The 144,179-nt window shown below is 35.7% G+C and overlaps 1 protein-coding gene across 2 annotated transcripts; it reads left to right on the forward strand.

The window, feature by feature from the left end:
• The first annotated feature begins 1,614 nt into the window (after positions 1-1,614).
• On the forward strand, positions 1,615-121,082 carry KCNJ3 (potassium inwardly rectifying channel subfamily J member 3). 2 transcript variants are annotated; one of them, XM_010985617.3, is made up of 3 exons: positions 1,615-2,776; positions 12,765-12,981; positions 120,086-121,082. In XM_010985617.3, the coding sequence occupies exons 1-3, from the start codon at positions 2,075-2,077 to the stop codon at positions 120,670-120,672; spliced, it is 1,506 nt and encodes a 501-aa protein (XP_010983919.2). In that variant the 5' UTR covers positions 1,615-2,074; the 3' UTR covers positions 120,673-121,082. The 2 variants fall into 2 exon arrangements, with proteins under 2 accessions (XP_010983919.2, XP_031307277.1); XM_031451417.2 differs by lacking the exon at positions 12,765-12,981 and having other exon boundaries at positions 120,086-120,175.
• Positions 121,083-144,179: the final 23,097 nt, after the last annotated feature.

Consider the following 144,179-nt stretch of genomic DNA (forward strand, 5'->3'; position numbering starts at 1 on the left):
GGGAGCAGAGAATTGGTAGAATGATTATATACTGATTTTCCTTTGCAAAAGGGTCTTACTGCAGCCCTTTGCATTTGTAATCCCACGATTTGATGATTTTGTAACAAAATCAATTTTATGGATCTGGACTGAATGGTATATGCCATAAGAGACTATGGCATTTTAAAACCTGAAATGTGGTGGAAAAGCTGATGTTTACGCATGGCACTGTATTAGCTGTTTCTGCACTTTGCCCCTCCATTAAGTTAACTGCCAGGCCCGGGCCATTACAATCCAGCCTCATCCCTCAATGGCAGCCACCCATTAACTCCGGACATTCTGAGCTTTTCCAACAGAGTCATTTTCAGGGCGGACGGTGGGTAAGCTTTCCTATGAGTGTCTCCTCTCCTTTCTGTTCCCATCTTGTGCCCCCTCTGCTACTTGCAACTCTTGAGTTCTGAACACGCTTGTCTTGAAGCCAGCTGGGGTCTGCTTATGATGCACCCTCAAATCCAGGCACCCGTTTCAGTGAGAACGGTAGTTACAGGGGCATATTGTACTTCTTTTCTCTCAAAAGCAGCATTTGCTGCTTGCCGGGGGCTTTCTGCCCAATGCAGGGGGACGAGGAAGGAGAGTTGGCTGGCTTTTGGGAGCAGATTTTGAGTCGCTTTTCATTGGAGGGGCTCGCTTTTTCCTGAGCCGCCAGACACTGCAGGCTCAACTGAGGCGCGGAGGTGCAATTCAGGCTGGTGAAACAGCGGGTGAAGGCAGGGACAGGCGGGGCTAGCGCGGCTCTGCAGCTGATCACACGCACCAGCACAGACACCGCTCTCCCGCCGCCCCCTGCTCGCGCCTCGCTTCTTCCAACCCGGGCCACAGAGACGCGGACAGGGAGTGGGGGGCCGAGGAGGGAAAGGAAGGCGCCGTGAAGCTGAGGAAAAGCTGGAGCGGCGCTGGTATTTAACCTGAGAGTCTGAGCCGCAGCCCGAGGCTCAACCCCCCCACAGCAGCACCGTGGTCGCCTGCTGGGAGAGCGCGGCGCCAAGGAACCCTCAAGTCCCGCTCCCAAGTCGGTCAGTGGCCGGCGGGCGCGCCAGGAGCCTTCTGGTGGGGGCAGCGTGGTGCCCTCGGGAAGGTGCGGAGCTTGGGGGACCGGCCTTGGCGCCCACCGTGGTACACCAGGAAAAGTGGGGGCGAGCAAAACAGCCTTGCGGGCTGAGTGCAAGGCCAGGCTGCCGCTGCCGCCCGCTGCGCCGCCTCCTGCCCTCTCCCCTCGGGTGAGTGCTCGGCCTTAGCGCCCCGCGGCGTCTCAGCCGAGCGCGGGGGCGGCCTTGGGGCCAGCGAGGGTCCGCCCGAGGGCCCCGGTGGCGCCCGCGCAAACTCGGCGGCCCGCGGACGGCAGGCGGACGCGTCTCTGGAGCCCCGAGCGTGGACTCTTGAGCTCGGAGGGCGAGGGTAGGGGCTGTTGAACCAGTGCCCGGCAGACATGCCTTTGGGCGGGATTTTGGCCAAAAGATAGGAGGCGGGAGCGCCGGGGAGAGCCGGGAGCCGTCCCGGGGGGCGGGCGGTCGGGGAGCGGCGGGGAGGGGGGGAGGGTCTGGTCTGAGCAGGTAGCGCGGCTCCGGCAGCCTGGCGAGTTGACAGGTGGGGTGGCACTCGCTTGTCAACTCATTAATTTTAAAACAGTCAGTTTGGGAGTGCTGCAGGATAGTCGGGAGGGCTGTGGGAAGGCAAGAGGTGGCCTCCGGGATGCCGGTGGTGGGGGGAGAAAAGAGAAGCCTCCAAAAGCTTGGAGGCAAATTTGCGTTTGGGCTCCTGGTCCTTGCAGCCCTTCCGCTTTGAGTGAGGGAAAACACTTTTTGTGTGTGTGTGCGTTAAGACTCAGCGTGGAGAGAAAGCCTCCGTCCCAGGGGAGGAGAGGCGTCTGCAGCGGACAGAGACCGCAGCTACCTGCCGGGTGCGCCCCCCACCCCAGGCGCGCTCTCTTTGGTCCCCCCCTTTCTCTCCCGCCCCCACCTCCTTATTGGTGCTGGTTTGCAGCGCTCGGCTCCTGCGCCTTCGCTTCGCGTTTGAATCTGGCTTGCCCCTCCGTATTATGTCTGCACTCCGAAGGAAATTTGGGGACGATTACCAGGTAGTGACCACCTCGTCCAGCGGCTCGGGCTTGCAGCCCCAGGGGCCGGGCCAGGGCCCGCAGCAGCAGCTTGTGCCCAAGAAGAAGCGGCAGCGGTTCGTGGACAAGAACGGCCGGTGCAATGTTCAGCACGGCAACCTGGGCAGCGAGACGAGCCGCTACCTCTCGGACCTCTTCACCACCCTGGTGGACCTCAAGTGGCGCTGGAACCTCTTCATTTTCATCCTCACCTACACTGTGGCCTGGCTCTTCATGGCGTCCATGTGGTGGGTGATCGCCTACACTCGGGGCGACCTGAACAAAGCCCATGTCGGCAACTATACGCCCTGCGTGGCCAATGTCTATAACTTCCCTTCCGCCTTCCTCTTCTTCATCGAGACCGAGGCCACCATCGGCTATGGCTATCGCTACATCACCGACAAGTGCCCCGAAGGCATCATCCTCTTCCTCTTCCAGTCCATTCTCGGCTCCATCGTGGACGCCTTCCTCATCGGCTGCATGTTCATCAAGATGTCCCAGCCCAAGAAGCGCGCGGAGACCCTTATGTTTAGCGAGCACGCGGTGATCTCCATGAGGGACGGGAAACTCACGCTCATGTTCCGAGTGGGCAACCTGCGCAACAGCCACATGGTCTCCGCGCAGATCCGCTGTAAGCTACTCAAAGTAAGTGCTACCCAACCCCTTCCCCACCTGGCGACCGCCGACCCCCAAACTCGGGAATTAACTCACCTGAGAGCCACCCTCAGGCTCCTAATCTTACCTATCACTGCAGGTAAACTTCCTTTTTTGGGAGGTGGGGTGGGGGGCTGGAGGATGGACAGAGTACAGTTGACAGTTCTGTTCTTTCCCCACTCACTGTCGTGCTTTTATTTTATTTTATTTATTCTTATTTATATTCATCGGATGTGTGCTTGAGTCACTTTCTGGACTAGTGACACTTACGGAGTAATGTTGGCTCCTGGAATCCTGAGGTTCACGAGTGCCCTGTTCTTCGCACCCTTGCTGCTTTGCTCTTTAGAGAGCTTTTGATTTGTTGCCAGTACACGACTCCTAACTTGAAGTATTGAACCTGAACAGCTTTTAGTTTGAAGAAATGGGTGCTGAACTTGCCTCAGTTTTCACTTAGGGCTTTTCTTTACTGTGTTGTTCCCCCCCCCCCCAATAAAATTAGCAGGTGAATTATTCCTTTAGACCCAGGAACATTTACACTAACTTTGTCTTTGGTCATCTTTTAAACAAGCACACAGACCAGAGAAGTTTATAAAGTGGAAGAAACAACACTTGGTTTTTTGCAATTTTTATTTTTACTAAATATTTTCCTAGAGAAGTATTCTGTTAAAGCAGGAGTGCTTTTCCTGTAGAGCCTCTTATTAATTTTATTCTTAATTGCCTGTGTCTATGAAGCCTTATCAATTACAGATTTCACTTGAAGCTTTTCAGCATCCATTAAAGAAGATTGCTTCCTACCATCAGCAGTGTAAACGCTAAAACAAATCGCTCGCGGAGTGATTACTAAAGTGAGGTCCGTCTAGTCGTTAGAGGGCACCACTACAAACAAGAAGAGAAGTCCACTCTCATCATGCACCCAATTAGAGCCTGGGACTGAGGGATACAAGCCCTGCTCTCTGGGTGTCATTGATAATTCGTCTTTTTGAGGGATTCGCCTTAGGTAGTTTTCAAATGTTCGTAAGTTGAAAATGATGACCTCAATACAATCTTAAAGTTTTGAATAGAGAAGCATAACTGATTCAGAACTTAGCAGTAATAAAATGAAAGTCTGATCAGTTTTTAAGCTGAGATTTTGCCTTTGAGATTTCAGTTCTACTCGACAAGTCTGTATTGTTTTACACAGCTCACTTTATGTTGTAGTTCAGAGTGACCCAATGTGCTTTTAAGAAGTTTGGCTCTCGTGTCATTTCCATTTTTCATTTAAGGTCTTACCCTAATTATTCTTGACCATCTGGCTCAGTATAGTGTTAGAATTAAAACAACCCAGTAGTCCTGTCACTCCACACCATATGCATATTTACCCTGCTACAGACAGTAAATATACTGATTGTGTATAGGTTAGTGGAAACATTTCAACCTGGTTCTAATGTATATGTGAATTAAGATAACTCTGAATAAATAATTTGAGTAGGTCATACTCTTTATAATTATCTGCAATTAACTGCATGCAGATTAAGAAAAAATTTAACTTAGCACATCAAACTATGGACCATTATTTGAACTAAATGAGTTGTTTAGATCAGGCTAAACATATTGTAGACTTGTTTGTTGTAGGGGTGTTTGATGAGTGTGCCCGTTTCTATGAATAGAACAAGATATACAGCCTCTTTCCTTAGGTTAGGCCCACCAAAAACACTCTGTAAATATAGTGCAAAAGTCTCTGTCATGGAATCCATTGCTTCTGTGTCACTTTGAGATTCTTACTGAAGAGTAGTTTATCATATTGGAAATTTAAAATCAGACTTTCAAGGTCAGTTATTGTTGTTTTCTAGTTTTTCAAACATATAGACACATTTATTAAAAAAATATCTTCTTGAGGAAACATGTGTTAGATGTTTTTAGACTTTATCAACTTGTATTTTAACAAAGCCAGAAATAATTAGAACTAATCTACATAGCAGGGTTTTTTTGGTTTGTTTGTTTGTTTTTGTGTATTGCAAAGGCACAGTGAATCTGAAGCACCCAGTCCCTACACTGGTTCAGGCCACTGATAATGATTTTTATGTGCAAGGCCATGCACCTCAGATACCATAAAGAGTGTCCTGATTAAAAAAAAGAAAAGATTTCTAGTGTTGGCAAATATGGAGCAAGGTGCTATATTAACACAAGGTGATTAAAAACATCTAATTAAAGCAATATGTATAGTATAATATTTTATAAAATTCTTTACTTTTGATTTGTTGGGAAGATGTCATTGCTAAAAGTAAAAATGGTTGACATGTGACATCAATTTATATTTAAATAAAATTATGGTGAAATTCTGTCCTGCTTTTTTTGTGAAGGGAGAGGGTTGATCTGTACCAGCTCTTCATGTGGCCAGTTAGTGCAGTTTGCTTGAAGTTGATTTTTCCTGTAGCCATGGTGACTAACATGCATTCTCATAGTTCTTGTCATTTCCTTAGACTTCACTAAAAAGGAGTCATGTTTTATTAGGGAGCTGATAACATTCAGTGAAATTAGAGGGGAGATTCTCCTTCAATAAGTTTCTCTAATTTTCTCTTAGGGACTGAGATGAAGTGACCTAAGACAGCCAACTATATTTTAAAAAACAAGCTACATCTAAATCTTAAAGCAATAATATTTTGATATCAGTGTTATACATTCTTCTTATTAAATATTATTACACACAGTCAGTTTCTTCTCTCAACCTCTTTGACATATTAAATGTAAGATTTATGTATCTTTAATACAGAGAAATATACAGAATTTTAAGGCAACAAACCCATAATATTTAATAAAAGTAATTATAGTCTATATATGGTCTTCTATTATCAAATTAATTTCATTTCTGTTTTTCTATTGCTGTTTTCTTATTTGCTAAATAAAATCTTACATATCAGTATTAATATCAGAATTCTATTTGATGACTATAAAGCACTCTCTTTTCTTGTAGAGACAGTAAGAACATGTAATCCTTGCTTCTATGAAATTTTCCATGCATTTAAAAGAAATTCTCTAAGTTTTGAAGGAAGTTTTTCTTTTTCAACTTCTCTGCCTAATTTTTAATTGTTATTAACAAATTTTATTTCAACTCTATTCTTGCCTTCCAAGCTTGGAAATACTGAAATTTATTTCAATATTTAAATATAGATCTTTCAAGTTTATGCTGGTGTGGTCAGTCTTTTTTTTTAATGTAGAAAAAAAGAAAGCAGAATAAATAAAAATTTAAGAATATAATCAAAAGTTATTCTTTAAAATTTATAACATTATTATAAATATAGCTATAGAAAGCTCTTTTAAGATGAGTGTTCTTTCTCTTTTCTTTTCATCCCCATATTGATGTTTTATTTGAATTTTTAATTTATTTTAGTTGTCTTTTTTTTTAACCTAGAATGTAGGGACTAATGATTAACATGGTCATTGTAAGTTAATATAACATGCAGTTTAAAGTTTTAATAAAAGTGCCTGGAATGGGGAGTAGAGACTATTGGTTGAAATGTTGGACCATTAGTAATGTAATGTTGAGTTTGAAAGATTTGGAAATCTCACGCTCTCCTTCCTACAAATCTAATACCAGTGGTTGACTGCCCTAGACTTACACCTTATTAGGGAAAAATTTAAACTTTTTGATACGTTCTTCAAGAATTTGCACATTTACCATCCAGAAACCATCATATTTATATGTACACCTATGTGTGTTTGTGTATGTAGACATTTATATAGACACCCAGTAAAACTTCATTTACCTAATGAACATAAAATCAACTACTGTTAGATCTTATTTTGAAATGAAGAGATAAGGATACATTTTTCTCAGGGAAGTATAATTTTATAACTCCATATTTTTATTCATTGCAAATAGTCATCATCTTTCTTTCCTAGGAGGTCAGCTGTGCAGCCCTTAACTTTCACTTAATGAAAGATAATGGTGCAGTCATCTTGTAATGTCTCACATACGTTATTCTTATACTCACCTTTTTATATGGATATTCAAAATTGGTTGCTATCTGGTTTCCTCATATGAATGTGATCCAGTGCTGATGCAATAAAAAACAAAATTGTCACCTGCAAAGCCAATAAGCTCCTCATCCTTTTCATATGTCTTAACATTTTGTTAATCTTTCAACTGCAATGATTCCTGGATCACCTGATTCTTGACTTTTTATGTGTGTATTTATTAGTCTTCTTTCCATACATTGCACTTAAATGCAGTTATGGTTTTGATGCTATATGACCCTATTTTGTGTGATTGACTCTTCTCTCTTAATTGTTCTTGGCCAATTTGCACTTTAGTTTTAATCCTGAGATAATTAGTTATCTCCTTTTAAAGAAATAAATTCACAAATGAATATCTATTAAAAACTCTTTCTTCTGAATATGATACAAATGATTAGTAAAAATATTCAAGGAGTCTAAGACTGAATCCCCAGAACTCTTGGGGTTAGATCTTATAATGGCCCATGAGTGTCTTAAGTGCATTTTATTATGTCTATAAAAAAAAGGACAGTTCCTATTTAGTCCAGCTTTGCTTTCTCTGACACAAGTACAATAATTTTGTAATAGGTCTAGAACTTGGATTCTTTTTAAAAACTGTAATTATTATTATTTTTTAATAGTAGTAATATGTTGTTTTGTTTGTTTTGTTTTTTATTTTTAATATGGTTCCTGAAAAGTACAGGGTGGCTTGTGAATACAGTGTGAGCAGAAATTAGGACATAAAGACCACAAATAAACAGCAGTAGGCAAGAACAAATGACAAAGGGAGGCAGGAAAAAGCATTAGATGGATTGAAGAGTGGTGAGTAGGAGGAGAACATGCAAGTAGGGTTCCAAATCCTGTCCACAGTTATTATAAATTCCATCAAAAGTCCTCAAGGAATTATAAAGCTATTCTTTCATTTGAATGCTATAAAAGCCTCACAAAATTTATTCCAAGATAAATACATTCCATTCTATAAATTACTTTCTTTTCATAAAAATGAGCATATTTTAATGGGATAATTGGCTTAGCCTTAAATATCTTTATTGTAGACTTGATGTTGGTTATATTTTTTCCACCTGAGTAATGATGGAATTTCAAACTCTAGGAGTCAAAAGAAATATACAGTTTAATTCTAGACAGTCCAGATAAACTTCTAGGTCCACATTCTCCTCTACCTGACCTTAATTTTGGTCCAAGCCCCCAAACCATTGCTAGAACTGCTCTGAGTCACAAGGAATTGTTCTTTATCCTGCTACCCGCTTGTGGCTCATTTCCTAATTTTAAATTCCAGATAGTACTCTGACCTCATTGTGTGTGATTTTCTTCCTGACTTCAGCATATATTCAATGAACACACAGACATACACTTTGCACATTTAAAGAGGAGAAGTGAAATTACAGATAAAATGGTGGGGAGGTGGTAGGCTGGTAGGGCTGCCCTTTCCATCTTCACCTCCTTTTCTTTCTGTTCCTCTCTGGACCACTGTCCCTTGTTGCCTTTTTCAGTGGAGACATCTGAAAGGTGGTGGGACATGGATCAAGCCTTAGAATACGATAGAAGTACAGCTCAGGAGCCAAATGTTAGTGATTATTATTATTATTTTTTAAAAATTCCTCTAGCTTCCCTCCAAGGTAGGAAAGAGCACAACGGTAATAATTAGAACACAGTTATGGGTTAGAGAGATGGGAGAAAGGCAGCAAAGGGATTATATTGTGAAGTGTGTCCCTGCTGAATGAATGTGGGTAACTGGTCACAAAGCTCCCAGAAGGAGGATGGCCAGATGTGGATCTGCTTATGTCTGGGCAGTTCTGAATGTGTATTCCAGAGTTGTGTGTGTGTGTGTGTGTGTGTGTTGTGTGTCTTTGGTTACAGACTCAGTATTCTTTTATCTGTAATAAGAAAGCTATCTGTCTCTAAAGAACGTAACCATGATTATTTCTTTCAGGCATCTGTGATTTCTGAATCCTTTTCCACCTATAGTCAGAATTGTAATTAATTATCCTGCAGGCCTTTTTGGACTCTAAGGGAGTTGAAAATCATTTGACATTAGCTGCTTCTTTGGAATTAATACATGTGACTATGAAGTGAGGCACAAACTTTTAAGTTCTAGACATATATCTATATGGCATACAATTGAAATGTATATAATAGAGATACTGCATTTCAATAGCAATATTTTTATTACAGAGAATGAGAAATCATTGCCACAACCTAAATTGTACAAAATCATTTCAAAAATCCATGCTGGTCTACTTATAATTTTTTTGAACAATAAATTTGAGCAAATTTATACCCTAGATTTCCTTGATTTTTTTTCTTACCTCCTAGAACCAATTAGAAAGGCTTTAAAATGGCGGAAAGATCTTTCTTTCTTTCCAAAAATTATTCTATGAAATTGAAAATAAAAGTAGTATAGAAGTCATTCTCAAGTCCTAGTGTTTTCAAATTATGTTCTAAATTTTTAAGAATTACCAATTTTCCATGAACTGTTTTCCTTCCACCCTTTCCCCACTTGCTCATTCAGTAGTTCCAAGATTCTAAACGATTATTTCATCAAGTAAAGTCAACCTCAGAAATTTCAACAATTTACCACACCAGTCTTAATCTTTAGCAATTATTTTTAATTATTATTGATTCAACCATGTTTAGTCACATATTTTTATCTAGGAAATGGCCATGGTTCTGTGTTCCCTTTGGAATTAGGAGGTTTACAGAGCTAAAGGAGATAATGTAGATCTGGGGCAAAATGCCCTACTAATGAAAGACTTCTTCTTTTATCATAATTCTTAAGATGGATAATACTAAATAAAGATTAAATTAGTTTTAATCTAAATTTTCTCTGCCTATTATCAAAACTTCTGGGTAAAATATGGTAATTGATATTTAAATAAGAGAATCAGAAACGAATGAACCATCAGCGCTACTGATTTATTACATACTCAAGGTACAGATCACAGTTTAATTTTATAAAGGCACATACATAACTCCTCTTTTTCCTTTGTGGACTTTCATGTGTGTATTACAGTTCCTTGGACAAAAGTTCTCTAATTCCACTTATACAAGTTGAGAGGCTTAAAACTAACATAGGCTTTTTTTCCCCCCCTTGTTCCAGAAAATCTGTGGAATTGCACCAGAATTAGAAGAGCCTGGATTAGAATTCCTTGTAAGCCTAGAGTAGAACGTGTATGCTTCTGAAAATGTGTTTGGTAGACATATGTCGATTTCTGGAACATTGTATTTGGCTGAGCATTGGTAAGATAACCTTGCTCAGGCTGGGAGCTCAGACTTCAAACATTTCCAGTGCTCCAGGCACCTGCCACACACCCTTCACTCCTCTAAATAGAAAAGCTTTCTGTTTAGTTCACAATGATTAATAGGCTTCCCAGTCTATTACAGAGACAGAGAAGCAAATAAAAACCAGGGAGGTAAGGATATTGATAGTTGAAATATTTGTTGGCCTAACAAAAAGGAAGAAGACCTGAAAGATAAAATGTTCTGAATTTCTGGATGTATGTAATATCTTAGAGTCATTTAAAGAAAGGTTAAATTTATCCACTGGAAAGTAATTGTCAATGCGTATGTGGGGAATTTCACTTATCTGAAAAATATATAATGTGGAAAACATCTTTCAAAGAAATGTAGCACATCCCCCGTAGTATCACATAATAGGTACAGTTGTCAACTTTGTTTCTGCCAAGACCTGGATAGGATATAAAGCATTGGTGGCGGAGGGGGCACAAAGGCATAATTTTGAGGACATAGAACACATTTTAAAATCCGAATATAACGTGGAATCTGAATGGAACAGATTCATGCATATTTAAGTCTAAATTACCTACATGTGAATTAACTGCTTTGCTGAAAATAAAGTATTTCTTAGTCTAGGTTGGCATTCTCCTGATAGCCTGTTTCTAGGCCATTTCTTTTTATGGGTTGTTGAATGATCAGAAAATATGGAAGCTAATACCTTACTCTGTAAATGAGGCACTAGTATAAATAACAAATACATAGATAAGGAAGATGGATTTTAGTTTTGGTGTATGTATATAAAAACTAGAAAAATATATCTTCTTTCAGGGAAATTATTTTAAAATAAATGGGAAATTGAGTTTAAGAAATTACGTTTGTGAATATTTTTACTTCATGCAGAAAAAGCAGAGCTTAGAATAGTTAGTAAAATGACCCAAATTCTGTTCATTAATAACATCAGAATACCACCTTGTGTTTATATAGCACCTGTTTCTTAGTAGGTAGCAGAACAATGACACAGGGGTTTTGTTTTTATTTATTTTTTTTTGTGTTTGGCTTTCATTTTGTTATGTTAATCAATACTTGTTTGACTGTGTAGTTGGAAGCATGACGATCTCATCCATATATTACCTGTTTGAGAATATATTTAGAAAGACATGTGACTTCTGCTGGTTTAGAAATGCCTAATTTTCTCCAACATTAGTTGTTAAAGCTGCTATTTTTATTGTACTATCAGGTTTTTCCAAGTTTTTTTTTTTTTTCCTGATCAGTAATTGTTTTCTTTTTTTTTTTTTTTTTTTTAAATCAGTCAACTACTCACAAAGCAGAGAAGATAAATAGTCTCAGTATTTTCACTGGATTTTTTTTTCCTGCGCTAATAAAAGTCCTGAGTAGCACTGATTACAAAGTAGCCTCTGTAATTGACTAATTCTGCTTTTGAGACTCAGCAGTTGCTACCATAACAATCCGCCACCATCTTGAAACTCTTGGTTCCATGTTACTACGGAGGACATCTTACTAAACCATATTTTTCAGTGTTTTCAGACTCATTTACAAAGCCAGTGTCTTTTTTGGAACTCTGAAAGTAAGGATTTTTCTCTTCAAACTACCAATTCATTGGAGAAACTAATGTTACAGATTCTGTTTTGTTTATTACATTAGCTTTGAAAGAGTCTCTTAAAATATATTGGGTTCTTCCAATTCCCATTTGGTCCGCAACAAGCCTCCACCACCACAGTGTTTCTGTATGCAACTGCTTAATCCAGCTTTTATTTTATTAGCATCATCATATAAACTTAAATATTTGCTTACACATGATCCTTATAAGTAACAGATTTGAAAAATGAATAGAAAAGAAAGATGAGTTTACATTCATGGTTTGCTAATTGTTAATAGTCATATTTAATTTTCTTTGTAGCATGCAAGCAGTTTATTGAATTGAGCTTTACCATAATTCATACTGAATGCCACTGCCTTATGGAAGTTTTAGTAAATTATGTTTGTATAATACAGACTTTTTTAAACTGCATTATTGTTTAAAGAAATTCAGTTTAGCATAAATTTTTCACTTTTGTTACAATTCATAAAATAAGTAGAGAAATTAACAATTTTAATGCAGTTTATTATTAGGAGTTTAAAAGCCACTAGCTAACAGCATCTGCCTTTTATTTTTATTATGTGAGCTGTTGTGTATATAACATCCTTCATACAATAACCTCTTCATTCTTCTATTCTAATTTATATCTATTTGTTACTTACCAAACGTCCTGGAAAAATAACTTCTTATGTTGCTTTGTCACAATGCAATAAACCTGTTTTAAAATTATGATCAACCTTTTTGGCTTTAACAAACTTTATAAGAATTGCCCACATATTTGCTTTGCGAGGAAAAAACATCTGGCATGCAATGAGTTATCCTTTAGTGATTTATGTCAAGCAGTAGCACATGTACACTCAGTTCCACAGTTTGTGTTAACAGCTATTGTTGGACCAGGCATTTCTCCAAAGCTCATGAGTTAGGGAATGGTAATTATAGTAAGTCGTATATTATAAATAATGCATGTATGTTCCGTATGAGCTGTGTGGGATTTCGGCCCATTTTCTAGAACATAGCTGCATAATGATTTGTTTGGATTTTGTTGCAGATGATTGATAGTGCAGAATTTTGGCAATGATGTAAATTACTGTTGGGCTGCCTTGAAAATTTCAGTACAAGTGGTGATTTCTTCTCTTTTTCTGTGTGCTTGTCTAGTCTCGGCAGACACCTGAGGGTGAGTTCCTTCCCCTTGATCAACTTGAACTGGATGTAGGTTTTAGTACAGGGGCAGATCAACTTTTTCTTGTTTCCCCCCTCACAATTTGCCACGTGATCGATGCCAAAAGCCCCTTTTATGACCTATCCCAGCGAAGCATGCAAAGTGAACAGTTCGAGATTGTCGTCATCCTAGAAGGCATTGTGGAAACAACTGGTGAGTAAAAACATAGATATGACATCAAGTTTCTTTATTCCATAATAATATTATATTTATATGCACAAGACCTATCATGGATTGGGTTAAATGTCTCAGTTTGCAACAATGAAAGTAATGACTTGCCTCTTATTTCTTTTTAACATTAAGTTGATACTGCTTGGAAAATGAAGATTTACTGTTGCCATGATTGCATAAGTAATGTTAACTCAGAAATACTTACTGAAAAAAAAAAAAAAAGGGAAATTGAGATGACTCCTAGAAATGATTATGATGTTCTAGTTTAATTGCAGACTTGGATTTCCTATAATCATATTTTTTATAAAGATTTAAGGTTAAAATAAATTCAGGATAATTAGTGAGCAGCCTGAACTCAACATGCATATTCTTGCCTTAGGGATGGTGATTCGTGTGTCATTGATAGAGCTTTGATATGCTACTATGTGCAACCTCAGTGGAAAATTCTGTGTGTGTGTGAGCGTGTGCTAAAGCAGCATTTTAATTTCAAAGTGGGTCAGTAGATTTCCCCAGCTGAACCTTGAACAAAACATTTTTAAAAGGAGATTTTTCTCCTTTTTCTGCTTTAGTATAGCTGTGTGCTGTCTGTTTTTCCTTAAGATACTGTATAATAATGCTGGTATGCTCTGAATACTCACAATTTGCTACTCCCTGAGGAGAATAAGGTTGGCAAAGGAAAAAAAACAATAAATCAGAGTGTATTATTTGCAGCCTGAGTATTGCCAGTTGATTTGGAACCTGCTGGAAGTTTGAGACTAATAATGGAATATCTACATAATTGTATCTATCTAGCTGTCTATTTGTCTATCTATCTTGAGTTTTACCCTTTCTACAAGTAATAAGAAGGTATGAAGTATTTTCACTCTCAATTTTTTTCTCCCAGTTTCATTCTAATGATCTTAAAATGCTAATTATTATGTGTAAACTATAGAATTGAAAGTAACACGGGGAATAACATAGATACATTCAAGCCTTGTACCAAGGTGGGAGGAGTTACATAATGAAGGAATCTCCCACCCTGATACAAAGCTTTGTTGGAGCAGCGGGGGGGGGGGGGGCTAGCTGTTGTGATCTTTGTACACGTCTTACATCACACCTATTTGAAATTTGGGCAAGATGCTTAATCTCCATAAGCTTCTTTTCCTTCTCTTTAAAAGGGGAATAATGTAATAACCACCGTGAAGCTGCTTGTTGTATCACTATTATTTTATTATCATTAGTGCTTCACTTTAAAAATTAATATTTTGAGGATGGTGAGTAAAGACATAACTCATCAACCTATATCTGGAATTTGATTTCAGTCGCTAATTTTATGGTTTAAATTGTCTAGTTTTTAACTTAAAAATTGAAATGATGTCACAGTCTATTTCTAAAATATATATTGATAAATAATGAAACCAATTTATAAAGCTTTTTTCAAGAGATCTTTACATTTAAATTTTAATTTTTATTCATCTCACTTATTGAAGTAATAACATATTGTTAAAGCTTAAACAGCAGATGTTTTTATTGATTTATTTTTTAGAGTATACAGTTTTGTCTTCGACACACCTGATTATAGTTTACTAATTGCTTATTATTTTAATAACTCCCATGAGCGAGGTTTGTTTCACTTGACACCCTTAGCAATCTTTCATTAGTTTTATTTGTCTATCCATCCATCCATCCATTTTTCCTACTTATCCCTAGTTAGTGTATATTCCTAAGACAGAAAAATTTTCCACAAAATCATAGTGCAATTAAGAAAAAAATCAGGATTTTAAACAGTGATACAATCTATTACTTGGCTCATAGTCCACATTCAAATTTTATCAGTTGGCCTAGTCATTTCCATCATAGCTATTTTTTTCCCTGGTTCAACATCAATTTAAAGATGATGCCCTCGCTTGGTTACTTGTCTTCTCAGTCTCCAGATGGAATGGCTCCTCGGCCTCACTGTCTGTTCTTGACCTTGATACGCTTGAAGAGTACAGGCCAGGCAGGTATTCTGTAGAATGTCTCTCAATGTGGATTTGTCTGAGTTTTCCTTATTCATTAATTCTTTTCATTTTTGACTTCTACATGGGCATCTTAATGGAATATTGAAGCAGATTGTTTTTAAAATATGCATATGTATTCTTGACTCAACTGATGCTATGTGTCTTCATCAGAATTCAGAGGATCATGGTTAGTAACTGATATTCTACATAAGGTCATTTGGAGTTTTGTAATATTAAATTATTCATCAGAACTGTAGATTTTATTTTAACATTTCTCCTTCCTCCTTTTTTCTTTTTTAAATAATGAACTGGCAGAGACTATTCTCCACAGAAAATGTGAAAACTTGTCTGAATTTCTTATTTGGAGATTGCCTTTTATGAAGAAGATATTAAAGTCTGCTTCCTCTTAACCTCTTAACTAAGCCTGTTTTCTAGATCTAATATAGCAAATCACAGCAGAAACATTACTCATAATTTATATAATTTATTTGGTGGAAAATTTATCTGACATTTTATTTGTGTATATGCCCTAATTAAATCACATACTGTTCAAACTCTGTAAAATCTGTCTGTATTTCCAGACCTCCCAGGGTCTGGTAAAATAACATAAATGTGTTTAAGTCTATATCATTTAAATTTTACTGAGATTTATTTAGTTTCATTTTTCAGGATGTTTTCTCCTTTATCTTTCCATTTACAATATTTTTCATAATATTTATTGCTTAGAATAATACAGATATGATCCTTTGGGATGTTTTGAGACAACACTAATACTAGTTTAGCTTTCATGTTTTTTGCTACACAGGCTTGTGACTAAATGTTTACTCAATGTAACTTTCCATCATATTTGGCATTAATACTAAGTTTTTATCATTCGTTCATTAATTAGATATGTAATTGAATGTATGCTGTGTGCTTGAAAGTCTTTGAAATGCTGGCAATATAGTGGTGACCAAGGTGGGCAGAATGAATCCCCTTCCTCATGAAGTTTCTATTCTAATTGAAGGAGGCAGGCTGCACAACAAAAAGACAAATAAGCAAGTATTATCAGATAGTAATGTGTCCTGAATACAAACCAAAACAAAACAAGACGATGGAATAGAAAGATTTTATCCCAGGCTTAAGTGGACAGTTAGGAAAGGTGTCTCTGAGAAGGTGACACATCAGCGGAGACCTGCCTGTCAAGAAGGACCCCCTCCCAGCTGCAGGGAAAGGGTGGCAGATGCTGAGAAACAGCTGGTGCAAAGGTCCTGAGTTGAGAACCAGCTTGATCAATTCCAGGAACTGAAAGAAGGCGGTGGTGGTTAGAGCAGAGTGAACAGTGTGGAGACTGGGGTAAAAGGAGTCAGAGAGTTGGGGGCATCGCTGCAAGACAGAGGATTGCATCACATTCACAGAAAGAGTTGAGATTCCATTAAAAAGCAAAGCCTGCATTTATATGATAGAGTAATATTTAGTCATCTCAAACTGTATCTAACAAAACACACATTTTTTTTTTCTAGTGGGTTGCTTGTAGTTTATTTAAAAACGATTGACCCCAATGTCTAGGAAATGTGTAAAACTTTAGACAGTTACTACTTTTTCATCTTAATGATCCTACCCACACAGCACCTCGCCCCTCCCCAATTGCTCACTTCACAGCAGTCCTCCGATAAGAATCTTCTGATCTCATTTAGTTTTTGCTTCTTCCCTTCCTGTAGTCTCAGCAGGAGTGGTGGCAGTGGAGAGGGGGATGAAAAATTAGAAGCTTCCTCATTTCTTTGAAAGTTTCGGCTTTCTGCTTGAGACTCACAATCATTACTTTCCCCACTTCCTTGGAAATACTCCTTGGTGATCAGATTTCAGGGATTGTTGCTTGCTTTGCTTCAGATGAGTTGGGCTTTTCCTTCTAACAAGGAACACAGAATTTGCCTCTTCATGACTAACCTTTGCTTCTCTGCTCACGTGGCAAATTTCTAAGCATAGGTTACCTCTAAGTCTTGCTCTCTTTGCCACTTCTCCCAGGAGGGAGAGCACTGCTAGAGGCAAACAGCATTGCAGATTTGACTCATTAGAACTTGATGCTTTCAAACTTCAATCTGCTCTCTGCTGCTATTTGGCAGTCTTCTTAATTATCTTTTCTGCACTCCCAGGCTGTCTCCCCATGGGATCTATTTCAGACCTTTTCTCTCGCTCCATGCCCCCGGTCCCAGCTGTCCTGTCCCTTCCTTGGCATACCATCTCTCCACCTAGTCTACCAAAAAGAATGTGACACTTCCATTTTCATACTCTCATTTTTACTCTCTGTATCCTTTCCTTGTGGTTATCTTCTCTTTCTCTTCCCTGGTGTTGGTGTGGAAAGTGCCCCAATTCTTCTCCAAAACCATCTGCTTTATCGCTGTGTTTTGCATCACCTGTGACTTAGGCTCTGATACTTAACATACCTAATACTTCAAATCCCTTTGACTCTAGTTGCTCTCAAAAATGTCCAGGTCTTTCTTCATGAAAAACATGCAAAATCCCATCATTCTTTCCTTTATACTCAAGGTTCTTTCTGGGATTCAGAGACACCACATTCTGCCTCTCTTTTTCTGTTTTCTTTAGTTTATATTTTCCAGTTGCTCCTTATACCCTGCCTGGCTGCCTCTTGCTCCTCCTCCTCTCTCCTATCAGGGTTCACCCTTGCCTTCTTTTGTTTTGAATCTGGATACTTGCTTTTCTTAAATTTTTTTTTTTTTTTAAAGAAAGCAGTTACATGTCTAAGAGGTGAGGCAGGTAACTCTCCAAATAAAACTGTTTGAGAGAAATCATTACTGCAATGCTTTTAGTAATCTTCTTGGCAATATAAACAGGTTTATGTCTTTCATCTCTTGGACTCCTCTGCTTAATGCTCAGCAAGTTCTTGTTTGTTTGTTTGTTTGTTTTTAATGAATGTACGATGTACTCACAAGTCCATCATTCCTTTTTTCTCCAGCTATGAAATCTCTCACCAGCTATGGCTTTGTGTGTGCCATTAATTTCTAGAACATTTTTTCCACTTGGGTGTCACTATTTTAACTCAGAGTCAACTTGTCTAAATGCCAAGTAATCCTCTTATCCTCATCTGGGAAGTTGATTCGTTGTTCATGCCAGAGATCCACGTTGGGCACCTATTACAAGCTAAACAGTATCTAGACCCTTGGGGGCACATTAGTTAACAAAACAAAATTCTTGCCCTTGTGGGGACTTACATTCTTATACAGGAATCGGTCAGCAAAATGAAGACGTGCCTCATCTAGAATGTCAGAGAATGATAAGTGCTGTGGGAAAAAAATAGAGCAAAGAGAGAGGGACTGGGAGTGGGGGAAGTCAGGGTAGGCTGCAATGAAAAGATGACATTTAAGTCCAAACGCAGTATCTTGAGCAAAGCAGATACCTGGGAGAAGGGAGCTCCAAAGGACTAGGCACTTGGCTGCTGCTGTCTCTTAGAGATGTCTTACAATTCAACTCTCCTCTTTAAAGTCACCTAATAATAATACTTCTAAATTACAGCAGTTGTCTCAGGAATGGGTTAAGTAGGTCTAGAGTATCTGCTTATATGCAGATTGTGCACCATTGTATGGTTGCCTGGTGAATTTGCCTACAACCCTAGTTTCATGATATATCTATGCTCAAACATCCCTGATGCCTGCCAATCAAAATACATGTGTTTCTTCCTGAAAAAATTAGGCTGCTCTACTTCCTGTAATGTCCATACACTGATGCTCACTGTTGACTCTCCTGTCTGCCGTAGTACCATTGTCGCTGCCTAGGATAGCTTTTCTGTCTTCTCTCACGTGGCTTGACAGCTGCCATGCTTGTTCAGTCTGGGCCCTTTAGTCCATGTGCATTCCTTTAATAACTTTTAAAAAACTGTTTTTACTATGAAAGGGCTATTAAGCAATGCTCATTATAGAAGAAACTTCTAACAATACAAATATAGAAAATGAAAACTTTACTCTTAATTTCAGCTGCTGTACAGTTAGCATAGTGGTCATTAGCCTTCCAGGTGTCTGCATTCAGATGTGTTGTTATTATGCTGCACGTGCCGTTTTATAACTTGCTCTGTTGTATAATGTGTTGTTAATACCTTTCATGTCAGATTACAGTTCTGCACCATTCATCTCAGTGGCTTTATTGTGTGCTAATTGTGTATCTATTTTAATTTTTTATTACCTATCTCCTACTCTGAGATTTTTAGGCATTTTCTTTTTAATGAGCTAGATACTCTTATAGTCCATAGTTTTAATTTATTTACCACCAACTTTAATATTCTATGTAAATTCTTAGAGATGGAAGTCCTGGGTAAAGTCCTGGGTAAAGTCCTGGGTAACTCTGTTGGCTTTTAATGTTTATTTCAGCTATACAGAAAGTTGATACCAATTTACAACTGTATATGAAGGTGCCCATTTCCTCCTACCCTTGCCAACAATGGATATTATAATTGGTTTTATTTTTTTCCAATTTGACGTGATTTATTCTTTTTGATTACTAGCAAGGTTGAAATTATTTTATTGGCTATGAATCTTATTTCATGAATTTTCAGTTAATATTGCTCATTTTGCTTGCAATTCATTTTATGCATATTAAAACACATTATTTTAAAAGAAAACATACTCCTAGTAGTCTGTACTATTATCACAATTTTTCTTTATGTATATATACATGTATAATTTTTTCTTACTCATCTTCTATGTGCTTTATTACATCTGTAGATAAACTGTAGAGTGCCAAGATTGATTGAGGACTTTGTTTTGTGGCTGTATTTTCTTTTCCGTATGTTATAGATCCCAAAAGGTGGCAGGTACCAGTACACACAACTGATCTTTTCATTGTTATTGTTAACTGATTTTAATAGAGTTGCTTTATCAAATTTATTTAATAGAGTTGCTTATAGGCTTGCTTTCTGAGTCACAAATTTTTTATAGGAAATTAATCAACAAATGCATGTTGATTATCCATGTTATGGTAGGTATAAGACAGTGCAAAGATGATTGAGGAGAAAGCCCACAGACCAAAGGGAGAAAGAAGTTGAGCTGAATTGAGTATTAACAATATGTGCTCAAACAGATGTATGTCAGGCTACAGTACAGTACAGGCCTAGAGTAGTGGTCCCTGATGGATTTGTTCTGAGGGAGTTCTGAGAGGCCCCCTGAAAGGACACAGCATGAGGTAAGATAAGAAGGTGAAGGTCGTTGAGAGGGTTAAGAGAGCTGGGCATCCTGGCCCAAGGGACAGCAAATGAGAGTTCATTTTGTTAGAGGGGTCAAATAGTTGGGTATGGTCCAAGTATGGAACAGGTGGAGGGAAATTGGCTGGAGATGAGCCTATCCTTGAGGTATAGTTTGAACCTAATTCTACAAGCAATAAAGCCCTTGAAGGGTTTTAAGCAGGAAAATGCCATGATCACATTTGCATGATGAAAAGAACCGTCTGGCTGCAGGTGGAGGATGGATTGTTTGGGGCTGAGACCGGAGACAGACCAGTTATTAGGCTGTTTCAATTGGCCAGACCAGAGGTAATTGGGTCCTGCATGAAACTGTCTGGCTCAGGCAACTCTGTGCCTGTTGAAAGTAATGAAAAAGGCCTCTGGTTCCAAAGCCGTTACTTATGATTAAACAGGAATGGGAAAAAAGTGTTCCAGGATCCTTCCCACTGAAGTTTTGCAGCTTACTTAGAAGCAGCTGTGACACCCAAAGAAACAAAAAGACAAATTGATAAAAATAAATAAAACAGCATGAACAGGCCACTGACTCTTCTCCTACTAGTGAGATTTTCTAGTGAATAAATCACAGAGCAGAAACTCAACTTGGGGATAATTGAAATGGGCCTACAGGTTTCCTCTATGAATGATTCCCCAATATTTAGCTTAATTATTTGTAATTAATCATTATACTTTAATGATTCTTCAGACGCTAGTGATCAGCAAACCCCTAGTATTATTGCAAATGAGGTAGTGATACAGGAGAATGGGGCCAGAGACAATGGGTGTGTCCCTAGGTCGTACCCTGCCGAGTGAGGGTCCTTGGCTTCACACAAGAAAGAATTCAAGAGCGAGCCATAGTTGAGTCCAAGTAGGTTTATTCAGGGAGATACACACTCCATAGACAGAGTGCAGGCCGTCTCAGAAGGCCAGAGAGGCCACGAGGCTTGGGGTGTTTAGTTTAAGGTAAAAGTAGATACACACTCCATAGACGGAATGTGGGCTGTCTCAGAAAGCAGGAGAGAGTGACCACAAGGTGTGGGGGTGTTCGTTTTTATGGGCTCGGGAACTTCATATGCTGACAAGTGGGAGGACTGTTCTGACTACTTTGGGGGAATGGCGGGGATTCCCAGAAATTGGGCCGTCACCCACTTTTCGACCTTTTATGGTCAGCCTTGAATCAGTCATGGCACCAGTTGGCGTGCCATTTAGTATGCTGCTGTATCACAGTGAGCATATACTGAAGCTCAGGGTCTACGGGGGGGTTAAACCTTCTGCCGTCTTGGTGCCAGTCGCTGTGTCATTCTTTTAAGGGTTGTGCCCTGCCCCCCACCCCCACCCCGTCTCAGTAGTACTCTGCAGACCACTGGAAAATCTATTCATCCTTCTTCATGGCAAGTTCTGAATCATTAGCCTGTGAGCTCTTCATCTGTGCTGCAGTTAGGACCTAAATCAGAGATGTCTTGATTTACCTCTGGTTTTCCTGTTCCTGCCCAGATTACTGTTACCTTTTAAGGTAACTGCTTAGAGTAAACTAGTTTCAGAAGACTTTACACCTTGCTAAGCAAAAGTCCATGATCCATGGATCTGTATATATGGAAAATCTCAAAGTACCCTCCCAATAACTTCTATGATCATATATGTTTAAACTATTCACTGCTTCTTAATTGTGATATTTTTCTCTTTTAGAGATACCATTTAAATAATTTGTTGAGTCAAAATAAAACTCAACTTTTTGAAAACCATAGATTCTTTTTCACTATAAGACAACTTTTTATGAATAATTCCTAAATAAAACCCTGCTTTGTCATTTTCTTTTTGGGTGTTATAGATATTTTTCCAAGGTCTTTAAAAAATTAATGTCTAACTACTGAAACATGAAGTAGGATGACTCTTTCCATTTGCCTGCAACTGAAAGATTTTCTGGGACATGAGGCTTTCAGGGCTCAACCAGGAGCTCTGAGTAAACTGGAGTGCTTAGTCACCCCACGTGGCAGTCGGAAATGTTTGTTAAGCCTTCCTCAATGCCTGCTTCAGCTTAATTGAGAAGTTTGCTTTATTGGTGGTGGAATAGGTCTTTTCAAACTTATGATTGGAGTTACTCCATTGTTTTCCTTACTCTGCCTTTGTCAACACTGAAGTCTCAAAAATTCTTAAAAAGAGTGTATTTTCTCTATTATTTTCATTGCTGTGTTTCATAGACTATTTAATTAATACAATCCTTAGCATCTTAGAATGGAAGTTTTTCAGTTGTGCAGGAGGTTGGTGTGGGTAAATTACTAGGCGTGAGGGTGAGTTGGGGAGGGTTGACACTGTGTTTGTCATAAATTTGCCTATAGCTGGTATGAATAAAAGAAATCAGCAGACCGTATGGATAATCTAGTTGTTAAATATAAACACGGGGGATTGTAATTAATTGGGGAAAGCAGTTTTGGTTAAGATGTGGCATAGTCCAGTGACAAGAAACTTCATTTAGAAGTTAGACATTAACTAATTTTCAGAGATTTTTAAAGTAAAGTCCTGGGACTACCTGACTTGGAATCCCATGGGATGCTTATTAAAATGCTGACTTTGGGGCCCTCGCCTAGACTTACAGTGTTTGTGAACCAGGAAAATTGCATTTGTAATATGCACCCAAGTGATTCTTACAAGAATATTAAAATTTGAGAACTCCTATTTCCAGCAACTAGTAAAGACACTAATATTTATTGAATTAACTACCCAAATGAAATCTACCACACTGACATGTGATAAAAATGAAAGAGAACATAGGTCTCTAAATTGCTGAAGTCTTCAGAGATGAAGCTTTGTGTCGACTCAGACTGTGCTGATCAATGTAGCCAAATGCAAATTAATGTGGGTGGAAAACAGTGAAAATAAGGAGTATGAATTAAAATGCATTGCTATTCATCATCATACCCAAGAACAAGATGTGATAGCTATTGTGGAACATCGTGTGAAGATGTAATATAAATTCCGAATAAGGATGCTAGTGTCACTCGCTGCTGGGGAGAATGATTGCTGAAATCACTACACACGTGTTTGACTGGAACATCGCATGCAAGTATTTACTGTTACATTGAAGGGATTACCATTTTGTGTAATGCAAAGTTCAGAAGGACAATTTTTATGATTTTACACTAAGACTGACACTGGCAGTTAGTCATTAAAGCTAAACTATTTGTGGGCTTCGTTTTCTGGGGTAAATTTTGTAGAGATTACAGAGATTAAAGAGAAATGCACTTTTAATAGGAAAGATTTCTGATCCACATAGAATGAGTATATCTTGACAAGCAAGGATTCTAGGCACAATTTGACATTGCTTCACTTTGATTGGCTATTACTTCGTTCTTTCGATGCCCAAGGCTCTTTTTGAAAAAGAGCTAAGATCATTGACCCATTCAGCTCGTAGAAGAGGTCTCAGAACGGAAATTCAAGTGGGAAATCCTGGCTAATGTTACTATTTTTATAGTTGGAAACGGATGTGGAATAAGATAAAAATAGTATGAAATTATTTTACAAACTGGGGCATTTTGATATTCATTAATGACAGTGCCAGTGCCATTACAATATTGAGAAGCTCTTGCCAAGGGGCAGGGGAGGAAGGAGGATAATCAATTCTTTGTTGTCCAAGGATGACTTACCCTTGGAGCATCACTTTCATTGTGTTGATTATAGATGGGCTGTATTTGCTGAACCTCTTCTGCCAAAAATATATTCATAAGCCTGAGAGTAGGTCTACTGATGATCCATTCTGGCTGCCTAGTTCAGAGAAGAGTGGTGTCTAGACCCTCTCAGGGGGATGATTAGATTTTAAAGGCTTTTAGAGAAAGAACGTCTTGGTTTCCCTAGATTACGGTCAAGCGATCTTTTTGTTTGTCTCTAAATTAATTTTTAATACAATTTAAGCCTTTTATTTTATTTTGTTGAATTTTATTTTTATTTTAGAGTTCTTGTCATGTCAGTTGGAAAATGTCTTGCCATTAGTTTTCCGAGCCCCTTTTGGGCACATGGAAGCACCAACTCTGTATTATACTCCAGCATTTAGTACAGATAAAATCTGATTCCATGGAAGGAGAACTTTCTTCCAAAAATGCATAATATGATGGATAACTTTGGGAAGGGAAGAGTGCCTGGTGTCTGGAAGATTAGAGAAGGTTTGGACCTTATGAACTGAATGCATGTCCGTTTGTGTATAAGCTCTCAGTACTTTTTTTTTTTTTTTAGTACTGTTTCTGTGCTAAGGGTTTACTTTCTGACTCATGTTCCTGATTCAGCAGTTCCCCAGAAATGGCTCCAATCCTTCCGTATTTGGCAGCACTACTTAGGGAATGTAGAGAGAAAATGATGTAGCCTCTTTGTATGTGTGTATTTATTCAGATTAGCATTATCGGTTCCAAAAATGTTTTAACATGTGTTATCTGTTTCTTTTTGGTTTTGCTTTGCTCTACATTTCTCCCAGTGGCCTTTTCTCAAATATGCTTCATGACCCTCCATGTATGTTTTTATACATTAAATGCAGTGTTTCATTGAACTTATTTGGCTTATTCTCTTCATTGAGTTAAGATTTTAATATTTTATAGCCTGTGAATTATAGAATGGTACTGACACAGTAATCCCTTATCAAAAAGTTTAGGTGTCTTAAGTTTTTAAGACCAGTTTGCTAAAATTGAGGACAGACTTTGGTCTTGAACTTTTTATGTCTCTCCTGTACAATATGCAGATGGTCTTTTGCTTTTTATTCAGTCTTGACTATAATGTGAATCCAGTCTAACAAGCTGAGTTTTGCTTATCTTTTAAATGTGCCTAACACATTACTAAAGTAGGGACCCGACCTTTCCAGAGTGCCCTCCTCTGTTCCAGGTTCTACTAGACCGGCAGTACAGATGTCAGTTAAAACACTGGGCCTTATTAGAATTGATCATTTAACCATGTCTGCCCAATATGATGTCTTCCCTGGCTTGGATATGCTTGGTAAAATCTAATATGCTGTTTTCAGCTCTAAAGAAGCATATTTCTTCCTTTTCTTTATGCTGGAAGCCATGATATCAGAACCAGAGAAAGCTGAGAGGAAGAAAAAAAAGTCCCATTTATGATTTTTACAACTTGGCTAATTAAATAATAGAATTGGAATGTAAAGATAAAATACACCTTGGTGATAATCTAGTTAAAACAGAAATGGAAACTCTGATTCAGTGAGGAAAAACAACTTGCCCATCTTGTCAGAACCAGTTGGTGGAAAAGTCTGGAATATATTTTTGCATTTTGGGTCTTATTCCAACATTCTTCTCATTACCAACAAAGATTCACTTATTTAAGTGCAATTCTTGCTTATATATTTTAAGACAATTTATAATGATGGAGATTGTGTTTTGTAAAGACGTGTCAAGGATTTTCTCCCTTATTACTAGGGTTTAAGTTTTGAATCAGATCAGCTATTTGCCTAGCTGAGTAGAAGGGAAGGCCAATTGCGAGATCTATGCCTTGTAAATAAGCCTGGTCTTGAACAGCATCGCAAAGTCCTTTTTTGGGTATATACAATATGAGTGGTAGTTATTGAGATCACCATATTTTCAGTAACTATGTATCAACCTCTGTATGTCAAGCAGTGTGCCAGGCACTGGGTCACAGTGATGAATAAGACAGTCTGAGGGTCCCAGCCAACAAAACTCATGATCCAGTGAGAGGTAATGCTCACACAGCCAGTGAGAGTAATGTGAATTGGGAAATATACCATGCTTGTGGGAGATGTATAAAGACCACAAGCTATGATCAGAAAGGACAAGGGAGTTGGCCAGGCCAAGAGGGGTGAAAAGAGGTTCTTTGGGAGAGTGAACAAAGTTGGAAGACCTCAAGTGTAGGAGAAAGAGAAGACTTGCTATGTTTAAGGTACTGAATGATAATCTCACAGTTAGAGATAGAATATGTATGGCATAATGGGGAAATGAAGAGATGGTAGTAGGAGAGTAAAGGCTGGAAAATGTAGCACTTTTAAGTCATTTATGTGTTTGCCCTTAATTGTTATGAGTAATGAGGAGCCAGAGATGGCTTTTAAGTGGAAGGATGACATGATTATAATTGCATTTTAGGAAAAAAAAAATCACTCTGGCTGACCATGTAGAAAGTATTAAATGGGAAAAACTAGAGGGGGTGTTGATCAATTTAGGTGTTAGAGCAGTAATTCAGAAGAGAAGCAAATATCTGCTGCTAGTAGATGTTGGGAAAGACTTGTTGAATACTTCAAGTATGTAAAACTTCATGTTGCCCTTAATGAAATTTGATGCCTGAAGATGAAGGAGAAGACACTTCAGATGAAGAAAAGGTGCAGACTTGGGAGTGCAAAAATGTAGGGACTATACAGCAGAAGAGTCTCTAAATTCAGATTTGGACTGAAGAGTGAGATGGATAAGCAGAGGAAGGCCAAAAAGTAAGGCCAGAAAGGTATTGGGAGATCGTGGACCACCCAGAGCACCAGAACTTTAGGTTATCAGGCAAAAAAGAAGGTATCTAGGTTTTAGAGCAGGAGTGTGCTGTGATCAGATTTGTAGATTGGGAGGGTACAGGCCAGATTAATAATGTGTAAAATAAAGAACAGCAGTGTATAGAATATTGTCTTTCTTGTTTTGCTGTTTCATGTTCGCTTTGTCCCTCCACAGAGAGGAAAGATAGGTTAAAGGGAGATAGTCTGAACTCCTTTAGCTTTTGAAAAATGCTTTACATCAATGTGATATGTAGATTTGATAAATCAGATGAGATGCTTAGTGCTTCAGTTAAAATAAGTGGTCCTAAATTACTATTTTTAATTAAAATTTGCTATAAAATTTTATTCTTTAAAAAATATTTAGGTCTTTAACATGATATTTTAAAGATCCACTACAGAGTGTTATAAAAAATAAAGTGTCAGATTAGAACTGGCATTTAAAATCCTTTTTCAGAAGAAATCTGTGAAGATATTGAATTCATTCAATTATACATTTGTACTCTGTAATTTAAAATGAAGCTCCAGAGAGGATTTTTGAATCATGCTGCACTTGTCTTTCAGAATTCTTTAAGATATAAAATTATGACTCTGGAGAAAAATAAAATCTCAGAAATTTGATATATGTTAAAATTAGATCAATGCTTTGTGTGAAGATAACAATTTTTATAGTTACAGAGATTACTCTATTAGTGACAATATCTAACTGATAAGATACTGTGAGCATCTGAATTTACAAAATGTTGATGCGTGTGTTTGTACAGATGTGTCTTCTGATGAGCATACTTAAGATTAACCAAGAGCTGCTATTATTACTACTAGTAGTAGTAGCTGTGCTATTAAAAGAATAACTTAGTTCAGTGAGTGCTGAATATGGATAAACTCTTCCCTATTTTTGAATAAAATACATTTCAAACTGATTTGGGCATAGTAAGTCCCTTTTTCCTGGGGCTCAAGGATTTTCTTTCAATGTGCGGCCATTGAAACAGTGAAAACCATTGTTATGCATTTTCTTCTCATGCAGTGGTTTTTACTCTGCAGGCAGGAGTGAGAGGAGAGTATAACCCATTGAAAAATGCCTTCCCTGACACCTTGCCTTTCCTGGAATTGTGCCAGCACTTGCGTACTATAGGAATGCGCTGTTGCCTTTACGGTTAACTTCGCTGGGTCTCAATACAGTGTAGTTTCAAATTGGAAAATGAAGATCTTAAAACTGGCTGAGTAAATAAAATCTGATGTGATGGGTGAGAGTAAATTCTATACTACTGTTATATTATGAATGTAATGTTTCACTTTACATTATTTATAGGTATTAAGTAAAATGTTACATTTTATTTTTAATCCACATATCTACCTTAAACGCAGAGCTGAGACATGAAAAAGTATTATTTGACTCTGAAAGAGTTTTTATGACTCATCTGGACTTTTAGTGTTTCCCTTGGGAGATTCTTCTACAGCCTAATGGCTCATGTTTCAAAAATAATTTTCTTAGACATTCAAAAATCTCCTTCAAGAAATATCACTTCACTGGTAATAATATCAGTGACAGCCTTTTGTTTTTTTGAAAATGAAATCTTGCACATTGTTACTGGTTTTGGTCACTTGCCTGCTCTGTCATTCACTAGTCAGACAATAAATGTTTATTTATTCTCTTTTGGAGACTTGTCTTCTGCTACTTTCTACTTTTTATATCTTGCATCCTCCACCAACTACCTGGGTGCTTTGGGAAGATGTCTTTTCTTTGAATGTTTCCGTTTTTTGAAAAATTGTAATAATACCTTCTCCACTTACTTCTTCAAATTATTCTAAGAATTCAAAGAGATGATGTATAGACCATGCATTGCAAAATTGAAGTCCTGTATAAGAAAAGGCCCTCCAACTCACTGTCTTCCATTTTTCACTACCTTTCACCCCTGTGCCACCAATTTAAAAACATAAACTTACACAATTCTAATTCCTGTATTTTTCCCTAGAGATATTTGATTAATTTTCCTGTGTCAAGCTTTATTTCACTAACTCTTGACAATACTCTTAACATAGTTTTTATTAACTATGTGGTATAATCTACATAGATCTGCCAATAACCTGAAAATTATTTTAATTTATGGGAAGAGTATCAACCAGATTTATTCAAAAGCTGCACCTTTCTGTGTTTACAGAATACTGTAAGTTCTTTTATTTGGTCTCACATTAAAAGTTTGATTATACTGAAAACTAGAGCACAGACATTATACAAGGTATTAATATTTTAAAATGGCCATTAGAATAGTCTTAAAAATTTTTTTTTTCATGGAGGTAATTAGGTTTATTTATTTATTTAATAGAAGTACTGGGGATTGAACCCAGGACCTTGTGCTTGCCAGGCATGCACTCTACCACTGGTTATACCCGACCCTCCTCTTATACCTGCATGGCCAGTTACTGTGGGAGAAAGAACGCTGAGTCATAGTCCAGTTCTGCCCCTAACTGGCCACGTTATCTTTGCCAAGTCAAATATTAGTCTTGAATAAAATTTTCTTTCTTTACAACATATGAATAATTGTCCTTATCCTAGTTTTTGCTAAGGCAAAGGGAAATAAATATTTTTTAAAAGTATTAATTGCCATAATATATAAAATATAGTGATTTTGATGAATGGAAATGTCTTAATATCATTTTTCATGTCATTTTTATCTTCTTAGTATTTTATTTATGTCACTATTTCTCAGTTATGTTTCTGTAACTCTTCTTCTGGCTGCATCAAAATTTCAGTAGTATTTTGTGTCATTTTGCATATATGTTTAGTAAAAATATATCTTTGGTTATTCATTGTGACCACATATTTTTTAACAGTGTAATCATAGCCAGTGAAACTGCTGCTACTCTTCCCCTTTATAGAAACAGCTTTGTGGCTGACTTTTATCCACCATATTATGTGCTTATCTCTATGTATTTTAAAATACTCTCCTCTGATGCTGGTGACCATATAAATGTCTGGACTACTTTTTATTGATGTCAGTTTGGAAGGGGAATATCTAAAAAATCATATGTTCTCAAAACTGTTGTCATGTTACAGTAAGCCTTTTCCCTATTAATCCACCAAAGATTTGACTTCACTTTCTGGGAATTTATGTGGTTGGTTCCTGGAACCACTGGAACAAATTTGTCATTCTTAGTAAAAAAAAAAAAAACTCAGTATTTGCACAGCTGACTGACTGTAGAAGAATGTGTTGCATGATATTTCAACCTGCTGATTTTCAAATATGTCAGTTGATAGAGGAGATGGGGCAGTTGAATTTCAGAGAGTTAACTCACATAGCGATTGATTATAGGTAGAGACATCAGAGTAAGATTGCCTGGTTTTGAAGACTATATGCCGTGTATTACTCACATGATTCTGGGAAAGTTGATTAATTTTCCTGTCTTGATATCTTTAAATGTAAAATGAAGGCAGAAACCATTCCTATCTCTTTTGTGTGTGTGTGTGTGTATTTCGGTAGATGGGAGATCATACAAACAAATCTAAAATAAGATAATGTAGTAGTGAGTGTGCTTAGAATATTATCTGATACTTCAAGGCCACCCAGTAAAATTACTGACTGTTATTGCTGTCATCAATGTCATTAGTCCTTAGGTGAACTCATTTTTGAAAACTATTAATGTATTAACATATGTAATCTATACCAATTTTCTTAGACTAGTTCTCTAAAGCTATTGACCAAGGATGAGCCCTTATGTGAAATTACAATGAAAATTTATTAATGAGAACCAGAAATGAAGCCTTCCTCAGTTTCAGCATGTTTTTAATTGACGAGTGCAGGTTTAGCATGACTAGATTGAATTGAAAATTGTATTTATTTATGCCAGTTTGGAAGAATTACATCTCCAATTTATAGTTTTTATAATTACCTTTGCCATGTAGATACAGAGGAATTTCACCTATCTTTTAATTTTAAATGTTATCAAATGTCATAAGGTACTAACAAGAGTCAGGTGCTTTCCTTTACCCGAGTCAGATGTGGTCATTTAAATCAGTTCCTCTTGTTGGTCCATGAACCTGGATATAGTATTCAGTGTTCAGAATATTCCTGTTAGGTCTTATTTTATCAACTGCTGTATGTTTAACTCCTACTTGACTTAGGCCTCTTTTAAAAATTCTGTTGCACTGTATTTTTGGAAGTGTTTTCAATAGCTTAGTCATTTTATAAACCACCACCTGTAAAACATTGTATTAGCATATGACTGACAATAAAAGTTGGCTATTCTGACTCCTCACCATCAATAAGAATCAAGGACTGAGGACTAAAACATTCCATATCTAGAGCCATAGCGACGATACAAATCAGTTTTTTTAAAAACAGATGAGTAAGAATAATTAAGGTTTTATTATAAAGCAGACTGTAATGAAATAATTTTAAATCAGAATAACTTTACATCAGAAAGCTTGATTTATTTTTGCAATATATTTTCTCCTCAATGATACTGTATGAATTAGGCATGTGGTTGATTGTAAATAGTAGAAAATCCAGCCACCAGTAGTTTCAGCAGCTAGAACTTCATTTTGTGTCTGTAACAAGATGTTCAGAAGCTGGCAGACAGGCTAGTCCAGCTGCTCAAGGATGTCATTAAAGTCTGAGACTCCTCCTGTCTTCTTGCTGTGCCATCTTTGGCATGTGTCTTTCCTGCTAGCGGTCATGGCGGCTGCTGCGTTTTGAGGCATCAGTTCAGAGTTACAAGCAGCAAGAAGGCGGAGGAGGAAGGGCTAACAGAGCTTTCTCCTGGAGAGGCTTTTACACTGTACTCGAGAAAGGACACTTCCTAGGCAATTCTCTCTCCATTGCTTTGGTCAAAACCTCCTCTGACTCTTTTCACAACTGGAAGAGTTTTAGGAATTGCGTATTTTGAGCTGTGAATAATTTCTTAGATTAATTTTTTTTAAAATTAGAATGAAAATTTTGCCTTACCTTGTGAAATAAGCCGAGATACCTACTTAATAGGTTAACAAGTGCTAATAGTACACTATTTTTTTTCTGCCATTATGAAACTGAAGAGATAAATCTTCGTAGGAAGTGAGTTTTTGCCGCCTTGCCTGAATCTGCATATGTTTGTATTTTAAACTTTGAAACGCCCTAGATATCCCAGGACAATTTTGTTGCTGTGGAATTGGTCATTGTTTCCTAATTAGCATAGTATTGATGGGTTTTCTCTTTCCCTACCCTCACTCCCTTTTCTTCATGGCAGTCCACACTTTTCTTACCTACTGGTGTTTAGATAAAAGAAAGACAATGGCAGACTTCAATGGAGTCTTTAGAAACATAAAAACATCTTACAGGGTCATATTTTGGAACAGAATTCAGAAGATTTGTGGCTTTAATCATTTTCTTCCCCCTTTGTATTACCACTTGGTTTGAAGTTTTTCTTGGACGCAGTGTCAGGCTGGCATCCCAAGTAGCTCATTAGCTGTTCATTTCTGCCTCCTTCGCATTATTTCACTAACTGCCCATCAAAATTCAGTGTGTAGCTCTGGGCCTGCTAAGAACAATCTGGCAAGATATCATTCAAAAGCATGTATTATTTACAGATCACTTGAAAGTACCAGGGATTAATCAAGTATGGAAAGTACAAAAGCACATTTAGCTTTTATCACTGACTTATTTTAAAAGTGGGAGAAAAACCAGATGTTCAGCGCATTTCTAGGAACCAGAGGCCAAGTCTACCCACCACAACATTGGAAAAAGCAAACAAATGAAAGCTTTGCTATTGAGTTTTCATTTAACCTATTGATATGTATACATTTTGTTTCTCCAAACCTACTTTCCTTATACAGATTTAGGGATTAAACCAGCCTGTTTACCTATGGTAAGAACCCACTTTGAGTATTGAAGCATATTCTATCCCTAGCAGGTTCCACTTTACCTTTTTTTAAAAAAGTACAAAGTCAAACATTTTTTTTTTTAGTTACTGTGTTATACCTGTTACTGAATTGGCTACCTACCCTTAAACCTAATTCTCAAATGATTTTTTTTAACTCTGTATTAATTATAAATTGAAATTTAAAAAGCATAGATCCTTACCTTCTGTAAAATTAATCTCTAGTATTTTGCTTCTGGTTGAGATATGATAAACATTTCAGTGAACAAACATCTTTCTACTTTCCCTTAAAGAGAAAATATGTTGTTTACCCCCAAGAAAATAAGATAAAATATAAAATAAATGTATCCTCCTGAATATTTTCAGCAATTTCATTTTAAGTTGAGGGTGTCTTTTGGATGATGGAAAAGCCTGAGTCAGTGGTACACTGAAAGCCTGCCTTGGGTCAGGTGAATGCTCATCAAAATAGGGAGTTACATGAAAATTTCCTTATTGCCTTGCATTTTCAGGCTGACGCTCCAAAGCAGAAATTCCTAAGTGATAAATGCCTTATAACATGAGGTGGTGCTAGACATGTTCATCTAGGACTTCCAAAAAGATGGAGAGGTGGGTATAGCTCAGTGGTAGAGCTCATTCCTCGTATGCTTGAGGTCCTGGGTTCAATCCCCAGCACCTCCATTAAAAAAAAAAAAAGATAGCAAAATTGTTTCAGTGAATATTAACCCCCATTGCCAACTTTCATTTGGAAGGCTGTTGTGGAGATTTATTAATGTAGACTGTGTCAGCCTGCTGGAGAGTTTGCTGTCCTGGGGCTCTTCTTCATTCCTATTCCATAGAAGATGTGTAGTCCATAAAGAAGATCTCCTCTTTAGAGGAGAGATCCTAGTGAGAGTTCCTATGAGAAGGTGACATGAGTTTGGTGAGCATAAGTCATTATAGAGAGTGCTTGGAGAAGATCCAAGTTTTGTGGGGCCTGAAGTGTATACAATATGGGGTTTAATTATATTACTCCTTATATTACCTTTGCAAATGTTACAAACTATTTGACTACGTGAATACATTGCTAGCACCCTTTTCAGAGATTTGGAAGAGGCTCCAGCAAGGGGCCCCGAGCTTAAACTACCTTACAGTTATGATAAATCCACCTCTAATATAAACTAATATCTGCTTCCCACTTTCTGAATTCATGGAAATTCATGGAAATCTACTAGAGATGCTTCAGATGACAGAATTCTGCAGGACTGGAAAAGGCTAATGTATCTAGAATTTTGCCTGGCAAGGATGTCTCAGTTTGCATAAGCTAACTGCATACTAGAGCAAGCGGCTGAGGGGAGTCCTGCCCAGGAGGGCTTCCTGACGGAGGGAGTTAGGGAAATCTGGGATGATTCCCCACGGTCTGGATCTGAGAAAGAAGTCATTACATTATAACCCCTGCACTTCCTCACCCCCACCGGAAGCAAGTGAATTAGTGAAATACCCATGCTAAGAAATTATGAGGTGCCTACACACACACACACACACACACACACACACACACACACACGTCCTGTGAAAGAATCAGCAACTACTGATTGCTAGAATGGAGAGCAAGACAACCACTTGTGTTAAACAAGATGAACCAGAGAGGTGTCACTGTCTCACTCCTCTACCTCTAATCTTTACTCCCACTGCCCTTGCCAATTTTGCAGAACCAGCAGGTAGAAAGAGAGTAAAGGAGGTGATGGAGAGAGGGAAGAATCAGACCATGCACACCCATTGATATGAAGTAAAAAAAAATTGAACGTGACATTGAAGTTTGATTTTAGACAAGACTGAAACATGTAGTAGTAAAAGTGAATTGTAATGAGCAGTAAAGGGACTATTCCCTCTCTGAAAGTTAAGATGTTGCTCATTCATTGAAGAATCAGTATGCAACAGAATGAACTGAAAGGCAGAAAATTGAGAAAAAGGAAGCTGTTTTATTTTTCTGTCCACATCAAGTTCAGGCTGTTCAATAAGCAAGTTCCATTTATGTTCAGTCAAGTAATAGCATTGGCTTTAGCTTGCTAGACTTTGCACCCTGTTGCGGGCCTGTCTCCAGGTCACAGGAATGAATATCTTAATCTGTGTTCCCGTTGGCGCAAAGCACCTGAGATTGTAAGGCAATCAGCCTTCCAGGGTAAGAAGAAGTCAATTATGTGGCAGCTTTTCTCCAAGCATGAAGGGAAACCCTGGAAATACGCTTAGTAAAATCCGACGTTATTTTGTTTTCATCTGGGATGTAGTTAATTAAATTTGCTTGAATTATTGATTAAGTACAAAATGTTTTTGAAGAGTAAGAAGTCCATTTTAAAAGTGGAACTTGGCATAGATAGACCATTGCCAGTTGTTCTGAGAATTTCGTTTTTTCTTTATATATTATCTTAGATGGCTTCATGTGTTTAATATTTATTTCCTTCAGAATAGTCAGAATTTCTGAAAAAAATGTCATTGTTTGTATATCTTTCACTTCCCCCCATAGTATCTTTTTGGAAAAGCAAAAGTAAACTGAGAAGTTTTATTTTGAATAATAGGTCCTAGACTGTTTCATGGAAAGTTATTTATAGTTTGGCTTAAGAATTTTAGCTCTACCCTTCTAGTTAGATACAATAAACTATATAATACGCTTAATTTTGAGTTTTAAGTTACAATTCTTGATTTTTAGAAGAAGGCTGCTGTGTATCTACTAATGCCCTAGGGCTGTGTGTGCAATGTATGGTGACATTACTTTTTGGAAATTTGCAGTGTTTTCTGAGTCATTCTTGGAGTTTCTTTTTCCTATGCTCCTTCTTTTTTTCTTGCTGCTGTAAACTATATACAGTTTTCCTGAACTTGTCATACATTGGTTGGTATAATAAGTCATAAACTTAATTTTTGCAGCTCTTGATACAGGTCATCTTAATGTCTAGAACCTGAGCCTGTTTTAAAACTAAGTGTCACTCAAAGCCATAAGAAGTATCTTACTATCTTTCCCTGTGTATCTTGTCTTTTTAGACTGGGAGAAAGTGACAGGGAGTCACAGGTTCTAAGTAAAGAGAATAAAACAAAACAAAAAGACTTGACATTAGATTCTGCTAGTGGCCACACTGGTTTAACTTATTCTGGTACCACTTACCAACCTTGAGTTTACAATATGTTTATTTAATGAGGCAATAGAAATCTCAAAGAGTAATGAATGTGGGGAGAAAACAGACTCTTACTCTTAAAATTATACATATGAAAGAAGAAAAAAACCAAATTTCTATGCAAGCAAAGATGGGGTGACAGAGACAAGGTATATTATCCTGCCTGAAACATCTAGAAAAGAACAAACTATATTAGACAACAGTTTTCAGGACATTGGATATCAGACAAGGAAAGGCAGTGATCCCTCAGAGACAAGAAACACATGAGGGGAGCCCCACGACTGCCCCTGCTGACAACCTGCCCAGCTTCCAGACTGCAGTGCAGGGAGAGGCAGCCAGGTGAGCCTGCAGGGGTTCCCTGAGTTGAGGGGAGGGGCTGGGAGCCCAGAGAGGTGCAAGTGGCTATTCATGGGGCAGAATGTCCCAGAGGAGAGCTGCACAGAGACAGAACCTTGGAGATCTGCTGAGGTCTACAGTCTTCAGACTCATGTGCGTGGGGAAGCTACCCCAGGTGAGGGAAAGAACCACTGGAAAGGATTAGAGGGACCAGTACCCGGAAGTTACACATGGCCAAGGAGAGTTCTTGTCCTCACCAGCCAGAATGGGAAATCGTATAATTCAGTCTTGGGGAGAATGCATACAAAGTAAACAGAAGAGTCCTCAAGCTAATACTGCAAGATATAATCTGCAATGTGTGCTTTGACAAATACGGTCTTTCTGCCTTTATTTTGATATTTGGGAAATAGTTCGGTATTTGCACTTGTGTTTGGCAACTAACTAATATGGTGTGGTGTCATACAGGCATATATGAGTTTTCTTCTCTGTAAATAGAAATGAGAATCAGTGCGGTGTAGAAATGGAAAAGACAGGCTAATGGAAAGAAAATGTCCTTATCAATTTGCCTTGGAATAAAATAAAAGTGGATAATAAGGGTTTCTTGGAGTGAGTAAAAGCTGAAATTGACAAAATATTCACCTATGGTACATCTTCTATTATTTGTTTTCTTTGGGGTGTTTTTTGTTGGTGATGTTTATTTTTACCATATGTTAAAAAAAAAGAGAAAGGAGGACATATTTATTTGAATCTCTTTTATAGGGCTGTCTTTAGTGGCCTATTATCTCACTGAAATATAGTCTCATTAATGATTTTAGTTCCCTCTGAGCACTGAATAGTAAGTCCATAACCAGACTGGGTTGCATTAGTGCTTCTTCTCACCTAAAACGCAAGTAGAAATTATTTTGTTCTCTTACCTTTTAGAAATAAAGAAAATAATTGCTAGATTTCCCTCATTTTCCCTTTCATTTCTTGAGAAATCTAGTATTACTTCTGAAACTGGGGTGTTGAGTAAAGCTTTATAATCCAGTTTTTCTCACTCAGTTTAGATTTCTTATTTGCAAACCATGGGACTTTATCTTCATGTAAAAAGTCATCTGATTTGTGGCATGTATGGCTATATCATCATACTTCCCAGACAAAACAAAGCAACAAAACAGCCCTTTTTACCTTTATGAGGTTTACTTAAAATAGAGACTTTTCTGAGATGACCATATGGCAGCCTGTGTGGTGGATTTAGTTTATTGATGTATACGACCCCCATAGTTTTAAAATAATGCTTGATATATTTTTTTAACCAATGCTTATATAACTTGGAGATTCAAATAGAAGTATGGATTTTTAAAGTTTATCTTGAAAAATGAGATTTGACAATACCAGGCTTGCTTTCTTCCAACAAGCTGAAAAGCATCCTTCAGTCCTCTGTCCCTGGGCTGTTCTCTCTCCGGGTTCCCACAATCCTCACGCAGTGGGCCTCACTCATTCATGTTACCTGCTTGGCACTCTGCAAGTGTGCAGCCTCTGCTTTAGAAACTAAAGCTGCAGTCAGCAAGTACACTTTCAGATTCAGCCTGGTTGTGAAACAGCTGAAGACTGAAATCTTAAAAGCCAAATTTCTCCTCTGATAGACGAGAATATCTAAATGGAGTAAAAATTCAAGTTCAACAATTCTTGAATCAGCATGAAGTAGGTGTTACTGAAGGTTATCAGTGTTTCTGGACCATACATTCCCCATGTAATGGTATTAATTATCAATTGTTTTCCATTTTTATGCTGAATGCTATCTTTGAGTTATCAATTTTCATTATCAGGTCTCTGTCCCTGTATTATTGAAAACAGCAGGAGAGATTTCCTTACTGTTTTCCCCCAATTCCGCACTGTCATTGGAAACTATTTTTAGTAATAGCTTCTGTTATTATTTTCCTGATTGATCATGTGTTCCTTGTTGTTGCCAGTGATTTTTAAAAAAGTCCCTCCTGGTCTCTTGGAAACTGGTTCAATACAGATTTTACTTCCCATCCTGCAAATCAGTATGTTCATTTTTGTTGATAGAATTTTAGTAGTGTAACTACTTAATGGGAGCCCTTCTCCATTAAAGAGGCTGCTTTTATTTTCTCCTTAATTCTTTGTTGCCATTATGGTTCCTGATGCTTTTTTAGAGAGAAATTGTAGAACTCTGATGTCACGCCCTAGATGAGACTTTCCAATTTTAGCATCTGTCCCCTTGGCACATTTCCTGGTGTTGACAGTTGGGTAAGAAGACACCCCTGGGTTTTAAAAAGTCCTCCTGCTACAGATGGTGAGTTTTTGCCTGAGTCTGCTTTAGCATTGACTCTTTAATCTCCTTTTTATGTTTTTTATATAATCAAAATATGAGAAATTTCTCATATAGAATCAGTGTATTTTACTGAGGCAGATGAAATGAAATGAAAGCCACAAATTTTGAATTGGCCAAATCTACTAGCACTGGCTCTGCATTCTACCAGACAGTAAGTAATACAAGTTGCAAATAAGACTGAAACAAAGCACTTCAGTCATTTTTCTTGAGCTTTTGTACTGAGTACCAAAGAGCTGAATATTTTACTTACTCCAACATAGCTTTCCAGAGAATCTTGTAACTGGAATAATTAATGTTGAGAGGGTATGTAGTCTGTTTCTGGACAGTACTACCTCCATACTTTCTGAGAAGCACAGCTTTAAATAATCTTTAAAAATATTTATTGAGCAATTATTATGGGTTAGTCCTTATTTTAGGTGTTTTCATGTATTATTTAAACCTCTTATCTTCTTATTAGGTAGACACTGTTAATCACGTTTTACAGGTGATGGAACTAATTGTCAGAGAAGTTAAGTAACTTCCCCAAAGCCACACAGCAAGCTAATGGTGCCTCTGAGATGTGAGCCCTTGCGGTCTGCCTCCACACCACGTGCTGGTAACTAGTATGCTACACTGCTGGGTTATCTCCAGGTTGCTCTGTAATCCCCTTTTGTGCCACATTTGCCCAATAAGCAATTTTAATGAACATTTTGCTCTTCCTCCCCCTTCCCTCTAAGGCATTTTCTTTTGTCTTCTTTAAATGAGTCCCAAGGAATTGATTGTGTTAAAATTCTAAGAATTGAATTGTTTTATTGATATTAGGACATGGTCATTTTATCCTTCAAATCTTCTACTTATGGAAATAGGTGGAATTGGATGAAAGTTTGAGCAAAAAAAAAAAAAAAAAGAATAGAATTCCAGTATTTATGTGGAGAATCATAGCTGAAAACAGAACTTAGAGTATTGACTTGTGGTTTAAGGTGGCAGGTTAAACATGAGTTTAGCTCTCTTCCTGCCCCAAATTTCATTGAATGACAGAAAAATGTATGTGCAGAGAAATGAGTCCACAGAAGAATCCTGGGGAGCAGGAAAGGGTACAATCAGTAAGTAAGACATTTTGATGAATTTCCAAAGTGTGTCAAACCAATGAAATGGAGTGAAGGAGAAATCAGGATGGAGAAATTCAAAACACAAAAAAGTGAAGGTGAAATTTGCTTCAGAGCAAAGAGACATTGCTTACTGTGGACCTCACAGGAACCTTCTTCCCCCTTAGAGAAGGTGATAGGAATACTTGAAGACTGTCTGCTAACGTCATGGTCCACTTAGGCTCCTCTGTCCCTCTGCTTGGCTTCAGTGTTTGTAACCTCGATAAACCTGGGAGAGCAGTTACTTAGGTTAAGTAAGAATTTTCTCCTGTAGGGTTGAGGGAAAGGTGATATTGGTGAGGACTGAGAGAAGAGCAGAACAAAGCCAGAGTAAGATTATTGCCTGACAGCTTTCCGTCTTGCTGGGCTGCCCTTTTTCTCATTCTCGGCTAGAGAGAGCAGACTTTTGTTGGGGCTTTTCATGTCTGTGCTCATTGGCGTTTCTTGGTTGTAAGCTCTTTTGTTCCAAGTCTGGAATGTATGAAGCAAAAAGAAAACCCAGTGAGATAATTACCGTGTCTTTCCTTGGGTCCCGAGATCCACTGCCGTTTTGCCTCTTGCTCTTTCGGTTTTCTTGTTTGCTTTATACACAAAGTCCAGGGTTTTTAGTTTTACTTAACTGGAGAAGCAGGGATAAAAGTTTATTTACTCTATCTTCCCAGAAGTGGAAGTCTCTCTGAACTTTTATTTATAAAATATATATAATCTATTAACTGGTTCCCTTCTAGAGAATTTTATGAGATTTTTGATTCTTAGACAAATATGTACTCAAATTATAGAGACATTTTGTGATGTTATCCCTTATTGCTTGTGGTAAGGATAGACATATACACCTTTACTGTATATGTATTTGAAATTTATTTATTTTGAAAAGGGATCACAGTGAGCACAAAAATGTTCATAAAGACTTTTGAAGCTACATAGGAAACTAATAAACACCAAACTCTCCTCTTGGGTATTTCTTGCTATGACTTCCTGGAAAATCATTTGTACAATATATTTTCTAACTTATTACACTATAATGATACGGACAGTATTTTTATCTAAATGAGCAGTAACAGCGCGCTGCTCAGATCATAGCAATAAAATCTAGCCTGCCTGTTGTAAAATGACAGTAAGAGCTTCTAACAAGCAAACTGCTTTCTGCTGTTGCTGTTGGAAGATCAGGGAAGCCCCAGGACGTTCCTTTTGTACAGTAGGGGGTGCACACCGAACTTGCAGCACTCTTTTTATTGCATAAGCCACTTTAGACTCGTACTTTATAGTCTATTAAGAAGTGAATTGAAAATAATGCCTCTCTTGAGAAGTCACTATTACACTTGTCATAAAATGTATACCTCTTGAGCTGTTAACAATTACTCCTTTTACTCATTTATCAGTGTGATTAAGGCTATATGCTCTCGTTCTTTTAGAATGGTTTGCAAAACAGAAGAGTTGTGAGACATAGGCTAAATAATTCTTGAGGGGGAAATTGAGAAAATTTAATTAGTGTTCTACTTCATTTTTTATCTTTTTGATTATCTGTTTATAAAATTTATGCGACAAGGTTTATTTTTAAGAAGAAAACTACTATCCGGGGTTTTTTTTGTTGTTGTTGCTGTGGCCCCATGAGGGAAGCATGAATCTGCTCTGTTTTCTGTCACTATTGTGGGAAGGTGGGGGCGGAAGTGGGGTGGTAGGGCCCCACGTTAATGTTTCTGAAAGTCTGAGCTCTCCTTACCTTACCCCCGTCTGCCCTCACTACAAGTAACACCTTTGTAATTTCATGCCTGTCCCAGATAAGAGAAAGAAGAGGTTATCGCTTTAATTTGAAAAGGACAAGTAGCCCAACATGAATATACTTTCTAAAGAGAAATGGGCTTAAAGCTGGAGGTCTTAGAAATGGCAAAACTTTGTTTGAGCTCAGACCCCTTTACAGCCCCCAGAGGAAGGCCAGATGTTTGATGGTGTGATATTCAGCTACCGAGAGCCGAATACCAAGGAACTGTGACTTTGGGAAATATGGTGAAAGATTCCAGTTCCCAAGGCAGGAAAGCAGTTCACCTTTGGTGAACACATGCGCTTGGTAGGGAGCATCCCCACAGTCTTCTTCAAGTTTTCTGGACAAAATAGGCCCCCCTGGGACTCTGGTAAATCCCTAGAGATCCCCTGTTGAGGGTCCTTGCCCCAGCACCTCCCACCCCAAAATATAACACATGAGGAGGTTAGAATTTTCTGGCGTCCTTTTGTGAGAAGAAGAAATAAACCCTATTTGATTATTTTGATTTTTAAAAATTTATATTTTGACTTTTCTTCTGCTTGAATTCATGAACCAAATTCCCACCTATTGCAATATGCCTATTAAACAATATTAAAAAAATAATGTGACTCATTTTTAAATCAATTTAAAATTGATTGCCTGGTTTTTTTCTCTTTCGTGTGCTAGGGATACAGTGGCCTTTTAAATAAAACTGTAAAAAATTAAAATGTGTTGGCCTGTTAGAAGTGCGATAGCTCATCTTGATTGTCCCTGTCAACAACTAAAAAGTCAAAAGTTACATGTGGATTCTCTGGTAGAGGTTGGTTTTTCCTTTCAGATTGTTACTGTGTTTGATATTATCTGGTGAGAGCAAATGAAGAAGCAGTTCTATGTGACATTTGCCTGGGGCCCTTTGCCCGGTGCCCTTTGCCCTGTATCTTAGAACAAAACTCATCCAATTGTAAGATCTAGTTTAGAAGAAATATGAATGAATTGAAAACTATCAGACATACATTATTGACAAATTGTTTAGAAACTTCTAGTTTATTCAGATGTGTTAGGAAAATAAAATAAGTAGTAATTTACATGCTCAGGAAGAAGTGATAAAGTCCAAAATTTTCCTTTATTTTAACTGAAACTTTCAGTGAGAAAACTTATATACTTGGAAACACAAATTGTTTCATGCAGTCTTAGGAGATTAGACATTTGATGAATGTGCTACAGATTTGGACACATTAGCAATGATCTGTTACCTACGTGACTTTCCCCTAGCTCAATGGTGAGAAATGAAGTGGCTTACAAAGCACAGGTTTCAGCTGACCAGATTCATTGCAATAGAGAACTATTAATATTTTCATTATCCAGTATTAGCAAGAATCCTTCTTCCCATTTTATTTTTAAAAGTTACCAGACGTATCACCTAATAAGACTCACTGCTTTTAATTTTGATTGGAATGGGCAGTGGGTGGAATGAATTGTGTCAACATAGAAGTCAGTCTGTTCTTATGGAAGCTAATAATTTTGTATAAATTATTATTTAGAAATTTAGCCACTGACCACTAAATAATAGATTCACTGACAAGTAAGAGACCTTTTAAATGTGTTTAGATGATACCAAATGACCTACCTCCAAATTAGTTGAAGTTTTCAGATATCTATGTCAGTAGCAGGCTCGTATGTATGTCCATGGAAAAGTTGGATTTGATCAAAATTTTAGGAGATCTGTTTCATCATGGTTTATGAAAGTAGTTAACTTGCCAGCCCCTAGGATGGTAACCCAATTTTCTGTCAGTCTTAATGTTTACAGGTACGCTATGTTCAAACATGCAAAGTAATCTTTGGTCGCATCTGATTGTCGTAACACTGCTTGGATATAACCCAAAACTGTTGAACTCTATGAGAATGTAACTCATCACAGAGGGTTGTAACCCAAGATATTTTATCATTTGCTTTTCTGTATTTTAAACTGTGCTTGAATACTGGTTTTATTGCTTAGTTTTATGACTTGGCACAGAAATATGACTTCTCTGATACTTATTTCTCTCATCTAAAATGGGAACAGGTTATTTCTGAGGGAGTGATGATGAGTATATGTTAGCCACCAAATAAATATTCACTCGCCCACCTTTTTATAGACTCAAAACTGAAAACTATGCCTTTTAAGTAAGACGTTACATTTTCAGAAGTTTTCCTCTTCTTATATTTCTCCCATTGAACAATATTAAACAGTAGACCTACATAAACATTGTGTGCAACATATAAATGAACAAGGTCCATGTAAAAAGCTTCTTTATATTTTATTTGAACGCAATTATATGATGCTGCTATAATTAATCAGGTGATTAACAAAGCCTCCATTTTAGCTTCAGTATCTACAGGGTATGGTCATAAGCTTTGCTAATTCATAATACTATTGTACTACTAATTACTGCTAATATAATTAAAATATCTATACTAAATAAACTTTCATATAAAACAAATATGTGAATTATAGAACTTTTAAAAATTTAAAATTTTGTTTTAATTCAATGGTAATGTATTTCAAAACTGATTAGAATTCTTTTTGTATGACTTACTGTTAATTATTTTTATTTATTGAAGTTTAGTTGATTTACAATGCTGTGTTAGTTTCTGGTATACAGCATAGTGATTCAGTTTTATATATATATATACATATACACACACACACACACATATATTCTTTTTCACTATAGGTTATTTCAAGATATTGAATATGGTTCCCCGTGCTATGCAGTAGGACCTTGCTGTTTACCTGTTTCATATATAGTAGTTTATATCTGCTCATCCCAAATAGCTAATAGCTAATTTATCATTCACCCCCACCTTTTCCCCTTTGGTAACCATAAGTTTGTTTTCCGTGTGACTTTCTGTGAATTCTTACCTTGAAATTATACTGTTTCTTGGCATAGGTTCTAAACTGTGGCCTAATTCCATTGTTTCACGTCAGCCTGGCATAAATAGACAAACACATAAGCAACAATAACAAAAACACTACGTTATCAGTTTGTCCTCAATCTCGTGGATGCTTATGCCTCTTACACGACTTTATCACAAGGGAGAACTGATTAAAGACAGGGCTTTGGTTCACTCCTGTGGATTTGTTATCAACCAGAGGCTTTTACTAGTTTCTTCATTACAATCCTTTTCTTCATAGATCGTGATTGGAGTGAAAAAAGATACAAGTTGTGTAGCTAGAATGACAACAGAAACTTTCGTAATGGCCTATATTTTCTCATGAGAAATGAGTTTTTTCACTTTTACCTTCAGTGATTAAGGAATTATTTTTCTTCGAATGAATCTTGAAAATTTGTATTTGGGACTTGGCAAATTGAACTTTGTATATATGATCATTATCATGAGAAAAACTTTATTACCCATATTGCTTGAAAATTATAATGCTTGGATGACATTTGATTTTTCCTAAGTTTTTGAGACAGACGTTTAGCCTGTTGGCCTTCAGCATTTCTTTCTTTTCAGGTATATGCTATACACTTTCCGTTAACATACTAAGTTTCCTCTAAGGAAAGCTTTAGCTCTGTCTCACAAATTGAAATAATATCATTTTTTTATTAAATATAAAAATATTTCCTATTTTCTAACCATTTTTAAGCTAGGGTATTTAGAACTGTATTTTGTAGTTTTCCCAAATATGTGGCATTTCAATTTAAACTTCATTAGTAATATCTATCTTAATTGCTTTCCACACAAAGAACATACCCTGTGTGATTTGCATCCATTGAGATATAATATACATCTTTATTGTGAACTCCTTTCTGCGTGTTTGTTACATTTCACTGTAAGAGGCTGAAAGACAAAAATGATCTGTCATAATATATAATAAAGCCATAGAATTATATCTTCCAGGAAAAAAAAAGACTGAATTGTTTGCATCTATTATTGTAGTTCGCTAGGGCTGCCTTGGGAAGTATCAGACGGGGTGGCTGAAACAACAGACATTGATTTTCTCCCAGTTCTGGAGGCTGGAAGACCAAGATCAAGGTGTCAGCTGGGTTAGTTCTTCTTCCTTCTCTCTCCTTGGCCTGTGGACACGCATCGTCTCTCCTTGTCTTCACATGGTCTTCCTCCTGCGTCTGCCTCTCTTACCTCTTCTCTCTATGACATCAGCCCTATGGGAGTAGGGCCCACCTGGGATCTCTTTTCAATGTAATTACTCCGTTGAAAGCCTTGTCTCCAATTACAGTCACATTCTGAAGTGGTGGGGGTTAACTAGGACTTATAAGAACTTTGAGGGGACACAATTCATCCCATAACATCTATTAAAATTACTTTTAATACATTGAAAGAAATATAGCTTTTTAAAATTTTCATTTCAGTTAATTCCTTCTTCTAACTGTTCATACAAGTTAGATGGGTTGGTGTTATCTTGAGTGCAGAACAAAAAGTAATCTTGAATACAGAAATGACATATTGGTGTACTCAAATTGAGATTGCTTTTCTTTTAAAATACACTATCGTCATTATAAAAGTAATACAGCAAAAATCAGTAGTTTCCCTTTGCAACGCTAATAACCAATTAAGAAATGTGATGGGAAAATCAAATCCATTCACAACAACATAAACTACCACACAAACTACAAAATACATAAGAGTTCTAAGAAAGATGGAAGACACACAAAAAATATGAAGCTTTGTAGAAGGATATAAAAAAAAACTTGAAGAAATGGAGAGAGATGTTTCTAGTTAACACTAAACTCTATGATGTAAAATATTAGTTTACTAAAAATTATCTATCTGGTGCATCCTTAACTGTGAGGATAGGAAATATAATGAAACTTCATTTGATGATAATAATGGTGATCACAATAATGACTAACCAGTAGCCTTTCCTGTGTCCTTACTATATAAAAGTTCCTAAAGTTTCTCAAACACATATTATTTGTTAGGTCCAAACATTTCTCAAATAGTTACTCTTGTAAGATCCTGCATAAACTTTGGTACCTCTAGGTACCTTGGTCTCCTCAACTGCAAAATTGGGATAATAATTGTTCCAGTAAGACATAAAGTAAGACACAAAGTATTAGGAAATTTGGGATTCTATTAAACTGCTGGATGTAAAAACAGAACTCTATAGTTAAAGGAAGCTATTGATAATATGACTAGATGCAGAAAATATCATGAATAGAGTTAAAAGATGAATGACACTCAGAAAAAAGACATACATGAAAAATAACAAATCATATTTAATAGATGTATAGTATATGAGACAGTTCAGTAGAAGTAATATTAAGCAGTTTTTATGTACCAAGTTTGTCCTAAAACAGCAATCCTATTTGATTGTTATTATTATCGACCTTAGATGAAGACCCTAATCCTCTCTTATCAGACACAAATTTTGTCTAGTGAATTATAATGTAATGAACATTGTTTTCGTAGCAAGCCTTTTTGAGCCATTGAAATATTCTTTGTAATGGATTGCTAAAACTATAATTACGAGGTCAAAGGCCAATGATGTGATAGCTCCCCCATTGCTTTCAATACAGGTTATACCAATTATACTGCCCCATAAGTGTTTATTAATAGCAGCATTTCTGATTGACTTGAAGCCGTTTAGAAACAGCGTGGCATGTTGGCTTATTAAAATTTTGTTAACACTAACATTAGTGAAAATGCCTCTTTTATTTCACTTGTTTTTTCTTTATTGTTGCCTTTACTCAGATGTAAGATGGTTAAGAAATCATCTTAATTGTAGGATTAGTTCTGGATCTCAGCACTGAAGCAGAAATGCCTTGTCTTTCACCCAAGTTTTAATTTCCAGTGGGAAATTATTTTTCTCCTTGGTTTGTTTTAACCATGGGAATGGCTTGTACTTACAATTTTAAAATTACATTTTGAAAACCCACGATATCTGAAAGCTCTAAAAATGGAGCTAGAAAAGGCTTCCAGAGGCTACTTCAGAGGTGAGGTAGGAGAGAGGAAAAATTTTGGGATTAATATATGATAAATTTTAAACTTCATTCTGATGACATTTCCAAAAATTTTAATGTATTTACTTCAGTTATATGATACATAGATGCTTATTTATCCATGAAATTTGTCTTACCCTTTCTTTTAAAAAATATTATTTTGAGATGATTTTATATCTACAGAAGTTTCATAAATAATATAGAGAATCCCCACTTACACTTCACCTAGTTTCTCTTGATGTTAATCTCTTTCATAACTATAGTATAATTGTCAGAACCAGGATAAACATTAACTCAGTAATTCTTTACTACATACTTAATTTGAATTTTGCCAGTTTTTCCACTAATATATATATATTTTCCACTAATATACTTTTAAATAAACTTTTTATTTACACTTTAGAATAGTGTTAGATTAATAGAAAAATTGCAAAGTGTTGTTATATTTCTAGTGTTATGAATGAGTGTTGATTTCTATCAAATACTATTTCTGCATCTACTGAATAGTCATGTTTTTCTTTTATTCCATTGATGTGTAAGTCACATTAGGTGTTGGGTGTTTAACCAACCTAGCATTCGTTTGATAAATCTTGAATATATATTCCTTCAATAAATACTTCAAAATATAATACACTATTCTTTTTATATAATGATGAATTTGATTTAGAATTTACTTAGGATTTTTCATCTATTTTTATAAGATTTATTAGTGTGTATATATATATATATATATATATATATATATATATATATATATATATATCTCGCCATTCATCCCTTGGCAAGTTGGTTGTGAAGTTGTTCTAGCTTCATGAAACCATTTGGGAAGACCTTTTCTCTATTTGAAGGAACTTGTTTAAGACTGATATTATTTCTGCCTTAAATGTTTGGTATAATTCACTGGGGAAGTTATCTGGGTCTGGAGTTTTTATTGAAGCAGGTTTTTATCGTTATTTTTTTGAGGAACAATTGACAAATAAAATTGTATGCATTTAAGTTGTACAAGATGTTGATTTGATATACATATATATTGTAGAATGATTACCAAGTTAAAGATAATTAATACATCCATCAACTCACATAGTTAACATAGTTATTAACTTTTTTTTTCATGGTGAGAATGCTTAAGATCTACTCTCAGCAACTTTCAAGCATATAGTACCATATTATAAACTATAGTCACTATGCCATACGTTAGATCCTCAGAACTTATTCTTGTAGTAACAAGCTTGTACCCTTTGATCTACATCACCCCACTCGCCTTCCCTAGGCCCTGGCAACCACTGTCCTATTTTCTGTTGATGTGAAATCAGCTTATTTCACTCAACATAATGCCCTCCATGTTCATCCATGTTGTTGCAAATGGCAGGACTGTCTTTTTTATGGCTGATTAATATTCCATTTTATCTATTTATCTGTCTCTCTATATATCTATCTACTACACTTTCTTTATCCATTTATTTGCTGAAGAACACTTAGTTTGCAGCAGGTTTTAATTGCAAGTCTAATTTTTTTTATCAGATATATCACTGTTTTTTCAGCTTTTTCTTCTATCAGTTTTGGTCAGTTGTGTTTCCAAGAAATCTTTTTATTTATTCTAGGTTGTCAAATTTATTGATGCAAAGTTGTTTACAATATCTGTCTTTGTAATATCTGCAAGATCTATAATGATGTCCCTTTTTTTATTCCTATTCAACACTTCAAAAGTTTTTCAAACAATAAACTTTTGGCTTTATTGAGGCTACCTGTTGTATGTCTGCCACTTTTCTCAATGATTTTTTATTAACATTCTCTTTTTCTATTTCTTCTTAAAATTGAGTTACTATATTTTCCTAGGTTTTTGAGATGAAAGCTCAGATTCTTGATTCTTGATTTTCATTTAATTCAAAATATTACCTAGTTTTCATTCTGAATTTTGTCACCTAAGTTTTTTCTTAGAGTTTTCTTGCTAAATACCCAATTACCTGAGTATTTTATTTAATCTGATATTTTATGCATTTACAGACATTATTCTGCCTAAGCAATTCTTGCCAGAAAGATTAAGAATCCTTGTGAATATTTGTGGCCACAAAATTACACAAATTCAAATAATTTTGATTTTTATTGGAATATACTAGATTGTTTCTCTCCATGGTCAGCATTTTATATTCATTAAACCTGAGGGCAAAGATAGATATTTCACCCTAAGGCTCTCATTTATGTCTTTTCTCAGAAACCTGCTTTTCCTTATAATTTGACATTGAATCGAGACTAACATACTCTTTATTGCTCTTAAGTTTACATAGAAGTGAAGTTACACAAAGGAATGTAAAAATATAAATAATTTCATCTAAAATAAAGATTAGTGAGAGAGATTGGACAGTTTGGGTTTGGAGTTTGTCTCTGACTTTTACTAGCTTTTTGATATTAGGTAAGTTACTTAAACTTTCCTGGAGCTTTTTCACCTGTGAACTGGGGATAATTAATGTAGATACAGATATCTGGAGGATTCTATCACCAATTCTGTTACATTTTAAGTATGCTATTATTCTTCCACACCATCTGCCTCTAAAGATGTCACTTTGAGGACATTCTTTTTACTTTCTTTCTGATGGTCTTCAGCATTTTTACATCATGGTTCCTGGATTTTCAGTTTATGTCTTTATGTGAATAGCATGATGGTACATGCCTTCTTTTTATCAACATTTGATCAATCCTAGAATCTCATCTCTGTCTTCCTGTCTTCAAGTCAATAGGGATTTCATGTTTAGATATAGATGGTGCCTTTATTCTGCAAGTTTCTTATGTTCTTCATTTTGTGTGCATATAATGGACTTGATACGAGTACCAAAGGGAGTTAGCTATTATCTATGAATATAAACAATAATGATGGTAACTGTAGCAGTTCTCACATATATTACCTACTATGTGTAAAGTTCTGTCTTAAAGCACTTTATGCATGTTATTTCACTTTTCAAAACAGCACTGTACTGTGTACTCAAGTGCTGATAGCCTCTAGTGTAATTGTGACTCATGTTTGATAATTCAGTGAATATCAAATAAATTCGTATTTTTATGTATTGGAAATCCATATATTAGATTTCTATAAAAATGCTTCTACAGATAGTTCTGTGTTCATAGAGCCATTTTTATCAAATACACTGTGTGGTGTAAGAGAGCAAAGACCTTTCTGTTTGGTCTAATTTAATATTTAGGAAAAAAGAATTTGTAAATACTTGTAAATTCTTAGAAATTTATAGTAGAAAGAGCCCAAGATATATGTGAGAGGTTTTTGACTGAACTTTGCTGGGGAACTGTATGATCTTAGAAATACAATGGAACGTAACAACTCTAGGCTTCTCTCTCCTTCCAAGTGAAACAGGTAAAAAGAAAAAATGATGGCAATAACCTCAGATGCCATTAGAAATACATTAATAATGAATTTGAAAGGTACTTTTAAACGACAGAGCATTATATAAATAATTTCACAGCAAGTATGGGTTTTTTAGAGTGAAATACAACATAATAGTAGATAAAATATTACAAATCAACAATATAAATCAAGACATATTCAAATGCAGCAGAATGTTTTTTCCATTTCTCTTTTTCTTCTCTTTTTTTTTTTTTTTTTTTGGCTCTTTCTGGATGAGCAACTAAGGAAAGCTGCTGATTTTGTATTTGTGAGCAGCAGAGAAGTAAAATAAGTGAAGTGAATATTTTGGGGGAAGAAAGTTTAGTATCACAACAGCTGGTTCAGGCTGTTCCTTTATCAGAAATAGCACTTCTAGACTATCAAAAGTAGAGATAGGAGCTTAAAATACAATTTTCACTCAACCAAGTAAACTCTGCCCTTTTTCCCTTTTTATATTTGCCTCTGTAGCTCCTGACTTTACAAATATGTACACTTATGGCTTTCTTTTCCACCCTCCATATGAGATCTTATTTTGTAGTATAAAGTAGGAGAAAGATTGGGTACTCATTCTGTTTTGCAAGCTTTAGTTTTAATCTCTGATTTTTATGGCATCCCCAAAATTCTCTGCTTAAAGCTGGAGACATGCTCCGCATCTCAAGCTTTTTGAACAGAACCTCGACTAAGTAATCTTCCTTAATTTCAGGCATTTTTATAAATCTCTTGACAATAGAGGATCTCTTGACAATTATTTCCTGCATTTGAGTTGAGTGGTTTTGCAGGGATTTGGGTGGGGAAGCCCTCAGAATTGTAGAACAAGGGTTATTTTAGTTTGGTGAGGATGGCATTTGGTCAGCAACAGTGTTTAGACTTTGCCCCAAGGTTGACTTCCAGAGAAGTGGTAGAGGTTTAAGTGCAATTGAATACAAATTAAAGACATAAAGCACACAAGGTAGTAATGTAAGAGCTGTTTCTAACCAAGGGCATTTGCATACTAATGTCAGATGTCCCTGGAGGAATGGCCGTCTTGGACAAGGGAAATGTGTTCAGGGGAAAAACTGCTTTTTTTGACATGAAACAAATGCCGATTCCCTTTATTGGATTAAATAATGACCTGAATATATAGGAGGACAGTTTAACTATTCAGGAGACCAGTTTTAAGGAAATGAGTACTTCTAAATTGTTTTGACAGGTCTTTTTTTAGCCTTTTCTTCAGGGCATTATGTTTAGTGATTTCAAGTTTGCAGTTTACACTGTTGATTGGACTCTTGAGTTTGCCCTGGAGGCCTCTGACAACAAGTGAAACAAGGCTCCTATGCAAACAATTAAAACAGATGATGGAAATACCCTGGTTTTGCTGACTCATGAACAGATGGTGCTGTAATCCTTCCATTAAATGCCCTTTTTATAAAGTCCCCGTCTGTAGCCAACTCAGAGCCAGTCTCACAGCCCTAAAGCCCAGGTTTGTGTGGAGTTGGGCCGAACTTGGGAACAAACTCACAGTGCTGGGATGCTAATGTCAATTCTTAGTCCTTTGTACATTTGGACTGCACCCCTGTCCAGTGTTTGAAGTGAGATGACTTTTGGATCCACCAGAAGGATGTTGAATACTAATGTGGTTCTAGAAGTCCATTGATTTACCATTTGAGCTGGTTCCTTTTGCAATATACTTCAAGAGCCTTCCTCATATTTGCTCTATTTCAATTTACTTTTATTTATAAAATATTTCAAACATATGGATAAGAAAAAATATTTGTGTATCCATTATCCAATTTTAACAGTTGTTTACATTTTGAAATGTTTATGTGAAATTGTGTTTTAAAAATATAAATCACTAAGACCTAACTAACTACACTTTTCTTTCCTCTTCTTCCTTCCTCCAAGGAAATTACTATTCTGAAATGATATGTATCAATACCATGCATAGATTTTTATTTTCATCATATTTGTGTCAATTCATAAAAATAAATTTGATTATTCTATTTTTAAAATATAACTAAATTACATCATTTTCAGCTTGCTTTATTTAAAAAAACTTCACTGTATGTTTCGAAAATTTAGATCAGTTCATCAAATTTTAGGAAAAAAATTACTGGAACGCTGATGGGAATTCCCTTGAGTCTTTAGACTTATTTGGGGAGATTTGTAACTTTCATAATATTGTTTAGGGAGACTTGTAATCTTCATAATATCCACCTGCTTACAATATAGGAAAAATAGGGCATGAGAGGATGGCTATGTCCTAGGTCTTGGTCGAGTCCCTGGGACACACTCCACCAGATGATGGTCCTTGGCTTTGCATAGGAAAGAATTCAAGAATGGGACATAGTAGGGTGAAGGTAGGTTTATTCGGAGAGATACATACTCCATAGACAAGAGTATATGTCATCTCAGAAGGCCAGAGAGGCCATGAGGCATGGGGACGGGTGTTTATTTTAGTGTAAAAGTAGATACACACTCCATAGACAGAGTGCAGGCCAGCTCACTCAGAAGGGAGAGCAGTGGAGGCCTGGGAGATACACTCTATAGACAGAATGTGGGCCTTCTTGGAAGGCAAGAGAAAGGCCTCGAAGTTTGTTGGTTTTTATGAGCTCGATTACTTCATATGCTAACTAGTGGGAGGATTATTCCAACCACTTTGGGGAAGGGGCGGGAATTCCCAGGAATTGGGCCACCACCCACTTTTTGACCTTTAATTGTCAACCTTAGAGCTGTCATGGTGCTTGTGGGAGTGCCATTCACCATGCTGATACATTACGATGAGCGAAAAATGAAGCTCAACGTCTGTTGGAAGTCAAATCTCCCACCATCTTGGGCCTCAAGGTCTATTGGAGTTGAATTCTCTGCCATCTTGGTGCTAATTGCTATGTCATTCTTTAATGGCTGTGCCCTGCTCCATCCCCTCCTGTCTCATATGTTCTGAAATTTTTTTCTTGTTTTATTATGCTTTTCAGTACACTCATGCATATTGAATAAATAGGCAGTATTTGTTGACTTTATTATTATTCTGTACTTTAAAAAGAATACTTTTAGATTTTACCATTAAATATGAATCAGATTAGTTTTTTTTTAACTTCTTAAAGTACTATATCAAAGCCTATGAAATAATGTAAAATGTGATTGTTTATTATGCTTGCTTTTAAAATTTACCTTTGGTGGTAGGCAGAGAAGTGGCTTCTCAAAGATGTCTATGTCATAATAATCTGCAGAAGCCATGAATATATTACCTGACACATCAAAAGGGACTTTGCAAATGTATAAATTAAGAATTTGAGATGGGGAGATTATCCTGGATTAGCCAGATGGGCCCAATGTCATTACAGGGGTTTATATAAGTTAAAGAGGAAGGTCGTAGGCGGAGAAAGACTGTAACTGATGGAAGTAGAGACTAGATTGATGTGGCCACCAGCCAAGGAAGGCAGGCAGCCTCTAGAGGCTTCAAAAGGCAAAGAATGGATTCTCTCTTAGAGCCTCTGGAAGGAACTCAGTCCTACTAGTTCCTTGGTTTTATATTTCTGACCTCCAGACCTGTAACATGATGATTTAAGCCACTAAATTTGTGGTAATTTGTTACAGCAGAAATAGAAAATAAGTATGCCTTCTGAAGAAATTGCTTTGCAAGGCTCTGATATGATTCAGTGTGAGGAAGAAAATGCCTTTTTAGTATTATGTATCAAGTAACAAATGCTGTATCTACTTTAAAAAGTTTATTTTAGTGAGATTGACTTAGGAATAGAGACATGTACAAGTGGTTCAGTCTTACCAATTGTGCATCAGTTGTGTATCTAGGTGCCCCTCAGAGAGTGGGCCAGATTTTTAAGCCTGGTTGAAGATGAAGGAGGCAGTTATTTGTAATAATCAAGTTCTGGACTAGATGTTGAAGATCCGACACTTACTTGTTTGCAGAAGTGCTCCCAGCAAAGCCAGTTCACCTTTTGGGATCTTGGTTTCCTTTTCTTGTGCAATAGGATTTATAATATTTCCTATCTCCAGGGGTTGTTTGCAGAAACAAATAAGATCTTGTGTATAAACAGTCAAGAGATGCACAGAGGGGTAGGTTAAGAGGGACTCTAATCCTGGAGAGCTGCACAAAGGGAAATAGTGTCAAAAAGAAGAAACACATTGGAAATGAAAATAAATGAGATCCTTTCTAGCTGTGGCTGTCATGTTACATTGGGTATTGACTTGAAAAATATTGTAAGTAACCTCCACTGATTATTGAAAGGGCTGGGGAGCTTTAAAAGAAAGGGGTTGTGGGGTGGAGAGGGAATGGGTTCCTTGCAGGTGGTCTACAGGAAAGTACAGAGAATTCTCCATTCTACTTTGACTTATTTGCTCAGGCAGATTATTTAATTTCTTCAGGCCTCAGTTTCCTCATCTGTTACACGAGGACAATTCCAAAACTTTGTGGAACTGTTGTGATGACGAAATAAAATCATGAAAATACCCAGTCCATTGCATTTACATTAGTAACTTCGGGATTCACATTTCTGACAATTTTGTGAGAATTTTGCTTAGTTATTAAAAGCTTGAATACGTTACAGAATGTCTTTTTAATTTCTTTTATATGCCACTACCAGAATGAATCTAGTCCCTTGTCTGTGGCTACTTAATAAGACTTAGACACTAACGTGGTATCCAGAAGAAGTGAATAAAATCTTTGACGTGATACATCATTATGATTTGTAAAAGAATATGTGATAAGAAGCTTAAGATGGACATGGGTTGCAAATTTTCTTCTGCTGTTAAGCTGAAGCTCAATCCTCAAAGAAAATGAGATTGATTTTAGAGGATTTTCTAGGTTACTCAAAATAGAAAGAAGAAATTTTAGTAGAAACAATCCATCATTATGTATATTTTTCTTTTTCATAGGGACCGTCTAGTAATGCTGAAACTGGGCTATTGTTTTAAGTATATGTTAGGCCTTGTCATTGTAACCAGAAGGTTACTAAGCTACTCATAGGTTATTAATATCTTGACTCTCCTAGATAAGTTTCTTATAAGAGGTTATTTGAAATAGGCCTTAACTATCACTTTTAATTAAACTCCAAATCTCCTTACTTTTGCTTTTGCAGTAAATTGTGCTTTCACTAAATTGTGCCATAGATTGCATAAATGCCATTATAATTAAAGCAAATTTATTTTAGCTGAAAGTCCAAATCCTATTTAATTGCTCAGATATTCTTTACATTTGTAATAGACTCTATATACCAATCCCATCAGTCTGTGATTATATGAATTACTATAGACAGGATGAAAGGGAAATTTTATGAATCCTGAAACTATTAATAAACTTTGCCTATTCATATCATTCCTCCACTGGTAGTTCTAATACAGAAATTTTCAGTAATAAGTTTAAGCCTTTTAAAAGAATTTTTCAGTAAGGTGGTTATATCTGCAGACTTGTAATATCAGTAATTCTGGAAAAGTAATACAGTGATTGATAAAATTTAAAAATGAGTTCCACACTTGAACTGAGGAGAGAAGTATGTCATTTGGAGGAAATTCAGTCATTTACAATTCTCAGTATTAAACACATTTACAAAAATTATAATAATTTTTTGCTTTTTTATGCCCTCTCCATTAGTTCTTGTCATTGCATTTCACTGCTCTCTCAACAACCATCTTCGAAATCCCAGGTATTGTGCACCAAACTAATTTGTTAAGGATTTATGTCACTGAGACTTCTTGGAAAGACGAGTAGAATTCATGTTGGTGGAAACCTTCCTAGTTCCTAAATTCTGTTCCAACACAGCTCTTGGAAAGTGGAAGCAGCAGATTTGGCAGATTGAAGGAACTGAGATAATAGAGTTTTTTTGCCTCTATTTCCCCCCCCCCCCCCTTTCTCTTTCTTGACTGCAATGGTTTAGGGATGTATTATTGTTTAGTGATTATTTTATACCATTGCTAACCAGATAATTTTCTGACTTAAGAGGGTTGTGTTCTACTATTTTATTCATTCCATTGCTATTATATTTAAAATATTGTTTTTGTTATTGTTGTTGTGAAGTGTTGGGGAGGTAGTGAGATAGGGGTAAGTTAGGAATCATAAGGATTCATAGAGATCCTGCAATTTTCATTAACTAGTTTATTAGAAGTAGTTTTGTTTTCCCTATTCGTGTCTCTGGATAACTGCTCCCTTAGTACAACATACTGAAACCATACTTTTGAAGGCACCAACAGAATTTGATTTATGTGGTAAATTTGTGATCATTAAATATTAAATCTCCTTTCATAAGCAGCAAGTCTCTGTAAGATAAATTTTTAAAGTAATTTGTTAAAAATAATTTGTTCAGAAGAAGGAAAAACAAAACAAAACAAAACACTACTGAGTCTATTCTCCCCTTCCCCTCTCCCCCCAAAAAAGGCTTTTTGATAAATGATGTTGGGATAAGTAAAAACAGTCATCTGAGAAAGAAAATACATTTGGATCTATACCTTACATACAAGAGATAAACTGCAAACCTATCAAATATAAAAACATGAAATTATGAAAGTACTAGATAAAAATATTGGGGGTTGCTTTATGAACATGGAGTGATACTGTGGAAAGCTAACTTGATGGCAGTAAGAAGGAATCTACAGGAAGTTTAAAGTGACTGGGGTCAGATAACTGAAAAGGTGAAATTAAGGGGCAGAATAGGACAGACCAACTACGGGAACTGAGAGGCAGTGTATTCCGAAGGACAGAACCCACTATACCGTGGGCCAGTTATCAAGCAGTTGATCTCCATTACATTGTTATCAGCTGTATCCAGCATGGTCACTGTGCTCTGAGAGTCCAGTGGAAAATACACGAACACTTTTCAAGAGGCAAGTAGACTCTGTGTACCAGACAATGTTGTTGATCAGTGGCAAGACCATAACCTTACTTTGAGGTCAGGGGTTTGATTCCTCTTATCCTTACAGGAGGAACTGATCCTAGCCAGGTGGGCTGTACAAGTTATTAGACAAAGAATTTGGAGCACAGAATTAGTGGTAGCTTCACACCAAGGATAACTTGTTACAAGGTATTGGAATAATATACTAGTTTGGATTCCTCTTGTTTATGTTTGGGATTAATCAGAGAAACCACAAGGAGTTGTGGACATTTAGCCCCATGTGTGCTGGAAGCAGATGGCCAAGATGGAAGTGAAGGAAAATCTATGTCAAGATGCTGAAAATATATAAATCAATGATGAGAAAGATGACTGCTTTCAAGTGAGGTAATAAGCCAACATTGACATTAACTGGTCATTGATAATGAAAATTTGAATTTAGCATGAAATCTAAACAGAGATTAAAGTTTTTAAAACTGTTTGCAAAGAGGCAGGAATATTTTTGTATTTTATATACCAAATAATGTACTGAGTGGATCAGTCTCATTCCCCTCTCTGCATATCCTTGCATTTATTTTCTCCCTGGGATGGTACATTGAAAAAGAGAGAGAGAACAAGAGATAAAAGCTGAGAATGACTGTGGCAACATTTTTTTCCCTTATTTCAGTTTATGTTTTTAATTTGTTGCATTCTGCTGGAATAAAGAAATTTCTAAAATTCTAATGTACAATTCATGAGGATGAAAAATGCTTCATGGAATTTGGAATGGTTGAAACAAAGTAATATAAAATCTATGTTAACAATTGGTTTTGTTCTTGAAATATGATTTCTGAAGGTACAATAATGAGTGATCATGTTAACCTTTTAACTTTCTTTATTACTCTCCCTTAATTGTTGGAAAAGAAAGTGTACTTTGGCAAGCAAAAGCATGTCAAAAGTATTTGATTGATTTTAAGCATTAACTCAGAAAAATCAGAGCAGTCTGAAAGCTGAGAATCATTCTGAATTATTCTCTTAAACTTTTTGTTTTCAGAGGCCATTTCTTGAGGAACAGGTCAGGAATGAGAGTGGCAATCTTTTTAAGCCTTCTTGCTCTACCCATCCCAGTGTCTAAAAAAGCTCAGGAAGTTTTAACCATTCAAGCTGTGCAGTTGACTAAGAATGATGACTTTTTTTTTTCTCAAAAATACTTACTTTTACCAACTCAGTATTGTGTTAAAATCAGATTTCCAAGTTTAAATCTACCTTATTTTTATTCCTGGGAAAATCTTCAAAATATTTAGTGCTTTTTTAAGATACAGTTTATTGTCCCTTAGGCAGTGGGGTGGTAAATTCCAGTGAGTAGATTGGGACAAAGCAGTAGAGTGAAGTAAGCATGGAACCTAAAAAGAGACACTGGATTAAAAGTTACCAAATTTAATATGAGGAAAATGACATATTTTAACTACTGAAATTAAATTCTCATTTTATATTAGTTGCTTTACTTATTTTAATGTACTTAGTCTTTGCTTTTAATATACAGACAGCTCCTTGAATGGTTTCCTGGAGCTCCTCTAAGCATGACACCATGGGATTGCTTTCTTTTTGGTAACTGCTGGAGGTAGCACCAAAATATGAATTTTAAGACTGTGTGTATGTGAGAGGTACTTGTTAAGTCTGGCTTACCTTTGGACTGTAGGCTGTTTTACCAGCTGGTTGGCTTAAATGCCATTCTGAAAATAGGAATTTGGGGGTAGTTTAAGGGAAGCATTAGGATATTAAGTCCCTAGAGTTTGGAGAGAGACTTGATGATCCAGAGATGAAATTCACTTTTGGAATACTGATTTTCAGCTCTGAGCAGATCCATGGTGCCGCCAAATTCTCTCTCCCACGTGTCAAGAACCATTGAACTGAGAGTTATGTGAAGTCATGTTTCAATTAACACCTTTATTTCAGATGTGTATACCACTAGTATTCTGTATCTTGATGTTATTTTAATAATTCAGACCTTTCTCTTTTGGTTGCACACTTTTCTTATATGCACTTTTAAAAGTTTTAAAGGGTTATTAAAGTGATTGAATGTCTAATAGTCATACTTGTGAGGATGTCTTAATATGTAAATTATACCTGTTAAGAACATTCATGTAGTCATTATGAGATGTTGCATTATTTCTTTAAGACTTTGTCAGAGAATGATTTTTCTTAGATACAATTTCATTAGTCTTTGGGTATTTTAATACTTATTATATGACTGTTAATTCCACCAATATATAATTGCTGGAGTGTTTTCTTTAATTCTGTCCTTTCCTAAGAGTTCATATTTCCATTTATGGCATTTCAGTGAGCTGCAGAAAACATCATTGAATGTAGTTGTTGCATTAAGTTGGCCAAAGATGGATATTGGCCTCCTATTTTATTAAATTCAAAACAATTTGGACAGTAAAATTTAATATTTTAATCACTTCCAAGTATACCAACTATCATTTGCCAATCATAATTTGCTTTCAGCACAATTTCTGAAATGATATATATCCTCAAAATGGAAAAAAAAAAATCACTGGCCCAGGACAAATGCTTTGAAGGAAATTGTATAAAGTAGAACTAATTCCCTCAAATGGAAACTAATTTCCATGCTTGTAAACTCTGCTTCATTCCATCTGCAAGACTCATTTAACAGCACTTGGGTAAAGAAGGCTACCCTTATCCACTTGCATTGCTTCAGTGTTTCAATGAAGTAATTTATGGTCAGATGGGTAAATTTAACATTTTGCTTCAAATGTTTATATACCTGAAAATTTTTATTAAACCTCAATAATACAGATTCCCAAAGTAAGATAATTGATTGGCTTAGAGTTTTATATTCAGAACTGACTAATTTCTTGCAACAACTTTGACTTATTTTAGGATTTAATTATTTAAATGAATTATTATTGGTGAATATTTATTTCTTAGAGCACTAATGTGTTTTCATTGTTTTGAAAACTAACTGTAGTAATAAAAGGGCAAATATTTTGATGAAATGGTTAAATCAGGTGGGAACTCTGTAACTGTTGCTGGACATCAACAACTCCACTTCAGATTACCAATTTTATAAGTAATGTGTGGAAGCAATTGTGTAATACATGAAAAAACTTAGAATTCTGAACTTGTTAGAAAAAACAAATGCAAAGTTATCTTTTTAAACTATGGTTAGCTTTTTAGGATGTCACTTATTTTTAGCTTTTGTAATGACAATATAATAATTGGGCACTTTCTTATTGTTAAATGCAGATGAACATCGCATGAAACTATTCCTCTGTCTTTTTTATATTCTCCCACTGAATTGTATTTTTGTGAATTTTACTTTCTGCTAAGATGAAGGAATTTCCTTCTTCATAATACTTATTGAATATCACAGAATTGTCTTTCCCGTTGGGTAAAATTTTAAAAAGTAATTTCAAAGAAGCTTGGCCAGTTTAGTTTACTTTGCTATTCAAGAACCAGTATTTCACAGAAGAGTTTTTGCTAAACCGCTCATTTATGTTATTTTTATCATAGTCCTGTATTATAGGACTCTGCTTCACAGAATTGGGTTTGATCTTTTTCTACATTAGATGTTTCCTCAGTACATAAGTTTCTCTATTTTTTTCCTCTCCTAAGTGTTACAAACCACTAAAAATGAAAAGATTTACAACAAATTCTGTGAGATAAAGTCATCACCCAAATAATCCTATTTCATTAAATATACTAATTGAATTAAGAATACATTTTTTATAAATGTGATTGTGTAATACAACATTCATTTTATTTTTTAATTTTTTCCATACTTTTTAAATTTAAATAATTTACTGAGGTGAAATTCACAATTTAGATAAATTAACCATTTTAAAATGAACAATTCAGTGGCATTCAGTACATTCACAATGTTGTGCAAATACCACTTCTGTCTAGTTCCAAAACATTTCCATCACCCAGAATAAAACATCTTACACTACAAAATTCATTTTAGAATCAGGGAAATTCAGTTTATGTCTCTTCAGAATTTTACAGAACTTTTCTACTAAATGATTGGGCATAAGTAATTGCAAAGAACATTGAAAGGACAAGACCTTAGACCAGGACAACTTTGGGAGATGATGGAAAGAAGTACTTGGAGGGAGGGAGATAAGGCAGTTCAGGTCCACTTGATTTGTCTGTGAGGCAAACAAAAATTCCTTCCAAAATACTGAGCTTGCTCTTTTCTTATTTTGTTTTGTAGTTCATAGCAAACAGGAAATGGAAAATAATTTTTTTCAGACTATGAGCATTTTTAAAAGCAGAAAGGATTTCTCAGGGCTTCTGCTCGCCTCTTTTCTCCAGGTTTCCTATCTCAACCTCCCTCTCTGCCTGGAAGTTTAGAGAGTAAATGGGGAAGGAGCTTGAACAAAAGCAGTTGTTCACTGTTGGTCATGGTAAAGAAGTGCACAGAATACAGTGATATACATATGATTAATGAATTAATTTATAAACTACTTAATTAAATTTAGTGCTTTTGAAGCTAAATATTTCAGCTATTTCATTGTAATTTTCAAACCATAACATTTAGTAAAACATGTTTTTTCCATTCTTGAAATACAAACCTAATACAGAAAACATTCTTTCAATCATGTGATCATATCTCTACTGTAGGATTTAGTAAGGACAAATAAGTACTTTACAAAATTACTCTTGATGATACTGATTAATATCCTAGTCTCACTGAAGAAAAGATACATAAGTATCTACAATGTTAGTTAAAAAAATGACTATAGTAAAATGATGATCACACCAGGAAAAGACATATTAAATGTTAAGCAATATTCTATAATATTACTGAACTTCTATCGTTTGTCTTGTATACTCATGTTTTTTTAGCAATCCATTGGTAATAAATAGGAAAAATCCTTCCACACACACAAAAAAAGTTTTTTTGTAAAAGTGGAATTATGTTCTGGGGTTCTGTTTTAAGATGGCATCACTCATACCAATCATTCAGTTTCTAAATGTTCCAAAGAAATTTTTCGAGAAGTCTTTTCAACCGTTCCCCCCCGCCCCCACATCATCGAATTGGAAAGATGCAGTTGGGGTATGAGCTACATTTGTCTGGTGGATCAAAATAGTAGATCCAGCCCTTCAAATACATCTTCATACATAATGCACATAAGTAAAAACGTTTTGTGTAAGTAGGGTCTTTTCAAGCAGTTCTCACTGCGAGTGTGTGGACTGACTTGCAGTAGGGCTTGTCGTATTCCTTTGATTGCGTCTTCCTGGCCTTTGTGAATACGTGTGTGAGCACTTGCATGGCTGTGTCAAACTTAAGCAAATGTTCTTTAATTTTTTTTCCGTTTTAGTCAACATCACGTGCATGTTTCGGTTTAGTCAGGTTGACGTTGTCTGCTGTCAAAAATTACTGACCCGGTGCAAGCCAGATAACCATCAACAATCTTATGAAATTCATAATTCGTCTTCCTGTTTTCTGTCACTCTGACAGATTCGCTCTATCTTTTGTCTCCATTTCACTTCTCTCCCCTCCCATTCCCTGCCAGTGACCTGATACGTTTTATTGCTCTGCATGGTATAAGATGTTGGAAAGGGGTAGTATTACTTACTGAATCAGTAACCACCCTCAGCCTCCTGTATTGTTTGGTATATTCTGTTTAAATATATAGAATTTGGGGAGTGTTTTCAATGTTTTAAATATATTTTTTTCTTTCGAAGAACATTCTTCAGTGATTCATATGAATAATTTCTAAATGGCAAGGAAAGAACGGCCTCTTCGGGTCTGTAGAATAATACCCCCTCCCTCAGAGATGTTCACGTTCAACTCCCAGAACCTCTAATTATGTTGCATCACAAAGCAAAGGAGAATTAAGGAAGTAGATGGAATCGGGTTGTTAATATGCTGACTTTGAATTAAGGATAGTATCCTGACTTATCTGGGGCCCCCAGTGTCATGACAGTGGCCCTTAAACGTGGAGAAGAAAAGCAGGAGGGTCAGTGTCATGGTGATGAGGCATGAGAAAGACTCAACCACGTTGCTGGCTTTGTAGATGAAAGGGGGCCGTGAACCAAGGAATTAAGGTAGGTTTTAGAAGATGGAAAAAGCAGGTAAATGAATTTTCCCCTAAAGCCTCCAGAAAGGTACACAGCCCAGCCAATACCTTGGTTTTAGCCCAGAGAGACCCTTTTCAGATTCCTGGGTTACATAACCGTAAGGTAGTAAATTCGTTCTAAACTACTATATTTGTGGTAATTGTTACAGAAGCACTAAGAAATGAATTCACCCTGGAACGTGAATGAGCTTTATGATCGTAACTTTTTTCCTACAACCTTGTGCTCAGTTATTTGCATGAAGATTCCAAGCGTTACATTAGTACCCAGACATTATCCATAACCTTTCCAAAGAAATCTTACCTTTGAATTTCAGCCTTTTGCTGATAGTAAAAGCAGTCTAGAGGGAAAAAAAAAAGAAGCAACACAACAATAAAACAAAAGTACAGATGCAAGAATTAGCCATTTGTACCTTAAAATGTGCATTTTAATGACTAAAATGATAGTAGAATTCAACAGCATGCAAAATCTTGGCTTCTGATTGGCTTATTTTTTGGCTGCTGATGATACAGTAAGATAAAAGTCTTAAAGGGGAAAAATAACTATTTGGATACTTCTTACTTGTTTGAACTGTCTAATAATTTATTTACTGTAGCCATGTCTACATACAGAGGTTCATGATGTAAGCGTGGAGTACATCGGTGATGTTTTCTGTCTCCCACTTTGCCTACCTTATACTTAGTAGGAGTTTTATGGGGTCAGGTTAACGATAGTGAACTGGTGTGTCTTGCTGGACAGAACGGTCAGCGGTTTTGAGTTCCGCAAAATATTCTGAAGTGGGTATACAATTCTTTGTGCCTTTTAAGCTGTTCTTGATTATTTGGCCTGTCAGTGAAATTGAATTAAGTAAATTATTGTTTCATTTTTAGTATTTTAGGAATTTCTTCTTTCTCATGTGCATTGTTTGAGGTAGTTTAAAGAAGCACCATAGTGCTTGAGATGAAGAACAATGGAGCCAGAATACCTGGTTAAATGTGGTTCTGTTACCTGCTCACTGGGTAATTCTGGGCAAGTTCCTTATCGTTTCTTTGCCTCCGTTTCCTTATGTGTGAAATGGGGATAATAATAGTGCCTCTCTCAGAAGGCTGTTGAAAGGATTACATGAGCTGATATATTTAAGATACTCCAAACAGTGACTGGTTCATGGTAAGTGCTAGATAAATGTTAGCCAGGATGATTTACTTTACATGTGATTGGAAATGGATGAAACATTCATTTTAAAGTGTTATGAAACGTAAGTATTTATATTCCTATGAAGCTCACACACACCCACACACGTTCATGTCTGCTGTGCATTTTATAGATCAGAAAATGGAGGCAAAACGACATGATAAAATATTTGCTAATAAAACTATGTCCCCAACTGCCTGTCTGGTGCCATGTATCGGAACTAATAAAATGTTCCCTTGCAGTCTACCTCAGTGAAAGATTTGGAAGAGAGAGAGTTTCTCTACAGTGTTCTACTCAGATCAAGCATATATAGAGAATCACTGTCCCTATTTTTGTTTACTTTCTCAGTTGACCAGGGTGTGCAAAGATACAAAAAGAGAATGAGGGTTCAAATTACGTCACTTCAGCCAAAGTTTCATATTTCTTTTGAATGAAGAGCTCCACATTTCAGTCGTGAGAGAGCAGTTTTTGTTTTGGTGAAGAAACACTCAGAAGTGACATTGGAGCAACAGAAAGTGGCTTGGATCGCAATAGTGCTGGAATAGTCAGGGATGTTAAAAGATTTTTATCCCCATCCGCCAGTGCATTTTGCATGATTCAGGAATTTTTAAAATGAGCTTTAGTAATGTTCACAGATCTATGCCTTGTTGGCTGGAGTTTTTGTTTCACTTGGAATCAGAGACAGGGAGACATGGGGACATGGTTTTTCCATGACGTAGTCAGAGAAAGTCTCCTTAGTCCCTGTGTTTCTGCTACCACTAACATCCTGGATTAACCACAGAAGTATAAAAGTTCTGTCTTTAAAAAAACATATATAGAAGATACCATGACCAAATTAGTTTCATGTGACTGATAAATATTGACTTGTTAGATCCTCATTAAAACTTCATAAGGTGGGCACTATGATTATCCCCACAGAGAAGAGGAAATAGAGGCACAAAGAGGTTAAATAACGCTCAAGATCTCACAGCTACAGGGTGGTGCAGTTAAATTTGAACCCAGGTAAGTTTCTACTCTGCCTTTCTGAACTGCAAGAGACAGTGCTTCTTCTCCGTTCAAGAAACCCAGTGATCGCAATTTCCATTCTCTATTTTAATGCCTATTTTAATTCTCTGTGTGCCATAACCTTGGGATGTTTTTGGATTACTGCTCTTTGATTAGAGTAGGGGAAGAAAGTGATTTCTCAAACACATATAATGAAACTCAACATGGGTTCATGAACGAATAATGGAAGAGTTTGATATTCTTTACATTTTACAAACTTTAAGTCCAACTTTAAAATTTTTCTTGCTGGGAGTCAAAATTTGAGGCTATACCTCATTAAATTTTACATTGTTACTTGAATAATAAGTCAATTATTGTGGCAAGGGTAATTTGGTTTTCCAATTGGTAAAGTTACCAAAGATTTTCAAACAATGGTTAGTATTTAAAAGTTCTCATTTATCAAGGAATTTTATGTATGACTGTGTCTAAATTGGAAAAAGAAATTAGATTTAGCTTATTCACCTGAGCCAAAAAGCTACTGGCATTATATAAAAGAGAAAAAACTTTTGAGTAGAAAGCAGATATGACTTTTGTAATAAAGATTCAGTCTATCTAAGGAGAGTAATTGAGCCAAAATGGAAGATGACTTCACTTTCTAAAAGGCAGAGAGCTATTTTTAAACCCTATAATATGATAGTTAAATAATAGTCCTGGTTGGGCTGTCTGGATTTGTCATATAGCTCTGTGTCTTTGGCCAAATTACTCACCTCTCTGTGTCTATTTCCCAATTAATAAAAAGAGCACCGTAATTGTAGAGTAATGAGAATTAAGTGATTTAATAGCTAGAGCATTTAGAATAGTGCCTACACCATGCTAGTTAGATTTTGTTGTTGCTGGGGTGATGGTGGTGGTGGGGAGAAGGAAGAGGAAGAGGAAGAAGAGGGAGAGCTTTACTGGACTGTGATCTAAATGTGCTAAGTGGCAGATGAGACAGGGCAGCATTAAGCAAGTGAAATATTACTCCAAACATTGCTGTTATTAACTTTCTCTCATAGGGACTATATGATGATTAGACAAAATGTGTAATTTCATGTAAATGGCAAAGATGTGTTATAAAGCCATTGTATTCATTTCCTGGGGCTACCGTAATGAAATATCCCCTACTGGGTAGCTTAAACAGTGGGAATTTATTTTCTAACAGTTCTGTAGGCTAGATGTCCAAGATCCAGGTGTTGGCAGGTTTAGTTTCTTTGGTTTTAGTTTCTAGGTTTAGGTCTTTCTCGGCCTGCAGGTGGCCACTTTCTCACTGTGTCCTCACATAGTGTTTCTTCTGTCTGCAGTGCCTCCTGGTCTCTCTGTGTCCGTATTTCTTCTTAAGAACATCAGTCGGATTGGATTAGGGCCCACCCTCTGGCCTCATCTTACTGAATTACATATTTAAAGTCCCTATCTCCGTATGTAGTCACATTCTGAGGATCTGGGGGTTAGGGTTTCAACATGTGGATTATAAAATAATGCAGTTCAACCCAGAACACTCATGTCTCATATTTAGGGGAAATGAATTTAAGACCAATGACTAAATGTCTGGACCAACTTTGAAATGTCACCATCTCCTTTGTAATGTCTCATCCTTGAAATTGATGAGTATCTGTCTTTTAGGATTACCTGTTGTGATATGAATTTAGGATTACCTGTTGTTGTGACTTTCTAAGGAAATGGATTGATAGACAAGATATTTTTATTAAAGAGTTCCAAATCTGATGGCAACTTTTGAAACAGAGTTTTTTACTCCATATATTTAGAACTAAAATGACCACTAGTTTTAAGATTAACATTTCATGTATTTTTTACCTCAATTAATTTCTGATGAACTTTTAATCCCCTCACTTTGAGAACTGAGGTGAAAAAGTTACAAAATTTTCCTTCCACAGACCCTTGGGAACTCCGGGAATGCTAAAGGCCTATCTATCTATCTTTCCTTCTATCTATCTATGACATTTCCTAAAATAAAGTACTCAGATTTATAAGTGTTTCACTCATTTATGGGCCATTAGACAATAGACATGAGAAATGTTTTTCAGAATCAATAGTTATCCACCAAAGCTATAAAATTACCAACTGGTTATTGGACAGCATTTATATGAGGAATGAAATGTCATTCCCCTGTGTTACTTTCAGGCAGTCACGTTGTTTCTTAGTATGCAATGCTATTATAGTCTGTATCGTTGAGATGCAGATATATATTGAAGACTCCTCTGTTATTTATTACTCATGGCCAGAACAAAACAAATCAAAACCTTTTCTGATGGCATCCAGATTGCTGTCTGTGCATCATTAATAAAGGTGTTATCATAAAAATTTTTCATTTTAATCAACTGAAGAAAAGGAATATGTATATATACTCCTTTGTTTAGTACAGTATTTTCTAAAAGCTGAATTATAAAACTGTTGTTTTTAATTGAAGGGCAAACCAAGAACAAATTAGCCATGGTATATCAGAGTATAATGCTCACGTTACAAGGGAAACAGAAGAGTTAATAATTAATAGTTATGTTTGCAAACAGGAACCAGAGAATGCTAGCTTGTTATTTTCAAATTTAGTTTACTGTACAACTTAGAGGAATCTTGAGATATAAAGTAGGAATAATGGATGATATTGTTTGGCTTTTTTTAATCTTCTAATAAGTGTTTAACCTGCCACTGTAAAGAATGTGTGTCGATTTTAAAAACAGTTAAAAATATATTGAGATGAAAAAGATTTCCATAACTGGGAAATGATAGAAAGCATTTTTTATATTCTGCTTTGGAATTAAGGTTCAATTTCATTCTCCTTGCGTTTTCTATGGCATTAAATATTACATTACATTGTCTTCCTCTCATTTTTCCAACTCCACCATTCACTAATGGCTCTTTCTTGTAGCATTTATTCTAAAAGAAAGATTTTCAGAATATTTTTTCTCTTAGTTGCCCTTTTCACTGTCTTTTTGAATAAAATTTCAGTAGAATTTCAATTTATTTTTATGGAGCTGCTCTGCACTAGGGATTGAGTCAAACTTGTTCATTTTTCCCTCCTTTTCCCTCCTCCCTCCCCAACCACAGCAACCCGTCTGATGCCTCTTTGAAACCCTAGGGAACCAGGAGCAAGGTACTACCACAAATTACAGAGATGTTTATTTACCCCTTCTTATTCTTTCAGTTTCCTCAGTCTTCCCCAAGTCAAGTTCTCATAACAAGTAATCTAACAGATGCCAAAGCCTTATCTGGGTGGATTTAGATGTAGATAAACCTGGCACACTTACCCACTATTCAACCTGTACTTCTCAGGTTCCTTGAACTTACCCTGTGTCCTTCCGCGTTGATGCATTTTTTCCCGCTGTGATTTTCCCGCTAAGCGGAACACAACTTCTTTCATCTTTGCCTGTTGAAAGCCATACATCCTCTGATAGTCATCTTGAGTATTCCAACTGTCACTCCCTGGTGCTTTCCAACTAAATGAGATTCAGAGCTGTTTTATGACAGTAACCTTACCTTTCCTTGTAATATAATCCAAAATACATTTGTGCTAATTGGCCAAAAACTCCTTGAGTGGAGGGAAGATGGTTCAGGAAAAGACTTTGTCCCCACCCGTTTTTTCAGTTTGGAAATTTAAGAGATAAGAGTAGCTAATATTGCCATAAAATGCATAAAAAGTGAGATGAGAAGAGCCTTGACTATAACCAATATTTAAGATATAATAAAGGAGGCCAATCAGAGAGAGTAAGGAGAAACACACCCGTATCACGCATCTACATTCTTTAGTGATATATAAGATAAATGCAGTCTACATGATTATAGTTCATCCACAGTGAGCACCTGGCAAAATAGAAATACTGAGGCAATATTGTAAAGAAAGTATAAATTTTTGTAAATGATTGTATTTGGTTGCTTTCTGGTAGATAGGGGTTACTTAAATGCAAACTCATGAGTGGTCCTAGTGTATGAGTGGCCCTAGTGTATGCCACAGACCATTGGCATTCTAGAATTTAAATTGGGGTGCTCTACTTCTACAGTTGAGAAAAATGGCAGTTTTTGCAGAAGAAGCAATTCACCGTATAGAGTTTTCTTGTATCTGCATGGGTGTTTTGTCATTCTCCTTTATTCCTTTGTTATCACAGCTTGTCTGCTAGCAAAAGTAGTCTTTTATAGAAATATTGATGAAAACATTGGAGATGGCTAGTGACATATATTAATAGACAAGTATTTTGCATGGCCATGCATTATTCTTCTTTTTTAAATATTAATTTCAACTATATTTATGTCTTCTGATATTTGTATTGCTATAGTTTTTAAGATGGAGGAAAAGATATCACTGTGAGTTTGAGGTGTTTTGCAACTCAAGTATGAGAATTACTAGTCAAACATATTTGAAACGATAATTTTCAAAAAGTAAGGTAGTGTGCCCCATGAAAAATGGGGACATGCTGGAGAAAAAAAATGTTACCCTAAATTTGCCTTGATGTGAATGTGAAGATTTTAAACAAAACTATGTCGTCTCTTCCTAATTCAGAGTTATTTACGATTCTCACCCTGAAGTTCAATGTTACGGTTTGAGAAACCTTTCCCAGGTGGTCAAGAACTTGTTGATATGAATGTTAACTTTTGCTCTTACTGGTTATATTAATTCCAAAACCCTTAATTTGCTGAAGGCTCAGAGGCTTGGTGGCTGATATTTTTCTTAGCTGTATAATATTGCAGTAAGGAAAAGCACTAGAATTTCTGAGTATTAGCTTTCTTTCCAACCAGCGAGCCCAGAAGTTACTGTGTACCTAGGGCCTAATAGTAATCAGGCTAAACTTAAAGCGAAAAAGACAGTGGCCCCAGGGGAAATTAAACCCGCTATCTCTTTGAATTTACTTTGTTTGTTGGAATATCATGAGGCTTTTATATGAGGAAAACACTGAGGATACATATTTACTTTATCTTGGGATCTGAATTGTGTGAGTTTGCTTTATGAAAGGCTTTATTAGAAACTAGAGGAGCAAAGGGATCTTGGAAACTAGACTTACTTTCTTTGGAAAATACTAACTCTACACGTTATGATCTTAATAGACTTAATGGAATAGCAGTAGAAGTCTGCTCCGATTCCTGAGATAATGCATTCAAAATAAACAAAGCACCATTCAAATGTTAGAGATTGTTAGTTCATTAAAACATAGACTCTTCCAGACAAAACAAAGAAGTAGCCATAAAAGACATATAGAGAAATTAAAATACTTTCCTTTTATCCTCTGTCCTCAACATTATAGATATGTCTATTGACCTAAGTATTCCACATTGCCATCTAGAATCAAAAATCTTTGTTGACATTCTGGGGAGAAATGTGTAATTTGGATATACTAAAGAGCCCAAATAGGAAAAGCTTTGGATATTCAAAAATAAGTAGGTAGATAGGAGAAGGAAATTTAAAGAAGATGTGATGGAGAGAATGGAGATTTGCAACAGAGAGCATTTGAAGCAAAATGAAAGAATACAAAATGAACATTAATGTGATCCGTGTACTCTGATAAGATTATTATTAATAATACTTTGTAATGTTTGAGAAATTCACAGAAATCAAGTTCCACCCAGTCTGTTCAATAACCAGCAGCTGTTTTATTGCATACAGGAAAAGGGGAAGGTAACTGATATGATATGTTTCCTAAATATCACTGTCACTGTGGGGCATGATCTTGGCTCCCTTTCATGACAGAAAGACAGATATCAGATAGTATCTTGTCAGAAGTCCAAAAACAGCACAACTTTCAAGACAGGCGGACCAAATTATGCAAAGCAATACAGAGAACTGAAAAATTATCCTAGGTGTCTTTTTTGTAATATAGTCATGTGTGGAACAAACTTTAACTTTAGTAGATCTTACTCTGATGACCGTATTACAAGGGAAATAGAGCCACAGACGGCAAACATAACTTCTTCCCTCTTCTGACACTTTTCATGCTTTCCTAATTATACTGCCACATGAACTTCAATTATCTCCTCCACTTGCTTTCATTACTCCTCTTACATACTTGTCCTGCAGCTGGCACTCTCAAATGACTCTGAGGCTTCCCAAATGAATGATTAGTATGGTAGAATGATAGACACACTGACAGCTCTTTTGTCTGTCTCTCATTTCTCATGGTAGCTTTGTCTTGAGGTTGCATGCTTTGTCTTGAGGTTGCATGCTTTGCAGAAGGTTGCCCCTCCCTTCAAAAAAAAATCAAACAGGTTTATAAGGGTTATCATAAGATGTAAGAGTGTTTCCTTATTTTTGATGACTAAGATCCTGGGGATTTGGGGGATGAGTTCCCAGTTAGAAGGCATATGTTTTCAAATGTTTGTACCTCTGAAGGTGGTGGTCCTGGCAGAGAGAGACTCTTTGGAATGGACAGCAGTTGAGTGAGAGACCTGAGGGTTCTGCCAGAGAGTTTTTGCCCCTTCTGCCTAGGAAAGGAGTAGTGGGAGGACCCCAGCAAGGTAAGAGGGTGATCTCTGAATAAGTCAGAGAAGTACCCCAATAGAGATGAATAGTATTTGGATTTCAGCAGCTTTAGTTAAAAATGACTTCAATCTTATCCTTGTATTTCTGCCCCTCTTCCTCAGTGGGGAGCAAGAAGATGTCTAATGATAGAGGCTAAGAGGAGGAGGTGGAACATAGAGGAGGAGGGAAGAACACAGCGAAAATGCTGGGAAGAAAGATAAGTCACCGCCACCCCACTGTTGGCCTTTGGAAATTGTTGGTTGTGCCTGAACTAGGGAAATACTGCAGTTTTAACTGGTTAAGATTAAAGTTTTAGTAGCTTAAAGTGCAGAGTATAAGAACTGCTTGTTAATTAATTTCTGAAAGTGGTTAAAAATCTAGAGGATGTGCCCAAAATTTTGTCCAGGGAAGAGGAGAAAGGGTGCACCAAAGTTAATTTCAGAAGGCTATCATATGAAAAAATTACAAAGTTGCTTACTGCTTGTTGAAATTCCTGAGTCCAGCCTGTTCTGCAAAACTGGTTACACGTGCTTTATCTCATTAATTAACTAATTCTAATTTAGTTCTGTTATTCTTATTATTTTAAAGAAGGTGAGTTGAAGAGACATTACAAGACCTGAGCTTATACAGCTAGTGGATGACTAAATCCGATTTTGAAACTACACTCTGACCAGGAAATCTGTTCTTTTAACCAATATGGACAAGTATCAGAAGTGGTAGAGTAGGAAGTAAGTATGAATAGCTGTGAGGAAGAGAGAGAGACTAGTGATCTTACAGCTCCGAGGAGGAGAGCAGACAGGAATGGTAAGGCCCCAGACCCCTGGGGGCCCGGGCATCCAAGCAGGGACTAGAAAGCCTTCAGTATTAGTTTATAGGGACAAGCCACATTTTTTTTTTTACAGCCAAGGATGGTGATTCAAACCGAAAGTACATCAGATCTAAATGGTAAATCAGCGAGATGCCTAATAGAATGGGGCAAGTGCACTGGCAAACAGAATTTATTTATCCATGCATGAAAAATATATTAAAAACATATTAACCTCCTGTCAGGGCCAGGGTCCCAGCCAGGGTCTGTGTTAGGCCCTGAGATGACATTAATCTAAAAAGCAAAGACTCCTGTCCTCATGCAGCTTCTTCAGAAGGCAAAGTAGAAGTATGAGTAGATGGTTTGTTCTTGAACTATTTTTGTTTCCAGTTAGCTCGAGCGCAGGACTTCCCAGCTGCAGGTGCGCACAAGTCAATTTACAGGTCTGCGGCAAAGCAGTCCACTGTGGTCCACGTGTTGTCTTACATGCCTTGCAGAGGGGGCCAAACCATCCTTCACCTGTGCCCCTTCTCGAGATTGTTTATGCAGCAGCTGATTCTGCAAAGCGGGAAATGCATCCCAGGAAGGCATCACTGAGGCCTGAGCCAGCGTAGGTCTCCCTCTGGGCAGCACGGAAGCTGGCTGACGGCTTGCCTGTGGGAGGAGCAGATTCCCTGAGCTCAGGGCCCCTCTCTGGTGGCACGTTCACTGCACTTGCAAGCCCTGCGTGAACCTCTGGCTTCCCTATGGGACTGGGGGCCCAGGGAACCAGAGCAACTATGTTGAAACTTTTGCTTCTGATTTTCCTGTGAGTAGTAAACTTACTTGTCCTTGATCCAGGAGTCCTGTGTTTTCTGTGAGAATCCAGGCAGCTGTGTCAGGCAAACTTCTTAGCTCACATAGTTATTTCAGTGTGACTTCTCCTTCTTCCTACTACTTAATCACGTTCACTTAAGGAGTGCAAAATTCCAACAAAATTCTCTTAGGAGCAAATGCAGGTTTTCTTTAAATCAGTCCATCGCAGATGAACGTATTGGCTCGGAGGATCATTCCGTACTCTGATCATAGCCAGGGGCAAGGGCAGAGATCTTGTGGCTTCACAGAATGAATGGCCTTGCTCATTCATTTCTTTTTTAGTTATTTGTGTGTTTTTGGATATGACTTTCCTATCTAAAAATATTAACTGAGTTTATCGTGCTGTCAACCACACTTCAACCCACTCGAGTGGAAAAATGTCTTCTGAACAAAGTTGCCATTTATGATTCTACACAAAGATCATGGAGGTAAGAAAAAGAAAGGAAATCTTTACCACACACTCTTAGCATAAATATTCAGAAGGGAATGAATAGAAAGCATTTTTATTTGAAATGTAAACCCAAAGTTGTACTAAATAGAGCATTGGAAAGTGCTTCTTTAAAAAAAAAATGGGGGGGGGGTAATTAGGTTTATTTATTTATTTTTAGGGGAGGTACTGGGGGCTGAACCCAGCACCTTGTGCATGCTAACCATGTGCTCTACCACTTGAGCTATATCCTTCCCCCAGGAAAGTGCTTCTTAAAATGGTCAGTTTAAATGTAAGCACCAGGCTGGTTCAAATTTTTCTTTCCTCAGAATATAGTATAGTTTCTAAGGATTCGTATCATGGCACGTGAAAGTGAAAGACTGCAAGTTTTGGGGGAATATGTGAGTTAATGAAAAATGCAATTCGCATCATGAGAATTATACAATATTGGTGAGTTTGTCCTGTTTCGCCCTCTCTTTGAGGGAGTTCAGTGCCTGGAGTCTACTTTTCACTGCCTCTCTGTGTCCCTGGGAAACATCCACTGATGACATTGAATCGTTTTGAGTAATCAAAGTCAACTGCGTGAACTCCATCGGGGTTGGGCCTTGTAGGCACATGCTCATCAATTTATGGTGAAAGCTGGAAACTGCTGGCATATATGTGAACAGATGAAAACAAGGAACACCGAGGTGTTCCAGTGCTTTTGCCTTTTCAAGTCTTTTTAAAGTCGTGATTTCTAGGACTGTACTAGAGCACAGGAATTCAAGAAAATGTGATGGTGTGACTTTACCATGACTGCGTGGTCCTCAATCCTGTTTCACATTCCTTACACACGTGAAGTTTTCTAAAGTGATTTCAAAAAGCCATATCTGTGGTTTAAAACCTATAAACAGAAATCTGAATGAGAGCATTGGATCAAGTAATAGTTATCAACTTAAGCTTGTCAAATTTTTGGTTTGCCAAGTATTGGCTACTGGATAGTTCTTTTAAACACACACACACACACACACACACACACACACACACACACACACACACACACACACACACACACACACACACACACACGGAAGCTGGGCTGAGATTTAAGGTTCCAGAGACTGGTGACTAACCTTTAATACATATGTCTGTAAGCTCATCAACTAGTACAAGGAGCCTGGCATTTAATAAATATTTGTTGGTTGAATGAATAAATGAGTGAATCGTACCACAAGAAATGGCCATGAATTGAATATAGGAAATTGGATTTAATGCCTTTAGGCACTCATACTGCAGATTCTGAGCCCAGAAATTATGGTAATTCTTTTTTTTTTTTTTTCTGAAGCAAATGCCTTGCTATTTTCAGGGGCCGTGATGTGTTCACTTTCAGCAGTGTAACGTGGAGGTGTCTGGAAATGCCTCCAAGCCAATCTATGAGGAAAGTTCAGTTTTGCTGAATTGGGAGCTGACATTTCAAATCTATCTGAAAGAATCAGATTAATATATTATACAATTTTATATCTTGGGCCATTGAGTAAGAATCTCTATTGCTTTATTGATAGGAAGCTGTTGTTCAGATTGAGTTGTTTTTATCAGATGGAGAGAATATATATTTTGTTGTCATTTCTCTGATGTTTTTCTTTCCTGTAAGAGAACCAATTTTATGTTAGACACTTTTGTTCTTATTCAGTATTTCCTTTCAATGTTCTTTAAAACATATCTGCCAGGAAAAATAATTCACCTTCTTGCAAAATGTTAACATGTTCGATTTTAAGTAAAAGCCACCTTGCCAACAGTGTTACTTCAAAATGTTTGATTTGTCATGATATGTTCAGTCTATTTTTAAGGTTCTCCAAATTGAATTTTGAAGTTGGTGCTTGTTCCAAGCTAAAGCAATGTGCAATATGTTGCAGTACGACTGAGTGGAGGAGAGAAAGAGATCCAGGAATAAATATATCTAGAAGAGCACTCACAGATAAATTCTCTCTTTTCATTTCCCCAGCAAAGGGGATTAACCTGCCAAGTGGCATCTTGCCCTCAAAGTCCTACTGCAACTCATTTATGAACAAGTGTGATCATTACTTTTGATGAATATTTCCATGTATGTGAAGTCCTGAATATTGTTGTATAATACATGAATCATCTGAATTCTCATTTTTTTCAATCAAAGATAACTTGGTACCTAGTTCTATTGACATAATAAGTAGATGCACAATACTCAGCACATAGTAGGTGTTCAGTAAATATAAATAAATGAAGTATTGATACCCATAACAAAGCCTAATACTTTCTCTATCAAAAAATGATTACAATGTATTGTGTTCCCAATACCCAAATTATATGCCAGCCACCTTGTAATGGGATATAAAAATGAGTATAAAACAATGTTGCAGCCATCAGGAAACTCACAGTAAGTCAGGGACACAGGTCAGTAAGGCTAAGGGTGAAATGGTACACAGGACGCTTCATCAAGGAAGGCTATCGTCTTAGTAACATTTGCAAGTATTTTGAAATAATCTGATTGAAACTGCCCTTTTGAAGAATCTACTTTTTGAACAACCATAATTTTCTTATCTCTATGAAACCTCTGTTTTAAGTTTAGCAAATGAGTATGCATTGTTGAACAGGAACATGCATGTCTCTTGTCACAAATCAGTGCTCCTCAGTGAATAATCTGGTTGATATCATATATCTTTACTAGACTATATTCAGATTTATAATATTAAATATATATGTTTGATTCATCTATGCAAAACCTGTTGCAATTTTTAAATTTTTTTTCTTCATATGTTTTACGCCTAAGAAACCTATTATGTTGACTTTCTCCTTCCTCCTTTAATTGGCTTGGTGTACAGTTATGTATTTTCTACAGTTTTAGACGAAAATGAGTGTTTTATAAAACTGAGATCATAAATCTATAATCCTAACCTAGAAAAACAAATCAAGTTAAACTATCTCTTTGAAGCTGAAATTATATTTTACTACCTATAGTATGCATGAATATTACATACTATGTGTTCATATATATGCATGAATATGTATATATATGTGTGTGTGGATTTATATATATGTGTATGCATATATATATATAGCTTCTCATTCAGTAGGCAATCAGTACTTGAAATTAATTCCCTATGGCTATTTCGCTATTCTAATATAATAATATTCTTTATTATACTTCTTTTTATAAATGTTTTAAAAAGTTTAAATGCTAAAACTCAGTTTGTTTGGTTTTTTACTATCATCAGGTGTAACTTTTTTGCTATTTAAAAATTTTCAAGATTTTTAGCTTCTTAAGGGCTTTTTAATTTAGTATACCAGTGCCAGTCTAATAGGGTAAAAGTCTTTTCTTTTAAATTCTTTATAATATTGATTTGCTACCTGTCTAGATGAAGTAGATTATGAGTGGTATTTTTATCGTAAAGACACTTGAAAAGCAGGCCTTTTTGGAGTCATAAAACCTGATGTCTTATTTTTGGATTTCTTCGTGAGGTGCTTTTCTTTTATCCTCCCTGTTAAATCAGTGTGGAGCCCAACACATCATTACAGAGTAAGGAAAGACTTAGATAATTGGATTTCTACCTGGGAAATTGGATTTGGAGGAATTGGATTTCCCCATTGGAGTGTGAATGACAGTAACTCAAACTCTAAGAGAAGGGCATCCTTTGGAATATCCTTGCAGACTAATTCACAAAACCCTGGGCCATTGCTGTTTTCTACTAACTGTAGACTTTTTCCGTTGACATTTCTCCTACTATCACTTGCATAACATGGGTGATGGATTAAACAGCAGACTATGTTGAGTGTCTTAACAAAGATTGCGATGTAATGCTGAATTCCATAATCGTGTGAGGTTATCTGAAGGAATTGAAGTCCATCTTTAAGGTACAAGATCTGCAAAAAGGGGACTCATTTTAGGAATGGCACATACAGTAAGAAAAGAAGAGATGCTAAACCAGGTAGATACTCAGTAGAACATCTGTGGATTTCTGCAGATATAAAATATCCTGTAGTGTATCTTCATACAAAAGTGAAATATGCAGTTTTTCCAATTATGTTGTCTGGACCATGTTAAAGTACCCCAATTAGCTGTCTTTATTGTTTTCTGTCAGTGATTTCACTGGTACATTGACACAGTTATTTGTTTTGTGTCTTTTAAACACTAACCACTTGGCTCAATGAATGACGCCTTTTAGTCGTCACTCAGTTGATGTTCGTGGGTCATGTTTTTCCGTCCAAAGCAGGCAGAACATTCAACATTTGAAAAGCTAATATGGAAGTCTGTGTTGCTCTGTAATTTTTGAGTCACTGAATTCAAATCATGCTTCCAAGTTTCCTTTGTGATAATAATGAGAAAAAAAAAGATGCTATATCACAGAATTGAATGGCTTTATGCAGGCACCATTTAAAGTAAGTTACCTGGGTTATCAACTGAATATCTTGTTAATTTTATCGCTGTTACTTACTGTACATTTGGAAGGACACTTAAGAGCCATCAAATATATTTTCAGGGGGAGCAATAAATTCATTTGTGTAAACTATTCTTTCAAAGGCAGAAAAGTCTTTTCAAAATACTTGCTTCAGTGTTTGCTGCTACAGCTGGCTGCGTCTATTCTGTTCTAGACCCGTCTCCAGCCCATTTTCTCGGAACATGGCTGACCAGAGACTGTGGCGTGTAGCCTGTTGAGTTGTCTCTAGCAAAGGACTCACCTGCTCGGGGTATGGGAGAAGGAAAAGCCTCAACCTGGTTGTTTAGATCCCTGGCCTCTAGAAGTAATGCCTGTAATTTGCATTACTGAGCACCTACAGAGACTTACTCTGCATCACCTGGTGTCCTAGTTGCTTGGCATAGAAAGGCAGCGGTCACCTTTTCGGTGCCCACGCATTCCAGTTACATTCTAAGGGGCATCTTTTAACCTCTTTTCTCATTTATAAAACTGAATCTTAACGTGTGTGATTGGGTTTCACACAGTTGATGTGAGACTTAAATTACGTAATGGACATTTTTCAAAAAGCCTGAAATATAATACCATGATCTATGTACATTTACGCATTTAGTTATAAAAGTAAAACCTGAAAATATGTTCCTTGTTGAAAATTTCCAATAACACAGAACTCTGTAAAATAAAAAAGGAAATCCCTCCTCCCAAACCGCATTGTTTACAGTTTAGTGTGTTATTTGATGGTTTTAGCCCTGTCTATGTATATATATTTATATAATTCAAATATATTTAGTTTTGTTGTTGTTCCTACTTTTGGTGTTATTATTTTATAAAAATCGGAGCATATTTTATATGTATATGTCTATGTACATAGATTCATACATATATACATGTATACACATATCATACTATAACTTGCATTTTTTCCTGAATAATCTATTATGGGCATTCTTCCCTGTATACCATATTTTATGATATACATGATGATTTATTTAACCATCCCCCTTAGGTTGAACATATAGGTTGCCTCTACTTTAACATTAAATGAAGTTGCAACAAATGTCATAGTTTTATCTTGATGCTCAGTGTCCACTGTTCACGGCTTTATTCTTTTTCATTGACTTATTCCTGTACTGAAACCACACTATATTAATCATTGCAACCTTCTGTATGTTTTGATATCAAGAAAGACTAGCCTTCCCTTATTATTCCACTTTTCCCAAAAATATCTTGGCTGTTCTTGCACAGTTTTTCTTCCAGATGGACTTTAGAATCAACTTGACAAATTCTACCAAAAAAAAAAAAAAAAAAAAAAAAAAAAAAAAACAACTTGTTGAGATTTTGATTGAGATTGCCCTGAATTTTAGATGTATTTGGGAAGAGTTCAGATAATTAAAGTGTTGAGCCTTTGGTCTAGGAATCTTTGAAGTTTAACCATGTAGCTTCCATTTGGTGCATGGTAAGCAGGATTGTTGTGGCTGAGGAACAGCCCGTGTGCGCGGCAGGTGCATGTGAGTGTGCGTGTGCATGTGCATGTGCATATGTGTATGTTAGGCTACTATTTAAGATTGGAGTCTTTGAGGACTGTATGTATGATTTTACAAGTTTGTGGGAGGGTGGCAGAGAAGACGGAGATGGGTAGAGAAGCCGATAGTGTAATCAGGTCCTAGATGTTTACAAGGCTTTGCTTGTTGGATTCAAACACCCACTCTTCTCTTCCCTCGAATAAGTTAAACATCTAAATCCTATTGTCTCTAGAATTGTCTCCAGAATTTTTAGAATAAAATTCTCTTCTTCATTATTTGACCCCCATCTACCATTCCAACCACTTTTCTGGTTCTGCTCCAAGGGTAGGTTCTTGGGGTCTGAGATTTCTTCCTGTGTGTGTATCTTGCTGCTGTCTCCTTCCTGGGCATTTCACTCCTTAATAAAACTAACACTTAATTGATATGTAGTAAGTGTCAGGCACTGTTTTTTGTTTTGGGGACTCATCACTGAATAGCATAAAAAATTCCAATCCCTCATGGAGTCTACAGTCTAGTCATCATATATTAGAAATTATATAGTACATTAGTACGTGCTAACCATGAAGCATAAATAAAAATGGAGCAGAGTGGGGTCGAGTTGGAGGTAGGTTGTAGTTTTCAACAAGATAGTCAGGACAGAGTCAACAAAAAAGTGACATTTGCACCGAGTCTTGAAAGTGGCAGGGAGATTAGCAGTGCACATGTCTGGGCTCCACAGTAAAAAGCTTGTTTTCATTGCCCTTGAAACTCAAAAAAAGGTCAAGAAAATATGTACATACTGTTTCACGTGTGTTATGTTTGTCTAGTCTTTGGTGACTTATTTTGATCTCTGGGTTTAGGTGCTCCCCATCCCCAGCTCTGGAAAGTTTACTGTCCATAACTTTGAACACAGCTTAGTCTGTTCTAGATTTTTCTACAAGAACCCTTGGAATTTTGCCAAAAATCAAACAAAATGAGGGTAGGAGGTCAGTTTCTTTCAATTTATGAATTCTATGAAAATATGGACATGATTTTAGAGGCAAGAGGTTTCAGGTTTTGAGCAGTCCTAGGAGAAAAATAAATATTTATTGAATGAAGGAATGGAAATGGATGCACTGGTTTGTCCCCCATTCTATTCCCCTCACATCTACCATATTTATTGTAGCTTTTCTTTCCGTGACTTTCTTCTCTGTTTTCAGAGTACTTATGTGTTTCTTCTCCATCATTAATTTTCAGTTTTGAATTCCACTTTTTATTGCCTTCAGCATGGATTTTAACTGAGCTTCAGTATTTAGGATATTTTACTTTTCCTCTGATTTCTGCCTACTTCTTTATAACATCTCGTTCATCCTAGCTTGGCCTATTTTCTTCTTTCATAGAGTTTGATGCTCTTCGATAACACCAATTATTTTCAGAAAGGTATTTTGAATTCTAATAAAAAAATTTTTTTACTGTTGTGCTTTTCCGAAGTGCCTTTAGAGAAAGTTTTTACTTGTTTGTATAGATTATGTTTTAGGTAAAAAATACAAAGCCAAACTGGAAGATGGCAAAGCAGGACACTTGGTATCATTCTCATCAGAGCAGCAAGCTCCTTTGACCTTTTTGTCCCCAAGAGCTTTCTACCTACCTGGCTCCCACCTGACTTGAAGGAGGTACCCAGTAGTGTTTTAGAATCTATCATAGACATTCTCACCTTTTTAAAAGCCTGAGATGTACAAGATCTGTGAGTGTTAAGCCTGTGTACTCTGGAGCCAGGTGCCTGAGTTTAAATCCCACTTTTACCCGCTTGTGTTCACTGCATGACCCAGGACAAGTCACTTACCTTAAGCTTAAGTTGGTAAGTTACTTGGCCAGTTACTTGGATTCATTTTCCTGACCTCTAAGGTAGAAATAAAATGCAACTGACTACAGCGGGTTGTCATTAGGATTAAATGAGTGGATATATTGAGTTAAATATTTAAAAGAATAATTGGCAAATAGTGAGAACTTAGTAAGAATAACACTAATAGTAACTCTACGAGTAAATTTATTCTTAATTTTAGGAGTATTTATAAATCCCATAGTTTTTATTTATTTGTTTCTGTTTACCCAACTTTAAAAGGGAACACATAGATCAATTGTTAGGTTTGATACCAGGAAGGAATTGTGCTTACCTGTCACAATTTTCCTAGGCTCTTGGAATATTCTCCCTTTTATATTATACCTAAAACTAAAACAAAACAGAACCCCCCAGATTAGCCTTAGCCCCAGTTTCTTGGCTCGTGTTAATGTAGTTTGGAGCTGTAGGCTGCTGCTTTGGGGTTTTCTCCGCTCTATTTGATTCTGACTGTAGTTCAGAGTCAGGGCTAACGTATTTCTATTCATATGCATCTTTGATGAAAGAACCCATTACCCATGGTGTGATGTTATCAGGGTTTTAAAGGGGTTTTGGTTTTTCATTTTTGACATCAGCTTTTCAGCTGTCCTGTGCCTCTGGTCTTCTTGTCTATAGACAGTGCTGGTGGGGACAGAAGAGGGGTGGCCGTGTGGGGAGGCATGATTCCGTGTGGCTTGTGGGGAGGGGAGAGCAGAGCCGTGGCTGCCTGCTGTTCTGGTCCCTGCTGCAACTTGGTTCTGGTATCTCTTGTACAGTTTCTGTTAATACTGCCAGCTTTGCAGTTGTGCACCTCCCTAGTGGTTTTGAGCAGAGAGCTTCAGAGAAAAACTAAGAAAATCTGGATCACAAGCTCTTAGTCATGATTTTATCCTGCATTCTTGAACTAAATGATTGTATCTCTATAATCATAACTTCAAAAACCTAGGATTTAAATTCTGGCTACTAAAACATGTGCTTTTACATTGAGGGTATGCTGACTTTTCTCTGTTATGGATTTGAATTCAGAATGAGAACATTTAATTAGAGCATCTCGTTAATAAGATGTCTATAGAAATGAAGACTATATTGTAGCATGGAAATGTAGTCCAGATTAATAGTGAATTTGAGCTGAAGTGTAATACAAAATGAGTAAACAATGCTGATTATTTTGTATATGACTAATAGTGTTCTTGCTACAGAAAATTTTTCTATTTGAAGTATTATTTTTGAGCTGCAGGGGAAGAAATTGGAAAGAACACAAAGAAAGTTTACAAAATCTAAGAGTTGTGATAGTATCTGAGCATTTCTATGCATTCTATATTAAAGTTTTTTTTTTTAAAGCTTTTATACTTGTAAGAGAGATTTTAGGATTATGAGGGCTATGTAAAAATTTGGATGGGTAGAATTTTGTTAGCTATAATTTTTCTCAAGACATTTTACTTTTTGAGCATCGGTTTTATTTATTCAATAGTGAAAATGATACCTAATCCAAAGGGTGGTTTTTCAGACACACTGAAAAATAATACATGAAAAACAGCACAACACAGCATGTGGCACCTAAGAAGGTTAGTGGACATTATACTGAGGGGTACAGGCTTGTGGGATATCTCTAAGGAAATGGTTATAAGGGTTTCCATTTAACTGAAAAGTGCCAGTTGTAGCTAAAAATCCAATCAGTACATTTACTGCAAAGCTATTTCTGTTATGATGTTACTTGTTTTGCTTGTCAGTCACATAGATTTTTCTTTATTTTCTTCCATTGTCCTTATTTTCAAAAATTCTGTATTTCCAGATTGTCTAGCAGATGTTTCACACTGTTGGAGAAGTAGTCAAGTGAGTAATGATAAAGGAGAGATTTTATTCCACCAGTCTCATGATAAATTTTATGCTAAATTTCTTATCAGATAATACAAGTTCAGATATACTCTGCTTGATGACTAAGTGCCAGCTACTATGCACGGGGCCGTTTAGGTAGCATCCAACCTTGTAAAGTAGGTGTTATCCATGTTTCATTGATGAGTAATCCAAGATGGAGGGTGTTAAGGAGTTTATCCATGTGCACATACTGATGAGTAATGGTGTTGAGGTTGAAATCTGTACCAGTTCCACTTGAAACCATGTTCCCAACTAGAGGAATGCTTGCCAATATTTCACATGTTCCTAACCTGTTTAAACATTAAATATAAATAGGCTATAATATAAAATAATTACACATGATCAATTTTCCATTATACATCTTTTGAGTTTTTCTGTGTCTTAATAAACTTCTGTGTAGTTCCCAAGTTACAAAAGTTCATTGCCAAATCAGATTTTGAAACATGAGGATAAGAAGTAGCTTTTCTTTAAAGTTGACAAAAAGCGAGTATAGACAGAGAAAATAGGCAGATCGAGATGTATAAAGCTCCAAAGGGGGGCCTTCTGTGTACTTTGAAGGACTAACAAATGGAATCCTGAGAAGAATGGACAACTTCCCTAAGAAGTCCATTCAGCAATTGGAATACACGTGCACGTGGAAAGTCGTAATCTATAGGTATGTGTACAAAAGCGGTGGATTTAATAACTGTAAAAAGACTTCTTAAAATCGAGGTGAATGTGCAGTATTTTGTGCAATCCTGACCCAAAAGACTACAGAGAGGGCTGAAAAGGAAGCAAAGGACCTCATTACACACGGCACGGAAAGCCGCATGCACATCAGCGTGTTTGTCTGTCCCACTAGGGCCGTGCAGCGGGCCCAGGTGGATGCTGCGCATGCAGTGGGTTGGTTTCACAGCTGAGGAACCCAGGACCAAGTACTTTCTGAGCCAGCAGTGAATATCACAGCAAATGGCAGAAAAGCAGATCCCTCCTCCGCTGGAGGGCAAGCAGCCCTGTGGTTGTCACACTCTGGTGGACTTGGCCCACTTAGTTGCTTATGTGACTAGCTAGAAAAACTGCTCAGTATCAGGAGATGGATACACTCTGCAGTCTGGCACACTCAGCAAGAACACACAGAGCCGCTCAGAGTCCTGGCAGACTGCTTCTCCCAGCACTCTGCCCCTTAACCCTACATGTTCTAGCTATATTCAAATTGTCACATGAATATTCCAGTCAGTGGGTTGCTGATTAATCTCATCAAGAAAGTGGACCTATATGGGTTCAATTTATCTCATAGAACATTTAAGTAAAGCCACGATCAACAAGACTCCAAGCAGCATGGTGGAGCCAACCTGTGGCACTGACCTCAACCATGACCCCCCAGGGTCCCAGACTCAGCCAGCTGGACAAATTCCATAAAGACCAGGGTATATACTTTAGAAAGACATATGACTTTCTCTTTAAGCCTCTGCATTAACCTTTCCTTTTTCCAGAGGAATCACTTCAGGTACAGAGATATATTAGGGATTTCACTGCTTCCATCCTGATCTGAAGCAAGGGTGTGTAGGACAATGCTATCTTCCATGACAGTCCTAGCCAGTGAGCTGAAACTGACCTAAATATGTTCTGTGTCCAAAGTGATATCATTGATAACTTCAGCTGAAGTCAGGAACACATTTCTTACCACCTTTTCTAATCAGATGGCTCCTAGTGTAGGGATAATCACCCAGTGAGTATGCATACCATGAGTCAGTCATTTATCCCTCCTGGGAGCTCCCCAAGTAACTAAGGGTGCCCATTCCTGAGAGGTCTACACCGTCATCCGAGAGCTGCATGATCCACTGGTAGTGTTTCCTTGAACACTTAAAGGGCTCTTATGACCACTCCTTAGGGACAAATCAAAGCAATTTCCAGACAAGTTAATGTCTGGCTTCCACAGAAATGGTACAGTCCCAGAAAGGAAACATGGTGTCCCTGAAAGGAAAGCATTCATTGTAATTGTTGTTTATTCCAAGCAAGATCTGTATCAGTCAGGGGACATGCGCTAATGGTACTTTTGCTATGGCCTCCTGTTCAGCTGGTAAACCTTTGATTCCCCAATTGCAGTTCAGCCTGTGTCTTTAGAAGGCTTGCCTGAGGGCAGTCAGTCTGACCAAAAGTCTTCCAGTCATCCATCCCATGGAATAACCCAGTGAGAGAGAGGGGAATGGAGGGAGGAAGATATTTAGAGGTGCTGAAAGGCATTTTGCTTGGGAGTTGCGGGAGCTGAGGCCACCCTCTAATGATTCTGATTGACTTCTCTATAAAGTCAGAGAGACTGAAGATCAAGTCAGGTTCACCAGCGTTTGGTGGGGACTAGCAGATCTAGGAGTCATTTAAATGTAAGCTGCTTACCACCCTTTGGGAAAGAGTACTGGGATGCTTTTCTTTTTTGATGAAGAAGGCTCCAGACTGGCTTGGAAAGACAAAAGATCATTAATGTCCCTCCCTGTTCTGTACCTCCTGAGTTCTAAGGTCATCCCTCCCCTGATATTGGCATTGTTACTCTCCCTAAACTCCCATAAAATTTGTAAATTAGTGTATCATGTTCCAGTAACTGTAAATACACCTTTTCTCTAATTATCATCTCCATGCATCCAGATCTTCCACCCAGTTTCAGATGCAAGAGGGATAGGGGCATTTTGATAAAATTTATTTAGATGCATTAATACCCCCCACCTTGCCTCACATGGGTCTCTGTCACGGACTCAGGCATCAGTGTACTCAACCTAGTGATTATTACTTTATGACCTCAAGACCAGATAAACCCAACACTAGAATTCAGGTGACTGAACCAAAGTTACGTTTGAATTCCAAAGGCTACCTTTTGGCCATGCTGCCACCCTGAGAGTCCCTGCCAGGCTGGCCTAAGGCTGTTGTTAGGGGGACAAAAGAAGCATCATGACCGGTAGGATGGAATCCCAAAGTTTCAAAACAGGTCTACATGACTTCTCAACCCTGTGATCCTGATCATTACCCGGGAAATAGCCAAGAAGAGATGAACTGTTTGGGGGAACTGCCATATTTTAGTGACCAAACTGCCTTTAGTAAGGTGTGTGGATCAGGAGGTGGGGGAGGTGAAGTCAAAAATCTTTTTCGGAGTATTTTTACAAGGATCATGCCACTTCTTAATGACACCAGCCTTCAAAGATGAAAAGAGGCATGAAATGTCCAACAAGTACCTTGACTGTTGGCTTAATGCTGGGTGGCCTTTGTGACAAAACTTGCACCATTATCAGAGAGTAAATGGGTAAATGGTCTGGAAAACTGAAACCATGTGACATAGGTCACGGTGATGTGGCTGGGGCTGGTTGAGCAGATTGGAATAGCAATTGCTTCATGCTCCCCCATGGGCTTGTTTCACCAGCTATACACAGCTCTAGGCACTGCAGGTAGCCCTGTCCAGGGTGGGCCTCTTACCATACAGCAAAGGAAGGGCAGCAGGACGAAAACCTGCAACTCCTGATAAATCACCCAATTCTTTCTCCTGATCTTCCCGGTCACGTAAGCAAGACTGGGTGAGAGAAGTTTTCCCAGTATTTCTGAGAGATGGGAACTTCATTTCAATAGACAGAAAACTGGGAAGAGGAGGGAATGATAATCACCTATGCAGTGCTAGACTAGAGAGTTAGCTAATTAAATAAGATAGTCAGTTAACTGCCAAACTGAGAGGCAAAATGAATTGAGAGGCAGAGAGCAATGATCAGAAATATTCATCCAAGGCAAAGAATAAGTAACATTGGAACATCGGGTCAACAAGAGTAGGCAGATGTTGCTGAAACAGGCTTTTGTTTTGAAACAGAAAGCCTTGGCTTTGGGTTTTTGCTTTATTCACCACTTTTCCATCAGAAGCAGAGTCAATTGTATCTTTGTTTTTTTAATGAACTGTACACTGAAACCCAAGGACTTCTTAACTATGTGCTCATATAGAGCAGTAACAAACATGCTTCCTAGAATATAGCATCTTATCCATGATATTTTATTTTTGCCTGATACTCGAAGAACTAGTATTACATACCTAGTTTATACAAGTTTTTATACCTTTGTGTAAGTCTTCATAAGGAAATAACATTACCTATTTCACATATGCCTATGAAATTCCACATTATAGAAAATTTATATATATATAAATTTATGTATATATGTATAACATATTTATTTTACTTACATTTTACATTATTTACTTATATTTTCCAAAATTTAGTTCAGTACTATATATATGTGCAAGGCACTAAATATGGTTTTAAAGATGATTAAGACTTGTCCTCTACATTAAGGTCAGGGAGTGAGAAAAACAGGCAAGACAAGGGCACATTAAAAAACATATCCCGCTAGATAAGTTACCATAAGGGCCAATTACTAAAGCAATTTGTAAAATTAAGAGATTATGTACTTAAAATAATACTATCATAATAGACAGAAAAGTTAACCAGAGCAGAAAACCCAGAAATAGATTCAGCATATCTTAAATTTGGCATTTCACATCAAATTTTATTTTTAAAGAATCATTAAATAGTCCTGTAACAGTTGGTTTACTATTTGAAAAATATTCAAAAATATAATTAAAGTTCACATGAATTAAAAAAGAAAATTCCAAACCAAAAGTAACTAGATGGAAATGTAATTTAAATATTTATTTGAGCTCAGTTATGAGTAGGCTATTTATTAGAACAGGAAAAAAGAAATTATAATAGATAATTACTTACTTTCCTGGCAGGTGCTTTGGTGTCACGCTCTTATAAAATTTTATCAGAATAAAGACATTCTATTTGCCACCACTCATGGGTGGTCTTTTCACTTTTCCAAGTTACATCTTACTTTAGAGCCTACTGTTGTGATGTCTCTTGCATTCTCTTGTCCAGAGTGTCCAGAGTGGAAATAGGATGACTAGGTTTATTCCCATGTGGGATAAAGCCTGGGTAACTTTCTTTCCACCTTTATTGATTTATATCATTTACTGTATATTTACTATGTACCAAGCAGTACTCTAAGCACACTGTAAAAACCCATGTAAGCCCAGCTGTGGTCTGATTGACACCTGGTGTCAGGTGAGGGACCTGAGTGGGGAAAGGCCATTGTGTATGCACTAAGAGTCTTTTGGGGACACCTAAATTTTCTGAAATGCATGGTCAAAAGAGAGGAGACATGGTTGGTGTCAAATGACACCTGTTGTGTTCAGTGTGATAGGGCTGACCAGGTGATGGCTCTAAACTGGTTCCATACACTTTTATGCTTTGGGAGCCTCTGCTAACAAAGCAGGTCCTCAGGAAAGAGAAGAGGGTTTGGGAACAATGTGCAACGTTGTTTCAATCCCCTCCATTACTTCCTTGGAGAGCTGCAGTTTTCTCTCTCTTTGGCCCCATCTGCTAACCATGAGCCCCCACCCCATGACACCTTGTCCCTTCTTGACCTGCCGCCATGTATTGCTCCAGCAAGCCTTCAGTTTTCAGAAATATTGAGGAAAGAAACAGTATTCAGTGGGCATTGAGCTATCTTAGTGAAAAGGGACAGGAGAAGGGGACCTGGAGATGTGCAGCAGAGACTGCTGGCAATTCATCTAATTCTGCCACACTTATTATGCCTGCGGGAAGGGTCTGGTCCCTATTGCTTGAAGTTCTCTTTAAAATAAAAGTTTAAAAAATGCTAAAAATCTCCTTAGGTTTTAGGTTGTTCCTTAGGTGTCAATTGTTGGGCAAAAGAAAGTCTCACTAAGCAGCCCTTCCTACTAGTGACAATTAAATGGAAAATTCTATAAAAGGACAAAGGTTTAATTTACCAAAAATACAAAATATCTTGGATCAACTTGAAAAGAAATTTTAGGATCTATTTTAAGAGCATTACAACAATAATTGTGAAAAAAAAAAGTGGCATTTATTTATTCTTTAGATAAATGTTTATGTGACTGATTATTACGCAAAAGAAAATTTGAATGTCATTGCCCTCCATGAGAACAATCAATATTAAAAGGGTAAAACTTTGTTCAAATTGACCTCTAAAATTAATGCAGTTATAATCAAAAGACCAGTAGAACCAAAAAGGCACTTACATAATCAAGGAAATTTTGACAAACTACCTCGTCGTAGTGTGCAGGATCCCAAATGTATCCTATTTGATAGTTGGAAAAGAGGAGTAAGGACAAAATTAATATGTATGCATATGTATGGTTTTTTAAATTTAAAGCAGTCTTTTAAAAAATCTGTATCTAAGCTTTATTTTTGTATTATGACCTTTCTATGGTGAAAGCTGCAGAATCTTGAATTCTATTGAGAAGACAAATCGGAAATTTTCTAGAGTTGTTCCATATTTCTTGTAGGATATTGATTTCATAATAAGACAGTGATTCTGAGTCTCCTGGTTTACCCCCTTTTTTCATACAAAAAATCTTTTTTTTTTTTTTTTTGAACACTGGCAGATCTTTCTGTTCTTACAGGCACAGGACAATACTGGGAGTTGATGTGGGCTTTACAAAAGTTTGTTTTGATTTATTTTGGTTCTCCCATAACCACGTGAAGAGACAGGAATATAGTTTGTCCACAATTTACTTTGCTATGTCATACAACAGATTGCCTGACACTATGACACAGTCAGTGGGTGAAGCTGGAAAGGGGGCAATAAAAGCTTCTCTCGGGATATTATAGATATCAACAGTAATCTTAACTAACATTTATGGAGCACGTCCTGTGTGTCTCACAGATGTTAGTGCTTTTCCTTCAGTGTCTCCACTAATCTAGGCAGTATCCACAAGGTATTATTATTGTCATTCCTGTTTTCCAGATGCAGGAATTGATGTTAGTAAAGAATTGATATTAACTCGGGTTACACAGCAAGTGAATAGCTGGAAGTCACACTCCTAAACATTGTATTGGGTTGCTAAAGAGTTTCTTTGCTATGTTTAGTAGCTAGCAGGGGCTGCTGTCCCATGTTTTTTGTTTTGTTTTTTTTCAAGCCTACGTGTCCTCATTAATAACCAGCTGGCGGCCATGCCCCACTTTCTTCCCACCTGGCACAGTCATCTTTTTCGAGTGCAAACCACAAGCCTCTACTTGAAGGGCAACTGGTAGGAACCCACAGCCCATGGCATCTCTTCTTGTTGACCATGTTATTCGCAGTCCTCTGAGATCTGCTCCTGGAGTCATGGATTCCTGTTTCTGAAATCACAGATCAGAGTCACCTTTCTGTTGTCGGATCCTTTCCACATTCTATTAGGATCCAAATTTAATTCATTTTATTCCCTCTTTCTTACATGTCCTTGCCTGCGTCACTGAATTCTGATGGACCAGGGCTTTAGACAGACATGCTACTTGGCCACTGGCAGAGACAAATTGCTTATTGTTTGGGATCAGTTTTATACTTTTCTCAGCAAAATACCAAATAGCTTGTATTTGGTGTTGACATCATCCAGTAATTTGAAACAAATTTCACTACAGAGATTGAAATACATCACTCTTGTTATTGATCTTATAAATTCAACTTTTTTGCCCTAAGGACAAAATGTTAAGAGTAGGGGAATGGGCTTAAGTTGCAAATTCTGATGGTGTCAGCCAACATTTTCCTCATCTATAAAGAAAAGACATTATAACCCGACTGCGTCAGAGATAAATGCATTGTCCCTATAATGTTGTGTTTCAAAATTGGTTTACATGCCCCAGGTAAATTGTCACAACTGGTTGCTTTACAAAATGTGTATATTAATCAACTGGTTGTACTGTCTGCATATTTGCCACTCACTGCACAATAACCACATTGCTCTTTAACTAAACAGTGTCCCCAAATCTAGTCTTGACACTTTTTCTCCTCAAAACTTCCTCAAAATTCTATCAAGATTATCACCTGATACACATTTTTTTCCTAACGATGCAGCTTTTCCTTTAAAACTAAATTCAGTGATTTCTCTTGGTTTTTACTTAACAGTGTGACTTTTGACATAGATGACATAGCTCCATTCCCAGGGGACACATGTCATTTTATGAGTTACTAGCCAAGCTTTCACATATATCATGCTTAGTACAATGTATAGATATAATAATAGTACATAGTCCTGGTGAATTTGTAGAGTAAAAAATAAAGTATGTTAAGGAAATCACTCAATATATTAGGTTGATAAAATTGTATTTGCTCATTTTTCAGTCTTTTTCTTTTATAATTATCTCAGTAGAAATGTCTTCCAAGGTCTTTAGGTAAAAATATATAATCCGTGATGTTATGTGCATTGTAGTGAAAGGTGACCATCCAGGAACATTTTAAGATCTTTGTTAAATCCTAGGAACACAGTGGTAACAAAAGGATTTATTGTAAGCGAGGCAATTTAACAAAATACTTTTAGAGCCAGAAAGCAATTCTTGAAAAGATCACAGCCATAAATAGGTGAGACAGTTAAAGCAGGCGCCGTGACTTACAGCGAAGCAAGGCTGCTGTATTTATGGTGTGTTGAACGTGCAGAAGTAGCTGCTGCGCACCCCCCCCCCAGACCGCCCCGAGTTAGGAAGATCGGAGAGCAGAGTTGCCTCATTTGTTTGAATTCTTTTCAATATAAACATTTGCTTTAAAACCGTATTTCCATATAATTATTTTTCTGTATCTTTTTTTTTTTTTTTACTCCTTAAGGAGTTCTTTGCGCTTCTTTAATATATGTTTTGAATTTAACTCTGTCCTAAAAAGGTGAACATACGTAGTTATTAATTCTGCTATGGAGAATACTCAGGAACTTAAAAAACCTCCACAGCTAATTCTGTTCCAAAGATCTGTGCTCATAATTGATAATAGCAAATACATTCTACCATGCTATATTCAGTTCTTTACATCCTGTTTTTGCTCTCTAAAACTGCATTAGACATGAATATTGATTGTAGAGTCAGCTTTCAACAGTGTCCTCTTTGTAATTTATTTATAGGTTTATTACACATGCCCTTGTTCACCAGAAAGAATCAATGCTGAATAGATGGAAAATGTGTGAGTCAACCCAGCGCTGACCTCGTGTGTACTTAAACATAGGCACTGCATGCATTTTGACTGGGGATGGATCCCCTTCCTTATACCCTGTATCTCCTTCCTTCAGTCGTGAGGCCCACACAAGCAGCCCCTCTGACTCCGTTTCTAACATTCATTGTCCCACGCTGTGCTCTGCAGTCACACTGAACTCCCTACTGTTGTTCGGACTCGCCAACTTCATACTAACCCTAGGGCCTTTGCATTTATGGTCCTTTTGCTGAAACCCTGTTCTGCCAGATATTCTCACAGTTTCATTTGCTCACTTTATTCACACATCTGCCCATCAGGGAGGTGTCTCTTCACATCCAGTATTTGGATGGGTGCTTATCATTGCCTTGCATGATGTTATTCGATTATTTGTTTATCTTTTGTCTCTCTTCCCAATAGAATGTTTATTTCATGAGGGTGTTCCTTTGTCTGGCATCTAGTAAATTCTCAAAGTTATTTATAATTGAGATAATGAAAGAATCCTTTATGGGAAATTCAGAATATTTTTTAATGTAAAAGAGTAAATTAGTTAACATGAATCAAACAGAAGTCCCTTTCAAAAGGTATAGTGAGTAAAAATTCCTATACATAATACTGTGTGAAAGGGAATATTTATTGTTGGGACTTGATCAAGGTTTGTAAAAAGTTGTACTTTTTAAAAATAGTTTTCACTGATTAAAAAGAAATAAAATCATATTTTTTTTGGCTTTGACTTGTTTTTAACTTTTCCCTTCATGTGTGTTACATTTTGGAGCTTGCTATCTATTTCTAAATAGATATAGATACAAATATAGATTCATATAAGTATATCTAAATCTCTATCTATCTAGCTAGCTAGCTAGCTAGCTATCTCATACCACGTGGTGTGTAGATAAATGAATTCCCTAAGCCAAAAGAGGTCATATTCTAGTTGCGGGAAAAAAAAAGGCACATCCACAAATATTATTAAAGGTATGTGAACTGTTGAGAACGTAAAAGCACTAACAATTGACTATAATAAGTGATAGGTGTGTTATTTAATAAACATAAATAATTACATACTGGTTGATGTTATCTGCAGTATTCTTTATAACTGGATTCTAAAGTAGTAGAAAATTATGAATACATCAGCAAATTTTATAATAAATAACTTTAAGCATTAAACTTTCAACTTACGGAAGCCTTGGAAAACAAATTTCCATGGGATGACATTTCCATGTAAGTGTGAATAATTCTGTAGATATATTCTAAAGTATGGATGTAAAGTGTAGTTCAGAGTCAGCCCTTTTCTCCTACTGCAATTTCTCATTGACCTTTACTTTAGTCACTAATAATAGTTTCATATATGAAAGATAAAGCCTTGTGAGAGATTTTAAACAGGTCGGGACTTTGTTTTTGTTCATTTGGCTCTGAAGCGTTATGTCCTATTCATGCAGGTCCTCAGTTATAAAAGGGCAGGAAACAGGACAATGCTACACCATTTTAGTGCATTAATTGCATTCAAGATGCAATCTTTTTCTTCCCCCAGATAATAAGAACTCATGTTTGGTTTTCTTCCCATTCATTTCATATCCCCTTTTCATTCTAATAATAACCTGCAATCTGCAGCCTTAATCATGATAAGCAGTCTCAAATCACTTTATCTCATCACAGTGTTGGATAAACACTTCTGATTTAAATTTCAATAATTCTGCATTAATGGTGCTGATATGAGCCTTCGATGTCTGGTGGAAATTCTGCACAGGGATTGCTTAGTAATTATTGGTTTCATTGAGGTTTATGTTAGAGCTGTAGTTAGTGTAGTGCCAGCCCCAGAGAGCAAGCCAGGCCAAGCTTGCATGAGCACTGCTGTTCACCTATTAAATATGTCATACAGAATGAAATTGAAGTCTCTCTCTTGGGTGACCAAACTGTCTAAAAATCTTATAGGATTTTAGAATTATAGACATTTAAAGATGAGACAGCTCTATTAAATTATCTAATCAACCTCCCACCCACATCTTTCTCTTGAGGGACTGTTCTCTTAATGCCATTTGTTATTATTTTGTCTAGTCTATTTGAAATGACTTGGTCCATAAGATTTCTGTACTTCCCCCAGGAGAACTTTTCCCGCTCTAATAGATTTCATTGTTGGGAAGTGCTTCCTAGTTGCTGAATCCTTCCCCTTTAATTTCATGGTATTTTATTCTAACCTTTGTTTTACTGTCTGTTTCTGTACTTTCTATACAGCCCACATCTCAGATAAGTTTTACATTTATTCAATTGGGATTCAAAACATGGGCAACAAGAAAACTTATAAAAGGTCAAAAATCTTGGTTAACCAAAGTCATATTTATCCATCAACTAAGAAATTCTCTTATTTCACATGCCTGTTAGAGACTGATAATCATTTTTATATAATTGTCTCATCCTCCATGTTTCTATGTTAAAACCCTGATCCATACTTGATCGAAATTCAGAGATGTTTGTCCTCTCACCCATGCTGGTGGAGGGAGACTTAGAACAAATATTCCATTGACATGTGCTGCAGACAGAATTGTGACCCCCTAAATTCATTTATTGAAGCCTTAAACCCAGGGTGACTATATTTGGAGATAGGGTCTTTAAGAGGTGAAAAGGTGAAATGAGGTCATAAGGGTGGGGCCCTAATCCAATAGGATTGGTGGCTTCATAAGAAGAGGAAGAGAGACATTCTCTCTCTCCCTCTCTCTCTCTCTCTCTGTACTTGCAGAGGAAAGGCCGAAAGATGGCTGACCACAAGCCAGGAAGAGAACTCTCTCCAGGAACTGAATCAGCTGGTGTCTTGATCTAGGACTTCCAGCCTTCAGAATTTTGAAAAAATAAATTTCCCTTGTTTAAGTGACCCAGTTCGAAGTATTTTGTCATGGCAGCCCAACAAAACATGACTGATGCATCTGATATTTTTGTTTGTTTTCGTGGAAGTCGATAGAGTGCAATAGAAATCTCATAGCACTTAATGCTTTAATTGTAAAAGCTTTTCTTTATTAGCTTATGAGATTCTCCTGCAGGCCTCAGAGTAGGCACAGAGGTTGCTAGGAAGCCCTTGCAACAGCAGGTCATGAAGCTTTTGTTACACTCAGCAGCATATAGCCAGAGAATGATGTAGACAGGGGCTAGGAACAAGTCTACAACTCTTTTCTGGTTGCATGACCAAGGGAAATTTATGGCTTATAAACTTTTTAGCAGCTTTTTATTGTTAAAGCTTGCAAACAAACTCAGATATGGAAAGTATGTTATAAAGACCTCCTCCTGTATACCCATCCCCAGATTAAACCATTATCAATGGAAACTAATCAATGCTTAATTTTCTTTTTTTTTTTCCCCTCTATAATTTTTAAGTCCAATCCTTGGCATCATGATATTTATCACTAAATACTTCTAAATTTGTTTTTTTTTTCCCAAAATAAGTTGTTCCTCTGCATCCATAATACCATTATCATGCCTACAAAACTAAGTATATCTAATACTGAATTCATATTTGAATTTCCTAGATTTTTTTAAATGACACTTTGTGATTGGTATGTTCAAATTGAGAACCAAATATGCTGTGCACTTTGAATTTGCCTTGTCTCTCTTTTTTAACTTTCAAATTTGAAACAATTTTAGAGTTATTGAAACACTGCAAAATACAGAAAGTTGCAGGATAGCTTTCACTCACCTTCCCCTAATGTTACCATCTTAAATAACCATAGTACAATGATTCAGAGGAAGAAATTGGCACTGGTGTAATATTATTAACTAAACTATACACTTTATTTAGATTTTACCACTTTTTTCACCAGTGTCTTTTTTCTCCCCTAGGATCCAAAGGATCGCTCGCTGTATATACAAGCCAATCCCCATGCTTCCCTCTATCAACTAATCAAAGAAACCAAAACAATCGATGGGCAGAATGTCCTGCATTCTAAACTTGTCTGACTGTTTCTTCATGATCAAATTGAATATGTACCTGCATCTAGTATATTTCCTGAGAATTGGAAGTTAGAGCAAAAAACATAATTCAATTTAGGTTTATCTTTTTAACAAAAATATTTTGAAGCTAACGCTGGGTACTTAATGTCGTGTCACATCAGGGCACACATAATATCCACTTGTCCTACTTTAGTGATGGAGACAGGTTGGGAATGCAGGTCCCAGCCAGGTTATTCTCTTGTAAATTTCCCTGTCAACTTTTCTCATAATTTTAGTATCTGTTGGTGATCATTGCCTGAATCATTATTTCATTTGGGGTTGCAGAAGGGTGGTGATTTTCTGATTTTATTGTCTGTTTTTATAATTTATTATCTGGAATACTGTAAAGACAAATTTGCCTTTAACAACTAGAATTTTTCAGTTACCTTGTACATTTGATCGGCTAGAGCTGCCAAAACAAATTACCACCTACCAAGTGGCTTAAAAACACTCTTAAGAATTTATTTGTCACAGTTCTGGAGGCTGCAAGGCCAAGATCTGCGTGTCAGCAGGTTTGGTTTCTCCTGAGCTGTGCCTCCTTGGCTTGCAAAAGACTCTCTTTTGTGTCCTCACGTGGCCTTTTCTCTGTGCTCCTGCAGCCCTGGTTTCTCTTTCTCTTCTTGTAAGAAATCAGTCACATTGGCTTAGAGCCCCACACTGATGACCTCATTTGACCTTTGTTACTCCTTTAAAAGCCCTGTCTCCAAACAGGCACATTCTTAGGTTCAGAGGTTAGGGCTTCAGTATGTGAATATTGAGTGGACACAATTCGGTCCAAGCACCTTGATTTTTAATTTTTGCATTTCATTACCAATTTTTATAGTAAAATGTTGATACTCCAGCTACCCCCAGTGAAAGAAGGGATTCTATTTTTCCTCTTTTGTTTGAACACTTTGTTTCTCTTTATAGCGATAGCTGTATTTATGTCTATATCCCTTTCTGTAGAAAGATGTTTTGCAGTGTCATTATGAGCTCATGGATTTTTGTACATTCAGGGTTTTTATTAATTGTACTCATTATTCTTTTTCATGCTGAGCCCCTCCCCCCCACCTCTTACCAGTACTAGCTCAGTCAGGGTGGTTCCTGTGTCTCTTTTACACAATCCAGTTAGATTTTGAGTTTTCTTGTTTTTCAGCACAAGAAGTCAGAGTCTCATCAGAGCATTTTTTTGTCCTAGACCTGGAATGAGCCAATTCTTCAAAAAGCCAGGGATCTTTTTTTGTGGGTGAAAATGATATTGAGAATCATAGCCTGGACATACAAGTCAAAAACATGGACACTGTTTCCTTGAAGTGTATATTTTTGTGGATAGACTACAAGGCAGTTGACTATTAGAAAATAATCTACTGTAAAGATTTAGAGGTTGAAAAGATGTTTTTAACATTTTTTATTGATTTATAATCATTTTACAATGCTGTGTCAAATTCCAGTGTAGAGCACAATTTTTCAGTTATACATGAAAATATATATATTCATTGTCACATTTTTTTCTCTGTGAGCTTGAAAATATTTTAAAAAAATATTTTCTGATATCCCTTCAAAATCAAGTTATCTACAAATCATTTTCTGCAGCGTAATTTAAATAAAATTTCATCAGTTATGTCTTGCACCTTGCTAGGGATGGCTTTCTAATTTCAAGAAAGCAAAACCTACCTCCAAAGCTTAAGTCAATGGATGGAAATGCTAGCGGCAAGACCTTTCCAAGAAAGAAAAAGAGAATGCGCTACTTTTTCCAAATAAATGAGCATCTGTCTGGCAGCAGAACGACACCAAAGACTGCAGAAATGCTACTTTCTTACTTTTGGACTTGGAATACCTCAGCATGCACTGTTACTGCTCACTGCCTACAGTCTACTTGTCACACTTAATGGCGTTCTTCACAAAAACATTAAACACCAGGTGCAGTGTAATATTTTTCTGACTCCAGTATTTAGGCTTGGAGTATGATCTCCACAGATGTTTACAAATGAAACTGAGTAGGTTTTCAAATGTCTGAGGTGGATAAGTCATATATAAATGATCAGTTACTTTTTAAAATATGTGAAATTAAAAGTACAGTATTAAAGGCGGTATCCATAGTGCTTTCAACTCCATCTCAGCACCTTATCATTATCTTGAACCACTGGGACATTTCAGTAGTGCTGGCTGACCTATGACAGCAGTTAAATATATTTTATTCAGTTTCTGTCATTGGCAAAATGAAATAGTGACTGTGGCATATTCTAGAGGAATTGGACCCGAGACATTCTCCATTCATTATTATCCAGAAAATCGGTCTCTTTCCATTTCCCCTTGCTTCATTGACAAGGATGGACTGTAACCAGCTTAGCCACTGTAGTTGAAACTTTATGTAGCCCATTTCTGAACATTGTGCTGTAATAATGTACACTGTGTTTGCATGGAAACAGAATATGCCTATTAGATTACAAAAGTAAGGCTCTCATTGCCCCAAGTAAATGAATCATTATTTTAACTAATATACTAACAAAATATTGATAAAACTATATTTTAAAGAAATACATGATACCATTATACCCATTTTTGACATGTTGTAACTTTAACAGATGATTCTAATAATTTATGTTGCAAAATAATATTCATACAGCACTAGCAAAAATTAAAGTGTAAAATCATATATATGCAACATTGTGTTGGCTTTTATCCACTTACTGTGTCCACTAATGTAACTTTCTGAATAATAATTGGAAGATAAAAAGACAGTGATTCAACAAGAACAGTTAATGTTGATATAGAATTAGAAGATGGAAGGGAGGAAAAAAAAAAAAAAAACGAAAGGTCATGGTAAAGAGGACTGAAGTACCATAGAAACTTCCCATATCTAGTCAATGAACCAAGTCCAGTGATAATTCATGGTTTTATTTATTCAATCTTTTTTGCCTCAATCAACAAATATTTCTCCAGCACCTAACATATGATAATCTCATAAATCTTAATGCTGTATTATCTCTCATGTAATCTTCTGTCTCTAATCTTACTGCCTTCATTAAACTTTGAATATATCATATCCATTGCTGGTCTTATATTGCCCTTTTCAACCATGTTTTCCGTGTATTTCAAGCTCAGTTCATATGTCTCTCTTCTTGAATGATGTTTCTGATCTCACCACAGGGACCAACAATAATTACTTCCTTTCCTGTTATCTGAATATTTATACATACATTCCTTGCTTTATTCTTATCACTTTTTTTGTGAAGTATTTGTTTATAATTTTGCTTCTATATAAGGTTATCTCCATTGAATCAGGGGTTTTGTGTTATTTATTCATCTCTAGTCTTACGACTTTTTAGTATTTGGCACAAAGGAAGTGCTCGTGTAACTGCTTATCTTTGAAGAGCTGCCACCTTCTTGAAGTACAACCTGTTGGTGTGCAGTATTTGGCTTATTTGCTTTGGTTTTAAAGAGACATGAATTTGAGGAAAGTCTATTTGGGCTTAAATGATCTTATACTTGAGACTATATTGTTGTAATATTATTTTTATTAATATTTATTTCTTGATACACTCATGCTAGTCTCCTTAAATGTTAAATATCAGCCCTTCATTTTTAACAAAGATTTGAGTGTTTAAATGTAATAGACATTAAAGTCACACTGCACTGGATTTTAGTCCTTTCAAAGTTATTAAAAAGTCAAATGTTCGTTGTGAAATAAAACCAGTAAGAAATATATAAGAAACTTAAGATATACCTCTTGCTTACACTGGTATTCTATTTAGAAAAATGTAAAGACATTTAAAAAATGGGGATAAGGAAACCGTGTTTTTTAAATCATATGACACAGACCATAAATATACATTTTTACGTATAGAAACCAGAAAGCAGAATCCAGCCTCAAGAAAACCAGATAAGGGATTGTGAACTAGAAAGTGGCTTATATCAGAAATAGATTTATTGTTAACCTTGCAGGGGATGCAGGCGGAAGCAACTACTGTAAACTAATGACTACAAAAATGTCTTCTCGAAAGGGCTGTAGTTAAACCATATATGAAGCCCCTTTAAGGGAAAGTACTTATGGGGTTATTTGGTGCTAGCAGCCCTGTAATCAAACAAATCTGAAAGGGAAGTGATCACTTGCTAGGTCTGTGACACACTTAAAATTCTTCAATACGTATGTGATTCTCTTAAAGTTCAGTCTGCTTAGTATGGCTTCACAGCCTGCTCTGACCAGGTCGCTACCTACTTATTCTTCTTTTAGTAGTTTATGTTTTGTTCAGAACTGTTTTTTCTCAATATACTCAGAGTGTCTTCTGGCTTCCCCTTTGGGCAGTCTAGTTTTCAGAGCTCTTGGCCTGAACAGTCTTCCTCCTAATTTACCCTTTCATTATCATTCCTCTGTGCACTGAGACCTCCTCACTTTCCCTGACCTGGGTGGATGCATCAGCTTTGAGTTTCAGAAGTGCCTGGATCGATGTTATCACATTTCATTGAAACGTTGTGTTTAGAAATCTATTCTTTGCGAGACTCTTATGTAAACCAGATTGGGGATCAAACCTGTTTTATTTGTCAATTTATATTCAGTGCCTAGTACAACGCTCAATACCTAAATGCTTGAGTGACTGTATTAATGACATAACTGAAATAGCTAGAGAAATGTTAAAGAGTAAGTAGCAATTTTGAGGAGTTGGTCTTAGAAATGAAGACTCGGGGCCCCAAGGATCCATGCAAGATGTTTCATTAGCCATCACCTATTACAAACAACTTAATTGTACACTAGTAGAAAATTGTACCGTTGTACAAAACACTTGACCAAGAATACAGGGCTGGGATAAAAATTTTAATCAAAGATCAGTGGTCAAAGATCAAAAATTTTAGTCAAAGATCAGTGGTAAAATTACCTAACATGAACTCACCCACCAATTTTTTTTTGTTGAAAAAGTCTTCAGCAATACTTCTCTCCTATTTTTTGGCCTTCTAGGATAGGCATAGTACATATTTATTTAACTTAGAGGGGAGAGTGAGAGAGAGAGATAGAGGCTGATTGAGGCTCTGGCTCCCTTTGCCATGTCATCCTTGGTCATTCAGCTACTCAAGATTCATGAATTATTTATTGAGGGTCAAATATGCAACTAGATTTAACTAATCATTAGAAAAGGCTCAAATGAATAAGGAATAGTCTTTGCCCAATGGGATATGTGTAACGTCCATAAAGACTAGTTCAGAGGACATAGCATTTGACCAACACCAGATTTTTTCCTAAAATATTATGGCATCTGAAGATTTTCAGATACTTATAAAGTATTTAAAGAGTTTTATTTAATCCCTATGTTATTTTATTTTTATTTACATTCAAGAGAATTTGGTGAAGATATTAATAATTTACAGTGTCAATGTATGGAATTTTGCTAATTTAATATGGAAAAAACTTTCCCACATAGATTAAAAAAAGCTCTTTCCACATCGGTAATTTTAGAATTGTCACTAAAATTTGCTTTTCAGACATAATAAGCTAATTTTATGCTAACTGAGAAATAGATACGTTTGGATACTTTAAACAGTTGTTTCTCTTTGACAAGAGCACTCCAATAATCAGGGTATTTAGATTGAATATTGTGAGTTCGGGCAACACAACTTGCTCCAAAATGCTGCACAGTGAATCCAGAGATAATCAATTCTGTTATGCATATTTTGGCTGGATGTTTTATTTTTCGGACAAACCTACCTGTATATGTTTATATATATGTGTAAATGTGTGTTTGTTTAGGCAGATATTTTCCTGCAATTTCACTTTGATTTAAAGCAGGCACATTTCATGTAACAGAATTTCAAACACAGTAATTTTGCATATATTTGTAGTTACTGCTCAGAAACAGTGTATACAGCATTTAGGGGCCTCTGGTCATCTTTTACAGTTTCATTTTCAAGAACAGGCTGGAGCATGTAAATCTCCACTCCTTTTATATATCTTGTGTATCTGAGCCTCCAAGATCCCCCTTACCCTTTCTTATTGGTACATTCTGTTCTCTTAAGATGACAACCTTTTCCCAAATCAAATCCTTCATTGCTTCCAATGTAATAAACCTGCCTTTATTTCCTATTCTGAGAGTGTCACATAAGCATATCTTTTAATGAATTTATACCCTCCTTGATTTGCTGAGAAAAACCTAGCTCCTGCAAGCAAAGTGTTCTAGGCATAAGCTTTTATTTGGCTTCTTAGTTTTTTGGCTAGCCACCCCTTTTTTTTTTAATACTTCAATCAAAAAAATTCTCAAAAGGACCCCTCACTCTTTTTGACTTGTGTGTTGATAAAATCTATCACTGTTCTGTGTTTTGCTGCTCTAGTCCAGAAATTCCCTTAAGACTTCTGAAAGGTGATATTTTTCCTAAAGCAGCTCAACAGATAGTCTACTAAATAGGTTGCCTCATGTTGAGAGACTCTCTCTGCTTGGCAAGTATGAAGAGACTATTGCCTCTTTCCAGTGATGACCCCTGCTTGAGATATAATTTATAGCAGGCTCAAAACCTCTAGGAGTCTTACAAGCTAGTGATATTTAGAGGATACAGGATCAATGAGGAGGAGCAAACAAATTGAAGACAGATGTGTATAGAAGCTTTCTATACATGCTCAGAAAATTATTGCTTTTATTTAAACATGTGCATTTAAAAGATTTACCATTTGATTAGGTTTTTGCTATAGATGTATATCTATGTCTAATATATTCCAATCTGGTATATTTTAACAGGCATTTATAAATATAAACACATTTATAAGCTATACAGTTTGTCATAAACATAATAGAAAATTTTGTTCTCTAATGTTGCTGCTAATGAGTCTAATAATCAGATTCTGGAGAGAACAATATATTTTCTGTAACTAATTCAGATTTTAGCAAATAAAAGCAGATACTATCAGAAGACTAACAGTATTTTAGTATCTTATATTTTACATGTTATATGTAACATCAATATGCATAATATTCTGTTATTTATAGAATAGAGTATATATGTGAACACTAACGTGTAATATGTTAGTATAGTCTAATAATATGTTAGATTCAAGGACATATATTTGAGTGCACTTCTATGCTCTATTACTTTCATATTAAATAGATGACATGAGTTTAACATTTACATTCTGGTTAGGCTAAAATTAAGTCCTAGAAGATTAAATAAATGACCAGAACCCAATGACTAAATTTTCAAAATTACTGCTACTTCTCTGCTAGCATATACATTTAAAAAAATTTAAAGCATGCTTTTCACATGATCACCAGATGGGTAGGTTTCACTGACAAGAGCCAGTGTTTGAAAAACACATACACTAGAACCTCGGGAAGCCTACCCAAATATTTTAAATCGGTGACAAAATATTTAGGCAACTTAATAATGGAGCTTCCAGTGAACTCCGCCCTGTCCACCTCCCACGTGCAAAGACAACCAAGGCAGGGTAGATTCTCAAATGCTGGGAGAAAGAAAGGTTGAGTTAAAAGTTTCTAATATGTTTAAGATGATGAGTTTGCTGGGTCGGGGAGGAGTGTTGGCATTTCTGGGTGATGATTTGGGAAGACTGGTCAGAGAATTTGAAGTAATTAGTGGATTTAGCACAAGTAGTTCTGAGTAATGTCAACGTGGAATGACAATGGGAACGGCAGTTCAGATGGACTCTGGGCTCAGTTAAAGCAGAGCTACCCTGTTCTAACATGCATCACGAGGTTAGGACATAGGTTCCCACCCACGCTGCTCCCTTGAATGGTGCTGCCTCTGGCAGAGGTGGGAACTCTCTTGTTTATCTCTCTTGTCCATGTCTTTGGATGTGTAAAACTGTGTATCCTCTCAAAATCAAGAACGTTTACTCTCTATTGCTAGATAGATAGATTTAGAGGTAAAATACTTAGAGTTTTTCAAACAAAAGTCAGTAAAAAGTAGAATGTACTTAACCAAGTAACTACATCAAAAATGTGTTATGCCAGCTATGCTGTCTTAGGTATAATAGATTTTATATAATATTTAGGTCTAAAGTAATAAAGCTTTAAAAACCCTCCATTTTATGGTACCATAACAGTCACCATACCATCCTGGTTCTGTTACTTCACTCCTTGCCCTCGTTCAACAAGGCTGAAAGTAGTTGATTGGGCCTTGGAAGAGGCATACCAAGGTTTGAAACCCAAAGATTATTTTAAAATGGCAGTAGAGAAAGAAACAGATCGCTGTTTCCTTCACAGATTCTAGTAACAACCAGAACTGTTAATTAAAATAAGAGGTAACTCAGAATGTAACTAAACCTATACTGAGAATGAGATTAATCTGGGTGACTTAGACAAGCTCCCAGCTCTCTTCATTTTAAAGCAAGGATTTAGACTGTGTTCAAATTAGGTGGTCATTGAACTCACATCCCCATTTCACTTTTCTAGTGTTGACATCATCTATAAATCCAATTGTGTTCTAGGTAAGTCTGACACCTCTATAGAGTCTGGCGCTCCTGTACCTCAGTTTCCCTCTTTGATACAAGTTAGTGTTTTAGATTATATTTCCTAAGGCCTGTCCAACTCAAATTATTCTGAGTTTCTTTAATTGAACTATTCAGGCTAATAAGATTATTCAGCTTACAAGAGATGTAATTCTTTGTCTGAGCTCTTAATAAAGTACATTTTCTCTGTCTATTTTGCTCTCATATTCCTGGAAAAGAAGCAGTGAATCGTGGCTGTATTCCAACAGATTTCTATTGATTATAGAAAAGTTAATGGCTTCCATCAAAACTATATTTTAGCATCACCAAACCACTGTAAGATAATTGATACCTGTTGGTTCAGAAAGGCGCCTTGGAAAAACAACTGCATTAAGATGCACATCATGTATTTCAAATGCAATGTATTTAATCTGATTAGTTGGCTGAGACCCAGCCGGTTCTCTGTCAGCAGATCAAGAGTAAAACAAAGAAGCTATAATTAATGAAATTAATGCCAGATATAGAAACTTGAGATCTGAGGTGACATTTCGGTCATAACATTTCCTTTGAGCTTAGCAGAATGGAGAGACAGTTTAGTTGGAAGTAATTGTTCTTAGTTTAATGGCACATGATTAGATGAGGATGGTTATTTTTCTCATGCTACTGGCTGCTAGGACTATAAGTTGGCAGGCATGACGGTACAAAACTGTCAGACAAATTTAATCAGAAAGTTCAGAAAATAAAAGGGTATGATATAATTTACTATTTTTATCTTCCCTTTCTTATGAGGAGTACAAGTAAAATTTATGGCAAGTCCATCCATCTTCTTCATTCTAACAATATGAAATTGTCATGCTCCAGTGTGTCTCACCTTCTAAATACAATGAGTTTTCAAATCGTGTTAAATTTGCCTCCTAAATATCTTTTCCATCTATCTCCACAGCCATTGTCTTTTACTACAGCTTCCAAACTGGTCTACCTGCTTTAGTCTTGCCCTGATCAGATATTTCCCCCACAGAGCAGTCATGGTGATTTCTACAAAATGCTATCAGACTGTATCACAACCTTTGATAAAACACATCAATTACCCCCCCACTGACTGGAGTAAAACATTTTTTTAGGTGATACGTACAATTTCCCTTCAATATACAACACCGATGCTCCTTATCAGATAGATGTTTTCCAGCATTCTAAGGAAATGAAAAAGTTCAACCTTTCACTATAGGAATAGTTTTGTGTATAATAAGATCTTGGTCCCTGAAAGTAAATGTTAAAATATAATAACAATGGTTATACTAAGAAGAGCCGTCATTTATTGAGTTCTCCATGAAATCAAAGAATGGAAATTGTAAGGAAGAGTCCTTAGGACAATTGCCAGATTCTGTGGAGGGCTGTTTTCTGAACTAGCCTCAGGGTGGGGAAGCATGATGTCAGATTAAGAACAGTGGTCAAGTGGCAATTTGTATGGATAAGATATGTACTGGAGGTGAAATAGAGAATGCCAATAAAAAGTATGCAGAATGTGTAATCTCCTTCCAAAGTTAATAAATATTAAGAACGGATAAATTATAAACAACAGCAACAAGGAAATGGCAGATCTTTTTCATTGGGAGGGCAGTCGAAGTCACGGAACCATGCTTTGATTACATGTTATAGCGCTTCTCGGCTTCAGCGCTAGGCAGGGATGGATGCTTGTGTAATTTGGAGTTGAGGGGGTTCTTCTTAAGAAAAAAGAAAACAAAATTATCAAATGAATGAAAATAAAAAGGACATGTGCTAGTGCAAGTCCCTGGAGCTTAAGCTTCATAAGTATCATGTTAAATCCACCTCTGGCAGATTGAGGTCTTGGATGTTTACTTTCTGTTTCTCTTGACAAATAGTCCATGTACATTTTCCTTTCTCTTATGGTGATCAAAACATTTATCCATTAAGATCCTAGCATATTTTCATAACCATCCTAGACTTAGATCTTATGTGATAAGTATGTTATAGTAAGCTCCACTTTTTCCACTGTTTATTAGATATTTTATGCACTTGTAAGAATTCACATCTGAACAAAGATTAGGAAAAGAGTATGTATTGCTTAAGGGAAGAAGTAGATAAAAGAGCATGACAACAGTCTATAAATAACTAGGAGCTGTCAGTATCAGAGAGGATGGAGCCCCTGTAAATAGTATAAGCAATAATAATGGTTTAAAATTACAGAGGAATTTTTTCCTTATATTTTTAAAGAATGATTTACGTAATATTATCTTTGTTTGTGGAAACTTTGACATTAAACTTAGGGTTTGGAAATTAGCTTACAGTACATAAAAAATACACCTATTTCTGGCATCCATTCATTTTATGGAGATAAAATATAGGCACAGTAAGAGAGATGTGCCCATAAACACTTATGTGAATAGGCTAAGTATTGCCTAATGTGGTGAGCAAGGTTTTTAGAATACACAAATTTAAGAACAATAAAATAGGGTATTTAATTGTGTGACTTCTCATTCCATCTTTAAATGTAATTTTTCCATTATTTTTTAAGGATTTAAGACTCCTCTAGTTATGGCTTTATGGATGATAATAATCAAAATTTAGATATTGTTGGACAAGAAAACAGGTCAACAGTTTTTTTCCCCCCACCATATGCATCATGGTGCCTTGTTGCACCTTTATGGCATACTGAAATGGTTGAAATATAGCAAATAAGCATAGATAAGGGTCCTTGAGGTGTGGAAAAGTTAATTCCAAGAACAGAAGTAATCTGGCTTCATCACTTACAAGCTGTGAAGCCTTAAGCAAATTACTTAACCTCTCTTAGGTATCAGCTTTTTTGGTTTTGTTTTCTTTTACCTTTTGAAAAACTTTTTAATTTACTTTTTTATCAATAGACCTTATTTTTCAGAGCAGTTTTAGGCTTAGAGTAAAACTGAGAACAAAGTACGGAGTTCCCATACATCTCCCGCCTCCCTCGCAGCAATTCCTCCCCCTCCACCCCCACCTCCACATGCACTCTTGCCCACCGTTGACATTGAGCCCCACTGTGGTACATTTGTTACCATCAGTGTACCTGCATTGGCATATCATTGTCAGCCTAAGCCCATAGTTTACATTAGGGTTCGCCTTTTGTGTTGCACACTCTAAATTTTGACAAGTGTATAATGACGTCATACAGAGTAGTTTTACTGCCATAAAAATCTCTGGTCTGTTCATCCCCAAACTCTGGTACTAATTAATCTTTTCACTCTCTCCATTATTGCCTTTTCCAGAATGTCATATAGTTGGAATCACACAGTATGTAGCCTTTTCAGATTTGCTTCTTTTTACTTAGTAGTATGCATTTCAGGTTACTCCATGTATTTTCATGTCTTGATGACTTATTTATTTTTATCACTGAATAACATTCATTTGTGTAAATACACACCAATTTGTTTATTCATTTACCTATTGAAGGACATTTTGTTGCTTCCAAGTTTTAGCAATTATGAATAAAATTGCTGTAAACATTTGTGTGCAGATTTTTGTGTGGACATAAATTTTCAACTCATCTGGGTAAATACCAAAGAGCCTGATTTCTGTATCCTATGGAAAGAGTATGTTTAGTTTTGTAAGAAACTGCCACACCATCTTCCAAAGTGGCTGTACCATTCTACATTCCCACTAGCAGTGAGTGAGAGTTCCAGTTGCTCTACCTCGTCACCAGCATTTGCTGTTGTCAGTGTTCCCAATTTTGGCCATTCTAATAGGTGTGTAGTGATATCTCTTTGTTGTTTTAATTTTCAGTTCCCTAATGACATATAATGTGGAGCATCTTTTCATATGATTAATTGCCATCTGTATATCTTCTTTGATGAAGTGTTTGTTCAGATTTTTTGCCAGTTTTTTTTTTTTAGATACAGGTTTATCAGCTGAAAATGAGATAGTAACTATTCCACAGGGATTTTGAAAATAAAATAATTCAATAAAATATCTTAGCATAGACTTTAGAATATATGTTAATATATATCAATAAATTTTAGATGATACTGTTAGAGATTATCTATATTACTTCATAATAACACATCTGAAAAAAAACTTACTCCCCACACCTCATCCCACCAATCAGCTTCCCTTCTCATTCTTTAAAATCAGTACCTCCAGTGTTCTTCCTTTTGACTTGGCTTAAAATATTTCTATTATTCTTGACTCATCTCCTAAATGCAGATAAATTTCTATCATTTTTCCCTATGGAATTTTTGTTAAACAAAGACAAATTAGTGAATGAAACGATCTCAGAATAATTTTGTCAATATATATGAGAGGATTTAATCATACACAGTTCTGTATTTTTCAGGTCAAATGAAATATAATCGTGTTTAACTTCAGGAATGTTTATCAAGCAGAGTGAAATATTACTTGAAATAAAATAATTGCATGACATTATTTTCTAATCCTTGTTCTTGTCTATTGTTCAAAAAGTGACCTATCTAAGGGTAAAACATCAGTAACTCCAAACCTATTAAAATTGGTAGAATATATAAGAATGTAGTTTCTGATTATGACTGATACAAAAATTGATACCTACGGATATCTATGGTCACAAAATGAACCTCTTCTTTACCAGGTTTCTTTATTAATTCTCTCTTATGATTTCTAAGTGGTATGATTTCTAAGTGGGCATCTGGCCAAAGACTTGATTCCTGATACTCCAAGTGGGTTCAGTCACTTGCCTTTCCTTTTTTCTTTCTTCCTTATTTAGACCTTTGTTATACTGTTTTGTAATATGACCAAGCCTTCAAACATTAGATAGTTTTATATAGTATATATCTTGGTATCATTTGTGTGATGTAAATATTCTGTTCCTAGCTGTGGAAGTTTTCTGCAAAGATATATGTAATAAAATTTCCCCACAAGGTCACTGGGCCAGTTGAGGATTTTGCCTCTAGATCTTGGGTCCCTCCATGAAAAGAATGCTGTAGACAGATCATTTTTCACTTAGAACCTGGGAGAGAATCTAGGCTGCCTTAGGAGTTGAGCTATATTTTAGCATAAACCTACAGAGTTTAGTTATCATTTCCTTTCTGAAAATGTCAGTTTTAAGGAAGTTACTGTTTGCATCTCATATGCTATTTGCCTCAGCATTTTTATATCTTAACTTTTTACTTTGCATGATTTTCTTTTTTTTTTTAATTCAAATAAATTAAAGTCCTATGTAAGGAGATAAGTAACCATGTAGTTTAGGGAAACTTAATAGCTTGACTTTTAAATGCCTGTTACGTCATGGCAAAAGATAAATTCTTTCAGAAGACCTGTATATACTTGTTCATACCAGTCATTCATTTTCTTTTAAAATACATGTGCTAAAATACCATATATTTGTGATTATAACTGTGATGTGGCATTTTCACACCTAAAATAAAAGCTGTTCAGTAATAGTTCCCACAAAATGATAGGGACTTTATTTTTCACTTAGGTTCTGTAAATAACATAAGAGCAAACGTAGAAGTAAAATTCTCTCACCTTTTACTGCAAAGCATAGAACCAGAACAACTGTTGAATTGCAAATATTTGTTCAGGCTCTGTTCTAAGCCTGCAAGCAAATAAAATGTATTTAAATTTCTGCCAAAGAAGATGTTAAAAAAAATAGCTATATTTTGTGACTGAGAAAGATGTAGCAACCTATGTAAAAAGTCAGCCTCATGAATTAAGAGGAAAACAAGTTTTCAATTGTCAGATAAAAATGGATTTACTCCATTTTATAAGGTGATCAGTTATGGTTGCATGAGAAATAATTTCCTCAAAACTTTAGACTTAACTAGTAGTCAATCGCTTCTCGGCCTTTTGGCTAAAATCAAGTGTAGACTTAACTAGTAGTCAGGTATTCAAGTGTCTGAAAATATTCAATTAATTTAATTATCATATTTTAATTTACTGGTTTAACAGTTAAATGCAGATAAACCTCTCTGGTAAATGTATTTAGATGTACATCTGACAATGGATAATTTTGCAAAAGTCTAAGGAAAAAACTGGTTACCATTGAATGTGATTTATCAGCAAGCATGTCTTGATTCTTTGTGCATGAATCAGTCATATTCTATATAGTGATTATATATAATTTATTTTAATTTTATTCCCTTCCTACTTTACTAATCAAAATAAGAAGCTCTTAGTATAAATGTTTCAAAGTCAATTTTTGAGTTCATGAGTTGAACTAGTGTATAGATCATCACCCTAAAAGCATATAAAACAATCAGGATTATCATATTACAGAAATCTAGTTCATTAATTATATCCCTTCTCTTTTTGTTGATGACAATCTCTACCGGTGGTGAATAAATTACTAATAGGTATGCGAGCTCTAATTCATTCAAAAATTGACTTCTCCTGCACTATTTTAACCAAAAATAGCACTTCTGCTATTTTAACCTTCCCGTTTTCCTCTTCCTCCATTCCTTCTACTGTTTCTCCAAAGAAGGCATTAAGCATCTACTACCTGGCACTATATTGGATACTAGAGATGCCAAGGTGGATAAGAGTTCTCTTAAGAAGCATATTCTAATGTGATTTTTGCCTGTAACCATGATGAATGAACAAACAGGAACTGTACCCTAAATTCGGGTATAAATGGTTGTGCCCTTACACAGCAGAATGTGTGCATAAGTCTTTCCCCATCCCAGACGGTGTTTTTCTCACATGGTGGATATGGACTGTGAAGCAAACTACTACTCATTTTTCAAGACTAGGTTTAAACATGGAGGTTGATAGGATTGATCCTTCACTCCATTGCCATAGCACCTTGTAATTCAGCACCTAGGAGAGTGCCTGGCAGAAAGGCAATGTTTGACATATTAATAAGTGTTAAGTATTATTACTGATTGAAGTCAATTATGTAGGTCATTGAGATATTTATAAACCTAGTAGTCGAGGAACATGGATGTGTGTGCATGAGTGCATGAAAATAAGACGTATTTAAAAGACAATACATTAAAATAGACAAATCAGGAAAGACTTCATAGAATTAATGACATGAGATTGAAGCTTTGAATATAAGGGTTTATGTCAACAGGTAGAGAGAAATGAAAGAGGATATTGCAAGCCTTTGAAATAGCGTGAGCCAGATAGTATGTGTGGAAAACAGTAGTTACTAATAGGAAAGTTGTCCATTTAGGAAAATTGGAGCAGAATAGCTAAGAGCTTATAAAGACTGGCTCTGGATTTGGAGGGACTGAGTTTGTATCTGGGACTACAACCATCCTTCGTCTTGTGATACTGGACAAGCTACTCCCCCTCCTGATACCTCAATATCACTATCTGTCATGTGAAAAAAGAGTATTATGTATTTCATAAAATGGTGGAAGAATTATATGACAATACATAGAGATAACATTTAGGATCTGGCATATATTTTTTACTATGTGCTGTGGTTATTGTTGTTGAGGTTTTTAAAGAGCAAAGCAATAATGGTAACTTAGATTTTGAAGGAGCTAGGAAGACGCTCTAGTAAGTATGGGCTTTGTTTTTTATTTCTTAATTAAATTTGTTTATTTACTTATTTATAATATCACAAAGTTTAAAAGTTACTAAGCCCCGCCTTCTAATATCATCATATTAAGGGTTAGGATTGAAACCTATGAATTTTAAGGGGACGCAAACAGTTTAGTCCATACACTGCACAAAGTTGTTATGAATGACATTTTAAAGCAGAGTTTTAGGAATATCTTTAAAAACAGGGTGTTTAATCTAAACATTTAATTATTGTAATTTGTACGTAACATTTTTAAAAAGTTGACATGTGTTACTGCGTCGACAACATTTCGAAAGATTTTCTTCCCTATGACTAGGGATAATGTTCACCAAAATAATTAAATTCCAGTATTATCTGAAAGATAGTCTGCTTTCTTTTAAGCTAGAAATTTATTACATTTTCCCTTTGAAAAATATATTTTCTGTATTTCAGAATCAAGCTCATAGGGTATTTCCCAATAGTAATTAGGTTACATTATACATATACCATTAAGATGTTTTGGAAACTAAACATCATACCTTGACAGGAGAAGAGAATGGCATAAACAGATTTGATTCTATAATTGTCAATGCAAAAAAGCATATTTAATAGGTACCTTGAAGGAAAATAGGAAAAGATGTGCTAAGAATGGAACATTTCCACCGTTAGGCTAAGGGAATGATAATCAGTTGAAAGTGTATTGGGCAAATTCTGCAGCGCTTCGGTATGAAGTCAGAGTGGAAAGCTGAAGAGAGTGCCATGTCAACAAAGCACAGAAGTTAACTGTATTTTGAGGGGAGTGGTTGCTACTATAAAGGTAGTCGCTTTTATGCAGGACAGACCAGGCTGACAGTGCTAGACTTGACTCAGTTCATAATGTGTATAATAATTGGCCTTTCCTCATACTCCAGATAAGTATAGATCACATGGTCTATATCAAATTAATAGGAACTAGCAAGGTGAAAACTATTTCATTCGCTTTGAGTTGATTCTAAGAGATGAAGTGATCCCTAAAGAATTGAAACACATCAAAAATAACCTTTCAACTAATTGGAACTCCAATAATAATAATGATTGATAATAGCTACCAATTGTTCAACCTTTATTATTTATCAGATAATATGGTCGACCCATTAAATAGGTTATATGATTCATAATTACAATAACATTATAAAGTATTATTCCTTATTATTAACCATGCTTTTTAGCAGTCAAAGTTCAGATCATTGAAGTAATATGCCTAAGGCCTCACTAATAGTGTATGATTAAAACAGCAGCAATCTCAAGTTTGTATTCAAAGCCCATGTTCTTTTGCTTAATATTAGCTTGATTCTCTTAAATGTATTTTCAGCAGTAAAACAATGAATTCTCTGTCATGTTTTCCATCTGCTGTTAACTCTTACCACTTGCACTTTTACTCTTTTCTGGGAATCTAACATTTTGCTCTATTGGTCATGGTTAAAAGTCTATTTTCCTTTCTTTTGTTCTTCAGGGAACCTAGAAACCTAAAGTAGTACATCTGAAATCTTTATTGCTAAATTTCTTATTGACACTTTCTCTAACAAATATAAATGGATTTTACTTCTTGGTTTTTTTTTTTTTTCCCCAGACTTCTCTGACCGAGCTAAGGCAATTATAGCAAACTGATGTCTGAGAACACATTGTAAGACCAAGTGCTTGTAAATAATAGAGGATAATATTGGATTGAATGTATGCCAGAAACCTCTACTGCTCACTAAAAATCTGTCTGAGCAAAATGTGTTGAGCTTTAAAGGGATTCCATCTCTTTGAAAACTGCAGTTTCTGGAAGCCATTTATATATTCTTAGTAGCTTTGCGACCTATATCCCAGAAGAGCCTGATGGCATAACCTTAGTTTTATTGAACAGCACTGTACACAGTGTCTTTATGTTTTATAAACAAGATTTAAAAAAGGCCAAACATCATATGCCTCTTCAGAAAGCTTATAGTTTAAATTTGGGCCCAGCTCAGTGCAACACAATAGAGAGCGTGCAGAGAATGCCAAGTGAGCCTTTCAGTTATTACATCTTGGGGGATGAGTGAAATGTTGGAAGTACTTTAGGGAAGACGCAGCTACAGACCTTATTCAATAATCCTCAGAGCAATACAGAGTGGACTAGGAAATTACTTTGTGATATAGTACATCCTATGCGTGCTAAGCTATTAGTCAATTCAGTTATAAAAACCACTACCAATTTAAAGAATAGATTTAAAAAAGAAAAAAATATATTACTTGGCTGAATTTTTCATTTGTGTGTGTGTATGTGTGTAAGTGAAATTTGTAGTTTTATAGCCTGTTTTTAGGGACTTCTGGATGAAAATGACCAATGTTTACTGTACAAGATATAATATATATATATATAATAAATATATATATATAAATATATATATTTATTATTTAATTCTCAGATTGTCCAGGTAAAATAGGTAGGGTGAGTCTTCATTTTATAGATGATGAAATTAAGGCTTTGATCGTTTTTTTAAAGATCATACATTAATTAGTGGCATACTGGGGTTCACACACCTTCCTCAAAGAGCTGTTGTGAAGATTCTGAACAGTACTCAGAAAGAGATCTGACACGTAGTAGGCCCTATAGCAATGTTACTTCTTCTTCTTATTATTACATCACTTATTGAAAGAGATTTGCATTTATTTTTCTTTTTGTTTAGTGCACACAAAGAAAGCACAGCCACAGCCACCCTTATGGAGAATTTCCTCCCTCTCTCTCTCCCTCTCTCAGCAACTTCTATACTGAGTAAGGTTTAGATGAAGGCTCTGCTGTGCAGAAGTTATTGATTGTTTGGTATTTTCTGTGTCATGGGACCCAGACATTCCCCTTGGCCTGCAGTTATACTCTGTTTAACCCTCTCGTAGCCCCCTCAAGTAGGTACTATCTCTGCCCAGAAGAAACAATAAAGAATAACAGAGGTGGAGGTATTCTGAAAGTTTAATTAAAGACTTGTCAAATAACAACTCACTATGCCATTTTCACTTACAAAGCTTTCCGACTTCTTATTTGAATGGAGGTTCAATTTAGTTAAGGAGATGGACTTAATGGTGTGAAGGCAGAATCAGAAAAGTCAAAAATGGAGAGATTAGACTGCATTGTCTCTTTAAATTGAAACTGACTCTAGAATGAATTAGACTAAACAACAATATACAGCCTTTTTGTCCACAAATCAGTGCACAGAATAAGTCATTTTTTTCACAAAATGTTTTTCATACAAGGATTCAGAAGTCCCAGCTATTTGCAGTTCCAGCAGCATCTGTTACTTTGCCATTTCCCACAGAGATGGGCTCGTGTTGATTTTCATCACATTTGTTCAAGTCTGGGATCTGGTTAAAACATGCAAACAGTCGCATTGCCAGTTAAGAGGTGTGATCGTGCAGTGTCTTTTGAATAATGCTATTCACCTGCATTTATGTTGCTTCAAATGGCATTTGTCATTATGAATCTAAGCATGGATTACTTTTAAATAAATTGCCTTAGCATAAGAAATATCACAAGATAATGCATTCTAGAAGGAAAAATACTATGAAACATATATGTTCTTAGAAAACATAACTATACTTACGTTAAATCTTCTCAACTGAAATCAGTATTCTATTTTTTTCCACACCATTTTGGGGTAACTTTTGTAAAAAGAAGTAGTTTCTCAATTATACCTTAGCATGTGGTCTAAACTGCAGATTGACCATCATAATGTTTCCTGTTATCCAGTTTATAATGCTTCCATATTGTTATCCATATGTTGATTGCACATTAATATTCTGAGGGGAAACCAAGACTTTAAAACGATGATGTTATTGAATTGGAAATGTCTGTAAAAGGAACAGCAGAAGGACAAACAAAGGTTTTAAAGTGCTGGCAAATGTTCTTTGTAAAATTACCAAAGTATTACAATGGGTTGTGGTCACTCAGTTTGCTGAGGCCTTTTTAACACACCTCAAATTTCCAAACTTAGTCTCCCCTGCTATTCTAGCTAATTAGGTTGAAAATGGTAAGAAACTCTAAAAATTAGGAAGATGAATAATGTATCTTTTTTATATTTTTAAATATTTTGAATGTTTAATTGACTATTTCAAAAGAGAACTGCTATCTGATATCTTGCAAGTTTTAGTTTTCTATACTACTAATATGGGACAAGTTACTAATATGTCAAAATTCTCCACTTATATTAATTCATTATCACTAATTTCCAGGAAAAAGAGCAAATGCAAATGATCACCCACAGAATGATTTTCAAAAGCAGTTATTACTGAGCATTGTGTAATACCAAGCACTCTTCTGTACACTTTACTTATCTCAAGCTCTCTGCAGCCTCATCAGAGAATATTATTATGCCTACCATGTGGAAGAGTAAACTGAGGCTCAGAGAGCTCTGAAGAATTTTCACAAGATATTTCGTAGTGTGATTGGAAGCCAAATTTATATATTTTGCAATTATTTAAAAATGTTACCTCTCAAGTATTAGTTTGCTATGGAAGGAAGTAAAGTCAATTTCATATAGTAAAATAAAATTCCCTCCTTCCTGTTCAGTCAGAATAATCCACCAACAATGCTTACAGGTATTTTTTTGTGAACAACACTTGAAATACCTGTTCCCATGGTAGATGGCATTGCACCTTAAGCACCTTAATTATCAATGTCCTGTTTCCTCAAAGTGAAAATTTTACAAGATTTTATTTCCCCCAGTTTTTCTTCCATTTAAGTTTCTCTAGTTCTTCTCTATGGCTTCCAATAACTACATAGGAAACAACTCAAGGTAGGCATTGGGGATCAACAATGTGGTTTATTAGAATGATCAGTAATGGGGGCAGAGTTTTGATTTTTAATTTCATAGTCCTTTCTGAATGTAAAGAAAAAAGTCACTAAATATGGGCTAAGTAGTGATAGGAATCAAATTTTATTTCAATAGGTACTCTACTGTTAGAAATAATTGAACAAAGTTCATGATCTGAAGTTACTTGAACTCAATATACATTCATTTTTAGTGACCAAAGGACAAACCCACAAATCTAGGATACAAAGGTAAACACTGAGTTATATTGACTATGTGCCCTCATGTCAGATAATTTCACCCACCATCAATTTTCAATGGCACGAATTTTAAAAATTAAAATGGGGTTGAAAAGGAAGTACCATCACTTAACAATAAATATATATTTGTAATCTTTTTTCTTAAATTTAAATTAATACCCTGGACTGGAAAGATACATAAAGAATTCATGAGAGTGATTGCTCTTGGAAAGAAATTAAAGGATCCTTCTTTAATTAAACAAATAAAGAGTACTTATTTGTTTTATTATTTCATATATTAATGGATAGAAACATCAATATTTGTTCTTTATTCTAGGTAGTTTACTCAATATTTAAATTCCTCAAAATAAAGCCAAGTAAATATATCAGGAAATACATTTTTTATCTTTCTTGAATAAGTGACGATCTGTAATTTTGCCTCATGAAATACTTAGTCAGAGGCTGGAAATCTGAAAATACAGAATGCTACTTACCATGTGCATGTCTATAAAATGTACAAATTACTTTTTAAATTAACTTTGTTATCTTTGCATATAAATATTTCTGGGGGATATTCTTGATATGATAATAATTTTGAAGACTGATGTCTGGTCACTGTCAGACTTCCACCATGACAGTTAAATTGATACATAGTTTACAGTCAGCTTCCTATCCAAAATAATAGAGATATCACGGCAAAGTAAAAGCAACAACAAAACCAGAAGTTGTAATCATTCTGATTTCTTTTTTCTACAACTTCCTAGATCTGTAAGGAAGGAAGTTCAGGATGATTTAACCTCTCTGAACACTAACTAGATTCCTTATCTTTAAAATGGACATAAGAATGTTTTCTTACTAGGATGATACTGGTTAGAATTAATATGGAGAGAGAGCACCTAACACAGTGCCTGAGATGGACATTTGTTTTCTACATAAATTTCTTTAAAAACTATCTGGAAAAAGACAGTACCTATGTCATAACAACTGATTCCTTGGTGATACGTAACTGATAATAATGATAATGTAAGATTTTGGAAGGATTCAATGAGGGATTTCATTTATCTACAATATGGCTTTTGACTTAGGCATTTTATCCTAATTCTCAGTATTGCATCTGTGAATACTAGTCAGGGGGAAAAAGAAAGAATATCTCTTTACCCAAAGTATTCTAGGCTTAACCACAATAAAATTATTTGCAAAATGACAAAGGGAGAATAGAAATGAAAGAAGACTGTTACTATTTGTATAAATTATACTTAACTTTTGAAGAGATGCATTTTAAAAATTCATCTATCATTTTCCATTTTAATAGTCTTTAATAGAAATCTGATAGTAAAACTGGAGTAACGAATTTGGCAACTTACAGAAAATCGTACCTTTTCATTAATATAAAACTGAAATTTAATATATGGTTTTAATTTATTCATGTACTGCCAGTCTTCACACAATGAATATTCAGAGGTTGACTGATGTAACAGTAACTCAGTCTTCATATATGATTTGTGGGGAGAATACAATTGAGTAAATCAGAACAGCATAAGATACATGATATCCAAGCAACATAATATATAAATAGTGACATTTTTCATCTAATATCCAGCATCTAGTTTCAGAGATTTGTATAGTAAGACTAGAACTTGTCACATCACAGTGGCCCAGATTACCGATTTCAGCATATGGATTTTTAAAACTTGAGCAAAAGTCCATTCTGGCCTTAAAGCTCAGGAGGAAGAGAATCACATTGTACAATGACTTTCCATTATACAACATAGAAATATTTTCAACTTATATTTATTTAGCAAATACTTGGGATAGTTATCTTAGCTCTCATTTATAAACGCCAACCATTTTTAGACATTACATGGCACGTTTTACATTTCTGCACACATAATTTTATTTCATGCTCATAGAAGTCCTATGAGACAGTGGTGTTTTTATGCTTCACTTTGCAGAAGAGGAAAGTGGTACTCAGTTAAGTATCCTTAAGTTTACACAGAGGTAAAGTTTGGATTCAAAATCAGTTTTTGTTTGTTTCCTATATCACGTTGCTTCTTGAATGACGGAAAATGACTACGTGATTTTTCCACTTATCTCCTTATAGAAAAGACATGTGTTATGAAATTATTCTATGCTATTTCTACTTCTTGGTTTATGGATAATAAACAATTAGTTAAGCTTTGATGTATTATTTTCCAAACATGAAGAGTAAAAGTACCCTTTGTATTTTATTGGAAGAAAGTGTATGTATCAAAGCTATTAATACATCACAACTTTTAACATATTCTATTATTCAGTCTCTCAGATAAACAGTCCAAAGCTTAAATAAGAAAGCAAAATGAACTCTTTAGTTCAAACTGCCTTAACCTGTGCTTCTACTATGCATAATTTATCGAGGATTTTCTTTTTGCTTTCAGGGATGACTTGTCAAGCTCGAACGTCATACACTGAAGACGAAGTTCTTTGGGGTCATCGTTTTTTTCCTGTAATTTCCTTAGAAGAAGGATTCTTTAAAGTTGATTACTCCCAGTTCCATGCAACATTTGAAGTCCCCACCCCACCGTACAGTGTGAAAGAACAGGAGGAAATGCTACTTATGTCGTCCCCTTTAATAGCACCAGCCATAACTAACAGCAAAGAAAGACACAATTCTGTGGAATGCTTAGATGGACTTGATGACATTAGTACCAAACTTCCATCTAAGCTACAGAAAATTACTGGAAGAGAAGACTTTCCCAAAAAACTCTTAAGAATGAGTTCTACAACTTCTGAAAAAGCCTACAGCTTGGGAGATTTGCCCATGAAACTTCAACGAATAAGTTCAGTACCTGGCAATTCAGAAGAAAAACTGGTATCCAAAACCACCAAAATGTTGTCCGATCCCATGAGCCAGTCAGTGGCTGATTTGCCACCAAAGCTTCAAAAGATGGCAGGAGGAGCAGCCAGGATGGAAGGGAATCTTCCAGCAAAATTAAGAAAAATGAACTCGGATAGATTCACATAACAAAACACCCCTTCAGGCATTATTTACTGTTTGATTTAGTAATAGTCCCATATCTGGTGGATGAGATCATCCTCTCTAAGGAATCTGAAAGGTACATTTCCCCCGAGTCATATATGCATATTTGAGAACCCTTCCTTTTCAAATATTGCTACTGTGCAGAAAGGAAAAGTTGTGAAGGGAGAACACCACAAGGAGGTTCTTATTAACGGGCATGTATTATCACATCCAGCATGCAATAACGTGCAAATTTTGCATTTAGTTTTATGGCATGATTTCTATATGGTATATTTATATTGTATATTCTGGAAAATGTATATATATATATATACATATATATATATTTAAAGAGGTGGTACTCTCCACAACATTTCTAAAATATGTATTAAGCCAAACATGAATCAATAGCTTTCAGGGTGATAAAACTATATATATATATATATATATATGTGTGTGTGTGTATAAAATACAGTTTTATATATACACACACATGTATATCCATAAATATACACACACATACATACATATATATCTGATAAAATTGTGATGTTTTGTTCGAAGTTGTAGTTCTTGTGCATGTTTACTTTATTAGGCTAGGAAGGCTTCTGGCATTAATCATTAACACCAAATATTTTAGCCTTAAATTATTTGTCATTTTAAAATCTGATTTAATGTTTTCTGCTGTTTAAGGTCCTGGAAGAGTTTCAATTGTGCTTTATATAAGGGAGTCACACAAGTCTGTTCTGTTTATGGCCCTGCAGAAATATAACCAGTATTTATTTAACTTGTAAATTTTAAAGCATACCAATATGCTGAAAATTTCTTATGATTTTTAGAAGTTGCTAGTACTGGGGAAAAATAAACATTGCTTATTTTGAGAGTTGTCCCTTTCCTGGGCGAATTAAAGTCTGGAAATCTCTTTTGCATATGATTTAATGCAAATATGAGCTCTGAACAAATGCTGTCATTGTAACAGTCAGTAGCCAAGTTACATTGGATATGTTCGAATCTGTGTGAAACTACATAATTAATGGTCCCTGCTTCAAACTGAGTCATTGGTAACATTTTTATTCTTTTTCTTGGACTTTTGTCATTTTAAAAACTAATGATTTATCCTTATGAGTTAATACAATGAAACAGATGATAATATTTATGCTTAAAATGTGTATGTCTAATTGAGTCTCTTTTTTATGCCATCCTCTTGTTTGTGGCATTTGTTATAAAAGGAAAGACTTTTTTCCTCATCTGGGGAACCTATCTCATCCCATGCCTGTCACTCAATTTAGAAGGAATATTTTGTATATACATGAGAGAATTTAAAACCAGATGACCTGAAGATATTTTACCCTTGTGGGTTTTTTGTTTTGTTTTGTTTTGGTAAACGTTCTTTTTATTGGTGTCTTGGATCTCTGGCCTCCCAAAATCATTTTAGCAGTAATATTTTTTGAACCCAAAGGTCTGATTTATGACCCATTAGTGGGAATCAAAACCATTCCTCAGAAGAACACATGCAAAATAAAGATCTGGAATGCAGAGATTTTTATGAAAATTTATAAGTGCTCCTTATCAGATTATCATGGATGGATTTTCCTATAAAACTTCTTTGGGCATTTCAGTCTAAATCTGTCCAGAATTAATCTTTCTCCTCACAAATATGTAAATCTTAATGGCTGGTTTGGACTCTCATCACTTCCCAGTTTTTATCAACCCTGTGATGATTTTATTGGAAAATTATTACATCCACAATTCTATCATTGACTATGATAATACCTTCTGGCTACCTCTTTATCAAATTCTGTAGGTGCAAACATATACCAGGGAATCGTTACTGGCAAAATGATCAACTCTGAGCATCCATCCACTGTGAATGGAGCTGGTTGCCCTACCCATGACCCCCAGACTTTCTTATTTGTTGGATATAGGAAATGAAATAGTAGCTGGGAGAGAAGGGGGTCCAGGGGGCACAGTATATTTATTATCAGTGGAAGATACTGCATAGATCATTTAGTCCAACCACTTAAAACTGAACAGAGCCATACTTTAATTTGGAGAGTCATTTTAATTTGTCTTTGACACCAAGGAGAATATAGGACCAAAAATAAACTCTCCAAATATATTCATTCATTCATTCAACAAAATTTTTGCATGCCTTTTATGTTCTAGACATTTTTAGCTCCTGTGGCTTTGGATATGACTAAGTCAGAAGAGGTCACTGCTCATTCAAACACTGCATTATCGGCAGGAGAGTAGGGAGAGGGAGACAAAAAGCAAATGAGACGATTTCAGAGAGTCAAAATATCGGTCTGAAGGAAGGAAAACAGGCTAACATGATGGAAAATGACTGGGTGAAATAAGATTGATTATCTTAGGAGAGGTGACTGGCTCAGGGAGGCGGTGGTATTTGAACAGAGACCTGATTGATGAGAAAGAATCACTTTGCCAAATTAATTTTTCTTAGTGAATACTATTCCCTTATCTTTCCCACATATGTATGGGAGAGGGATGATTTCTGCATGTAATTGCAGTTTAACCCCTATTGATAAGCTGATCTTAGGTTCCAGTTTACCCAGGAGAGTTTCAGTTTATACCTGTTGTACGTGTGTAATTATTAACAGTGCTCCCTTTCACTCTTACCATGTCCCAGTTTGGATGATATATGGTGACTCTACGTTTTTGTTGAAACTAAATTATGAAGTCTGATATATTTGGATAAAAATAAAGAATTGCTTTTTTCTTCTCATTTTGCTGATTTTTTTTGACACTGATCATTCCAAGCAAAGTCATCTCAGTTTCATACATTTCAGCCTGCAGGACTTCTTATCAAAGTGATTTCCTGTAACATTTGTTCCATCTGTACATGACATGTTTTCCTGGCAGTGAAAAATTATGCATTTTATTGACTGAATGAAAAATAAACCTCTGGTGTTTCCATTTCAGGAATTTGTAAGATCTCAAATCAAAGAAAGTAAAAGTCAACTTAAGTCAAGATAATTTTCAGCCCACCAACGTGATGACTATTGGAAGCAAAATGTAATGTGTTCATTGAACTGAATAATTCAACTTAATGACTGGAAACTAGTCTCTTTCTATGGGATTTTCATGGTATAGCTCCTGTCATGGTAAAATATTTCATTCTATTTATCAAAATGATGTAAATAAAAGAAATACAATTATTTTGATAATGCTTATCTTCAATTTAAATATCCTCAGCAATATGTGAATATACTTTTGTAAATATATATTAAATTAAAAATAAGGATATTTTATCATTAATTACTTCTGAAAAAATTCTTATGCTCTTTTAAATTCATCCATATATGGCTTTAATTACTCTGAGAAATATTTGGTTGTCTCAGAAATCAAGAGCCACGTTTTTGGAAACAGGATGGGATTATAATGGATTATTTCTCTTGTAGGAAAAGTGAGATTATGGGGAAAGTGGCTTACATTCTATTTGAATGAAAATCTCTACCATTTCATCCTATGAAGAGAGTTCAGCTTGATTTTACAGCACACCTGAGAGCTCTACTTCAAAATTTGTGCTTGAATTATGTTGTACATATTCAAATTATCATCAAACTAACTGCACTGTCAGGCATGCATTTTATTATTATTTAAATGTACAAGGTCATTTAGGTTTCAAAAATATAAACTTATGTATTCAATACTGCAAGTTCAGTTTTATAAAAACTGTATTAAACTTTCAAAGTATGATTGGGTTAAATTTTTACAGTGTGCTCATCATTTTTCTACTTTCCAACAGTTAATTACTCATATTACTTGATTCTGTTTATTGTAAGAATCTTCATTCCTAAAAAAATCAATGATTCAATCCATTAAAAGTCTTTCCTTGAGGGTTACTTTTATTTTGGTTTCTTACTGGTGAGATGCTTCAGCATTATGGAACCTGAACTTACTAATGCAAATTATTTGAGATCTGCATTTGGATGAAGCTTCATGACCATCTAGCTTTACCCTTTGCTAAACCCGTGTTTTAAGAGCCACAGTAAGTAAAGCAGACAAATACGGTTTTCCTAATTTCAACTATCGAACGAACTTTTTAAAAAAGTGTTCAGTTACTTTTTCTCACAGTGGTTCGAAGAGAAGGTGTTTTCCCAATTTTGGATCAGATGAGTTCTATGATGTCATGTGTTCCACTCTCTGGCACCTCACAGAATTAATCCACAAAGTCAAGTTCTTGTATTCTGTACTAGTGGAATTCAAAAAGAATGATCCTCATTATCCAGTAGAATTGTTTTCCAAATTATGATTTTTTAACCCATAAAGTTTTCTTGAAATCACAGGTGTTTTTGAATATTTGGACTGTGTTTGATCTATGCATGCTGTGGACAGCAAATACGGTAGGGCCCTTTATTCCTTCTTGTTGCTTACTAAGAATATCATCCAGTTTAACTCCTGCTTATCCTTTACCAGCTCTGCAAGTCAAACACTCACATGCTGATTTGCATGCATTATTTGAATCTTCACAACAGCTCTACATGGTAGAAATTATCCCTGTTACACACTTGAAAAAACTGATTCTCAGAGATTGTTTAGAGGGTTAAATTAAATTCACAAACCTGAGTAGTCCCTGCCCTCTGGGTGGTTCTATTGATATGCAGTTGCTTCTTCCGGATGTTCCATTTGGTGGATGAGCTCTAGTTCTGTTTCTACACTTGATCCCCACCACATCTCTACAATATGCAACCTATCTTAAATTTCCAATATTCTTATATCATATTTTAATTAGATAATCAGTGTTTTAAGCTCTATTGCATTTCAGCCCATGTTTTTTGATCATTTTTCCTACCCTTCACAGCTCTCCCCCTGTGAGTTGATAGAGTGGTTTTTGTTTAGCTTATTTATACATACTTATCACTAATTTAGCCACAGTGTTTGGCCCAGTGTAGAAATTTCTTTCTGAATTTCAGTGGCATTGTTCCTTTTTCTCCTAGTTTCCTGTGTTGCTACTGAGATATCTGATGCCATTAAGTTTTAATCCTTCTATAAAACTGATTTCTCCCCTTAAAGCTTATAGGATATTCTAATCTTCCCTGGTGTTCTAAACTTTCAAAATCTCTGCCTCTAAGTGTAAATCCATTTTTAATCTGCTTTGCTGTGCACTTTCAGTCTGGAAACTCGCATCCATCAGGAAAATTTTCTTTAGCATTTTCCTGTATTTATTCCCCTCCATCTTCCTCTCATCCTTCTTTCTGGAAATCTCATTATTAGGATTTTGGAACTCTGGGGATGATTTTCTAGTATTCTCATGTTTCCTCTTTTATTTATTATTTCTGTATTTTTTTCTCTACTTTCTTGGAAATTTTCTTAATTTTATCTTCTATGACTTTCATTTATATCCATCTATTTGATTTCATTTATCTTTTCAAGATGTTCATTTTTCATCTATAGTAGTTTTAATTTTCAACAAGAACTTTTTGTTGTTGTTCCTTAACTATTTCCTTTTTTAAAGGATCTTTTTCTTGTATCATAAGTGAAGGATTTTAGCTCTCTCAAATTATTGAGAGTGTGTTTTAAATGTTTCTCCCCGCATTCTGTTTTTAGTATCTTTCAATAATATGATTTTGAATCTATTTTTCTAGCGAGGCAATAAAAGGGTTATTGAGGCTCTGTGCACTTGTATGGGGTAAGTCCAACTGTGGTCTTTACTGTTCAGTGGCATGGTTGGACTATTCACTGGACGTTAGAATCCTTAAGCTGCTTCTTTAAAGCCAATGACTGACATTGCCCAGGTTAAGACTCTGTAATCACCTTCCTACAGAGGAGGTACCTGGCTGCCCTTGTTCTGAAAACCAGTTGAGTTGATTAAAACAAAGGGAAGTCTGCTTTTCAAACAGACTTTCAAGGAGTTCTTTGGATTACTGTCTCCTTTCCTGAACTTTTTGCTATCTGCTATGCCTTTAAAAGATTCTCTGCTATTGTTTCAATAGTTTCAGGAAACAGCAGAGATAAATGTTTATATTTAATCTGCCATTTTGAGAAGAAAAGGCCATATTAACTGTATTAATTTTCTATCACTGTTATAATAAGTTACCACAAATTTGCAGCATAAATAACACAAATTTATTATCCCACAGTTTATAGATAGAGATTTGACATGGTTCTCACTGGGTGAAAATCAACACATTACCAGGGCTGCAGTTCTCTCTGGAGGCTCTAGAAGAGAATTCATTTCCTTGACCTTTTCAGTTTCTAGAGACCATCCATAGTCTTCGGTTCATTGCTCTCTTCTTCCATCATCAAAGCCAACAAAGTTGCATTTCTCTGTGCCTTTCTTTCATAGTTGCATCTTCTTGTGACTTTTCGACCTTCCTCCTCCACTTTTAAGGGCAATTGTGATTACACTGGGCTCACCTAGATAATCTAAAATAATCTCCCCATCCAAAGGTCTTTAAGTTAATCACACATGGCAGTCTCTTTTCTCAAGTAAGATAACATATTCACAGCTCCAGAGATTTTGTTGTGGGCTTCTTTAGGGACGCTTATTCTGACTATCTCACTAAACTGTCTAACTTATCCCCCTTTAAATAAAAAGAATATAGTTTCAACAAAATATTTCCTTCCCCAAATCTAAGTATATTTAAAAATAAGAGCAGGCATTTATTTTCAAAAGTGTCATCCTTCCTTGTGAGGAAACATATTTAACAACATACTATTTTTCTCTTAGAAATCTATTTTTGTCATAGTCTGGGAGCAAATGTCTGCCCAGGTTTTATTTTACAGTTTTTCAGAGAAGAAAATAAAACAAAACAGTGTTTCATTAAATAGATTGAAAATGTTATCCATAACTTCAACATCCTGAACCTAAGCTTGCACATCAGGTCCACTTTTCTTGGTTAACACCCCATCCTTTGGTCTTAAAACAATATCAAGGGTGGATTTAAATTTCAGTAAATAACCTAAAAGCTGATGTTGGTATGTTTTGGCAGAAAAATATGTGCCACATAGACACTAAAAGTGTATGAAATCTTGTGACCTACAGATTAATTTTAGAAATAATTTCCATTGTATTTTAACCCAAAAGATCAATAAACTGTATGCTGAGACTTTGGATGAGCCCATGAGATTTGATATTTCGGTCAAGCTTTACATTTTAGTGGCTGACTGAATAAGGGAAAATCAGAAAATGTCACTTACGTGCAGGTTTATTTCTATAAATAAAAGCTGATAGCATGTCTTCTACCCAGGATCCTGTTATTACAGTGTTATGAACTTACAATGATATAGGCTGGTAAAGTCTATGGGATATATGGCCTCCTTTTTCATTAAAGCTTCCTAAATAAATGATTGTTTTTTATTGTCAACTTTTATCTCCTCCCCCTCTTCACTGATGAAGTAACTTCCTAGTTACATAAAGCTACTTGGAATAAAAGGAAAATTGTGCACAGACTAAGACAATTAATTACACTATAGACTTGTATTTTTGTAACCCTGTATAGGTTTGACTTCACTGGCTCTCACCTTTCTTGTTTATAAAATTTATAGTATGAAACTCTATTACATTATATTCTAAGATTCTTATTTCACATTACCTAGGACTTTACTTAAAATTATCTAGATTTGTACATGTAAATGAACTTTCTCATCCAACTGTGGTTTTTTGCCTAAAATGAGACTCATGTTTAATGCCAGACACTTCATTCTGGCTGATTTACCAAATTCATATTTAACAGTAAAGAAAGCATTAAGTGGCAGAAATCGGTAAAGAAATTGAAATCTATACAATGATAGGAAGAGTTTCTTAAAGAAAGTGAAAAATTTAAAGATTAATCATAAATCTTAGGCTCATTTGTGGATAAAATAATGATTGATAATCAAGTTGGAGGAAAAACTGCTTTGGGAAGTATGCGTTACAGTTAGTCTTGGAGAGGGTAGTTTCCCCATTGGGTAAGATGGATAAGAATCAAATGTTGGTTACAGTTGGAATAGAGCACTAACTGGGAATGACCAGTGTTCATACCAATAATCCATTGTGAACCCATACATCATTTTTCAGTCATTGGTTTTAGATTTTATTTTGTTTCTTTTCCCAATATCCTATTAATACTTTCCAAATTGTCAAACATACCTTTTATATAAGAGAGCTCTTACTTGGAATGATGGAATCAATTTATACAATGTGTAGAAACTGAACCAATGGTTGTCCAGTGACATGAACTTTCTGGGTTCTCCTCCAGTTGGAAATTAACTACGAGGTTGAAATGTCCACAGAGACTCATCAACATAAAAGCTTCAAATCAAAAATAAATACTTGTTTGGTCAATTTTGTGTGCCTAGTATGTTGTAGGTGTTATGATATACACCAGAGTTATAGAAGGTAATAAAGGCACTCCAAACTTATTAGAGATGACTGTTAATTAACATACAGTGTTCTGAATGTTTTGAGGTATAACTGCACAGGATGCTATGGGTGCACCAAGGAAGCAGGTGATCCAATTCATATCAGATGTGGGATTGGGGTGGGGAAAGGAGCTGGGAAGATCTTGAAAAGCATTTTGCAGTAAGGGACAGTGAGACTGTGTTTTCAGAGATTTGGAGAAATTACATAGATAATGAAAAGGAGGAGAAGTAAAGGAAGCAGTGTTATAGAGTCATAGAGTTTGGAAAACATGTTTTGCAAATATAAGTAGTTCAGAAAGGCTAGGTCATGGGGTATGAAAGTGTAAAAATATAGGAGATAATTAGAAAGCTAAGTAGGGACCTATTCATAAAGGATATTATAACCCTCAGAAAATAGTTGGATTTTTATGTTGAAGACAACTTTTAAAGATTCTAAAGGGATGGTGGAATCAGATATATATTTTAGAAAAGTTCGCTCTTTCCACACACATAGGGGGTAAATAAACACAATTTTTATTTCATTTGAACCAACATATTTTTCATTAAACTTTATTTACAGCTCAGATCCCTAAGAACTTTTGAGGCTTACAAAATGTTACAGGAGAAAATGAATAAAACTGAATACACAAGAGAGACGAGAAAAGACCAACAAAATATATTCTAACTGCAAAAGTTAATATAGATATTGCAACTGAATGTAATATTTCACTTCTAGCAAGTAAGGGGAAAAAGAAAATCATTTTATGTGGCTCCCCTTATCTGAAAAGGAAAAAGCTAACGATTCCCCAAAGAACAACCAACAATTTCAGATGTTTTTAGCTCTCATTATACTTTCACAACATTGTCTCTTCAATCTCCTCAACCACTGCAATCAAGCACTCCAAATTACCTGAACATTTCCCCAAAGGAAAGTGTTATTTGAAAGTTTATTTCCTCTTTTTCCTTTTCTTGCTACATTTAAAAGCATTAACTTGACTTTTTAAAAGATGGTAAAATGCAAACTACGAAGAAGCAAAGATTTTAAAATATAACAAATTTGATATTAGATCAAGAAGTGACTTTTGTATCAGGTATGTGTTTCAGAGAAATAACTCCTATTAATCTCTAATCCAAGATGAAATTTCAAAAAAAGAAAAAAGCAATAACCAGTGTTGGCACACAAGTTAGAGTCATCTAAAATAATATTACAGACTCTCCATTATTTAAAGGTTAATAATTAAAGATTCACTGGTTAAATCACTAGAATTTAAAATTTATGCAACAAAATGTCTTTCTGGTAATTATTTTCAGAGAAACAAAAACTTGATTGTTATTAGATGACCCTCAAAGAAATACATGTTCATATACTGACCCTTTCATCCAACCTTGGGATTCAGCATAGTGACCCACCAATGTAGACCACATGCAGACTGATAGTCATACATAAAAGCCTCCTACATTTCATCCCTGGAACTGTGTGAGCTTTGATGAGATACCAATCAGAGTTACTGCTAATTTATAACTAATTTACCACATTTAGGGAAAGAAAAATAAAAACAAAGTCAATCAGTTGTATATATCTTAGTGTCCCTAAAATCATATAGATCACTTGAAATTTCAATAGAAATTGAATTGAATTGAATTGGTCACCCTAATCAATATCTGGTATGGTGGGCAGAGACACAGTGTATTATTCCCTGAGCATCTTGGTTGGGTTAGACAAATGTCGACTTCCATTCAGTCTCACCATATAACTCTAGTTTAATTTATATCAAGTGGAAGATATTAAATAAACATGGCAGATATTTTTTGCCTGACTAGCATAGGTTTAATTTTAATTAAGGGTTTGATTTTAATTTTCTCTCAGAATAATTCCTTGATTTAGTGTGCTCCCTTGGAAGAAATTCATTCCTGAACTATCTGAGTATTCAGTACACTTACTGGCAGATGACTTGGCAAAAACCAAGAGGAAAACAATACTGATGATAAGAAAGCAAGTTAGCCAAGCTCCATCTCAAAGTAGTTTAAAAAAATTCTGAGCTGCCAGATCACTATTCCAAGTACTTGCTTTAATTAGTGTTAGAATTCATGCCTATTCAGTGCAGTACAAATAACTAGATCAGAGTTTGAAAATAATAAATGACCTAATCCATTTTGGTGTACGTATATTCATACACATTCCCAGAAAGTTTGAGATGTGAAAATTATGCTCTTTGAGAGGGAATAAAGAGACTACAATAATTATTTTAGATGTTCTCATTCTCATTTATAAATGATTTAAAAATAAATACACAAGTGATAAGAGGATACAGAAAATAGATAAAATACTCAGGTAATTTTTAATGCATTAGGAGGACCACTTCTGTATTTATCTACAAATGAGGCACTCAGGTCATAGAGTAATTTCAGTTGAGTCTAGAAGAGGAAACTAATTATAATGGAGAAAATTCAGTGACTCTAGTCTGCACCAGGCCTCCATCTGGATGGTTTGAACAGTTGGTTTCATGCTGTGGTTTGACTGTTGTTAATTCTTTTCAGGAAAACAGGTAACTCCTTATTTGCTAAACTGTAGAAGCATTTTTGTCCATATTCATCTTTCAGATAGAAGTGACACCTATGCCAGTGAAGACATCAGATTCTCTTCCAGAACTATGATACAGGGAAACACATTCCTCAGGTAATAATGGGCAGTTACATCCTACAGAAAGTTTTAGATACACGCCCACTGACTCCTTACTTAATCTGCATCCCTTTTACATCCAATACAATGGCAGCCTCTAATATAAAATATGCAGTACAGTTGCTGAGTGCTATTTGCCTGATAAAGTCTAATTAAACTGACTCTTTTGATCTCCCAGTGTTGAGTGAGAAATACATGGGCTTGCTTATCTTTGAATAATAATTAAGTTGTGCATTCTAATAACCCTACTAGTCAGAAGTAATATGAGCAAGAGAAGTAAGAAATATTCCTTTGCTCATGGCTGTGGGATTCATGGACGCGTGCTTCTTCAAAGCCAGCAGTGCAGAGGGAGATAGGTGCTACATTTTTCTGTATCACGTATATGCAACGGTCCAAATCCCATCGTTCCCACATTCTTTCAATTTAAGCAAGCCACAGGTCCTGTCCACATGCAAGGGTAGGGATCACATAAAGGCATTCATAGCAGGGTTTCATATAAGGGACTTTTTTTTCCCATCTGCATTGAAGACTATGACAATTTGGAATAGATTTCAACAAGCTGAACAGATAAATCACCCAAATTTTACATCAGCAGGAAATTGTCAGAATCGGTCCTCTGCTGCTCTCTCCATCTTTAAAAAAATTTTCAAATGTGTAGGACTCCACACAAACCTCTAAGTAGCTCATCGGTTACCCTTTTATTGAGTCCTACAAGTTTCAAGATTTCTAAAATGACCTGAAGGAAAGATGTGTACCTCTGAGTCAGATGTTACCCATGATGTTAAGTGAAACTTTTATGGGGGAAAAAAAATCTATGTAGCAGTAACTGGAAGGGGTAATTTTCTATTTATCCTTAAATTACTATTTCTTTTCCTGATGTTAATTATGAATAGGTACCTCTTCTGTCTTCTTACTTATTTACTCAATTTTTATTCTACCCTTTTTTTTCTGTTTTTAGAATCCTTATCCCCAAATAATCTAACTTAGCCTTTAAAATACATTAAATTGTAATATTTGAACAAAATTATTTTTAAAAAGTAAAACATAAAAGCCTGCCCAAAATGAAACAGACAAAAATTAATCAGAAATATTACTTAAAAGGTCATACATTGTGTTTCAGTTGGGCTGGGAATTTGGGTTGACTTTCTAAGCAAAATATATGAGGGAAATTTATTTCATTTTTATACAGAAAAACTCACTGGAAAACATGGCTTTATGTATTAAAATTGAAGCTATCTATATCCATAGTCAGTATTTCTATTCCTCTATATAAACACTAGAGAAACTCAGGCACATTTAAACCAGGATACACGTAAAAGAATATTTACAATACCACTGTCCGTAATACTGAAAAAATAAAAAGACCCAAATGTCCTTCAATAGTAGAAAGGAAAAATAAATTGTGGAAAATCTATACAATCCACATCCTATAAAGTAATGAAAATAAAGAACTAGACTACAGGTAATACTGTGGGTTAACCTTGCAAGCGTAATAATATAAAAGAGAAAAATTTTCAAAAATTAACTTCTCATTTGCATTTTTGCAAAGGAAAACTTAACAGCTACCTTAAATGATGTCACCAGTCAAATCGTAGCCGCTACGAAGTCCTGTAATAACGAGGCCTGTGCAGCTTTATTCCGTAGCGCCTCTAGATGTAGTAAGACGGAGCAACCATCACCACCGTTACAAAAAAACCTTCCAAGATAAAATTTGAAAATTTCAACACACTTATTTGGGTAACCATTTATAAAACTCAGCAAGAAATGTGATATAGCATTACCTATGAAAATGGTCAATTAAGAAGATGGCAATTTTTTTTTTTTTTAGTTTTTTTTGGGGGGAGGTAATTAAGTGTATTTATTTATTTTTAGAGGAGGTACTGGGGATTGAACCCAGGATCTCCTGCATGCTAAGTGTCCCCTCTAACACTGTCAGCTATACCTTCTCCCCTTGAAGATGGCACTTTTTGTACACATTCATAGACTAAATAATATCCAGTTTCCCAAAAGCAAAGTGTCACTAATTTACTATGATTTTATTTTTTATTTTCTAAGTGAGGGAATAATTTATCAAAGAATTATTATTTTGGATAATTTGGGCTTTTCATTTCCCCTTAAAATCTCTTCCTACAGAAGTAACTCCAGTATGAGGGTTAGCCTAAGCAGACAGGTGCACTCAATCATTGAATTCACCAACTATTTTCAAACAGCAAGCACTTTTAAAATTGACTTTACAAATATATCTACTTGTGGTAAGGTCAAAGCACAATGAAGTTTTGAGAGTACATATAATAGCAATGTTTATTTCACTAGCTTTTTTTTTAAAGCAAAACAATCTTTGACTTTGGCCTTGAAAAATCTTCATTTTTCTGGGTTATAAACAAGGTAACTTCTTTTTTGGTGTGTATATTCAAACTATGTTGACTAGAATTGTTGAAAAAATAGGCCATATCCATATTTCAGCTTCTGAGATCAGTTTTTAATTCAATTATAGAAAAGTTAATTTGCAAAGTTCAATAAAAAACCAACTCCTATGGAATATATTTAAGATGGTGTACTTTATGCTGCACCTCAAAATCAGTAAGATTTTTAGACAAACCTGATTGCAGACTAGTAATAATCCTTAACAATTTTGACATTTGCATTTGTAAACCTATTTGATGAAATGATAATAGTATCACTAAATTGCTGGTACAGTTGTACCCAGTTCTCCAGGGAATGAAGTTTTCAGCAGTACAGCAGAGTCAAAGCACAGAACTGAAGATGACAAAAATGAGTGGGTATATGTAAGCAACATTCCAATAATGTGGGAGGGAAAGTGGTTTGTTATTCAGCTGAAATGGAAAACATGTGAAAAGAAGTCATATTAAGAAGTGAAGTGATGTGGTCACAGGGACCAGAGGCTGCAACTGCCTCTGAGAATTAAAGCCTTGGGAGGATCCAGCGTTTGCCTGTATGTTTTGGACTCATAGCTTGAATAATGAAACAGGTGAAAGGATAATCCTTTTTTTCAAAAGATGATTTTTTTTATTTCACAGTATTACATAGAAAAGAGAATTATAATAAAGTGAAGCAGTAAGACAGAGAAAGAGACAGATTACATATTTGAAATGGACTTCCCTGGTGACTGCAGGATGGCAGGCAAATACTAATAAACTTCTGAAATTATGAGTCTTCTCTGGCTCATTAGCTTCTGTTGAAGCTTTTTAAAGAACAGGTAGTAAGTTTTTTGTTCTGGTTTCAAGAAACCAAATGCCACCAAGTATTCTCTGAATCTGTAGTAAATCATCACCATTTACGATCGTCATCTTTCTTACTATTTTTTTATTGAGTCCTTACTATGTGCCTGGCAAAGTGACAACTCTTTTATGTTCATTTTATTCTTTTTTAACCGTCATAAGCACTCAATGGGATAAATGTAATTATTAATTTCATATTAAAGATAATAATATTGGCACACAGAGGCATTAAGTAAATTGACAGATGCTCTTCTAATGCAGGAAAGTTCATGCTCAATGAATGAAATAACTATATTTCCAAAACAACTATATATTTTAGCAGACAAAACATCGAAAACAAACAAAACTATTTTACAGAGTCTATATTGTATTGTTGTAAATATAAGAGCTAAATAAAACGAATAGCTAAAGGGTAAGATTTGTAGATGTGGTAATTGCTATACAGAAGAAGGTAGGAAGGATGACAGGAAGGTGGGGCACAGGAAGGACTTACTAAGGTAGCAACATTTGAATGAAGACCTGAAGGAGGTCCCAGAAGTTCTATGAGAAGAAAACACCCAGAACGTGGGCATATTCTCAAAAAGACTAATTCAAAAAATAAATCACATGTATACATTGCTTATAGGCATTTCATGGGACTTAATGTGGTTCAAGGGAGTCGTTCATTCTTTCAAATGTATTAGCAGTGTTATTAAGAAGCTGGAAGTCTTTATGGTTATCATAAGATTAAGAAGTTGTTCTGTTTAGTTTGGACATTTGCACTGAAGATAGGCTTCATTTAGCAGATATTCATCAGCATTTAACAGTTATCTCAGACCTGTGGAGTGGGTTTTCTCCCCCCACTGAAAAATATTTGAATGTGTCAAAATATTAAAGTTATTCTACAACTTTGAATGAGTGCATTTTTAAAAAAAAGTTAGCAATAATAAAGACTCAAGGAGAAAACCAAAGACACAGTATTAGAAACAGATATGACTGAGAAACTGATTAAAATATGTGACTATTTACCAAGAAAAATTATTCTGCTTATATTATTTAAAATTATGAGCTAATCAAAATAAAAACATCTTTATTTTACTGTAATGTATACAGGAGTATGTAATTTTGTTTTTGAAGTATTTATTTTAAATAGTCCACCCATTTTTAAAGTTTACCAAAATAATACATCATACTGATTGTATAGTAGATAATTATTTAAAATAATATAATTTTAATTATTTAAATGACAACATTCACTAAAAATATGTTCCAGACTTGCTAATGACATTACAGGCTATAAAGATCTGATTTCAGTAGCCACTTGCACCTGTATTGTATCCAAGCTAAACTTGACAACTTCCTAATCTTGTGAAGGCTCTGCAGGCTTCCAGTTTCTTAAGGATATTGTTAATAGAGTTAGAAAAAGAATGTATAACCCATTTTTGCACAGAATGGTTATACCTGACTGTATTTTAGATAGATTTATTTGTATATGTATTGCAATAAAATATATTTAAATGGGGTTTTGCAAAAATTGCCTGTAAATTGAATGGAGTACAAGCCAACTAAATAAAAAAGAAAGACCTAGCAATTTCTAGAATTATCACAATATGTAGTCAGTGAAAGGGATTATTGGTTGGAGTAGAGAACTAGAACAAGAACAATTGGAAAAGATATGTGATTAAAATTAAAAAAAAATAAAACTTGGTTTCAAAAGTATTTCTATATACACCAATTTTGGATTGTCATTTTTTCCCTTCAGTTAATTAAATCAAAATTGATTATTCTCACTCACCAATATTCATACAGTGCAAATAAAAATGCAATGGAATGTCACAGCTAGAGGGAACAAGACTGTAAAATTGATTAAATTCTGAAGGCAGACCTTAAAAATAGCTTTAGTGAATAATGTATTACATTTTGTTACAGAGGGCAATTTAAACACATTTTGGCATAATTAATACCTTCATAGCGCAGGAATTGCTTGGCAGGTCTCCTAACTTCATTGTGGTTAAAACTGCAAACTCTAAAATAATGGACCTTGCCAACCAATTCTATTGTATGACTGCACAGTAAACAAAATTCAATTCTATGTTTTTTCTAAGAGACGTGGGTCAAGGATGCAAGTAGATTTATGATGAAAATGCTACTCCAAATAAACCTGGGGTAGCTAAATTATTAACAGGCAAAACAGACTTTAAGGAACATGACTTTTCCAAAGATGATGAAAGGCATTAATCGTGGAAAGATAAAACACTTTTCAGCCACAATGACCTAAAGACACAAACATATGTTACATAAAGAAAAATTAATAAATTAAAAGAAGATATCAACAAATTCACAATTATAATGGGATAGTTTGATGCACTTCTTTGATTAAAAAAATTGACAAAATTTATTCAGGATATTGGAAAAATAAGATTTATAACAAATGCAATGACTTTATATAGGACACTGCTGCAAAAAAAAAAGAAGAAAAAGAAAAGAAAGCATGATATTCATACTAAGTACAGCTGGACTGTTCACAAAAACTTATCATATACTGAGTCATGAAACAAGTCAACAGTCAACAGATTTCAAATTACTAAAATCAAAGAATTTGCAGTCTGATCATAGGACAAATTAGCTGTTAATCTATAGGACAAAAATAACTAGAATTTTTTATATATTTAAAAATTATGAAAGTACTTTCATTTGTCCATGGTTCAAAAAAGAAATTATAATGAGGTTCAGATAACATTTGAAAGAAATGGCAACAGAAATATTATGCATCAAAAGTTGTAGAATGCAGTTAAAGCAAAGGGAATTTAATATCTTAAATGCAAGGAAACAGTGGAAAAGAAAAGTAAACAAAATTAATGAGCTAAGAATATCTCTCAAGAAGTTAGCCAGTAAAGAAGAACAAAATAAACCTAAAGAAAATAAGATGAATAAAATAAGAGATAATAGCAAGAATTAAAGCAAATTAAAAAATAGTGATGTTAGCAAATTTAAAAGTCTGATCAAGAAAAAAAAGCCACCAGAAAAACATCAGGAATAAAAAGGCAAGTATCACCACAGCTGCTGCAGTTAATAAAAAGATAAGAAAAGGATATTATACAACATTTTGTTGATAACTTTGAAGATTTAGATTAAATGGAAATTTTTCCTAGGAAATATTCCAGTTACCAAAGCTGACATAGGAATGTATAGAAGATGTGAATCTACCATTATTATAGAAAATGAATCAGTAAATGAAAATCTTACGACAAATAAATCACCATGCATGGATAATTTCTCTAGTAAACTCTATCACAGCCATGAAACAAATTATTTAAATGTTAAACAATTTCAGAGAATAGAGAATGAGACCCTCCAAATTATTTTATGTAATCAGCACAATCTTAATAACTTCATCTAAAAAACACATTTTCAACTTTGCCACTATTTTAATGAAAGAAAATTTCCATCTGTCCCCAGAAGTGACATCCTTATGATTAGGAGAGAGCAGGCAAAAATCTTGTGTTTCATTTTTAGTTGTCCCTTTCTGTTGACCAGAGCAACAGCTTTTACAGACAGTCTCTGTTGCAACTTAGAAACAGACTGGGTTCATAAGCGTATTTCCACTCTGGACACCACAAAAGGAAGGTAGGGACCTGTCAAATTGTGGTCACTGAGCTGATGCTGGTTTTAAGGTTACCTTCTCTCTGTATCTTTAACTATGGGCCCCTGATAAATAAATACACTACCTAGTGGTAAAGAGTGATTAGTTGCCAAAGACCAAATGCTACCTAACACATTTCCTTTTTAGTAGGATAACCCAAAGCAATGAAAATAGTAATTTAAAAACCATTACTGTATGTGGGTAGACCTCTCAATATTACATGGAGATACAGCTTAAGAAATATATTAAATTGCATAAACAGAACTGAAAATAAAACAGAAATAGTGATTAGAGCATTTTACTACATTGCTTTGGATAAATGGCAAAAATCAGATGTAAATTTATTGTAATTAAATAGCTTTAATAACCGCATGTTTGTCTTTATAAATTTATGTAACTTTCATTAGATGTATTTATTCTGTATAATTGCTTACGGTCATAATTATTACATACAAATATATGCTATAAACTAGTAACATGACTTTATAAAAAATTCTCATCCTTTTCTCTGTGTGTATGTTTGTGTGAGTCTGTGTGTGGCAAATAACAGTAACATGTGAGCAATGGAAACAGTAAAGAGAATACTTCTTAGTCATTTTGGGTACCAGACTTGCAGACCTCAGCATTTGTGGGACAAGAGTTTGGGGACAGGAGTATGGGTTTCAGGTGATAGACTTGTTGAGTCAAGAAGACAAATCAACAGCCACATGGCTCACAAATGCCCACCAATGAGGAGGCCAAAGAACTTAATTAGAGGCCAGAACTGGTAGCTCAAAACAGCCATGAAAATATCAACCATCAGAATTTTGTTTATGTTTTAAGGAGAACTTCTCTCTGCTTCTGAATAACACAGAAAATCTAAATCAAATCAAAGACTCGAGCAGATAATTTGGGGTTTTTATGTGGTTTTGCACATTCCTTTGCGGATAACCTTCCCTGAATGGTAAGAGTGCCACAGGTGTATCCTATGCTGGCTGAAGTTTTAGAAGCTCAGCCCTCTAGTACTGACAGGCCAAATCCAGGCTGTGCTCAATGCAGAAGTGAGATAAATGCTAATCCCCTCACGATTTCGCATCTGGTGATCTGAGAGCTGTTTATGCCTTGTGCCTGGTGTAAAAACAGCTTTTTATTTTCAGCCTGGAGTCTCTCTCTCCTTAAGCCTCAGGCACAAGTTTATTGTTCCTGCTGGGGAATTACTATCCAAGGCAGGCACCAAGCTATCTTCAGCACAGAAGTCTTTCTGCTAATTTTTTTTTCAGGTTTAAAAAAAATACCTCTTTCAAATAACTCCTGGTGGACTCACCAAATGTTCATCAGACAAGCCTAGAAACAAGCTGAGTCAAAATCCTGTGACACTACATTCAATTATAAAGTGAAATAGTGGAGTGGTTGGGAAAGATCTCTGAAGCAACACTGCCTGGCCTTGAAGGCTTGCTTCTTCATTACTTTCTCTAAGATCCTGAGCAAGTTATAAAACATCTCTGTCTCAATTTCCTCATCTATAAAATAGAGATTAATCATAGCACCTATCATTTAATTGAGTTAACCTATGTAAACGTAAAGTTCTTAGCAATTTTCCAAGAATACAAAGTGTTAGATAATATTAAGTATTATAAATATTATGTATTAAATAATGTTAAGTGGTGAATACTAGAAAATACTGTTTCTTTAGCGCAGTAATATAATTTAGTCACTAATGGTGACTGTGTTTCTCTTCTTCTGCTTTAACTCTCTGTGGATATTTCACACTAATGGAGTAGAAGTTAAGGGCATCTATAGAAAAAAATGGAATATATGTATTGAGCTTTTCCCTCAGATCCCTGGATATTGAAAACAATCACGTGGGTTGAATAAGCAACGAGCTAGCCATTAGTACGTGTAGTTAGGATGTGAGTGGTAGCTCAGGGCTTTTATGCACTCAGATACTCAACAAATATTTATTGAGCTCCTAATATGTGCTATGACTAAGCTAGTATCTAGGAACACAGTGATAACCATAACTAATCCCAATTCTCAAAAAAGTACATTGTTTATTAGATAGGCATGCAAATTAAAAATTATAAAGGCACTACAAATAATGAGTATAATGTACCAGATGAGGTGGGAAAATAATCAAAGGTGACGTTAGGTTGATTCATAAGAGTAAAATAGAAAGTCACAGAACAGGTAACATTAATCTAAGAACGCAAAGAAGAGTAAGATTTTTCTGGTAAATGAGTCGGGTTGAGTATTTCCGAGAAAAGAACAGCAAACACAACGAAGGTGCTGCAAATGTGAATTGTGCTTTGGAGACTGCAAATAATTATAAAATCCCTCAGCATAAAGTTTGGGGATGGTGGTGTGGGCACGTGGGCAGATTGACAAAGGCCGTTCACGCCATGTAGTAAACATGAAAATGTCTCTTTCAGGTGATGACAACCATTAAAGAATTTTGAACAAGGACATAATAATGTGAGGTACAGGATGAGTCTCCCTGACAGAGGTGATGACTAGAAGGATGCAGGTACCAGGATCCAGGGAAGCACTATTGGGTGTTCAGGCAAAGTATGAGGATGATCTCCTTGGCTAGATGGAAGCTAGTGGGATAGAAGAGGAGGGATTTAAGAGGGATCATGATTGTCTGGATGCTATGAATGTGGGAAAATGAGGAAAGAACCACTTCTGTGTTTCTAGCTAGATGTGTTGAGCAGATGGTAAAACTGACATAAAGTTCTAACTTTACTTCCCTTTTAGCCAGCAATACGGATGACCTTTACTCTAAAAGGTCACCTCAAAAATGCATATGAATGACCTACACAAGGAGGCCTGTTACCCACCATTTCTATGTCAGAACACATTGATACAGTTTATCATGTTTATTATCACATTGGAATATATCTTGATAGCAGAACCTTGGAAATTTAAACCATATGGGCACATTTAGGATTTAGGTCTGGAAGACGGAAGTGTGAGAGCCCTGCTTCATTTAGTGGCAGACTTTACTGGGGGAGTGGAAGGTCAGACAGGCTAGAGACTATATGAATAGACACACACACACACACTGAAAAGTTAGAAAACAAGTGATAGAAGGGATAAGTAAACTAAAACTCGTAAAAAACCAAATGAGTCAAAATGACGGAAAATTTTCATCCTTTGTGGGTCTGTGCTGATTATTTACGCATGTGAATAGTAGACAATACACACTAGTAGTAAGAAAATGTATACTTAAAAAGCATTATATAGTTTAATATTACATAATATTAATACAAAAATAATGCATTATAACATATACTATACATAATGTAAGAAATATATGGTAAATAATAGTAAGCAAAGAGACTCATAGCATTTAGACATGTTCATATGAATTAGCTACAACTGGCATCAACGTATTAACCAACAGCATCGCATCTACACTAGGTCATCATCAAAGAGAAATACAAGAAGGTTAAGGCTGATTTCTCTCCTGTGAATCTCAATGCACAATCTTTTTTTTCCATTCACTTGTCGTATATACGGTTTTAAATATTTTCCTTTTGCTGTTTTTAATATACAGTTCAGCTTTTTTCTCGATACCTTAAAAGTAGTTCAGGAAATTATTAACATGTTGGTGTAAATTTGGCTACACACATGAAATTCAATTCAGAAACATTTATCAAACCCTGGTTTGTAAGGATCTAGGATATTAATAATTATATACAAGAATGGGTGATAAAAATCAAACTTTGGTTTTTTGGACACATTGATTGATCTTATAAAAATATTATACAAGTAGGGAGTTGAATTGTATAAAATTTATATGAGCTATTTTACTCTTATAAACATGATTATGGTAATTCCTGCACCTGACTTAAAGTGGTTTTAGGAACTTGAGGCATTTATTTTGTTATTGGTTCCAGCAAACATTTGCAGAGAAACAGTTATGTGTTAGATAATAGGGCACAGAGTTAAGACATGGTTTCTGTGCTAAGGGGATCTACAGTTTAGTGGGCAGATATAGGTAATGCACTACACAATAATAATTCAGCTTTTTAGGTGAAATTATCTGTAAGGACCAACTTTATGACAGTCACTCTAAATAATGGTTATTTATTAGCTATTTTGTGTCAGGTACTATATATGACATTATCACTAATTATCACAAAAACCCTGTAAGGCAGGTTTTCTTTTGTCTGTCATGGATAAAGTAAAGGAAGATTAAAGAGGTAATGGCTTGTTAATGTCATAGCTGTAAAAGGATTGTTTGACTCAGGACTACAACTGCAGGGCCAGCCAACTGTGTTTACAGCTTCATAAGCTACTTGCCACTCTTTATTCCATGAAACTGTTTTTTGAAGCATAGTAGTATAAAGGCAACTTATATGTTTTAAATTACTTTTCTAGGATTATCTAAGTATTAATACAAACACAATCATAATCTAAATAATTTATATGTAATTGATTCACTAAAACAGCTATGTCCATTCAAAATAAAGAATAACAAACTCTAAATTTTTTATCAATAAAATGTCTACTACATTTGAGGAACCAAAGGCTTTGTCGCGATATTTTCTGAAGCTAGTGTGCTTCTTTTGGTGCCTTTCTGTCCTCACTGGGATTTGCTGAGCTACAGTAAATCTGTCCCTTCCAAAATCTCTTGGCTTTCATAAAATACCTCCTGTGTAATGTGGAGCAAAGCAGGACATAAGCCCTACAGCTACATGTAGGCAGTTCTAGGAGGAATGAATTGGGACATGGCCAATGTAAACTGGCAGCTGAATCATTTGGCACTAAAATTAAACTCATCAGAATTATGTTCCCAAAACTATAGGCTGAAAATATGTAACACATTGCTAATTTGAGACAGTAACACACAGATGATTTTTGTTATATTAATTTATCTGAAGCAATGCAATCATTTGTTGTTTGCAGAATGCAACCTTACCATAAACTACATTGACTACCCCATTTTTGGCTTGGATTCCTTCTTAGGTGTTTAAACAGTGCAAATTCCTTCATTCCATCTTTCTGCTTCTCTCTGTTATTCAAACTTGAAAACAAAATTTTCACCACTTGAATACTTGTGGTCTCTATCATGATAATAGCTAGCAGTTTTGCACTGGGCTTGTCAAAGTGAGTTTTCTGGCCAGTGACTGTTCCTCAGGGTCAGCTAATATTGGATACAAGGAAACATTCACATACTTTTAATCAGAAGGTTCAATAACATACTGGATAGCAATTTTGCAATATATTTTAAAAAATTAAAACATACTTATCCCCTAAGCAACTTTCTCTTAGGAATACACTTCACAAAAAAATATGGAAGAAAACATGAATAAATGTGGAGAAGAATATTCATCAAATAAATATTGATATTAGTAATAGTAGTTGGGAAAAATAAATATTTATTAAAAATAGAGTGGTTTTTGTTAATATAAATGATACTGTTAATACTTTTAATAATGCCTCATACAAATTAGCCCTTTAAGCATAACATCTAAGTCTTACAATAACATCATAAAGGATCCAGGTGGCACATATCTTGGCAGTTCAATAAAATGTACACTTGTTCCATTTATACGTGAAATATGCACATATTTCTTCAATGAACAATGTTACTAGTGTGTTTTCAAGTGCGTAAGATAGAGTTTATTCACACAGTCAAGATGCA

This window comes from Camelus dromedarius, chromosome 4 (assembly GCF_036321535.1).
Source record: "Camelus dromedarius isolate mCamDro1 chromosome 4, mCamDro1.pat, whole genome shotgun sequence".
Classification (NCBI taxonomy): domain Eukaryota; kingdom Metazoa; phylum Chordata; class Mammalia; order Artiodactyla; family Camelidae; genus Camelus; species Camelus dromedarius.

What these genes read in the sequence shown, in the direction of transcription:
- KCNJ3 (XM_010985617.3), top strand. Translation starts at nt 2,075, where the DNA reads ATGTCTGCACTCCGAAGGAAATTTGGGGACGATTACCAGGTAGTGACC. An exon ending in TCCGCTGTAAGCTACTCAAA is followed by an intron (nt 2,777 to 12,764) that starts GTAAGTGCTACC and finishes GTGCTTGTCTAG; the next exon opens with TCTCGGCAGACACCTGAGGG. An exon ending in AGGCATTGTGGAAACAACTG is followed by an intron (nt 12,982 to 120,085) that starts GTGAGTAAAAAC and finishes TTTTGCTTTCAG; the next exon opens with GGATGACTTGTCAAGCTCGA.